At 43.3% G+C, this 143912-nt stretch overlaps 3 protein-coding genes across 14 annotated transcripts; 1 reads left to right on the top strand and 2 right to left on the bottom strand.

Moving 5' to 3' along the window:
• Positions 1–10692: 10692 nt before the first annotated feature.
• LOC139580942 (pleckstrin homology domain-containing family A member 1-like) lies at positions 10693–43069 on the bottom strand. 9 transcript variants are annotated; one of them, XM_071410124.1, is made up of 13 exons: positions 42896–43017; positions 29530–29702; positions 27940–27996; positions 27171–27216; positions 23660–23757; positions 21771–21893; positions 18073–18213; positions 17401–17469; positions 15627–15691; positions 15184–15247; positions 14902–14991; positions 14094–14164; positions 10693–12493 (listed from the first exon to the last, which is right to left on the bottom strand). In XM_071410124.1, exons 2-13 carry the CDS (start codon positions 29668–29670, stop codon positions 12256–12258), a joined length of 1203 nt encoding a protein of 400 aa, XP_071266225.1. In that variant the 5' UTR covers positions 29671–29702; positions 42896–43017; the 3' UTR covers positions 10693–12255. The 9 variants fall into 9 exon arrangements, with proteins under 9 accessions (XP_071266225.1, XP_071266226.1, XP_071266222.1 ...); XM_071410125.1 differs by having other exon boundaries at positions 14124–14164; XM_071410126.1 differs by having other exon boundaries at positions 12307–12493; positions 14107–14164.
• A 29512-nt stretch (positions 43070–72581) lies between these two features.
• LOC139580940 (wings apart-like protein homolog) lies at positions 72582–125408 on the top strand. Of its 4 annotated transcripts, none has more exons than XM_071410114.1 (20): positions 72582–72949; positions 73759–74243; positions 94258–94975; positions 95079–95416; positions 97841–97974; positions 103225–103317; positions 106160–106327; positions 108970–109106; positions 109699–109810; positions 110023–110256; positions 111591–111702; positions 113626–113723; positions 116172–116248; positions 118693–118871; positions 119826–119941; positions 120443–120607; positions 120776–120995; positions 121199–121287; positions 122789–122884; positions 123115–125408. In XM_071410114.1, the coding sequence occupies exons 2-20, from the start codon at positions 73781–73783 to the stop codon at positions 123178–123180; spliced, it is 3615 nt and encodes a 1204-aa protein (XP_071266215.1). In that variant the 5' UTR covers positions 72582–72949; positions 73759–73780; the 3' UTR covers positions 123181–125408. The 4 variants fall into 4 exon arrangements, with proteins under 4 accessions (XP_071266215.1, XP_071266214.1, XP_071266218.1 ...); XM_071410113.1 differs by having other exon boundaries at positions 72583–72949; positions 95079–95440; XM_071410117.1 differs by lacking the exons at positions 72582–72949; positions 73759–74243 and adding an exon at positions 90558–90701 and having other exon boundaries at positions 95079–95440.
• Positions 125409–125543: 135 nt separating this feature from the next.
• On the bottom strand, positions 125544–126560 carry atoh1c (atonal bHLH transcription factor 1c). The gene has a single exon (XM_071410119.1). The coding sequence runs from the start codon at positions 126323–126325 to the stop codon at positions 125663–125665; it is 663 nt and encodes a 220-aa protein (XP_071266220.1). The 5' UTR covers positions 126326–126560; the 3' UTR covers positions 125544–125662.
• Between the last annotated feature and the right edge of the window lie 17352 nt (positions 126561–143912).

Genomic DNA, 143912 nt, shown 5'->3' with positions numbered 1-143912 from the left:
GTTGTTGATCCATCCCCAGTTTTCTCCTATCACAGCCATTTAACTCTGTAACTGGTTTAAAATCACCATTGACCTCATGGCAAAATCGCTAAGCGGTTTCCTTCCTCTACGTCAACTGAGTTAGGAAGGATGCCTGTGTCTTTGTTATGACTGGGTGTAATTGATACACCATCCAAAGTGTAATTAATAACTTCAGCATTCTATATTCAATGTCTGCTTTAAAAAAAAATGTATCTACGAATTGGTGCCCTTCTTTGTGAGGCATTGGAAAACCTCCCTTGTCTTTGTGGTTGAATCTGTGCTTGAAAGTCACTGCTCAATTGATGGACCTGACAGATAGTGTGGGGTACAGAGGTGCGGTAGTCATTAAAAAATCATGCTAAACACCATTATTGCACACAATGAGTCCATGCAACTTATTATGTGACTTGTTAAGCACATTTTTACTCCTGACGTTATTTAGGCTTGCCATAACAAGGTATACTTATTGACTCAAGACATTTCAGCTATTAATTATTTTGTATTAATAAAAAATAAAACAAATATAAAAACATAATTCCACTTTGACATTATGGGGTATTGTGTGTAGATGAGTGACACAAAATCTAAATGTAATCCAATTCAAATTTAGGCTGTAACACAACAAAATATGGAAAAAGTAAAGGGGTGTGAAAACTTTTTTAAGGCACTATAAATTTAGAGTTCGCATGTTAATTAAGAACAATCACTTGTAAAAATCGACTTTGCAGTTTCATATGTGAAAAACATTGACATTCAAATATCTCACTTTCACATGTGGAATTGCAAGTTCCAATATGAAAATCAATCACGTGAAAATCTAATTTGCAGGTTCACATGTAAGAAAATTCCACATATGAAAATCTGAATTTTACACGTGGGAATTGCATTTTCACATGTGAAAACCATTCACGTTAAAATCACATTTGCAGTTTCATATGTGAAAAACGCCCCCATAGTTTTTCATGTGAACTTGCAATATCCACATGTGAAAGTGAAAATCAAATATGCCGTTTCACATGTAAGAAAACTCCAACTGTGAAAATCTCACTTTCGCATGTGTAACTGCAGATTCTCATATGGGGTTGAAATAATGTTATTCTCCTCACATGTGAAAAAATGGTGCTAAAACATGTTGTAGTAGCAATGTTTCCACCGGTGGAATAAGGGTGACCACATCTAAAGAGTCAAAATGCGGGACAAGGGAACAATTTTGCGGGACATTCGCGGAACAGTGGACAGAATACATTTTTGGGGGGCAGGTTAGTGGATCACTTTCAAATGGCGACACACAGTAGTTCTGCTGTATGAAGATTCACTGCCTTTTAAAGACGCCATCCTTAGTTGCTACATCCAAGGTAAACAACTACTGTATAGATTAAAAAACATGGTTAAAACTATAATATTGATATCATGGATGGTCAGTCCTTGCATCCATAGCGAAGTCTATGGATTTGAGAGCGGTTGCATTTCTCCAGCCCCATCCCTCAGCTTTTTACTGAAACGGGGAGAACACTTTGTTAGTGTTTCAATTAAAGATTGCCGCTTTAAACACCTTTAGTAGAGTCATAGTGTTATTATATGGTGCAATTCCTTAGTGGGGCGAGTTACTTTGTGCAATTAATATTAAAGAAATATGTGCTCTAAGCAAATTGTCTGAATTACTGTCTGAATTATTATTATATCTAAATCTGAATTATTCATTTTGGGTGATTTTAATCTGGATTGGTTGATGCCAGTTTCAGATAGGCTGAAAGTATAAGGCTGAAATATATTTGTACTGAGCTAAATATAACTTATCTGATAACTAAACCTACTCGCTCCAACTTTAAAGTTACAGACGTGCAAATATCATACCCCCAAGACATGCATTTTTTTGGGGGGGTATGATATTTGTGCGTCTAACTTTCTCACTCATCCTTATTCACGATTCATTCAGGACTATCCGTAATCATAGTAGTATCAACATTAATGTAGAAGTGTTTAGAAACATATTATATTCTTATTTAAAATAAATGTGACTCCAAAATGACACAATACATGATTTACTATTCCTTTCTATTGGGCACAAAATAATCTGAAACTCAACCAAAACAAACAACAAATGCATCCAACAAGTTTATAGTCACAAGCTTTATGTAATCATTGTGTGCTAGGAATATGAGACCAAATACTAAACTTTTGACTACTTTAATACAAGCTCTGTCAGGTTGGATGGGGAGCGTCGCTACACAGCTATTTTCAGGTCTCTCCAGAGATGTTCGATAAGATTCAAGTCCGTGCTCTGGATGGGCCACTCAAGGACATTCAGAGACTTGTCCCGAGCCACTCCTACGTTGTCTTGGCTGTGTCCTTTGGGTTGTTGTCCTGTTTGAAAGTGAACCTTCACCCCAGTCTGAGGTGCTGAGCACTCTGGAGCAGGTTTTCATCAAAGATCTCTCTGTACTTTGCTCCGTTCATCTTTCCCTCGATCCTGACTAGTCTCCCAGTCCCTGCCACTGAAAAACATCCCCACAGCATGATGCTGCCACCACCATGCTTCACCGTAAGGATGGTGCCAGGTTTCCTCCAGACGTGAAGCTTGGCATTCAGGCCAAAGAGTTCCATCTTGGTTTGATCAGACCAGAGAATCTTTTGGCAACTCTAAGCGAGCTGTCATGTGTATTTTACTGAAGAGTGGCTTCCATCTGGCCACTCGACCATAAAGGCCTGATTGGTGGAGTGCTGCAGAGATGGTTGTCCTTCTGGAAGGTTCTCCCATCTCCACAGAGGAACTCTGGAGCTCTGTCAGAGTGACCATCGGGTTCTTGGTCACCTCCCTGACCAAGGCCCTTCTCCCCAATTGCTCATTTTGGCCGGGTGGCCAGCTCTAGGTAGAGTCTTTGTGGTTCCAAACTTTTTCCATTTAAGATTGATGGAGGCCATTGTGTTCTTGGGGACCTTCAATGCTGCAGAAATTGTTTGATACCCTTCCCCAGATTTGTGCCTCAACACAATCCTGTCTTGGAGCTCTACAGACAATACCTCCAACCTCATTGCTTGGTTTTTGCTCTGACATGCACTGTCAACTGAGGGACCAACTGAGGGACACAGGTGTGTGCCTTTCCGAATCATGTCACATCCATCGAATTTACCACAGGTGGACTCCAATCAAGTTGTAGAAACATCTCAAGGATGATCAATGGAAACAAGATTCACCTGAGCTCAATTTCGAGTCTCATAGCAGAGGGGCTGAATACTTATGTAAATAAGGATTTATTTTTATTTTTTACTGTTAACACATTTGCAAAAATGTATAAAAAACAGATTTTTCCTTTGTCATTATCAGGTATTGTGTGTAGATTGTTGAGAATTTTGTTTATTTAATCAAGTTAAGAATAAGGCTGCAACATAACAAAATGTGGAAAAAGGGAAGGGGTCTGAATACTTTCCGAATGCACTGTATCTTGCCCTTCCAAAGGTTTAGAATCCCTGGCCAGCTCTCAGGTAATCATTTTTAAACTTCTCATTCTATTCTAAATGTGCACCCGTCTGGTTTTAGACCTGGATTTAGCACCGTTTCAGCTGCTACACTTGTTTTAGATGTGTTAAATTGCCTAGATCATTAAAAACATTGTGCTGTCTTATTTATAGACCTTTCCAGGGCCTTCAACACTGTTGACCGTAACATTCTTATTCAAAGCCTGACTGAAAGAAGCCTGGATCAGGCTTCTTGCCAGTGATTTGAGAATGATCCTTCAGATAGGACACAACGTGTGATTTCTGATGGTGTCAAGTCTAGTTTCCTGGATATTACAAAAGGTGTACCGCAGGGGTCGGTATTGGGACCTGTTCTCTTGACTGTTTATATAAATAGTTCTCTTGTAATATTCATCTGTATGCAGATGACACTTATGTTTGCCATTGCCCCAACTGTTGACCAGGCTATGTTAGAGCTGCAATCTGACTTTGTTGCCTGACAGAAAGCCCTGTTCGGTTTTAAAATGTTTACTTAATGCGGGCAAGTCTAAATATACAGAATGCTGTTCTCTAATTCTCAAAAACAAAAAATCAGATGGACTACATATTTATTCATTGGATGGTTCTTCCATCGACCGGGTTCCCCCCTATAAATATCTGGGCACTTGGATCGACAAAGATGTAATGTTAACAAAACACATGGATGAGCTAGTTAAAAAGCTAAGATTTAAAGCGGGCTTCTTTTTAAGAAATAGATCTTGCCTCATAGCAGGAAGCAGATTGTACAGTCAACTTTCCTGCCAGTTTTTGACTATGGTGACACCGTTTAACAGATTGCAGCTACTCTTAAACCTTTGGATGTTGTCTACTACAGCGCCCTTCGATTTATCACAGGGGACAGTTTTAATACTCAACACTGCATCCTGTATCAAAAGGTTGGTTGGTCCTCATTAAAGTCCCGTAGATCACCTCATTATTCCCTTTCTGTTTGCAAATCTCTACTGCACCAGCTTCAGACTTCCCTAACTTTCCTGTTCCAAATATAAAAAACATGAGATACCAAACCCGTTCACAAGGTTGGTTAACTCTTGAGGTTCCTCGGGTCCCAACCGAACTAGGTAAATCCGTTTTTTAAGTTTTAAAGCACATTTTGATTTAGAAATTGTGTATGCAAGGCTCCCTTGTGAAAGGAGACCCTGGTCTCAATGGTGACTCCCTGCTTAAATAAATGAAGAACAAAATTCCTAGTATTGCAAACAAAAAGAATGATATTGAAATAGAAACATAAACCCCAAAGTATTCATAGCAAGGCAAAATAATGCAAGGAAATAATTTATAAATGCGCGTAACAAATGATTTGTAAATGGATGCGCGATTGAATAAAACACCTCCCTCTTTCCTGTAATTGTCCCTATCGATGGCTGTTATACTAGCCTTTGCTTTTGCTGCCTTTTTCCAGTTGCAAGTTTCAAAGAAGGAATACTATAGCACCCTGCGTCCCACTGCTGGTTTGTTTCTAAAGCTAAGCAGGGATGGTCCCTGGATGGGAGACCAGATGTAGCTGAAAGGGGTGAAAAATAAATGTGTGGAAATGAGGTGAAAACCAGAAACAATAACATGAGGGAAAGTTTTATGTGAAACTTCACACATACAGTGGGGAGAACAAGTATTTGATACACTGCCGATTTTGCAGGTTTTCCTACTTACAAAGCATGTAGAGGTCTGTCATTTTTATCATAGGTACACTTCAACTGTGAGAGACGGAATCTAAAACAAAAATCCAGAAAATCACATTGTATGATTTTTAAGTAATTAATTTGCATTTTATTGCATGACATAAGTATTTGATACATCAGAAAAGCAGAACTGAATATTTGGTACAGAAACCTTTGTTTGCAATTACAGAGATCATACGTTTCCTGTAGTTCTTGACCAGGTTTGCACACACTGCAGCAGGGATTTTGGCCCACTCCTCCATACAGACCTTCTCCAGATCCTTCAGGTTTCGGGGCTGTCGCTGGGCAATACGGACTTTCGGCTCCCTCCAAAGATTTTCTATTGGGTTCAGGTCTGGAGACTGGCTAGGCCACTCCAGGACCTTGAGATGCTTCTTACGGAGCCACTCCTTAGTTGCCCTGGCTGTGTGTTTCGGGTCGTTGTCATGCTGGAAGACCGAGCCACGACCCATCTTCAATGCTCTTACTGAGGGAAGGAGGTTGTTGGTCAAGATCTCGCGATACATGGCCCCATCCATCCTCCCCTCAATACGGTGCAGTCGTCCTGTCCCCTTTGCAGAAAAGCATCCCCAAAGAATGATGTTTCCACCTCCATGCTTCACGGTTGGGATGGTGTTCTTGGGGTTGTACTCATCCTTCTATTCCTCCAAACACGGCGAGTGGAGTTTAGAGCAAAAAGCTCTATTTTTGTCTCATCAGACCACATGACCTTCTCCCATTCCTCCTCTGGATCATCCAGATGGTCATTGGCAAACTTCAGACGGGCCTGGACATGCGCTGGCTTGAGCAGGGGGACCTTGCGTGCGCTGCAGGATTTTAATCCATGACGGCGTAGTGTGTTACTAATGGTTTTCTTTGAGACTGTGGTCCCAGCTCTCTTCAGGTCATTGACCAGGTCCTGCCGTGTAGTTCTGGGCTGATCCCTCACATTCCTCATGATCATTGATGCCCCACGAGGTGAGATCTTGCATGGAGCCCCAGACCGAGGGTGATTGACCGTCATCTTGAACTTCTTCCATTTTCTAATAATTGTGCCAACAGTTGTTGCCTTCTCACCAAGCTGCTTGGCTATTGTCCTGTAGCCCATCCCAGCCTTGTACAGGTCTACAATTTATCCCTGATGTCCTTACACAGCTCTCTGGTCTTGGCCATTGTGGAGAGGTTGGAGTCTGTTTGATTGAGTGTGTGGACAGGTGTCTTTTATACAGGTAACGAGTTCAAACAGGTGCAGTTAATACAGGTAATGAGTGGAGAACAGGAGGGCTTCTTAAAGAAAAACTAACAGGTCTGTGAGAGCCGGAATTCTTACTGGTTGGTAGGTGATCAAATACTTATGTCAGGCAATAAAATGCAAATTAATTACTTAAAAATCATACAATGTGATTTTCTGGATTTTTGTTTTAGATTCCGTCTCTCACAGTTGAAGTGTACCTATGATAAAAATGACAGACCTCTACATGCTTTGTAAGTAGGAAAACCTGCAAAATCGGCAGTGTATCAAATACTTGTTCTCCCCACTGTATGTCTGAAAACCACATATCTGACTCATGAGAATTATTGTGACATTTTTCACGTGATTTGCTCACATGTGTTTTTTGTTGTTGTTCTAAGGGCCGTTTCATGGGACCCTCGACATCTCATCACAGTTTATGAGTGATGCTGGAGGGGAGTCAAACAGAGTTCCACCCCTCTCCATCCCCTCCGCCATGTCTTCTGAACCTGGCTGTCCCAGTACATATGAGTCACACCCGCTCGCTTTTCACAGCCCCATCATCAACACATAGACACACTCCACAGGACCCACAAATATAACGAGTCTCAACCCATTCCCATCACTACAGCTCTGATCCAATTTACCTTTGACTCAACATCACAAGAAACATAACTTTACTGTAGCTTATGTAATACTGTGGATGCTGACAAGTAAGAACGTTCATGCTCATTGGGGGACAAGACACTATGAATATCAGGAATGGCTGAATTGCAATGCTCTTTTAATGTTATTTCTGCCAGCCCAGACACCACAAGCAGAACCAACAGGGTTTTGACCAGAGGTCATCTAGTTCCCCACCCTTGTCCAGGACATATCCTGTTTACCTTCCATGTTACTGGCACATGTCATGCTACTGCCAGTGCTACAGCACATCCCCATTATGGCTGAGAAACGAGAGCGACCAGCAGTTGGCGGGAGAAAGATCAACAGTACAGTAATAGTGGACTGCAGCACACTGGTGCTGGAAGGCAAAGAAAGCCACACTAGTCACAAGAGACAATGTTCTTTACTGAATAATCCCTGAACAAGACTCCCAATTCTCATTGTCCTGTTGACAAAATATATTGGCAATCTTTGGGGATGTTTGTTAACCAGAGTTGGCTGTAGAGAGCCATCTTTCTGTGGGAACACATTGTCCTCTATCCTGAACCGTACTGGTGGGGAAAAGATCCAGCTGAGTTCTACCTTTTCTCTTAGTAGGTGCAGAAGTGCTGCTGTATGGTCCGTTAAATTGATTAAGAAGCTTAGAAGTGTCGACCAAGTGCTGACGAAGCAAGTGTAGCTCTTTCTAACAGATTAAGGGACTGTAAAGTTGCGCAAGGAGACCTCAGGGGCACAGCAGTGGTGCTTCAGCAGCGCAGTCTGGAAGTTTATAGGTCTGTGTTGGTGTTTAGAGTAGACGGTTGGTTGGAAAACGTGAGCCGAAGTGACATTGATGTCAAATTTACGTAATCTCTTGTAACATTTATTGTTCACTTTCATTTCATCTGGGAGCGATTATTATTTTTTACAACAGGAAAGAAACTATACACGTGGGGGAAATGAAGTTAATTACAGCAATGCAGTGACAGAGTGGAGAGCTAACTATTCCAGGTCAATTTAACTACAGTTTTGTTTTGAACATTGTTTTGGTAGTGGAGGTCTTGGACTGTTTGTGTCTTTATCCGAATTTAGATCATGTGATTGAACATATTGCTTGCCAGCTGTGTCTGGCAACATCATAGAAGATATGGAAGAAGAAACTGGAAGCCAGGCATGCAAAGCAGTGATTAGCTAAGCAGGAAATGTATTGGCCATATTATGTCACATGTACTGTAATGTCTGGGGTTTCTCAGAACCAGTCAAATGTATATAGAGGTAGCATCATATCTAACATTCAGATATACTTTTGCTCCATCACATTGTAACAGCTGGAATCAAGCATCTCTTAAGTAACACTAAAGTGGGTGTGTTAGTGACCACACACACACACACACACACACACACACACACACACACACACACACACACACACACACACACACACACACACACACACACACACACACACACACACACACACACACACACACACACACACACACACACACACAGCGATGAATCGAGGAGGAAGGGTGGGAAGGAAGTAGAGAGGGTGGGTTGGATCGCTGTGTTCTCTGGCTGTGCAGATGTTAGGCTCCAACCACTCTCTCATTGTGAGTGATCTCCATTAAGCACCCAGGGACCAGTGTGGAGAAATCCTCAGCACCCTAGGAAAATAATGAGCTGGACCCAGCCTAGGGCTGGACGCGGCCATTGACACGCATTGGGGCGGACCATGCAGGCTCTGTTTACTCCCGTTGTTGTGGTTACAGAGTTCATCCAGCTGTTTATGTTGTCCTTGACTCACTTAGAGGCCTCTGTTAGGGGCCATGTCATCATTGCTGACATCATCACTCCCCGCCAAGGGCTCTGGGTTTGACAGGATGGACCTGATTCGTACAACTAGCCCTAAATATTTAGAAAAGGCCTGGGATCAGAACGGACCTGATGCGTACACCTGGCCCTAACAGCCATGGGTCAGCAGAACAGGCCTGGGATCAGAACGGACCAGATGCGTATAACTAGACCTGGCAGCCAAGGGACAGCAGGACAGACCTGGGATCAGTGGCTAGAGACCATGCTGTCTTCATAGCATCATTACACTGTGGTGTCCAACCTGCATGACTAGGTCACTAGTTCCCCATGTGACCAAAACAACTCTGCGCCTGTTATGTAACTACAGATAACAGCTAGGGGGCTCTTCGAGATGAGAGCAGAGGCCAGCTTGAAGATTCATGTTTACGCTATCATCCACATAAAACGATGGCCTGAAGTGCAACCCGCCAGCACTGTTTATTTTAACTGGCATTGGTGGCATCAGAGGAGAGGTCAACTGTTCAACTTCACTCACCGCAGTCATCAACATAGATAGATTCCCCAGTGGTCGTTTCCCTCTGGGCAAACACTGGTTGAATCCACGTTGTTTCCACATCACTTCAATGAAATGACGTTGAACCGACGTGGAATAGACGTTGAATTGACGTCTGTGCCCAGTGGGTCTCCTGCTTGTGTTCTTTAGAGTTCCACTATCTGGCAAGCACATCCTTCTCAAAACGAGCCCATTACGTGTGAACTGACACTTCTAATGAAGCACTACGAATGTCCGTTTGAGTCAAAATCAGAGTTACTCAAACCTGAACTCGGGAATGGCGAGGGATTCCAATTGTTGAGTCCTCAATGCAATTTGCTACAACAAGCTTTGGCCACACCAAATCCCTGCCAGTAACATCCAAACTCTGAGACCTGTTCCAATATGTTTAAGCAGTTTGTTATTTCTGAGTGTTTTTATTGGATGTACGTTTGTGTAATAGTAAGGCTAATAGAGGCAGAAAAGGAGGGCCTAGCATCATTAGTACATGGTTGGAATAATGAGCCCCCTGCTCTTTCTCAATTGGTTCCCCATCCAAACAAGAGCTTTTGAGCAGGATTTGTTTCCTCATACCTGGCTCTGTGCATCATAACACTGTGACAGTGAGTCAGGCCTGGCCTGCTCCCAGAGCACGATGGATTCCAGCTGGGTTTACTACGAGATAGCAGGGACATCTCGGTCACAACAGACAGCTCCTTCCAACTGGTCTAAGTTTAGGTTTTGTGCACTACTTTTCACCAGATCCGTATGGGCTCTGGGGCACTATACAGGAAATAGGGTTCCATTTTGGACGCACTCTTAAGTGTATGATGTGGCCTTGATCATTCAGACTGATGGAATTCACCTTTGTTCGGAACACCAAATTGAGATGAATGAGAGACATTTGGTAAATATCTCAGTTGGCCATATATGCCAAAAAGCAAGGCCAACAGATGGCAGTAGAGCCCTGCGTTGCCAAGTCCTTTCCTATGGTCTTACCAGGCCTTGATGTGTCAACTTTTAAAACACTGTAAAAATGAGTTACACCTCTAAATGCAATTTACAATAACATGGTGGAAAAGTTGGGGGTTACAAAAGAAGTGAACATAGCAGACATTGCATGTAATAGAAACATATTTGAGCAAAACACTGGCTTGTGGTTCCTTCCTTCAGCACTAGTGTCAATTTTCTGTTTTGACCGCATCCAACCTAAAAAAAAAGAAGACATTATTTAAATGATTCGAGTCAACACAAATAAGAAGCAAAGTCACTCCAACTTGAATCCATTGATTTATTTTCAAACTCCACTTAATAAATAATGCACATGATTCAGAACATCAGGTACACAATTAAAAGGGTCAAAATATCTTTATTTTTTTCCTTCTCTCTATAAAGAGAACGCAGGCACTTTACCAGCTATACAGTAGAGGTGTGCAACACAGTAACAAGTTACAGGAACAGTACAGCTGAGAGGCACAGAACGCCTACCCACAGACACACAAACTGTCACAGCGTACGGAAAAGTAGTAAAATAGTCGCACAGTAGAAAAGAGAAGAGGACCACAAAGGAACACCCATAAAACAGACCAAGGGCAGTGAGCAGCTTATCTGCCCACAAAGTGCCATTTGAAAGGCCCTGCCAAGAGGCCTATAGATGTGTTGTACATATACATGTCCTGTTTATGTCCTCCTGAGGGAGAAGTCTCTATTCAAATGCATGCTAACATTGGCAGGCACGTACAATACAGTGCAGGACTTCATTTGGCAAAAAAAAAACAGAGGTGTGACAGTGTGTGTGTGTGTGACAGAGATAGAGGGAGAACGAGAGAGCGCCTAAAACACAACAGGTGTAACTCTCATATGAACAGAAGGACTCAAAGCGTATCTATTTGAATGATGAATAAAAACCAGAAATATAACACTTAACACCCACTTTCTTTCTAAAAACGTAGCTGAAAGTAAGAAAGCGGCAGGGAAATTCATCTGCTAAGTTATCTTCAGGATGTGGTTCCATGTCTCGTGGTGTGCTTCAACAATGGCATGCTTTGGATAGGAACTCAAATGGTCACGTTAAAAGTTCACACAAATCTACACCACACGTGTATGTTTTTGTGTATGAGTGGGGTCGTCTCATTGACAACAGTTATAACTTTTTCACTTACGTAACTATGAACACAAATAACATCTAGCCCCCTTTTTTTTATATATTAGTCCCAACAACCCCGATAACAGTAAATCAAGTGACGCCTGGGAGGAGGAAGTGGAGTGGGAAATAATGACAAAAAAATTATTAGTGACTTTCTCAGCAGAGTAGCCAACCCAGTCCACCTCTTGTAACCTCTTGAGCCAATGGAGAGGGGATGATGTTCAGGAATCATTACAATACCAACAACAAGAGAGAAAGAGCAACACCCAACAGAAATATCAACAACGAAAGAGACTGAAATAGAACATCTGACGGCATCTCCTTGCCCTGAAACATCACGCCATTTGCTGTGTTAAGAGAGGGTCTGGATACAGGGGAGAGTAGACGATCAACGGTCACAGCCAGGGACCACTTCCTGTCTTCCTGAGGGCCAGGTTGGCTCTGATTGGTCACGTTTGATTGGCTTTCCTCTTGTCGTTGTTGATGACTGTCCACTATGTCCAGTCCCCTTTCTGTCAGTGTGAATCCTGACAGGAGGGGTCAGGGTTAGAGGCTCACACCTGGCTGACATGCAGGTCTGAGTCCTCGAAGCTGAGGGAGGAGAGTTCCGGTTGGTCGCCCTCTACCTTGCTGCGCCGTCTCCATGGCGACAGCTCCTCCTGGTGGGCGTTGGTGGGGTAACGGGACGAGGCGCTCACTTGGACAGACGGGGGGTCTCCTGGAGAGAGAGGCGGGAGCGGTGCGGTGGTGGTGCCCCCTGGTGGCCTCGCCAGGGCAGCAGGCCCAAGAAGTCCTGGCTGTCCCAGGTCAGGGCCCGGGCCCCCCTGGGGCTGGTGGTAGGGGAGCTCTGCCTGGATGGGCGAGCGAGGGATGGGGGGTCCCGCCTGATTGCTGCTACAGTAGAAGGCGGAGGGGGTGTGGTCGCTGTGCTCCTGCAGAGTGTTGGGGGAAGGAACGGAGGTAGGGAGGGGGACAAAGTCATTCAGATTCAGAAGCACTGGATGCAGGGGAGTCAGTCAGGTCAGTCACAGCGCTGTAGCAGGGGCAGTGGCACAGGGTGGCAAAGGGAGGCAGGACAGCATCAACAGTAGTTGAAGCAGTGGTAGTATCTATAGTGGTGCAGGAGCAAAGAGGAGTAGTGGAGGAAGCTGGAGGGAAGCACCGGCAGACTGAGGCAGCAGATGTAGTTGAAGGAGAAGGATGGCAGCACAGACAGTGGTGGTACAGTAGACAGTGGATGTACAGTAGAGCTCACTTGGGAAATGTTAGTATCTCACTGTCACATTTGACTCTCTGAAAAACACGACAGAGACAAAACAAAGAAAACAGATGGCCAAACGTTAGCGAAAAGATGACCGGTTACGACGAGCTAAAAACCTGTTGAGGAATGGCGAGTGAAAAAGTGGAAAAAGTGACACACAGGGTGAGATTTGAGACAAGAAGGACAGAGGGATGAAACCAGAATAAATGGGTAGAGCTCGGAGAACATAAGTGTGTGTTGAAGGGGTGGGGGTGCACGATGACATGTTGACAAGAATCACAGTACTACTGGGTCATTACTACTGGGTCATTAGAGAGCATGAAAGGCTTCAAACTACTAGGCACACTTTCCCCAAACCAAAACGGTAACTAGAGACTTTAAAAGACATGTGGAAGTGTTAAAAAGTCTCAAAGTTGGTAAGTGTAAGATGTTGAAGCCAATGAATGAATGAAAGAATGAAGATATACTGTGTGTGTGTGTGTGTGTGTGTGTGTGTGTGTGTGTGTTTCTAGGATAGATCGGGGAACATGCAACACCAGCCTTAGGCCTAGATACCAGCTACAGGTTACTGTACTACAGACTACTGCACTACAGCGCCCCACCCTACATTGGAACCCAGTGACGTAAGTGGTATCTATGTGGAATATTTGCTTGCACATGGAGGCCAGATAGAAGGCCCTTTTCAGTTTTTCCCTCCATTGTCTGTATAAAGGAATGGGATCTCAGTAAAGAAAAATGGCCACAAACTGACCTGGAAGTCACAAAATGTGTTAGAAATGTATTCAAATCAGTTGAGGAAGAAGGTAACCAGTGATGCCAGAGGAAGTTTTCCAAGAAGCCTAGTCAAGAACAGACCAGTCGATACTGATCTCTGGAAGGAGGAGGAGTGAGGTCATGTGGACCGGGCGAGTTAGTCTGGTCAATCAATAGCAGATTAGAGGATGTCTGTCCAGAACAGTTAGGATGGAGAAGGGGGAGGGGCTAATGATCAGCACTCAAGCATGAGATGGAAGTCTATCTATTATCTAGTGACTGGGCTTGCTTGGGTGTTTCAGAGGGGAATAAGCAGTCAAAGCTTCATTCCACTATACTGGACCAGGACTGTGTCTGAGATGGCACCCTATTCCCTACATAGATCTTTTGACCAGAGCTCCCCCTGGTCAAAAGTAGCGCACTGTTTAAGGAATAGTGTGCCATTTCAGACGCAACCTAGGACTACTACTTGGCAAAAGAGAAATGAAGCTGCTGGACTGACACGGGGGATCACATACGTGCTGCATTCACCATTGCGGAATGTATACCTCTGTATACAAGGGTTCGACAGCCGACGGGCTTGACACATCTGCAACAACACAGTAGTGCACAGCTTCGTTAGGGGGGGGAAGAGAGAGCGAGAGAGAGAGCGAGAGCGAGAGCGAGAGAGAGAGAGAGAGAATGGGGGGAGGACACTCCGGCCAAGAGAAGGAGAGAGAGAACAGGAGAGTGGCTGGATTTGGAGGCGGGGGTTTCTATTCTGTGCGGGTGTGACCGCCGGTTACGGTTCGAGGTGGGGTATCTAGCAGCGTCACCAGGTCGAGTAGAGATAGAATACTGCCTTGGGTACTGTAGTGTAAGCTACACCTGCAGTATGTCAATGAAAAACCTGGAACCCCTCCCCCAACTGTGATTGGAGTTTCTAAGCTGGGGTGGTGGGTGGGTGAATGGTTTACATCCAAACCGGATCTTAACGTTTACTCTTCAACAGCCAGAAACAGACTAACTAGAGACATTCTAGCCAAACCGGAACAGCGGATTTCGATCAAATATGGTTCCCTGCAAAGACAGTCAAGTTTCTCCATCTCGGAGCAGAGATCTCAAAATACTCTTCCTGGGCACCCACATGTCGTGCAGGCTTTTATTCTAGCCCAGCACAAACACACCTGATCCAACTAACCATCAAGCCCTTGGTTAGTGAACCAGGTGTGTCATGTAATACAAGGCTGGAACTAAAGTGTTGAAAGTTGTGACACCCTGTGGGTCCCAGGCAGAGCCAGTATGGAGGACCAGTGGCTCAGGCCCAGCCCCAGACTGAATACGTACAGAGGCAGCTGAGCGTCCAGGCCCCCGCTGGGCCACAATGGCTCCAGAGATGGCCTTTATCCAGCTGTGCATCTCCTCTGGACTGTCCGACTACAGAGGAAGGAAGAGGGGTCACAAAGAAAACAGAGAGAGAGAGAGAGAGAGAGAGAGAGAGAGAGAGAGAGAGAGAGAGAGAGAAGGAATAGGTTACTGTGTGCCAATGGCAATGGACAGTTACTGTATCTCTTCAATGGAATTCAGTCCATATAGGCAGACATTAACTGGAGAAAGAAATTGTCTTACCTGTATGTAAAAGGTCCTTGAGCTAGTGACCACTTCAAATAGATTGTCCCTCTGCATTAAGTCACTGGATAGAAAGACATGAACACCTCTTTCAATAATATTCAAACATCCCAGTAACGTAAATCACTGGGTGTGAACGTAAGAGAGCGCGTCGCCGTCCAAGGACGACAGTAAGCCAATTCCGTGAGTCCATATCCAACATTTACACTTCTCATCTGTGAGGACGCTACAGTTGGCAGCCATGTCTGCGTCCCACACGGCACGCTATTCCCTATATAGTGTATGTAGGCCCTGGTCAAAAGCAGTGCAGCAAATAGGGAACAGGGTGCCATTAAGGACACAGCCCACATCTCCCTCCCAGCCCCTATCACCTTGGCACTTGTCCCGCCGGTGTCGATAGCCAATCTGTCTAGCTCAGTGACTAAAGAGTAAAAGACACTGACCTCTGTTTGCACTCCTGAACTTTGTGAACCTCTTTCAGTGGGATCACACGCAGTGGCTCTCTCTCCTGAGAGAGAGAGAAGAGAGAGAGAAAAGAAAGAAAGAAAGGAGAAAGGGAGAAGAGGAAATAGCCACGGAACATGTTACACCATCGCAATACATCATTAATTCAACACAAGCAACATGACATGAACAATCCAACGTGTAACATGACAGCACAGGAGCTAGTCCCTGATGTGCCCTGAACAGAGAGGACAGGCTGAGAGGGTAGAAGGGGGATGAAGGGGAGTACTCATGATCTGCCCTCACAGGCCTAGCTCTGATCCAGGGAGTTTCGTCACACTTGCTTTTTACGGGAGGCTCAGCAACAGCACGTGACACCCTGGACAACAGCTATCACAGGCCTAGAATGAAGCTAGAGGACAAAAATTCATCCACCGTAGGACTAAACTGAGGACTTGCCTCATTTTCCCCATCTGCTAAAAGGTTCTAGGACTAAGCATATGATCATTGACAATAGGCTCTCTGACATTATGCTAGATTACTAGGAACATAACAGGATCCCTGCCCACCTGCTGCCAACCACCCATCCACACACACAGGCTGGGACATGCTACGCTGTCCACAAGTGGAGCACCAGGAATGGAATTCACGACGCATTCCACGACGTGCTGAGACAACAATCCCCAAAGGCAATACCCCAGTCCCCCTATAACCCCCCACACACACACAAACTATGAGATTACAGTGTGTGTGTGTTTGTCTGGATATGTTGTGTGTCTGCTTTTGTGTAACAGTTTTGCTTCCGTCCCTCTCCTCGCCCCGACCTGGGCTCAAACCAGGGACCTTCTGCACGTTACCCATCGCTCCGCAAAAAGCTGCGGCCCTTGCAGAGCAAGTGGAACAACTGCTTCAAGGTCTCTGAGCGAGCGACGTCAACAATTGAAACGCTATTAGCCTCGCACCACCGCTAACTAGCTAGCCATTTCAGACCGGTTACACTTGTCTGGATATGTTGACGTTGCAAGCCCGTGGACAGTCAATAGCGCAACCCCAGCATTATCATCTCTATAGGAGACGTAAACTCTGCATGCCTTTGGCCCTGGGATAGAGACACTAATGGCATTTCAGTAGGAGAGGATGGAGAGACGAAGAGGTCTGGACAGAGAAAGCACACACTCAGGCCCAGTGTTAGGGCCAATGGGAGTCAAGCTAATTCCACTGCGGCAGCACACCAACCACTCCTAAGGGAGGGGGAAGAGGCAGACAACGTGTCCCTCTTGTCTGAACTCGTTCTCTACCTCTCAGATCATGAGAGAGGGGGTGCAGAATGTGAGCGGGACAAAAACAGATCTATCAAACAATCTAGAAGTCATTTAGCCACAGTTCAGAATGTGAACGCTAAGAATCTAACCTTTCCCTCATAGAGGAGAAGTCAAAACCAGGCTTGTCGATTTGGAAGTCCTATTTATTAGTGGCTGTGCCAAGAGCTTTGGGAGCTGTGAACAATGCACAGGCCTGGAGTCAACTCTTATCTGATTGGTGTGTGTGTGTGTGTGTCCGTCTGTCCGGGGCTCTAGGGCTCTGTCAAACACAGGTGCAACACAAAGACGAACTGCTGGCCAACGGGGTCACACAGCGCCTTTGTATTGTGTGGTGTGTGTGTGTGTGTGTGTGATGGGGCAGGCGGGTGGGCAGCTCAAGGACATTTTATGTGAAGTGTGTGTCACCTCGCTCACAGACGCAGCGGTGGAGAGGAGAGACATTCCCACTCACCAGGTCTGACTTAAAGTAGCTGACCGCGTTCTCCTCCAGTAAGAAGTATCTCCTCTTCCAGTTCTTCATCTGCGCAAGAGAAAGTTACAAACATTCGAAAGTCAAACATTCGAAAGTCATATACAAAATGGCCATCAACATTTCCAGCACCTCCAAATCCTTCGACTTGCTAAGAACGTGGCTAATTGATTGCTATTCTGATATTGTATAGGACCACGGTTTGCTTTAGAATGGCTGGATTACTGTGGTTAATATGGTCTATTTATAGGGGATAAGAGAAGGTACAGTAGTTTAAGGGTAGGACAACAATGAAGGATATAAATCACCCTCAGCACCCTGGCTGTGTCCAAAATATCTGGTCAGCTGCTTTCTAACTCATCATCATCCTAACACAACAACAAACACACAGCGCTGGTAGTGTTAAATGCTTGTAGCTGACAGAGAATCTCTCTGAGCCTGTGGTGTATTCATTCGGTACCATCCAGAGGAAAACGGACAAAAACCGGGAGCGACTACCTGGACTTGTCCAATAAGAAACACTCCTTTTCATTGTCTGTGCAAAACGTTTTCCACTGCATTCCTTTATGAATACGTCCATGGTTTTGAGTGTAGGCTGCTACAGCACTCTCTCCCCTCCCCCCCAGAAAGCGTCCTCCTCTACTGTCTACCTACCAGGGCTCCCTGCTTGACACAGTATCCAGCCTTGATGAGCGCCTGGTCCTGCAACCCCCGCCCCAGGAAGTAGGGCAGCTGGCTGTGGGCCTTCCGCAGGCCCCCCCTGTCTGCTCCGTTCTGCCCCCCGTCGCCCTGCTCCTGCACCAGAGGGAAGGAGGGAGGACACATACACAAACTCAGCAACAACAAAAAAGCGTCCTCTCACTGTCAACTGCGTTTATTTTCAGCAAACTTAACATGTGTAAATTGTTGTATGAACATAAGATTCAACAAATGAGACAAACTGAACAAGTTCCACAGACATGTGACTAACAGAAATGGAATAATGTGTCCCTGAACAAAGGGGGGGTCAAAATCAAAAGTAACAGTCAGTATCTGGTGTGGCCACCAGCTGCATTAAGTACTGCAGTGCATCTCCTCCTCATGGACTGCACCAGCTTTGCCAGTTCTTGCTGTGAGATGTTACCCCACTCTTCCATCAAGGCATATGCAAGTTCCCGGACATTTCTGGGGGGAATGGTCCTAGCCCTCCGATCCAACAGGTCTCAGACGTGCTCAATGGGATTGAGATCCGGGCTCGTCGCTGGCCATGGCAGAACACTGACATTCCTGCCTTGCAGGAAATCATGCACAGAACAAGCAGCATGGCTGGTGGCATTGTCATGCTGGAGGGTCATGTCAGGATGAGCCTGCAAGAAGGGTACCACATGAGGGAGGAGGATGTCTTCCCTGTAATGCACAGCATTGAGAATGCCTGCAATGACAACAAGCTCAGTCTGATGATGCTGTGACACACCGCCCCAAACCATGACAGACCCTCCACCTCCAAATAGATCCCGCTCCAGAGTACAGGCCTCGGTGTAACACTCATTTCTTTGACTATAAACGCGAATCCGACCATCCCCCCTGGTGAGACAAAACCGCAACTTGTCAGTGAAGAGCACTTTTTGCCAGTCCTGTCTGGTCCAGCGACGGTGGGTTTGTGCCCATAGGCGACGTTGTTGCCGGTGATGTCTGGTGAGGACCTGCCTTACAACAGGCCTACAAGCCCTCAGTCCAGCCTCTCTGAGCCTATTGCGGACAGTCTGAGCACTGATGGAGGGATTGTGCGTTCCTGGTGTAACTCGGGCAGTTGTTGTTGCCATCCTGTACCTGTCCCGCAGGTGTGATGTTCGGATGTACCGATCCTGTGCAGGTGTTCTTACACATGGTCTGCCACTGAGGACGATCAGTTGTTTGTCCTGTCTCCCTGTAGCGCTGTCTTAGGCGTCTCACAGTACGGACATTGCAATTTATTGCCCTGACCACATCTGCAGTCCTCATGCCTCCTTGCAGCATGCCTAAGGCACGTTCATGCAGTTCATTCTTGTGGTGTTTTTCAGAGTCAGTAGAAAGGCCTCTTCAGTGTCCTAGGTTTTCATAACTGTGACCTTAATTGCCTACCGTCTGTAAGCTGTTTGTGTCTTAACGACCGTTCCACAGGTGCATGTTCATTAATTGTTTATGGTTCATTGAACAAGCATGGGAAACAGTGTTTAAACCCTTTACAATGAAGATCTGTGAAGTTATTTGAATTTTTACAAATTATCTTTGAAAGACAAGGTCCAGAAAAAGAGAGTTTATAAGTGTACGAAGTACAAACACACATATACTTAAAAAATATATTTTTTAAATCTTTGTTCGATTTTTCGTTCTGTTGTATTGCTGTGCTCAGGGCACCTTTGAAAATGAGACCCTGGTCTCATTGCATTTTCCATTACTAAATAAAAGTTGAATAAATAAAACACACACAACTACAAAACCAATCTGGCACGCCAACGCAGACAGACAGACACACAGAATCAGATGTGTGTGGGAAAAGCCCCCCACCACATCGTCTACAGTGACTAGAGATATGATAGAGAATTCACTGCCTGTTGCATGTGTCAAGCAGAAGTCGAGGCCCACTGCACCACCACCACCCACACAGGAAGTGACATCAGAGGCCATAGCTTGTGCATCTGGATGTGAATTTTCACTTTCAGTTACTATTGGCTGGCTATACACCAGATACCAGCACAAGACAGAGTATGACTTGTACTGCTCATAGCTCATACACAGCAGAAACTCAGTCAGTGGAACACTATGTTCAATGTCCGTCACTGTCTGTCTAGCTAAAAGATGGCCTGATCCATGGACACCTTCAGACAGACAGTCTATTTACAGCGCATTCGGAAAGTATTCAGACCTCTTCAATTCATCCACATTTTGTTACGTTACAGCCTAATTCTAAAATGGATTGAATAAAATAAAAAAATCCTCAATCTACACACAATACTCCATAATCACAAAGTGACAACAGGTTTTTAGAAATGTTAGCAAATTCATTCAAAATAGAAATACATGATTTACATACAGTAAGTATTCAGACCCTTTGCTGTGAGACTCGAAATTGAGCTCAGGTGCATCCTGTTTCCATTGATCATCCTTGAAATGTTTCTTCAACTTGACTGAGTCCATCTGTGGTAAATTCGATTGATTGGACATGATTTAGAAAAGGCACACACCTGTCTGTATAAGGTCCCGCAGTTGACAGTGCATGTCACAGCGCAAAGACCAAGCAATGAGGTCGAAGGGATTGTCCGTAGAGCTCCGAGACAGGATTGTGTCGAGGCACAGATCTGGGGAAGGGTACCAAAACATTTCTGCAGCATTGAAGGTCCCCAAGAACACAGTGGCCTCCATCATTCTTAAATAGAAGAAGATTGTAACCACCAAGACTCTTCCTAGAGCTGGCTGCATGGCCAAACTGAGCAATCGGGGGAGAAAGGCCTTGATCAGGGAGGTGACCAAGAACCCAATGGTCACTCTGATGGCTTTCCTTCTGGAAGGTTCTCCCATCTCCATCTCTGGAACACTCCACCAATCAGGCCAGACGGAAGCCAATCCTCTGTAAAAGGCACATGACAGCCTGCTTGGAGTTTGCCAAAAGGCACCCAAAGGACTCTCAGACAATGAGAAACAAGATTCTCTGGTCTGATAAAACCAAGATTGAACTCTTTGGCCTGAATGCCAAGCGTCACGTCTGGAGGAAACCTGGCACCGCACATCACCTGGCCAATACCATCCCTACGGTGAAGTGGTGGCAGCATCATGCTGTGGGAATGTTTTTCAGTGGAAGGGACTGGGAGACTAGTCAGGATTGAGGGAAAGATGAACGGAGCAAAGCACAAAGAGATCATTGATGAAAATATGCTCCAGAGCGTTCAGGACCTCAGACTGGGGTGAATGTTCACCTTCCAACAGGACAACGAACCTAAGCACACAGCCAAGACAATGCAGGAGTGGCTTCGGGACAAGTCTCGGAATGTCCTTGCTTGTAACTGTCTGAAACCACACTTGACTGAACTGTTCCAAGCCACAACAGAGCAGGTGGCCTTCAAATATATGTCAGATATGACATAAATATGTCAATATGTCAGATATGTCCAGAAGTTTACAGTAACTCTCCCAAAATCCCAGAAATGTCCCACTTTCTCCAGAAATCCCAGGTGAAGGAATCCTGGATATCCTGCTGATTCAAGGAATATTCTAACCAGGACTTCTGGAAAACCTGAGAACTTCATTAAAAGTTACTTGAATTTTTTGCATGTTCATATGAGTGGGCAAGGTTAGGGTTCGTTAAGTGCTGGGCCAGACTGGTGATCCTTCCTTACCTGTGTGGCAGTGATGATGGGTACCCCTCCTATAATCTCAGTCTTATAGGAGATCTGCTTCATGGAACCCAGCACCTCCTGAGGCATCTCTGCACTGGGCTGGCCGTCCCCCGACTTTGGCACCTGGAATATGTTAAATAAACATCAACTCCCAGAGTGCATCAGGAGCCAGGAGTCCAGGACCAGCAGAGTGGACAACATGCTCCGATAGCGTGTTAGATGTGTCCCTCTGCAGTCTCTGTAGTGATGTGATGTACTCCCTGCCTGCTTGTTAGTATATTTTCCATCAACTCTAGCCTGGGGGCTTCAGAGAGCCACTGCTACACTGTGGTGACTGGGGTCATCGATTGATGTGTGTGTGTGTGTGGCCCGCAGGCATTAGGGAACATCCCCACCCCTCTACTAGTGGCCAGGGCTCACACTCCAGTGCACGCACACAGTCAAACATTGACAGCCATTGGTCTATTAATAGCAGTGTGTGGCACAATATATGGAGTGTGTGTGTAGTAGGGCCTTTTGTATGCCTGACAGAGAGTGTGTGTTCGTGTATGGGAGCTTGTTGAGTAACAGCGCGACTGTGTATGGGAGCTTGTTGAGTAACAGCGCGGCTGTGTATGGGAGCTTGTTGAGTAACAGCGCGGCTGTGTATGGGAGCTTGTTGAGTAACAGCGCGGCTGTGTATGGGAGCTTGTTGAGTAACAGCGCGGCTGTGTATGGGAGCTTGTTGAGTAACAGCGCGGCTGTGTATGGGAGCTTGTTGAGTAACAGCGCGGCTGTGTATGGAGCTTGTTGAGTAACAGCGCGGCTGTGTATGGGAGCTTGTTGAGTAACAGCGCGGCTGTGTATGGGAGCTTGTTGAGTAACAGCGCGGCTGTGTATGGGAGCTTGTTGAGTAACAGCGCGGCTGTGTATGGGAGCTTGTTGAGTAACAGCGCGGCTGTGTATGGGAGCTTGTTGAGTAACAGCGCGGCTGTGTATGGGAGCTTGTTGAGTAACAGCGCGGCTGTGTATGGGAGCTTGTTGAGTAACAGCGCGGCTGTGTATGGGAGCTTGTTGAGTAACAGTGAGACCGTGTATGGGAACTTGTTGAGTAACAGTGAGACTGTGTATGGGAGCTTGTTGAGTAACAGTGCGGCTGTTTTGTAGTCTGTCAGCAGCAGGATATAACTCAATGATGAGCACAACACTGTATTGAAGTCATTATAAAAGTTCATTATTACGTTACTATGCTCAACGCCCAGTCCCTTCCTCATACATGGATGTGGTTTAAGAGTAATTGGAGTGAGACATCCTCTCCACTGAATCTTTGTCAAAGCTGATCCATAGGCACACAACTCTGTTCTGTCCATGCACCGCCTTTTCAAAGGGAGAGCGTTATTCTCTCAAATCTGTAGAGACAGTCCGTGACTCACGACACTCGCCTTCCCCTTTGTCCTGCCTGCTCTGGTCTGTGTGTGCGCGTGTACGTGCCTGCCTGTGTGTATGTGTGCATGCGTGTATTCCAGGGCTAGTCAGAGGGGAGGGAGAGGAGCAGAGTAAGCCACTTTCGCTGCCCTGGCCCTCAGTGACGCACTCAGGGAAATGATCCCCCCCGTCCAGAGGGGTTTGGATGCCCTCTAGGAGACAGACATGGGCTCCTGGTCCCAGCAGACCGTAACACTGTGTGCAATGACTGTTTCATAAGGTATTTCTCTCCCGTGTTGACTTGTCATCCTCCTCCATCACGCCTTTCTTGTCCTGTAAAACTTCCACTCACGCTAGCTGAAATGGGATAACAGATCCTTCCCAGAGGGGTTGAGATGGGAGCAGTCTTGTACTACAGGAGGTGGTGCCTGTAGGGGGCTGTGACAAAGTGCTACTTATGACAGGTAGCAGGGCGGGGCACTCACTGTGATCTTGGTGGCGTTGTTGAGCACGTTGACCCACTCTACCAGATCCTGCTGATCGTTGGCCTGGAGGTAGAACTTCCTCATACCAGCATTGACGACTTGAGAGAGAGAAAGAGACAGATTTCCAGTCAGTTTTCAAACAGAGAACAGTAGCAGTTCTGCCAGTCAGGCCCATATGCGTCGCTGTAATATATTCCTGCTAACTAGTCTGACACTCAGAATATCATGCTGTTAACAGTCGACTGGATCCCAAGTTCGGAATCCAGAGAGAACTTTTATTGCATCCCAAATAGCAATCTATTAGTCCACGGGCCAGAGGTAAAATGTGTCCACTTTGGGGTGGCAAAAGTTTGATGGTATTAAAATATGATAGCCACTCCAAAATAGTCTTTTTCTTTTTAGTTTCATACTTTTCTATATCTTGTTTATGGGAGTCTACGCAACAGAATGTTTGCCGGCTGATAAAGGAATGATGAGACAAGTTGGAATGTAAACATTCGCATTGAAAATGACCGTTTCAAACAACAATGGAACATTGTATTGGGTGGATCTTGTCTTAAAAACCACGGATTTTGGTAAATATTTGCCATCAGATCTAATGATCCATCATTGAAACAATAATGTTACAAAACATAAATTGGGCTTGTTTTAGGGGAAATTTGTCATACTGAGAAATAATACAAGCCCCAGTCATCCAAATCTGGAACTTCCTGGGATAACTCAACAAATGACAGGACACCTTTAGAATGCTGGCCATTGCTATACAACAGACTATTACAGATGGCAATTAATAAAACCAATATTCTGAACACAAAGATATGCAAACACAAATGGTCTCTAAAAAGGAACATTGGTGATTACGATCTCTTCTGTCCCTGGCCATCGTGATTTTAAAGTGATGCTCTCTAACCGTACAAGTTATTTAATGAAATATGTTACCTAATCATTCTGTAGCCATTAGTTCAGTGGCTGGTTAACAAATGTAATAGAAATTATGCAATTGGTGATGAAAAAAAACATCCAGCCTTTTATCAATTGGACCATTGCTGATGCCCTCAACCCTCAAGAGCCACTAATCAATACCTATTCAGTGGCCCTATACTACAATACACTACTGCATGAACACTGTAACTATATACCATCTATAAAATGCAGCGATTATGAAGTGATACACTTCTTGACTATTTCCACATTTTACTGTGTTATGAGTTGAGTTTTGGGTTATTGTCCTGCTGAAAGGTGAATTTGTCTCCCAGTGTCTGTTGAAAAGCAGACTGAACCAGGTTCCTCTAGGATTTTGCCTGTGCTTAGCTCTATTCAGTTTCTTTTCATCCTAACAAACTCCCTACTCCTTGTCGATGACGAGCATATCCTTAACGTAGGTCGTCATTGTAAATAAGAATTTGTTCTTAACTGACTTGCCTAGTTAAATAAATGTTAAATAAAATAAAATAAATAAATAAATAAAAACTTGGCGCAGTATGTTAGACTCAGTCAGGGCTGAGGAAGGTTAACTTCATTAGGGTAGGGGGCACTATTTTCACCTCCGGATGAAAAGCGTGCCCAAAGTCAACTGCCTGCTACTCAGGCCCAGAAGCTAGGATATGCATATAATTGGTAGTTTTGGAATAACACTCTAAAGTTTCTAAAACTGTTAAAATAATGTCTGTGAGTATAACAGAACTGACATGGCAGGTGAAAACCTGAGGAAAATCCATCCAGGAAGTGCCATTACTTTGAAATGGCTGTTTTCCAATGAAAGCCTATCCACCATTTAAAGGGATAGGACCCAGATTCCATTCCCTATGGCTTCCACTAGTTGTGAACAGTCTTTAGACATTGTTTAGACAGGCTTTTATTCTGAAAAATGAGGGAGATTGACAACATTGAGTGAGTGGACCCTGGGATGTCCTCAGAGCTGGTTACTGCGCACGACCGAGAGCACGCCTTTCTTGTTTTCCTTTTATATTGACGAAGCTTTTGTCCGGTTAAAATATTATAGATTATTTAGGCTAAAAACAACCCGAGGATTGATTATAAACATAATTTGACATGTCTCTACAAACTTTACAGATACTACTTAGAATTTTTGTCTGCCTCTTGTGACCGCATTTGAGCCATTGGATTACTGAACAAAATGCGCCAACAAAATGGAGGTTATTGGATATAAAGAGGGACTTTATCGAACAAAACAAACATTTATTGTGTAACATGGAGTCTTGTGAGTGCAACCATACGAAGATCAAAGGTAAGTGATTAATTGTATTGCTATTTCTGACTTTCGTGACTAATCTACTTGGCTGGTAACTGTACGTAATGTTTTGTGTGCTGAGTGCTGTCCTCAGATAATCGCATGGTTTGCTTTCGCCATAAAGCCTTTTTGAAATCTGATACGGCGGCTGGATTAACAAGATGTATAACACATATATTTTCAAGAATGTTAAATATTTGAATTGAGTATTTTTGAATTTCGCGCTCTGCAATTTCACTGGATGTTGGCCAGGTGGGACGCTACCGTCCCACACCCCCTAGAGAGGTTAACCTCGACAGTCAGGTAGCTAGTCCTAAAACTGCAGTCACAACACAAAACTGTGTAGTGGCAGAATAGATTGATGGGACTATTGGGGGAGGAATCCAAAAGTGGATCTGGATCATGCAAATAACTAGGCTAAAAATATCCCAGAGATTTAGAGAGGGGGGGTTCCGATTGGGACGCCAGCATCCTGTCATGCAGGAAAGCGAGAGACCCCGACACCCCCCTCATCCAATGACATGCTTGGGTCGAGCCAGCGCTTTGCAGTCACTGGCGGGTCATCCTACTGCTTCCTTCTATTGAGTGTGGGGGAGCTATACTCTTGAGTGGGGCCGCTGAGGGACAAAGGGCCTGTAGAACAACAGCACGTCATATAGGAAACTGTCCCATCCAAACCTCCGCAACGTAGGGAGGGAGGAAAAGAGGGAAAAGGAGACTGTGGAAGGAGGGGACAGGTGAATAGTGCATTTACTGGCTACCATCTATGAGCTGCACGGGGCCTCACATCATCCACCTTAGTGAACTAACTCATTCTAGTCCAATTAGTATGAAGGGGCCCTGAGAGAATGACACTGAAGACAAAGTATTGTGTGTGTGTGTGTGCGTGTGTGTGTGTGTAAAGCACATGTTACGAGGCCCTGGTTTCTCGTTTGAATCCCCTGGGGAGGAGTTGACAAAGCCCCCTACAGTGTGTTTGTCCGGTCTACTCTGATGAACAATAGCTGAAGGTTAGGGGCCTCCTTGCTACAAGCCTACTACCAACCCCCGAGCGCTCCCTCCCCAGTGCCCCCTGCTTCCTCCTTCAGAGCCCCCTCAGACAGCACAATGCCACCAACCAGCGCCAACCTGAGAGACAATACTTACCTCTGCGCTAGCCAAAACACACAGTACTCATACACATATAAAAACCACCGTCGAGTGTCGCAAACATTTGGTTCACGGATCCACTGTGTCAAATCCAGAGGTTGTAGGACTTACCGAAGCAGAACTCCGCCTTCGGTCGCAGCTTGGTGGCATCACTCACCTAGGAGAGAGAGTGATAGAAAGAGAGGAAGAGAATGAGTGAAAGTGGGGCAGATGTTAATCTTTCCCATATAGGCACTTAGCAACGGCACCTGATCGCTGCTATTCATTTTCGGGATAGAAAAACCCTTTCAGTGGAACCTTAAAAATGACTAAACAGAAAGTATGTAGACTAGATCATTTACCTATATATTGTTTTGGAATATAAATCTTTAAGAACTAGAAAACCCCATAAATAAAAGCTAGACTGTCAAGGAGAATTAAAAAATAAATAAGAATTTAGGAGCATTTTTGTGGTGGCTGGATTACTGATAGGACACGCAGGGCACATCCCCAGGGACCACGATTGGCGTCCCCAATGGTTTTATATTATAATGTTTGAGCATAAGAACACAGAATTAGCTATGGAAAAACGCATAGAATTGCAGGAAATTTGTTTTCACAAAGGGGGAAAAAAAATGTCTCAGCTCCATGGAAATGTACAGAATAATAAGAAATGTGCCAAAAAAAAACTGCACATTTTTCTCTCTGCCGCCAAATATGGACCTATTTAAACCACGCCAATGGGCTGACCACGGCTATTACGACCCCCACCACTCCCCACGACGGTTGCCACCACCAAATAAATAAAAACCTAAGGGAAACACTGGATGTTCACACCTAAGACTGTGGTTTGCCATGTCTGTGTCTGTCAGACGAGATATAATTGGACAACTTGACTGACCTTTGAGATGTAAGAGAGTTTGAGGGAGCCAACATGTTCAGCTCCTTTGGGCAGGTTCTAAACATGAGACAGAGACAGCGAGAGAGAGAGAGAGAGGAGAGAGAAATTGTGAGATCGCAAACCTGAAAACAACATAATATAAAGTGCTTAAATAGGACAGTGGTAGACCAGGAAATCAAAGGGACAGCTAGAGAAGGTTCGGAAGGAGAATAGAGCCGGAGTGAACTTGAGAACAGAACTTAAGAGTCGGAAAACTGTCTGAGAATCAAAGAAATTCAACAGTGATAAAGCATGAAACTTTTAGCAGGTCTTGGAGAAGGAGATGGAAACTAAACTGAATTAAATAATTCAGAGCCCAGGGCAGCATCAAAAAATTACATCTTTTTTTGGGGGCATGACCAAATCGGTCTTTGTACAAGTATTCCTCACTGAGCTCCCACTCCCAGCCAAACAAGATGACATGCATTTAAAATGCCCTGCATTCTCAGGAGAGTTATTTTTCTGTTTACACCGACGTTTGATTGATTGGTTAGCATCTACATCAGGTTTACAAGATGAATCCTTTCTCTTGTCATTTTATGCCGTGTAAAGGAATGTCCAAATCAGTAACACTGCTGTTATACTATAGGAGCCTCCATACTCAACTGGCGGACCGCTGACCGGATCCGGACCCAGAACGGGGTCAATACGGACCAGAACGGTCAGGCTTCGACCCCGGTATCACAAGCACACAAGACATGGAAGAACGCATATAATTACAGGAAGTTAGCTTTAAAACAGCAACATTTTCTTCCGCCAACAAGAGGGTTTGGGGGGGGGGGGGGGGGGGTCGCATTGGTTGCGGTGTGGGGGTTTGTTACTACGCCGATAAATTACATTATCCACCCGGACCTTTGCCACCTAGGAAATTTGGGTGACCGGACCTTCTCAAATAGTACGCGAGTACCCCTGTTAAAGAGCACTATTATACTGTTCCAACTGTAAAGCAGCTATACTTTATATATCGACGGGAGCGTAAAATCCCACAAGTTCAGAGATGAAAAAGCTCAAGTCATGAGCCTTACTTCACACGTCACGAGAGTAGAGATCTGGGGGAGGGACAGGTAGACGGACGAATGGACCGACGGATAGCTGGACAGACGTACGGGTTGCGGTGTGGGGGGGGGGTTTGTTATCCCAGATGTAACATCATCTCCCCAGCGGACGACACACACATTTCTTCTTGATGGGGCCCAGAGAGGTCTGGCCAGACCAGACAGATCAATCCAGTCCAACACGTTATGAGATTAGCTCAGTCCAAACACAAGCAGCTATTCAATCCATCCTACTGCTATTGTCCTACTACAGTGCACACAGTAAGTACACGAGTCAGCTTCAGCTGCTGCCCATTCAAGTAATGACATCAGCCTAAATGCATGCGTTAAGCAAACAGACAGACAATGACGACTGTTGAGGGTAGTGAGAGCGTCACAGCCCAACTCATGATCTCCTCTGTGAAATGTATGTAGTCCAGAACTACATGTCCCAGGGTATGTTCTGTGTGTGACTACGTCTGCTCCTGTGCGCGTGTGTACTCCTCTGCTGTCCTACCTGTGGGTTGTCCATGTACCATACCAGGCTACCCTCCTTGGTGTCCAGGATGAAGTAGCGTCGGAGGAACTTGCCGCTGTTCTCATTCTCCTCGATGTCCAGGAAGCCACAGATCCTGTTCTGCCGATCCACGTAAGGCATCTCCCCGCCTCAGCCTGCTCATTCCACTGCTGCTAAGGAGGAGATGATGAGGAGGCGAGAGAGAGAGAGAGAGAGAGAGAGAGAGGAAGAGGAGTGTGCGTGTGGTGATAGAGAGAAAGAGAGAGGAAGTGGAAGAGCGATAGGAGAGAGACAAGAGGGAGAGAGAGCGAGCAGGAGTAAAAAAAAAAAAACGGTCTTTCAGCTAAGCAGCCAAAGAAGCGATAAGTTAGTCTAGTCTACAGCTGTAGTCAACGGTACACAGCTACTACACCATTCCTACTCTTTATGGGACAGTCACATTCAACACTCCCCTCCCTCCCCCTCTCTCTCGCTCTACCAGAGAGGCACGGCTTATCCCTGATATGAATACAAGCGGGCAGATTTCACAAGGGGCTTAGGGAGGGTTTATAATGCCATAAGTCAACATTTCAACGCTGGCTACAGAGAGAGGTGGAAGGCTTATGCTGCTTACGCACTCCCACTCACCTGTAGCCCCTTGAATCCCAGACTGCCCCTTTAAAATGTCATGACAGCCAAACACTGATGAGTTCAACACAAGTCCAACTCTTTATAATCTCTCTGAAAACAAAGTGTTTCTTTCCATAAATGATACGCGAAGCACAGGAAAAAGAGGTCATCTAAATGTTAATGTGGTAACGTTCAGTGACCTTTTCTACTTTCCCCAATAGGTTAGTCGAACTAACTACAGCACAACTTCCCCCTGCATAGTCCCCGTCCTTGTAGGCACAACTTCCCCCTGCATAGTCCCCGTCCTTGTAGGCACAACTTCCCCCTGCATAGTCCCCGTCCTTGTAGGCACAACTTCTCCCTGCATAGTCCCCGTCCTTGTAGGCACAACTTCTCCCTGCATAGTCCCCGTCCTTGTAGGCACAACTTCCCCCTGCATAGTCCCCGTCCTTGTAGGCACAACTTCCCCCTGCATAGTCCCCGTCCTTGTAGGCACAACTTCCCCCTGCATAGTCCCCGTCCTTGTAGGCACAACTTCCCCCTGCATAGTCCCTGTCCTTGTCGCACCGTGCAAAGCTTCAAAAAGTGCATCTGCTGATGCTCTCGACGGTTTTAAAATGACACTGCAAATACCAGAGGCTGTTGGGTCGTGTTCATTAGGCACCAAACAGAAGACGACAGACCAAACAGGGATGGACTACCTGGAACTGTCCAATAAGACACGCTCTTTTAGTTGCAAAATGTTTGAACATTTAGTGTGCCCATGAAGACGACCATGGTGAGCGTGCTGTATTGAGGCCATACAGGCAGGGTAGAGTATATGCTGTCCCTGTGTAGCTTAAAGTGACGCTCGAGAGATTTTCTATCATTTCAGCCAGGAGTTTTGAAAGAAGTGCTCACGAGCCAAAACAGGTCCCCACAAATTGTGCACAGTTGTGTACTGTATCATCCATTCAGTATGTTATGTTACATCCTGCAAAAAAAATATATACAGTATATTAAAAACAAAAATGCAATTCAGATTTGTACAATATGTTACGAATTTGTAAGTGCTTAAGATCCCGGACTGCATCTTCAACTATCCAAAGCCTTCTGACATCAAAGGGCCCAGGCCTGAGGCCCCAGCTCCTGTATGTGGTGTTGAGGTAATGGTGCTGAAAGCTAGGCCCGGCCATGCACGCATGCACACAGACACACGGTCCAAATTTCCTGCCGCCCCGGGTCTGTCCAGGGGGAGGAAGTGTGAGCGTGGCTGAGGCATGGGACTATTTACAAACAGGCCGCCCCGCTCCAGTGCGAGGCTCAGCTGGCTGGATGGCATGCCCCCAGACCATGGGATCTCTCCAAGGCCAGTTTCCCATGTCGCCCTCCTCCGTCAATCACGGGCATCGGGGAACGTTGAAGTTGAGCCTGAAGTGTTGGGGGGAGCGTTTGGTGTTCAGAGGGGCTGCTAGGTAGTGACGTGACCTCTGGCCCAGTGGGAATAACTAACACACAGCGTTAAGGCTGTGGCTCAGGGGTCCAGGCTGATGCACAGGAAGAGCACTGCTGGGTGAGTAAACACACTGGGATTAACACACTTAGCCTGGCCAGGTGCCCTGGAGATCACACACACACACCGCAGGGTGGTATTTCAGGGCGCGTTCTCAGAGCATACGCAGAACAGCTGGCAGGCATACTCACAGTAATTTTCAACCTCTCCTTGCCCCAGTCTGTAATCGCCACATGTTTTAAGATGACCACAATCATCCCTGTTCCCAAGAACTCTAAGGCTTCATGCCACAATGACTACCACCCTCTAGTACTCACATATGTAATCATGAAGTGCTTTGAGAGGCTGGTTATGACACACATCAATTCCATAATCCTAGACACCCTAGACTCACTCCAATTTGCATAACACCCCAACAGATCCATAGACGACGCAATCTCAATTGCACCCCACACTGCCCTCACCCAACTAGATAGGTATTCCTCTTATGTGAGACAGCTGTTCATTGACTACAGCTCAGCGTTAAACACCATTGTCATGACCAAGCTTAGGACCCTGGGACTGAACACCTCCCTCTGCAACTGCATCCTGAACTTCCTGACAGGCCGACCCCAGGGTACGCAACATCACCTCCGCCACATCGACCCTCAACACTGAGGCCCCACAGGGGTGTGTTCTTAGTCCCCTCCTGTACTCCTTGTTCACCCCACGACTGTGTGGCCACGCACGCCTCCAACTCCAGCATCACGTTTGCTGACGACACAACGGTGGTAGGCATCCTCGGTGTCCAAATCACTAAGGACTTAAATGGACCACACACGCACGCAGTCGTGAAGAAGGCGTGACAGTGCCTCTTCCCCATCAGGAGGTTGAAAAGGTTTGGCATGGGCCCTTAAATCCTCAAAAAGTTGTACAGTTGCACCACTGAGACCATCTTGAATGGTTGCACCACTGCTTGGTATGGCAACAGCACCGCCCTCGATCGCATGGCGCTACAGTGGGTGGTGAGGTACAGCCTAGTACATCACTGGAGCTGAGCTCCCTGCCATCCAGGACCTCTATATTAGGTGGTGTGAAAGGAAGGTGAGGAAAATCCTGAAAAGATTCCAGCCACCCAAGCCATACCGGTGCATCAAGTCTGACACCAACAGGATCCTGAACAGCTTCTATCCCGAAAGCCATAAGACTGATAAATAGCAAACAAAATGGATACACAGACAATCGGAGTTGACTCACGCACACTGACACGTCCACACCCATAATGTGCTCACATACACATAACATGCACACACATTTATACTGACTCGCCACACACTTACATACGATCATCATATACACTGCTGCTACTCTGTTTATCATATATCCTTATGCCTAGTCACCTTACCCCTATACCTCTATCACTCCAGTATCCCTGCACATTGTAAATATGGTACGGAAACTGACCCTGTATATAGTACGCTTACTTACTTTCTCGTGCTCTTCTTATTTTCATACCTTGAGTGTTTTTGTTCTACCTTTTGTTATTTTTAGTACTACATTGATATCCATTACTGCATTATTGCGTTTAAAGCTTGCAATAAAGCCATTTCACTGTACTTGTGCCCGTGACATTAAAACTTAAAAACACACACACAGGTCTGTACAGCAGCGGTGTCCTGCAAACAGGACACTGCTGCTATGCTATAACGAAGGAAATGAGGAACAGAGTCTGCAGTGACGGTACAAACAATGCACGGCTCAGTGCATGCGTGTGTGTGTGACTGTGTGTGACTGTGTGTGTGTGTGTGTGTGTGTGTGTGTGTGTGTGTGTGTGTGTGTGTGTGTATTGTGGTGAGGAAGCAGAGGCACGCCCAGTAAGATGTAAGAGAGCTCAGTCAGTCATTCTCAGCCTCCAGACATTCCCGTGAGGTTAGGGTGTCGAGAAGACAGGTCGCCTGAGGCGTTGTGGACAGATATTTGAAACCATGAAAACATTCCTGGGGCCTGTCACTCCAAAGTGTCCACCACTACGTCACAACGGGATTCGAGCTGTTAGCGTCCAGTGCTATACGAACAGTGTGATGCGCTAATTGCTTCTAATTACGGAAGACCAGTACAGCCAAAATGATGTTCTTTTCATCCCCGCTATGTAAACAAGGCTGATTTCCGCGACAAATGTTCACTTGTGACACGCTGATGCTCCTTGACTGGCTCTCTGGCTATGGGCCTGAATGCTACAGCACATATCCATTAAAAGCTCGGGTGTTCATGGATCATTCACTGCATTCCCTGGGCCATACGCTCAGGCTGCTTTCTGAAAACGCCACCCAATTCTGTAGATGGTGCTCTACTTTTGACCAGGAGCTCTGGTCAAAAAGTAGAGCACTTTAGAGAATAGAGTGCCATTACGAATGTGCCCTCTGCCTGGACGGGTCCCACACTAAGTTACTTTTATGGGTGCTCTTTTCATATCTAACTTGTGTACTGTAGGCCTAGTGTAACAAGTTGGATGTGCTTTCAGTCATTCAGCCTAATTACAGTGTGTTTGGAATGCAACAAAAATATCTGTCTAATGGGGTCACACAAGGAAGATAAACAGTGTTTGCATACCAACCAGAGATAATGAGAGAGGGGGAGGAGAGAGGGAGAAAGAGGGGGGTGGAGAGAGAAAGAGCGAGCAAGAGAAAGATAGATACACCACTGTTTTGTTGTACACCAGCTTCCAAAGAAGGCGAAACCGTCAAATGAAAACCAACACTGTATGCTACCTGTGTTAGCTGTGGAAAGACATTCCTGGAAACTAACTGTCAAAATATGAGACAATTGAAGACTTCAATTAACTATCTAAACTGAAGACCATAATAAGTGGACAAGCTGAAATCAGGTGTCAGTGCTGCGCTGGAACTAAATCAAGACCACCTTGCCACCTGGCTGCAGACCTATGTCCAGAGCGACACACAGAGCAGAGCAGGGGCCCTTCTGGGGCCAAAGTACCAGGACCTCAGAATAGCTCCCTCCCTCTCCATCTGCTTCTCTCCTCCCTCTGACTTTATCCCTTACTTACTCTCTCTCTTTGCAGTTTTCCCTTCTCTTCTCGCCCTCTCTCTCTCTGTATGTGTACAGCTGTGACTTAGTCCTAGCCTCCCAGATCTCATGGTTGCCTGAACACACACACACCCTCCAGGGAATTGGGTTTTTGGTATTATTTTTAGGACCAGAAAACAGAGAGTGAAAAAGCGAGTAAAAGAAAAAAGAACCTGAATGTGGCCGAGCTGACGTTCAACCTTTTTATATAGTCGACCACACATGCAAGCTGCCACACACACACACACATCTTTGACTCATGTCCTTGTTTCCACTGCGAGTGCACAAGGCCCTGAACTCAACCGCTCTGTAACCAATACCTATCAACACACGCCCTCCTACATTATGTTATATGCTTACTTTCGCGTATCACTGATAGGGGACAGTATATGGGACATATAGAACAGCGCAATGAAAAGGTGTGGTTTGGGGTTTTCGGTTATTCAAACAGTCATGGTGTGTTTTTTGGGCAAACAAACGAGCAATGTACAGGTATGAAGTACGAAGAAATTGACTTTGCCTGAAATACACTTCACTCCCGTCAGTGTTCAATTGATTGGTGTAATAACATGGTTAGGCCTATTATAGCTAATATTATTATAGTAAACATGTGGAGTTTTTTTTCTAGACAATTGGCCTTTATTGGTTTTGGCCACATCAACCACGTGCTCACACCACTGATTCACACTCCCAATGTGTTATTTCCTTTTTAAAAGATTTTATTTATGATAACGGATTTTTTTAATAATACAAAATATACACATCCAAATGATAACAATACAGATGCATACAAACACGCACAACATCAGCCCTGCCCGGACCCTGTATGCACAACATCAGCCCTGCCCGAAACCTGTATGCACAACATCAGCCCTGCCCGGACCCTGTATGCACAACATCAGCCCTGCCCGGACCCTGTATGCACAACATCAGCCCTGCCCGGACCCTGTATGCACAACATCAGCCCTGCCCGGACCCACCTGCTCACACCCCCATCTCCAGCGCCCGTATCACTCTCCACCACATGGCCTCAAACGGCACCATCAGTTTCTCTCCGTCGCCCACGCACTTTCAGCATTTAGATAATAAAGAATTTGACCTTTCCATTGTGTCAACGCTGGAGGATTGGTTGATTTACAGTTAAAAGTCTAAATGATTTGAAGACGATTGACGAGAAAAGTATCGTCCAACCCGTCGGGTATCTCACTGCACCCTCATATGCCATGTCTTGAAATATGCAGACAGACGGATTAAAAAGTACATTTACATTGTAATACTTCAATGTGTTATTTCCATTTCCTGTCACTTCACTGAATACAATCATCTGCTTAGCTGACTGTACAGTATATGAAGACCTACTGCCACATTAGGAAAGGTTGAAATTCCTCTGGCGTAGGTGTTCTCAGCCAGTGTGCTATGTAGGCCTATATGAAAAGGACGCAAATGACATGGTTCCATTGCATTCAGCTCCAGACAATGGTAGATATGTTAATATGTTTCAGAATGATATAGGCTGGCTACACACATAGGCACAGGTGCAAAGATCCTCCTTGTCGTGGTTGATTACACACATTGTATGAATGTGTGTTTGTTTTTCACTTTCTTCAGGCCGAGCAACTTTAAAATGTCTCCCATTTGTCTTCAGAATGATGAGTTGGTCTTTCAAATGTATGACATCTATTTCCCTATAAAACCCCAAACCATAACAGTGGTGTGACTACTGTTACAGCATTGCCCACTTGTGCTGGCTGGTATTCAAACAGCTGTCTAGTGGTTGAAGGGCGCAGCCTCAACCTTGTTACAGTGGATTTGTGGGAGTATCGCCTCGCCTGAAGTATGCATCACTATTTCCATCAGACATAGCGGCACAGCACACTTGGCCTGTGTACCAAATGGCAACCTACTCCCTAAATGGGTGATTCTAAAGAAGTGCTGCAAATTGCAGTCCCAACTCCAAAAAAAGGTTTTTAAAAACAGTTAAGTCTCCAAACTTAGGACATTTATTCACATCATATTATGCTATAATTTAATCCAAGGCAATAAGAACCATTTTTTAATTAATGTAGTACAAATGTATTGTTTATACAGCTATTTTTATTTAGAGGTGACTGTCCCAAACTTTGACTCCCAAACTTCATGTTTGAAAATAAAGAATTTACTGATTTTTGTATATTTTTAATTCAATAAAACATCTTGAGTTGTTCTAATATTCCTATCAATGTGTGCCCTATATTAATTTAGCGGGACGCCACTGCTAAATCTTTGCCGCCACTCCAAAATATATGATTTTTTTAAAAATAGGGATGGTAAAACATTTTCAGTGTAAACTTAAACAACTAAAACCAGATAAAGTATGTAGAAAAGATAATGGACCTATATACTTATAAAATCATCTTTGAGAACTAACAACAACCATAAAAAAAAGAGACAGGGATAATCTAACATTAAAAAAAATGGCATTGATTTTGTTATAATGTTTGAGTTACTCAGATCGCATAAGAACACGGCATTATCCCTGGCAAAATGTGTAGAATTGCAGGAAAGCTTTAAAACTACAAATGTACTCTCAGCTCCATGACAGAATGTCTAGAAATGTTCTCAGTCCCATGCCAAAATGTGTACAATTGCAGGACATTAGCTTTTAAAAAACTCAATCTGAGGAGAGGAGGGCTGCAGCATTGGCCACGCCAACTACCTCGCCACCCACGCTAACTTTACCAACTATGCAAAAAAATATCCTAGGGGAAACACTGAGTATTATTACATTGAAAGATACTGATCTAACTTGTAATTTTTTACACTTTTTTCAACATCTTTCTCTAAAAAAAAGCTGTCCCACCTTTTGTGGTCACTACCGAAACACATACAGTTGAAGTCGGAAGTTTACATACACCTTAGCCAAATACATTAAACTCAGTTTAACAATTCCTGACATTTAATCCTAGTAAAAAAGCCCTGTCTTAGGTCAGTTAGGATTACCACTTTATTTTAAGAATGCAAAATGTCAGAATAACAGTAGAGAGAATGATTTATTTCAGCTTTTATTTCATTCATCACATTCCCAGTGGGTCAGAAGTTTACATACACGCAATTAGTATTTGGTAGCATTGCCTTTAAATTGTTTAACTTGGGTCAAACGTTTTGGGTAGCCTTCCACAAGCTTCCCACAATAAGTCGGGTGAATTTTGGCCCATTCCTCCTGACAGAGCTGGTGTAACTGAGTCAGGTTTGTAGGCCTCCTTGCTCGCACACGCTTTTCCAGTTCTGCCCACAAATTTTCTATGGGATTGAGGTCAGGGCTTTGTGATGGACACTCCAATACCTTGACTTTGTTGCCCTTAAGCCATTTTGCTTGGGGTCATTGTCCATTTAGAAGACCCATTTGCGACCAAGCTTTAACTTCCTGACTGATGTCTTGAGATGTTGCTTCAATATATCCACATAATTTTGCATCCTCATGATTCCATCTATTTTGTGAAGTGCACCAGTCCCTCCTGCAGCAAAGCACCCCCACAACATGATGCTGCTACCCCATGCTTCATGGTTGGGATGGTGTTCTTCGGCTTGCAAGCATCCCCCTTTTTCCTCCGAGCATAACGATGGTTATTATGGCCAAACAGTTCTATTTCTGTTTCTTCAGACCAGAGGACATTCCTCCAAAAAGTACAAACTTTGTCCCCATGTGCACTTGCAAACCGTAGTCTGGCTTTTTTAATGGCGGTTTTGGTGCAGTGACTTCCTCCTTGTTGAGCGGCCTTTCAGGTTATGTAGTACTCGTTTTACTGTGGATATAGATATTTGTACCTGTTTCCTCCAGCATCTTCACAAGGTCCTTTGCTGTTGTTCTGAGATTGATTTGCACTTTTCGCACCAAAGTACGTTCATCTCTAGGAGACAGAATGCGTCTCCTTCCTGAGCGGTATGACGGCTGCGTGGTCCCATGGTATTTATACTTGCATACAATTGTATGTACAGATGAACATGGTACCTTCAGGCATTTGGAAATTGCTCCCAAGGATGAACCAGACTTTTGGAGGTCTACAATTGTTTTTCTGAGGTCTTGGCTGATTTCTTTAGATGTTCCAATGATGTCAAGCAAAGAGGCACTGAGTTTGAAAGTAGGCCTTGAAATACATCCACAGGTACACCTCCAATTGACTCAAATTATGTCAATTAGCCTATCAGAACTTCTAAAGTCATTACAACATTTTCTAGAATTTTTCAAGCTGTTTAAAGGCACAGTCAACTTAGTGTATGTAAACTTCTGACCCACTGAAATTGTGATACAGTGAAATAATCTGTCTGGAAACAATTGTTGGAATAATTACTTGTGTCACGCACAAAGTAGATGTCCTAACCGACTTGCCAAAACTATAGTTTGTCAACAAGTAATTTGTGGAGTGGTTGAAAAACGAGTTTCAATGACTCCAACCTAAGTGTATGTAAACTTCCGACTTTACATACAAATATTGTAGAATGAATGTGCCTTAAGCCACACCCCTACAAATATCTCCATGTGATGGGATTGCACACCTCTTCATGGCGAAGGAAAAGGAAACCGCACGCTGCTCTTGATAGTATCACCGATATTTAATAAGCTTACGTATCGGCCACACGGCCTTCGTCAGAGCTCTTCATGGCCACATGGTGAGTAGTCTGTCTGCAAACATTTTGGAGAATATGAGTACGCAAGTTGGTATATCTTTATGTATTTTTCGAACTACCGTTTTGGGATTTAAATATATGTTTCCTAGGACATACATCTGTCCAAATTAAAGACAGCCAGCCATATGTTAGCTATGGGTGATTCTTTAAAGTCCCCCAAAAATAAAAAAAATTGCCCAAACCAGAACAAGTTATATCCATCTACAGTCCTTCATTTCTCTGTGATTGACACTTGACACCGAAATGCCTGTTATTCTGCCAAATAAAGATAGGTAAAGTGATAATTGAAACATCTAACCACATCATTAATTAGATGCATAATTCATTCAATCATTTAAGTTTCAGATTCATACAATCAACATTGAACATTTTTACAGAGAACAGGAGATAATATCTATAAATTAAATGTAAAGGTTTTGAAAATGAGGTTAAAAATAATGTCTTTACTATGTTGTCAATGTGGTATGCAAATAACATCTCTAAAATTAATTTGTAATATGAGCTTAATCAAAATTATCACCACGGTGCATGATTCTCCCTTTATTGCAACTTTTTCACTCTGTTTATGTAGTGACAAATTTAGTGGTGTTAAAGAATTCAGGTAAATATTTCAAATAAAGTGTGCCAGTAGTATATACAGTGCCTTGCAAAAGTATTCATCCCCCTTGCTATTTTTCCTATTTCGTTACATTACAACCTGTAATTTAAATGGATTTTTATTTGGATTTCATGTAATGGACATACACAAAATAGTCCAAATTGGTGAAATTAAAAAAAAATTATCCACATGTATTCACCCCCCCTGCTATGAAGCCCCTAAGTAAGATCTGATGTAACCAATTACCTTCCCTGAAGGAGCTGCCAAGCGCCACAGCGGGCATTGGAGTGTCTGTCCATAGGACCACTTTAAGCCATACACTCCACAGAACTGAGCTTAACGTTAGAGCGGACAGAAAAAAGCCCTTGCTTAAAGAAAAAAATAAGTAAACACGTTTGGCGTTCGCCAAAAGGCATGTGGGAGACTACCAAAACATATGGAAGAAGGTATTCAGATTAGACAAAAATTTAGCTTTTTGGCCATCAAGGAAAACGCTATGTCTGGTGCAATCCCAACATCACCTCGAGAACACCATCCTGTGGGGATGTTTTTCCCATCGGCAGGGACTGGGAAACTGGTCAGAATTGAAGGAATGATGGATGGCGCTAATTACAGGGAAATTCTTGCGGGAAACCTGTTTCAGTCTTCCAGAGATTTGAGACTGGGACGGAGGTTCACCTTCCAGCAGGACAATGACCCTAAGCATACTGCTAAAGCAACACTCGAGTGGTTTAAGGGGAAACATTTACATGTCTTGTAATGGTCTAGTGAAAGTCCAGACCTCAATCCAATTGAGAATCTGTGGTATGACTTAAAGATTGCGTACACCAGCGGAACCCATCCAACTTGAAGGAGCTGGAGAAGTTTTGCCTTGAAGAATGGGCAAAAATCCCTGTGGCTAGATGTGTCAAGCTTATGGAGACATACCCCAAGAGACTTGCAGCTGTAATTGCTGCAAAAGGAATTGACTTTGGGGGGGTGAATAGTTATGCATGCTCAAGTTCTGTTTTTCTGTCTTATTTCTTGTTTGTTTCACAATTAAAAATATTTTGCATCTTCAAAGTGGTAGGCATGTTGTGTAAATGAAATGATACAAACCCCCCCAAAAATCTATCTTAATTCCAGGTTGTAAAGCAACAAAATAGGAAAAATGCCAAGGGAATAATTTCACAAGTCACTGTATTGTACAGGTGTTTCTACCTGAGATATGTTGGAAGGCATGTGCGCTGAAAGTTTGTGAAAAATGGGATACAAATTAGCTTTTTTTTTAAACCACCAATTTGCACCACTTCTGTAGAATGACCCATATACAGATGTAGGATCTTAATTTGATTACCCTGTAGTGCTGAGCGATTAGTGCTTTTTGGAGGTCATTATGGTTTTGGCTCGATTATTTAAAAAATAATAGTTTTTTCCATTTCGGTTTCGATTATTTTGGTTGAATGCTATAACACAGAATAAAACAATGAATAAAAGTCCCATGATGGTAGTGACTTCCCATTACTGCTTATCACTTATTAACCATATGTATTCACATTACTTTACAAAAATATTTCAGTTGTGAATATTACATTGGTTTTATTTGATGACTATTATTTAATTCATCTCATCTCTATAGAGCTGCTGTCTATCAAAATCCCTATTTTGTAGTTCTTCAAAGTAAATAAGGCATACTTTTATGACTGCTGAATATCAACTATTGAATCACTTGGATCATGTACTGTATTTTCAAGTAGAGTTACCTCGAAGCTACACCTGCTCTCTATATCCCTCACGATTATGCATTCTTGGACAGTACAGTGAAGCACAGTATAGTACAGTAAAGAAAAGTACAGTAGAGTGCAGTACAGTATAATGTACTGAACTCTACTGTGATGTGCTGTATTGTGCCATACTGTGATGTCTAGACGTCTATGATTGGTTCAGATTTGGTCTTTTACTGAGCGACCCAAATTTAGTCTTGTTTGGGGGCGGAGCTCATTAGAATAATAGCCAATGTGTAGAATAATACCCATATATGCAAAGGGTGATATTGCATATTTCTACCTTTGTGTACCTATTCAGGATGCATCACCTTGTAGAGAATGACGTTCATATCCATAATTAATAATTTATGTTATGTACAGAAAGGGGGACCTACGATTTAATTCCGTTACTGGGTGTAAATCCACGTCACTGACAGTGTAGTTCAATAACCAAAATAGATTTTCTCAAAGTCAAGGTGTCATGTCATAGCTGACACCGCATTCTTTCTGCAGACATCTTTGAATCTTAATTCTGAGCAGATAATTAGCTGTTTTTGGAAAACGTGAGGGAGATTTTACCGTAATACTGTTCCCAAACGTTGCATCTGCACAGTTCTCCAAGTAAATGTGTTTTTGTGAAAATGTATGTGTACATTGTTCCAACGTAGTCCTTGTGCATAGAGTTGTATGATTTGATACACTTTGAAATCAATGGTTTTTGTTTGGCATACAGTTTAAAGTGAAACATCTGCGAGTCTCAGCGTAATTCCGTTCTCGTGGAATTGCCCATTGTAGATCAAGTTTAGCGGGTTGTTTTTGAATTTGATAGATTTATTGGCTACTGTTACGTAGCAGTTTGTATGAACAACAATAACAGACAGTGACACATTGAGGACAGTTCAGCATTCCACACAACCATAATACTTCCCCTGATATGACGAGAAACACATAGGCCTAAATATCATGTGCGACCGTAACATTGTATAAAGTAACTTTGATTCTAACAATGTACTGATACACAGTATCAAAAAGTGTAACATCGAATGAAGTCGGCTACTGTAAAATTGGCTATGTAGGCTATATTTACATTCAGGGTGCGTGCAATGTCCCTCGAGCTCTACGTGTTCATGCGAAGCTACGTTATATCCTAACATCGAATGCTAACACAATAAAGAACCTTTCAGGAATACTTACATATTTCTGTTCTTTCGGAATGCTATTTTCAGCTTGAGAGATCTTTTTGGATGAACCGAAAGGAGTTTCAGCACATCTCTCCACCACGTATATTTCATCTATGTGAAGCTAGCCACAATAAGGATAAGACACAATAGAGGAATTTGCGGTTCGCCTTCAAAATAAAATCCCCCCATTGAAAGTGATTCAAACGGATGCAAATAGTGGAATCGTGCCATATTTGCAATAGATAATGCTAAACAAGGTTTGAATGTTGTTATATAAATGCAACAAAAGACAACTAATTTAACACAAAAAAATCGCACTGTGGATGTATTAGACTTTAGAATTGCATTGGGGCGTGCGTATATGCTTATATGCACTGTACAGCATAACCTATGGATGTTGCACCCATGGAATGGGTTATCAGCCTACTCGGTGACTCTCACAGAACACAACTATGTAGAGTTTACACAAATATTAGCATCTTAGCTCTTATTAGAGAGCTTATTAGGGAACTTTAACTGTGGGAAATCAGCTCACTACACAGCCTATTGTGTGTATTGAACATACGTATTGGACTGTACAGCCTAAACTAGAGATTGTGCACCCATGAAATGGGGTATCAGCCTACTCGGTGACACCCACAGAACACAACTATGAAGGGTTTTCACAAATATTTGCGTCGTAGCACATATTGCTGGACTTTGAAATCAGTGTGAAATGAGCAGCATTAAGTCACCAGTCAACCTACTATGTACTAAACATTCATATTACATATTTTGTTGAATTGTTGAATTTATATAAGATCATAATGTTTAACATTATCTAGCCCAAAAATGGCATGATTCCGCTATTTGTATCATTTTGAAATTACTTTCAATGGAGGACTTTTATTCCCTATTGTGGCTAGCTTCACACAGGTGTATATTTCCTTCCTATCCCAACGTTTTGGGAATAGGTGGAGGGTGGAGGGCAGGCAGGTGGGGCGTGTAGAGAAGCTTACAGTTTTTATGGTTAGTGTAGGCTAGCATTAATATTTCATTAATATTTCTTTATACAGCAGACCAACCTTTATTTCAGGGTGTATCACAACCGGCCATGTTTGGGAGTCCCATAGGTGTAGGCCGGTTGTAAATAAGAATTTGTTCTGAACTGACCTGCCTAGTTAAATAAAGGTTACATTTAAAAAATACAAACTTTATGAGGCCACATATTCAATTTCCCCACCTTAGTTCATATGCTTCAAACGTATAACGAGACAGATTAATTCAAACCTATCATACTTTTGCCTATTATGTTCCCTTCTATTCTATTTAATTTGGTTTCTGTCTATTCTATTCTACTCCCTTCGGATCCTTCTATTCTACTCTGCTCTCTGAAAAGCCACTAAGGTCCTTTGCCAGCAGAATTCAAACCTATCAAAGACTTTTATATCCCCTCTAACTCACCAAAATAAAACTATTTCACATAGCCTCCCAGTAAAAAAGGATGCATGCTTCAAATCAAATCAAATGTTATCAGTCGCATACACATATTTAGCAGATGTTATTGTGGGTGTAGCGAAATGCTTGTGTTCCTACCTCCTACCTACCACAAGCATTGTGTTCCATGACTATGTACATAGGGCAGCAGCCTCTAAGGTGCATGGTTGAGTAACCAGGTGGTGGCCGCCTAGTCACAGTGACTAAAGTTCAGGGCAGGGTACTGGGCGGGGGGCGGCTAGTGGTGACTATCTAACAGTCTGATGGCATTGAGATAGAAGCTTTTTTTAAGTCTTTCGTCCCAGCTTTGATGCACCTGTACTGACCTCGCCTTCTGGATGGAGATGGGGTGAACAGGCCTTGTCTCAGGTCCTTGATGATCTTCTTGGCCTTCCTGTGACACCGAGTGCTGTAGATGTTCTGGAGGGCAGGCAGTGTGCCCCCAGTGATTCGTTGGGCCGACCACACCACCCTCTGGAGAGCCCTGCGGTTGTGGATGGTGCAGTTGCTGTACTTGGTGGTGATACAGCCCGACAGCATGCTCTCAATGGTGCATCTGTAAAAGTCTGAGGGTCTTATGGGCCAAGCTGCATTTCTTCTGCCTGAGGTTGAAAAGGCACTGTTGCGCTTTCTTCACCACACTGTCCGTGTGCGTGGACCATTTCAGATTGACAGTGATGTGTACACCGAGGAACTTGAAGCTTTTCACCTTCTCCAGAGCGGCCCCGTCGATGGGGATGTGCTCCCACTGCTGTCTCCTGAGGTCCACAATCAGCTCCTTCATTTTGTTGATGTTGAAGGAGAGGTTATTTTCCTGGCACCACCCCTCCAGGGCCCTCACCTCCTCCCTGTAGGCTGTCTCGTTGTTGTTGGTAATCAGGCCTACCACTGTTGTGTTGTCTGCAAACTTGTTGATTGAGTTGGAGACGTGCTTGGCCACGCAGTCAAGTGTGAACAGGGAGTACAGGAGGCGGCTGAGCACGCACTTTTGTGGGGCCCCCATGCTGAGGATCAGTGTAGTGGAGGTGTTGTTGCCTACCTTCACCACCAGGAAGTCCAGGACCCAGTTTCACAGGGAGGGGTTCAGACCCAGGGCCCTGAGCTTAATTATGATTTTGGAGGGCACTATGTTGTTGAATGCTGAGCAATAGTCAATGAACAGCATTCTTACATAGGTATTCCTCTTGTCCAGATGGGATAGGGCGGTGTGCAGTGCTATGGCGATTGTGGCATCCGTGGATCTATTGGGGCTATATGCAAATTGAAGTGGGTCTAAGGTGTCATGTAAGGTGGAGATTATATGATCCTTAATAAATAGACTCAAAGCACTTCATGATGACAGAAGTGAGTGCTACGGGGCGATAGTCATTTAGTTCAGTTACATTCACTTTCTTGGGTACAAAATATTTTTGTCTTTGGTCAGAGCACCCCAGTTACTTGCTGACGAATACTTTCCTGAGAATTGTACATTGACTGAAATATGTGCCATGTCTCGCTCTCTATCAGGGCGCAACCTGGGACTGGATGAAGGCATAACAAGGAAACAACATCTGGTTTACCATTTTACATTTGACAGGGGGACTTCCCAGCCCTCAACTGATCCTTAATATGCAGCGAGTTGCTCTCGGATGGAGTGCATTTCTGTGTTTAGACAGTAGGGTCTTTGTGAAGACGTGAGTTTAACCAAGTTTAAAGACGTGAGCAAGATGCACACTAGCGCTAAAACAGGCAGACAGTGTGACCTAGAATCCTCTCGTACCCACTCACTGTGGGAGCTGTGCACTGCATTTCCACTACAGTGCATTTTCAGTCTCTCTAACCTAAAAAAGAAGATCATAGGCTCAATGGAGAGATCGGAATATAGATGCAATTTGATTTTTGAGGCATCGCTTAATCCATTCTTGACAGTCCCTTGTGATATGCAGACACCAGTTTTTCCATGGCAATTAGCTCCCCGGCATAAGTGGTCGGTTAAATATTGCACAGCATCCTGACATGATGGGTGTTTTACAGGAGTTGAGAGTGGTGTGTTGGTTACCAGAGCCACAAAGTGGGTGGGGGAAATATTGCACAGCCTTAGGGAGCATGGAGCAGCAGCGTAACAACTTTGAATTTGCAATGGTCCGTCCTGAAATATCTACTCAGTTCTGGGCTGGGGCTGGTCCACGATAGGAGCTACAGGATTGGACTCTTCCTTAGTGCAGTCTGCCCATGTGAAAATACATCAACTACAGAGAATCCATGCTCCCTTGTTTCCTATAATTGAAGCTCTCTTAAACATTAGCCATGTACGCAACATACACTGAGCATACAGAACATTAGAAACACCTGCTCTTTTCATGATATACACTGACCAGGTGAATCCAGGTGAAATCAATGATCCCTTATTGATGTCACTTGTTAAATCCACTTAAATCAGTGTAGATTAAGGGGAGGAAACGGGTTAAAGAAGGATTTTTAAGCCTTGAGACATGGATTGTGTATGTTTGCCATTCAGAAGGTGAATGGGCAAGGCAAAAGATTTAAGTACTTTGAACGGGGTATGGTACTAGGTGCCAGGAGCACCGATTTGAGTGTGTCAAGAACTGCAACGCTGCCGGGTTTTTCACGCTCAACAGCTTCCCGTGTGTATCAAGAATGGTCCACCACCCAAAGGACATCCAGCCAACTTGACACAACTATGGAAATCATTGGCGTCAACATGGGCCAGCATCCCTGTGGAATGCTTTCGACACCTTGTAGAGTCCATGCCGAGACTAATTGAGGCTATTCTGAGGGCAAAAGTGGGTGCAACTCCATATTAGGAAGGTGTTCCTAATGTTTTGTACACTCAGTGTATTTGAACTGAAAGGCCTGAGGTTATGCACTCTATTTTGAGCAATATAGAAGTTTAGGTTAGTGGGCAACTTAACAATAAGTAATTTATGAATGGTATAACTTATGTTTCCTAAATTAATCAAACTAGCATTTACAATTGAGACGATATTCAATGTGTATGTTCTGGTACATGTTCATTTTAGATGAACTGGCATCACTAGCTAGGTTTTCATCCAATTGACAACAGATTTTCATGTGAAAATAAAAGATCTGCATAAAAACAATATGCGCATTTTCCCACCAGAAATATGTTTCCATCAAATGAAATTGTTGCGGATAAATGGCTGTGCGTGATGACGTAGTGCACATAAAAATAATTTTTGCTGTTAAATAAAAAACAACAACATTAAATTGGTTTGCATCGCATTTTCAACTCAGTTTTTTTTCCCACAAAATGTTTTTGCGTTATATAGCGAATGTGCCCACTCTAGCCAACAGCGTGCATATACGGTATAGTGAGGATATAACCTATATGAGATTATTATGGACAAAAGAGCAAAATAATTTATAATTTGTATTCGTCAAAAGGCAGCCAAGCATCGATCATCATTTCACCAGAATAACACCCTCAATATTTATTGGAAAGGAGCATCAAGCTCATCACTTTGCACTTTCACCACCCTGTGAAATTCATCATCATTTATTTAATCTGTAACCTAATAAACTGCATGCTTGTTTCCCGAGTCGTAGAGGGAGGACCACACATGTCATCGCGTGACTCCAAGTTTACTTCAATATGATGGTTATTATATCAATATTTGCGCGAAAAATTGGTTTCCACCGCCATTAATCGCATAATTAATTTTACCAACACAAAAAGATTCCACGTTGTCTAGCGTATTTTGTTTAATCGCAATTTGGAAAATGTACACAAATTTGCTGTTTCTATTAGGCCTGTCTTGGATGTTTTTTTTATCGCATAAAAAGGTTGGATAGATCCGTGGTAAAATAAATGAGAGATTTTGAGTCTTGGCAGGCCCTGCTAATGACCTGCTGACGAAAACTGTACATCTAATGAACAGCCAATCCACATGCAGTGCTCCTGCCAGGTGTATATAAATACGAACCATGTTTATCAGTCACTCAAGGAGGCTCCTCAGAGGTGGAAGGGGCTAACCATCTTCCACGGTGAATTTTATAAACATTTCAATTGTGAAACATTAAAAAAGTAATCATTTTTAGATTAAACTAGACTAAATATATTAACGGCACCAAATAATTCATTAAAACACACCGTTTTGCAATGGTCTACAGTAGCCTCAACAGCACTCTGTAGGGTAGCACCATTGTGTAGCCGGAGGACATTAACTTACATACAAAACCTAGGAGGCTCATGGTTCTGACCCCCTTCCGTATGCACAGTAATTATGACAACTTCAGAGCTTTTGCAGCATGAACTGACATGTTGACCACCCGATAAAGGATCAGAGAAGAAATCTAGTACTGAAAGCATAAGCTACAGCTAGCTAGCACTGCAGTACATACAATGTGGTGAGTAGTTGACTCAAAGAGAGAGAAAGACAATAGTTGAACAGTTCTGAAGAAATCGATTCCTTTAAAAATGACGGAGAAATAAGAAAGAGAGAGCATTTTTTTCACTTTCACTTCGCTGGGGAATGCAGCTAGCTAGTTTATCCTACTCAAACACCCGGCTCAAACAGAGAGGGATGTTATGTTAGCTAGCTGGCTATAGTTATCCAACACTGGAACTCTTCCAAGTTAAGGTAAGCTTTATTATTGTTTTTTTCACCTTGTCACAGACAGCTGATGTGTTGTGCACTGAAGTCCACAAGTGAAGGGAAAAGGTGAGATGGAATTATACAACGTGTGAAATGTTCATGCTGTATGTGGCTGCTATGAAAGTGAACTGGGTTTGCCTGTGATTGGGGGTGTATTCATTCCGCCGATTCTGTTGAAAAACAGAAGCAAATGGAACAAAACAGGGATAAACATACCTGAATTTTTCCAATAGAAACTCCATTTGCAACTGTTGGACTAATGATTACACCCTACATCAGCTAGATGCAGGCAAGATCAGCCAGATACAGGCAAGAGTTTGCTATATTTAATGTGTCACTGTCACCTTGATTACTAAAACAATTCTGTGGACCTGTGCACCTACGTTGTAAACTTTCATTCATTGGCTAGGTTGTAGTAACCTCATGATGGGTATATATCAACATTTTGTATCATGTAGTAACCTAAACCAGTCGATGTTACATTGAGGTGGGTGAATGGAAAATTAATGAAAGTCATCCAATATGCTGTAATAGAAATAAGGCCATGCTCATAAAAAAAAGAATCGTCCTCCCTCATCTTAAATGTCACAGACCGCCACTGCATTGACTCATGAGTTTGCCAATAAACCTCAGTTTTCCTGGGCGGCTCTACATTTGTGTTTTCTCAGCTGTACCTGACCCTACAGTACATAACTCCACTGGTCAGAATTTTACCCACTGACAGTCAGCATTTTTTAGACACAGAGAGACTTATTACTCTGCTTCCTGGTAGAGCAGGGGCCTGAACCACATGGGTCAACATTTATAAAGCCTCCAGACAACTGCTCACCACAAGGCCAGCAACTGCCTTCAAAGAGCTATCTCCCCAGAGAGGGTGTGCAATGCCCCTTGTGGTTCAGCCTGGTCTCATACACTAGATGTAACATAGTAAACGGTAGTGATTGGAGACCGAGGCTTTCTGAAGGCTTCAGAGCTTTCATCAAATTGTGCTGAAAAACAGTTAATTACGCAGAGCTTCATTATCGGTTTACATTGCACATTAATGACATCTGCTTGTCAGCAATAAATAGCAGTGTGTGATTATCAGATAGATATTTTATTTTCTCCACTGTTTTCATCAAAACTCCGTGGCACAGCCTATAATAAGTTGGAATACCAGGTTCTCACATCATGCTTCTCTTTTTTGCCTTAAAGTTGACTATTTTTTGAAAACAGAATCTATGGCATTGTAAGACAGAAGTTTATACCTAACTAAATAAAAAAAAACAGTACAGAAAGTATCATTTCACGTAAAACTATTTTCAAAATAGTGTTCCTTTAATGGGATTCAACGTCATACCCTCATGTTCCTGAATGTTCCATAGTTCCCTACTCTACCTGTTAAGATACCGGTCAGGTGAAACTATGGGTGTTTCTCAAAATGCACACTACCATGCTCCGAGCATGAGTTGGTCAGAGTACGAGTCCAAATCAAAGTATACGAAGCGGAGGGCACTTCTCGAATGCGTACTCCATTTGTACATATTTTGAAGCATGCATCGATGCAAACTTCAACAGAAAGTATGCAAAGAAATATGATGCAACCAAGTAAGAAATTACGTAAAATTTATTGAAATCAATTATTTAAGCTGACCAACTGGCAGGTGTCTTCACTGACATTTTCAACATGTCCCTGATTAAGTCTGTAATACCAACATGTTTCAAGCAGACCACCATAGTCCTTGTGCCCAAGAACACAAAGGCAACCTGCCTAAATGACTACAGACCCGTAGCACTCACGTCCGTAGCCATGAAGTGCTTTGAAAGATTGGTAATGGCTCACATCAACACCATTATCCCAGAAACCCTAGACCCACTCCAATTTGCATACCGCCCAAACAGATCCACAGATGATGCCATCTCTATTGTACTCCACACTGCGCTTTCCCACCTGGACAAAAGGAACTCTTATGTGAGAATGCTATTCATTGACTACAGCTCAGCATTCAACACCATAGTACCCTCAAAGCTCATCACTAAGCTAAGGATCCTGGGACTAAACACCTCCCTCTGCAACTGGATCCTGAACTTCCTGACGGGCCGCCCCCAGGTGGTGAGGTTAGGTAGCAACACATCTACCACACTGATCCTCAACACTGGAGCTCCCCAGGGGTGCATGCTCAGTTCCCTCCTGTACTCCCTGTTCACCCACAACTGCATGGCCAGGCATGACTCGAACACCATCATTAAGTTTGCAGACGACACAACAGTAGTAGGCCTGATCACCGACAACGACGAGACAGCCTATAGGGAGGAAGTCAGAGACCTGGCCGGGTGGTGCCAGAATAACAACCTATCCCTCAACGTAACCAAGACTAAGGAGATTATTGTGGACTACAGGAAAAGGAGGACCGAGCACGCCCCCATTCTCATCGATGGGGCTGTAGTGGAGCAGGTGTCGAGCTTCAAGTTCCTTGGTGTCCACATCAACAAACTAGAATGGTCCAAACACACCAAGACAGTTGTGAAGAGGGCACAATAAAGCCTATTCCCCCTCAGGAAACTAAAAAGATTTGGCATGGGTCCTGAGATCCTCAAAAGGTTCTACAGCTGCAACATCGAGAGCATCCTGACTGGTTGCATCACTGCCTGGTACGGCAATTGCTCGGCCTCTGACCGCAAGGCACTACAGAGGGTAGTGCGTACGGCCCAGTACATCATTGGGGCTAAGCTGCCTGCCATCCAGGACCTCTACACCAGGCGGTGTCAGAGGAAGGCCCTAAAAATTGTCAAAGACCCCAGCCACCCCAGTCATAGACTGTTTTCTCTACTACCGCATGGCAAGCGGTACCGGAGTGCCAAGTCTAGGACAAAAAGGCTTCTCAACAATTTTTACCCCCAAGCCATAAGACTCCTGAACAGGTAATCAAATGGTAATCAAACGTTTCACTGTGAGGTCTACACCTGTTGTATTCAGCGCACGTGACAAATAAACTTTGATTTGACGCGAGGGAAAATCAACTCTGAATTCAGAATGAAATGTGGCCTATTCTCATCTCATAAGTTGCCTGACTACACTATTTTATCCTGATATGTTAATATGTTAAAAATGAATATGTTAATTTTGGCATGTTTACCTGCCTACTTACTGTAGAGGTAATACAGTAGGGGGAGTGCAGGTGCTTCTGAAATGTATTGTTTTATGCACTCTCCACCCTCTCGTCCTCACAAGAATGTACTCAAGAGAACGTGGTCGGAGAATGCACTCGGAGCATTAGTGTGGAGCATGGTAGTAAGCATATTGAGTAAGCATATCATGTAAAAATATCCTTACTATATTTGTAAGTACGGTGTTCAGTAGAGGTCAGTGTTTGAAAGCAGCTTGGAATTGAAGAAAGCACCAGAACCACAACGAAATCAGAGGGATCTTGCATTTTGCAACACACGGTTTTAAAAAAAAGCATGTGATGAAGCAAAGCTTCGGACGTCACTGATGACATGCTTCTGATAAAGTTATACACTCATTGGCACACTGCTTCGAAGTTCGCTGCTCGCATGTTTCAGAGCTCCGGTATCAAATGTAACATCATTAATGAATGTAAATCCTGGACACTCAAATTAGTGTGATGTATTACATTTAGTATGGTTACATAAGACATAAGGTTACTTGAAGCAAACACGAGAGGAGAGTGGGTGGATGGGTAGGCATATAGTGCGAAGGTCTAGCAAACCGAAGGTTGCGTGTTCGAATCTCATCAAGGACAACTTGAGCTAATTAGCTACTTAGCAACTACTTAGCATGTTAGCTAACCCTAGCCTAGCTAATGTTAGCCAGCTAGCCAACATTAGCAACAACAAATTGGAATTCTTAACATATCATACATTTTGCAAAATCTTAAAATATTGTACTTTTTGCAAATTTGTAACATATCATACTAATTGTAAGTCATAACATATCCACAAATTAATACATACCATACGAAACTTAACATATCATACTAAATGGAATGTCTTGGATTTACATATACATAATAATACAAAATGCTCTGAGACCAGGTTGTGTGGTTAGGATACATTACAGCCAGCACAGTTTGCATCCCAAGTGGCACCATATTCCCTTTGAAGTGCACTACTTTTGACCAGGGCCCATAGAGTTCTGGTCAAAAGTAGTGCACTGTATAGTGCACTAGTGCCAAGTGATGTGAAAGTGCATGAATCTGCTCCTTGTCTAATTACTGTAATTGTGTCCCTTTTACTTCGACAGAGTAAACCATGACCTGTCTCAGAGGAAGACTGCTCTTTTAACTGGTTTAGTCAATGGGCATAGCTTGGTTGAGCTTGGTTTGGGTTAAAACAGGCTGTTTGCCTAACAGATAACGACATCTTATTTTCTATCAAGGCTACACCACTGAGAAAAGTCCTCCTGCCTGGATATGTCTGGATACTTTAAATCAGACAGGAAGTGTGATGTTTACGTGTGTTAATGAGCACCACGGAGACTGTCTGGCAGGGGATCAGACTGCAGGGAAGGCGAGGGCAAAGGTCACGAAGATGGGCAAGCTGTGGCCATGAACACCTGCACACAGAGGAAAGAAGAGGTAAAGCAGTTCAGTACTCATCTATCAGAACCCTCTAAATACAACATCAATTTGAAAACAATGCCCTGTTAGCTAGTATCTGAGTCAATCATCTTGAAGTTTATTTGTTTAAGCTACCCAAGTTATCAATTTACTTTTTTCCAACTAAACCACAACATTGCAGTACTCATATCCTGAAAGTACTAGACCCTATCTCCTGTCCTGAAATCTCACAAACACTTTCTCCACCCTCCCTTTTCCTGCATCATCCCTTCTCATCCCTACATACCTGGTTCTTGCAGGTGCGCTTACTCAGCCCAAACTCCTGGTTGATGGGACTACTTTTGAACTCCCGCCACTGGACGTGCACACGGGCCTGCATATTGATCTGATAGGACACGGCCAGATCTGTTATCATACTGAAGGGGTGCCTCTCACACGCCCGCACAGACATGGCAATGTCCCAGTGTCTCAGTCTCTGCAGTGGACCACAGGTACACAGCCATTCACTCCTCGTTCAATACTGTGTTTACTTGGTGTAATTTATCTGCTGCTTATTGCTTTTAACCTTGCCATATGCACTTGAGCAGGTAGCCTAGTGGTTAGAGCGTTGGGCCAGTAACCGAAAGGTTGCTGGATTGAATCCCCGAGCTGACAAGGTAAATATTTGTGGTTCTGCCTCTGAGCAAGGCAGTTAACCAAATAATCCCTGGGCGCCGAAGACGTAGATGTCGATTAAGGCATCCCCCTGCACCTGATTCAGAGGGGTTGGGTTAAATGCGGAAGACACATTTCAGTTGAAGGCATTCATTTGTACAACTGATTAGGTATCCCCCATTCCACTTTTGAGAGCAAATATCCTGATTTATGGTTCTAATAGTCCTAGTGACACCTAGTGGAGTTAGTTTGAAAAGCAGATACCTGCCACTGATCTGTAGTACAAATGAGATCATGTACAAGAAATGTCTTGAGATCACTGGTGTACCTGACACACCCGCAGCCCACGCAAGGTGGGGGGGCCACGCTCTATTTTATTTTATAAATCATTTTGACATTAACCCTCCAAAAATTCATTCATAAACCTTTTTAATATCCTTATTTACTAGGAAGCCAAGTATTTGTTTCTTCTCAGTGAGGAAAACAGGCCCGCAACCTGGACCTACAGGCCGTGGTGAAAACATTTGACACAAGAATGCAAGGAGACGCAGTCGCATACTGTAGCTACTATAGGCCTCTACTGTATGTGTAAAAAAAAGAGAGACAAGTACAATCGAGGGAACTTTTTTCTAAAAGAAAGAAAGAGCAAAGCAGAAGCAGGAAAAGGACCTCAGAAGACCAGGTGAGAGTCTCTAAAATTGGATTTAATTTCATTTACCAGAGATTGCAGCCCATTGGTGTAGGCTATTAGCCAGACAAAACCTGCTGAGTTCAACAATAGTGGATTCATTTGTCATCAAGCTGACTACTTTTCCCCTCATTTTTAGGCTATTTGATGTGTAATTTTTATAAAAATATTATAAATAGCATCTAAATACTGTATATAGATGGTAGGCTAGACCGCATAATGAAACAATCCATAGTATGCTAGTGTGGAGGGTGGACTGACTGTATTATCTGGCATAAACAGACTGGTTTTACGCACAGCTTTCTAGCGAGGGCGGTTCATGTCGTGCAGCTTCAGGTAGGCTACACAGGATAATTGTATATTTAAAAAAGAATCTATTGGTTGCTAATTAGTATGCTGTTGTATAGAAATACATTTTGCAATCTGCAACGTTTGAATTTCCAACTTTAATTACTGAACAAGTAACAACATTATTGCCGCCAGCCAGCATGGCAGCCTTGCGACACCGTGTATATTTTCGTGAAATGTTAGGCTTTAACATAAGACAATGACGACCAGATAGGCCTACCAATAAACATTTATCCATGAGCTAAAGCAAAGCTGTAGGCTACATGCTCTGGCACCACGGAAAGCCTATCATCGATTTGCATAGACATGTCGCAATTTCAGGACCATGGACAGTGATCGGTAGATTATACTTTGTGAGTAGCTGTCTGGCTGACGCATGTGTTTAAGCATTTATTGATGACACAGGTTGAGTTCCAAATGGCATTCTATTCCCTTTATAGTGCACAGTGGCGACCCATCAATCAGGTCCGGTGGGGCCGAGTCCCACCTGTTTTGAGCCCCACCTGTCGAGCTAAAACTTATTTTTTCCTGTTTTGCATGTTAATTTGTCATTAATACAGGTCACATATCAGTTTGCAAACAATTTTAAGTTAATAAAGCCTCATACAAACATGGTCTCCTTTTTGCTTTCTTGAGTAAGGCAGCTCTAAAATGCCGGTGTTTCAGCCTAGCCTCAGTGCTTTCTGTGGTGGTGAGGCAGCCAGCGGAAAATACAGAGCGTAGGGGTTGGTAATGTTCTCTAGCTGCGCCGTGATTGGCTCAGTGTTCTGTCACTCATGGGGACACTACGTCACTGCAAAATCTACAGGGAGAGCTTGAAAATTCAAGCCCCCTTGGGTGCTGCCATAGATTTACATTAGAAGTGCCCATCCAAGAAGACCCAAGGTCATTGGCCACAGATAACATTAAGTCAAATCACGTTATATCTACCATAGCTTTGATTGGACTGATCATGTCAACATCATACTTTCAAAATCTTAGCTAGCAAGCTAGACAAGCAGTCATCATCATGAATCAAGTCGACAATCTACTGGCAAATCCTTTTCAATCCTTGTCATATGAAGAGAAATTATAGATAAAACGTATCAGTGCTCATCGGCCAACTGGACATAAGCATTACACAACAAGTTGTACATCGCAAATTTAACAATGAGTGGTTTGGAAGGAATCAGTGGCTAACTGCACGTGTTGCAAAGCAATCACTAGCCTGCTGTTCAGTGGGGAGGGTGTGTGGGCCAAGTCTGGGTTTAAGGGTCTCTTTTCCAAGCTTAAAAGGATAAACATTCAAATGCAACACAATGGGCCAGAAAAGGTTGAATACATTGGCCATGCTGTCAATCCAGCATGACTTCTGCCGCATTCAAAACAATTGCGAACACAAAAAAAAAAACTATTTAAGACTGGGAAAAACATTTTGAACGGTCATCCAACTTGGGAACTCGAGCCTCTCAGACCTGAAGATCACTGACATCATGATTCAACCTTGTTTTTTTCCGAGTTCCCAGTTGTCTTGAAAGCAGCATAAATCCAGAGAATGCCAGACTTTGATGACAACGTTTGATAACAAAATTTGTCCACAAGAAGAACTGCCACGCCACTTTCCTGTTCAAGTGAGCACAGCACAACAAGGTTAGTCCAAAAACGTCTTGTATGCTGCTGCAAAAATGATGTAATATGCCAGGGAGATATGTATACTGTAGCTAAGAAAGTAATACTAAGTGTATGTTGTGTAGTTAGCTGTTAGTAGCCCATGTGCCTCACCCTTATAATTTGGTTCGTTTCCCCCTCATAACTTAGCCTACTGTTCTGACTTGGTGGTGCACATGTAGCCTATAGCCTGTTTTAGAGAAATGTAATTGAATATTGAGAGCTTTCCTTCTCTGCTTATATGCCCCCTTTATTTATCCCACGGTTCTGATTTGGTGTTCAGGGAGAATATTGTGAAAAGGCTCATGTTCTGAATTCTGTCACTGTACATTTCCAAAGTGCTGAACAAATCGTTATATTGACTATGTCCGTCTTAGCGCGCTCATTGATGTCTTAATCGAAATGACGGATTTCCTCTTATCCACTCATCGTTCCCTTATGCCATAGCTTGTACATCTCAATTGTCAGTAGAAACAACATTTGTTTAAGCAAGTCAGCCATATCAGCAATATTTTTTTTTTAAGCCAGTAAATGAGGCTGAATGAACTGTTGTGCTGCCAGACAAGGCTCCGCTGATAGCCAGGTGTAGCGGTGGTAAGGATTCACTCCATGGTGCTGAAAAGAAAGCTCTGCTGTTGGGACAGTTTTATGTGGGCCCTAACAGTTTGTGGGCACCGTTTGTCACCATTACAGTGCAATTAATGTATTGTTTAGTGTTGTGTAGTGTAGTGGCTTTGCTGGCATGCATCAAAAGAAATTGGGGGGAGTTTGCCCCACCAAGATTTACATGCTAAAATCGTCACTGATAGTGCACTACATTTGACCAGGGCCCATAGTGAATGGTATGCTATTTTAGACGCAGACACAGTGTTGATGCACCCTGACCTGCAAAGAGAAGCCATGCGAGTCTGGCTTTCTCACGTTGGCTGCTTTGGGCAGGAAGTAGAAGCCATACAGTTCAATGGTTTGAGTGCAGTACTGAGGCTCCTGTAGGATGACACCAAAACAATAGCACCAATGACTTACAAAACAAATTTGTTTTGCCATTTTACCAAGTAAGGTACCTAACAGTAATTTAGACTTGCCCTCTTAATGACCATGCTGAAGTGCACTGCTTGTTGGGAGCAATCTGTTCCTTGCATGTCTCCTCCACCGTGGAGCTGGGATAAGAGAGGTGGGGATCAAAGGTAAGGGTTCATCATCAAGCGAACACTCACCATAACGTCACTCACATTTACCCTTTCACACGCACTTACGCACAACACCACCTCTGATGACTGCCAAACAACTAAAAAGCAACTATGTGGAAGCTGTTAACAGTTGCCATGTAACACCTAAACAAAATCACAACCCGCCAGTGATAATCTATGGCTGGCGCCAGTGGTCTGAGATTCATTTAATGTTGACTAACACATTCAGTGCCTCAAGTCAATGAAAAGAAAAGACATCTGCAGAGTTTCAGAATGAGTCACACCATGATTCCAGGAATCTAAGCAGAGGCTGAGAACTTGTTATTTGCCTGGGAGCTTGCCCACTTAGGCATTTGCCAAGGTGTGTACTGTGCTTGGTTTTCACAGTAGAGGAGGCTGTTTATCAGAATTACACTGGGAGGCTAGTCACGTTGTGTGGTTCTTTAATATCAAACTGATATTAAAACTGTCTGCTCGCCTAAGGACCACTAGTCCGCCGGCCCCTGCAGCAACACATTGCATGTGTCTCCAGCTGCACGATGGGACGGACACGGGCTCCAGTGTGTTGTAGTCACGTACAGAGGCCACGGCCAACAGGTCTGTCTTTAGTTAAGTCCTTCTCCTTACACCATTGCGGCATAGTAATAATGAACACATTGCACTATGAAAGGCCTTTTGAACATGAATTAATGCGCTAAGTTAACAAGAGCAAAAGAAGGAAGACGCCAGCCCTGGAGTGAGAGAGAGAAAGCTTGTGGGGCAGTGTAGTTACATGTCTACCAGAATCAATGTTCAAACAAACAGAACGTACATGTTATCCATGGACAGTTGCCTACGAACAGTGGTGGAAAAGTACTCAATTGTCATACTGAGTAAAAGTAAAGATACCGTAATAGAAAATTACCAGTAAAATACTACTTGAGTAAAAGTCTAAAAGTATTTGGTTTAAAATATACTTAAGTATCAAAAGTAAATTGAATTGCTAAAATGTACTTAAGTATCAAAAGTAAAAGTATAAATAATTTCAAATTACTTATATTAAGCAAACAAACGTCACATTTATCGTTTATTCTTTTATTGACGCATAACCTGGGGCACTCCGCAACACTCAGACATAATTTACAAACAAAGCACTTGTGTTTAGGGAGTCTGCCAGTTCAGAAGCAGTAGTGATGACCAGGGATGTTCTCTTGATAAGTGTGTGAATTGGACCATTTTCCTGTCAACATGTAACGAGTACTTTTGGTTGTCAGGGAAAATGTATGGAGTAAAAAGTACATTATTTTACTTAGGAATGAAGTGAAGTAAAAGTTGTCACAAATATAAATAGTAAAGTACATATATTAAAAAAAACTACTAAAGTAGTAATTTAAATGATTTTACTTAAGTACTTAACACCACTGTCTATGAACTCCCTCCACTTGAATGGACATAAAACGAAACTTACGCCTGAAGACTCCCACCTTGAGCCCTATGTGATCTGTACCTGGAGAACAAGGTCATAACAAACCTATGGTAGGAAAGGATCTGAGCAGCACTGTAGCAATACCCAGTACAGCACTGTCTTCAGGAGCTGGTACTCACAGGCAGCAAAGACCCTGGAGAATATTTTTATTTAACCTTTATTTAACAAGTCAGTTAAGAACAAAGTCAGTTAAGAACAAATTATTATTTACAATGACGGCCTACCCCAGCCAAACCCTAACCCAGATGACGCTGGGCCGATTGTGCGCCGCCCTATGGGACTCCCAATCACAGCCGGTTGTGATACAGCCTGGAATTGAACCAGGGTCTGTAGTAATGCCTCTAGCACTCAGATGCAGTGCCTTAGACTGCTGACCCACTCAGGAGCCCGAGAAGGCCGTAGACAACCAACTGTGTGAGTTATGACTAGAATAGGGTGTCATTTGAGTTTGACATCACTCTAAGGGTGGTACTAGCCCCTAGCAGCTACCTGGGTGAGCTTAAGGTCTCGTGGAGGAGTTCAAAGGGTAAGTCTCTAAGGTCGATGAAACATGTCAACTCAGTCACCAGGTAAAGCTCCAGCCATCGTTCACATGCTCTCTGAAGACTGGTTTCGTTACACTGAACCACACAGAAAAATAAGCAAACACACACTCACACAGATGTGCACAAAAACATATATCAACATGCACACAAACAAAATGTCACAGAAACAACAACAGACAAACATGGATGGACACACAATTCAGACAGCAGTGTACACGGTGAAGAAAAGTAGCAGGAGCTCTTCAGGTATTCCACAACAACCACAAGTGCTCTTGGAGGAGAATCGTATTTGAAAAGCAAAAATGATGACCACAAATGGGTCCTATGCCACTCAGCACCTGTTTATGGTTATAATCTTTCCTTTTTTGCTTTTCAAGCAATGGATATGTGTTTGAAGAGATTTGGCTCCCCCTACTGTATATTTTTGAGAAGCAACTTTTTTACCCACCCACACACAAAGCAGGCGCTATCTACCCCAGCTTACCTTGCACGTACCCGGCGAAAGTCACACGCAGTGGAAGAGTTTATCTCATTTATCATCTCCGTTAGGCACCTGTCAATCACACACGTATTGTCTGTCACCTCCGTTATAGACCATAATGCATTTCTGCTCTATTTACGATACAGGCCAGGGTTTTTAAGTGGCCGGGTGCAGTGGTGCCTGGAAAAGTGGGTATACTATAATTTTGCACAAATAAAATAACATTCTATGAGAAACCGTGACACTCTGAATGACCTGAAATTATAAATCCCATATTGGTCTTTCACAGACAGGCCAACCCAAGCTGCACTGTGCAAGTAGACTAATAGTAGGCCTACTATTGGAACAGGTAAACGAGGCTGTCAACCGAGTCAGAAATTCACAGGTTTCAGCTTTTTCTGGGTTTTGCTCTCAAAGTCACACTTTGTTAATAGAACAACAAAACTGGATATTGTAAATCCATAACAATGCTTAAACCACATCATGAGACCACTTTAAAGTTCTGGGAAAATCGAATATATATATATATATACACTCACGTTCAAAAGTTTGGGGTCACTTTCCAGCTTCAATAGTCATTTACAACATTAACAATGTCTACATTGTATTTTTGATCAGTTTGATGTTATTTTAATGGACCAAAAAATATGCTTTTCTTTCAAAAACAAGGACATTTCTAAGTGACCCCAAGCTTTTGAACAGAATGTGAATATATATATATTTGTGTGTGTAGTTACCCTTTAATTCAAGCGCACAAAGCACTGTTGTTTAGTTAGAGGTGTTTCTGTAGCATATGAGGTGGAGCAAAACAAAATGGCCACTGGATTGATGCAAATAATAATGATATAATTCTGCCAAGTAAGCATAGGCTACTTCGTAGCTAGTTCAAATGTTATTGAGAAGGGTATCTACCAGAGTACGGTTAGGCCTATCATTAGCGTCTCAATATTTTTCCTGTTCCTTAATCGTTTGAAACCTGGGCTTTTTACGTAATATTACAGTGGCGACCTGTCATTCAGGGCAGGTTAGCGCCACCTGTTTAGCTAAAAAAGTCAGATGAGAGCAGATACAAATTCATTGCTTTAACTAATTATGACAAATGTTAAGAAAATGTTGAGCAATGTAATAAAGTCATGGCTTTCCAAATAAGTTACATTGGCTGACAATTTGTTAGCTACGTTATCCTTATGAACTGCATAGCATTACTACAGTATTTACCAGTAGTTACCTAACGTTAGTTGGCTACTACAACAAACTTGCCAGGCAGTATATTAACTACTGTATCTTATATCTAACTAACTACCCATCGTTTATTGACTTGATTATTCAGATCATTCTTAGCTAAGTGGTATAGTTGTTGGGCGTTTCAATGGACATTGTTAATTCTGGCTATCTACTCCGATTTCAGAGCACTCTCGTCTGAGTGTGCCAGAGCGCAGAATAACTGATGAATTTCAGAACAGTCAACACCTGTTGAATATGGGTGGTGTCAGTAAATGTTGGCCAAAAAAAGCATGGTTAAATTGTTGCCAGCAGCACAATTACAGTCACCAACTCTCGGGATAACATGAAAACAGCCGAACCAGCTCTGTTAGGGCGAGTAAAATGGTCAGAGTGAGGTGTTCTCTCATTTGTGTCTGGAAGTAGCTAGCCAAAGTTAGCCAGTTAGCTTGACTGCTGTTGAACGCTCGGATCAACCCTACTCCTCGGCCAGAGCATTCAGTGTGTGCGCTGTACTAACGGACAATCTGACAACGCTCTGGATTTATGAATGCCCAGAGCACCCCCTGCACTCCAGATTGAATTTACGAACACACCCGAAATCGTAAAATGTCTAGCTAGTCATTTGTTATGCTAACAATCTAGCAAGAGGTTGCATAGCAACAGCATCAACTTCCGGGGGACAGGCGAAGCGCTAGTACACTCGACTGAAACGAAACCATTCGTTTACAGTATACTAAAATGAACTATTAGTATATAGTATGTAGTATATACTCATTAAGTATGTAATATACTGTATGTTAGTATGGGTATTCGAACACAGCTATGGTCTATTTTTTTGCTTTCCTGAGTAAGGCAGCTCCAAAATGCAGATGTTTCAGCCTAGCTCAGTGCTTTCTGTGGTGGTGGGGCAGCCAGCGGAAAATACAGAGCGTAGGGGTTCGTCATGTTCTCTAGTTGCGCCGTGATTGGCTCAGTGTGCTGTCACTCATGGGTCAGTGTCTCGCCGCAAAATCTACAGGGAGATCTCGAAAAATTCAAGCTCATTGAGTGCTGCCATAGAGTTACATTAGAAGTGCCCATCCAAGAAGGCTCAAGGTCATTGACCACAGATACAATTACGTCAAACCACGTTATATCTACCATAGCTTTGATTGGACTGTTCATGTCAAGATCATAGTTTCAAAATCTTAGCAAGCAGTCATCATCATGAATCCCGTCGACAATCTACTGGCAAATCCTTTTCAATCGTTGTCATATGAAGAGAAATTATAGATAAAGAGTATCGGTACTCATTGGCAATTGGACATGAACATTGCACAACAAGTTGTAAATTGCAAATTCAACAATGAGTGGTTTTGAAGGAATGAATGGCTAACTGCAGGCGTTGCAAAGCAATCACTAGCCTGCTATACAGTGGAGTGGGTGTGTGGTCCAAGTCTGGGTTTAAGGGTCTCTTTTCCAAACTTAAAAGGATAAACATTCTTGCTGTCAATCCAGCATGACTTCTGCCGCGTTCAAAACAACTGGAAACTCTGAACTGGGAAATCTCATACATCAGTGAGTTCAAGACAACTGGGGGAAAAAAACTCAGAAGCTCCGACTGGGAAAATACATTTTAAACAGTCATTCAAATCGGAATTCCAAGTCGGGAACTCTGGCCTCTTTCTAGAGCTCCGACATGAAGATCACTGACGTCATGATTCAACCTTGTTTTTTCAGAGTTCCCAGCTGTCTTGAAAGCAGCATGAATCCAGAGAATGTCAGACTTTGATGACAAAGTTTGATTACAAAATTTGCCCACAAGAACCGCAGTGCCACCTTCCTGTTCAAATGAGCACAGCACAACAAGGTGATTCCAAAAAATTTATTGTATGCTGCTGCATAAATTATGTAATATACCAGGGAGATATGTATACCGGTACTGTAGCTAAGAAAGTAATACTAAGTGCATGTTGTGTAGTAAGCTGTTAGTAGCCCATGTGCCTTACCCTAATAATTTGGTCCCTTTCCCCCTTATAATTTATCCTACTGTTCTAACTTGGTGGTGCACATGTGGCCTATAACCTGTCTTGGAGAAATGCAATCATTGACTATTGTAAGAGCTTTCATTGTCTGCTTATATGCCCCCTTTATTTATCCTAAAGTTCTGACTTGGTGTACAGGGACAACACTGTAAGAACTCCCGTGTTCTGAATTATATGGCTGTACATTTCAAAAGTGCTGAACAAATAGTTATATTGACTATGTCCGTTTTAGCTGGCTCATTAATGTCTTAATCGAAATTGTGGATTATCCGTTCGTCATCCCCTTATGCCATAGTTTTTGCATCTCAATTACCAGTAGAAGCCACATTTGTTTAAGCAAGTCAGCCATATCAGCTATGTTTTTTAAAAAGTTAGTAAATGAGGCTGAATGAATAGTTTCGCTGCCAGACAAGGCTCCACTGATAACCAGGTGTAGCGGTGGTAAGGATTCACTTCATGGTGCTGAAAAGAAAGCTCTGCTGTTGGGACAGTTTTATGTAGGCCCTAACAGTTTGTGGGCATCCTTGTCACCGTTATAGTGCAATGTATTGTTTACTCAATGCTAACTGAAGAAACAAGTGGGTATAAGGCGTATACCCTTCGCTACACCACTGACTGGGTGGGACTCTTGTATGGGTGTTTATGAATTCAGCTTGAAATATCTTACAGTACATTCCAGGACAAGCTGAGGAAACATGGGCAAGTTTGACATGGATTGATCCAACTGAGGTCAGTCCCACAAGAGATGGGGTGTATTCTGGAGGCATCATAGTATAAGTTACAAAATGAGTTATCCAATCTGACATCACTTTATACAAGCAGGGGAAAAGTTAATCCCTGTACCTCCTTAACCTTGTTATTGTTGAAAATAGGATGTATTGGTTTTGGCTGAGTGATTGCCTGTGTTTACAAGCCACAGCATTGTTTACAGTGTGGAGTTCCTCCCAACAGTGTTGCTGGACAGTCTAGTATAGTGAAGTTCAAACATGGAACTTGGTGACCCACAGGGTTGCACATATTTGTTCTAACCCAGTACTAGCTTGTCAGATTCAACTCTCATCAAGCACTTGATTTGTTGAATCAGGTGATTCAGTGCTACAAATATGCACTCCTATGGGTTTCCCAGGAATAGTGTGTTGTGGTAGTCTGGCTCCTCTGGAAGAGGTGTGGCAGGGCCATGGCAGAGAGCACCCCCTCTCCCCAGTGTTCAGGAAATGCCTCTGGGTTATAGGTCCCGACGGCTAAGGAGAGGGCTGGGGGAAACCACAAGCTTAACAGTCTGACCATTCAATTCATTCATCGGTTATCAGTATACTGTTTGAGCGATTATGGGTACATGAACTGAAATTTAACCAAATATACGGGTTGTCAATTGGAGTTAGGATTTAATTTAACCCTCCTGCTGTGTTCCGGTTGAAGTTCTCTCTGAAAAATGTAGTTAATTTAATCTGTCATAAGGTTCCATGACTTTGTCCACATAGGGGATCTGAACACACAAAATATATTTTGATGATTTTCATAAAATTTTGGGTGTTGTATTTAACTTTTGTACACTTGTGGTGTTCCCGGTCAAAAATGACCGGTCATTAGAAATGAATGGGTGAGACTACAATTAGTGTATAAAATTGAGTTCAGGCACATGCCCATTCATCAGGTGGACACACTTCCTCTCCCAGACCCCCACATGCATGTGTGTTTGAGCACACACACCTCACTCCCCTTCTTAGCTTCCATGGCAACCCCCATAGGAACCTTAACCCAATAGAATCTGTCCCCCACGGGAACCACACCTGTTGGCATTCTCAAACAATCGCAACATTGTTTCAATAATATATAGAACTTTTCTCGAAGCTCTGGTATATAAAGCTTTTTTGAGGCCTTGCTCACAATTCATTCTGTGGCAGCACAATGACCAAACGATATACTGTATGTGAGGCTCTTGATCAAATCTTTGATCATGACACTGGTGAGGAGAGAGTCCTTGTTAAACTTTGACACAAAGTAGTCTGTGATAAATTAGCACTTGTCTCATCTGAGTATTTGTTATAGTCAAAATAATCCAAATGATTATACATTATGCTTTTTTTACTCAAAAATGAGTTGCATGAACTCAGGTCAATGAGGCCTACAGGCCATAAATAGCAAATAGAAGTTCAAAACTTGTAATGTTCTCAAGAACTTAAGTTGATAAAAAGATCTAACACAACATTAGGTGATAATATATGTATTATTATGGATTTATAATCAGCTATAATGGGGCGGTCATTTTGGACTGGGAACACAGAAGGAATTAAAAATGAAACGAACACAACAGGAGTGTTGATGTCCCCAACGAAAAATGTTTGTTATGGGTGCTGGTGGCATCTTTCACAGAGAGTTGGAGGACCAGGGGGCCTGTGTGTTTCCCCCCCCCCCCCCATTCTGTTTGTCCCTGTTCGAGTTGCTGCTGCCTGGTCGACTGTGTGATTTGTCACTCCCACTCTTACCACTGTCTGGTCCATGCAAGAACAAACACATGGTACAATTATGGCAGAAGTAATCAGATGACATAGATATGCACACAAACACATACACCTAAGATACAAATATTGTGATAAGGCAGTGATGAAAAATAACCCTTTATATATTTAACAAGACAACACTTATTGGTTGGATTTACTGAATGAGAAAATGAAACCAATATGCTGGGGGAGAACAAAGCCAATAACCTAATCACCTCTGTCCTTGCAGAAGGGACTGACAAAAATTGTCTATCCTCATAGAAAATGAATTCCGGATTGTCACCATAACATACATTTCCTCAAAATGTTATCAGAGGATAAGTATTTGGCACTAACTCCTGTGACTAGGGCCATGTCTGTCTCCCACACCAGATAGGCCCAATGATAGGATGCAGAGACATTAGGACTCTAATACTGTTATCTCCAACACTCTAGCGCAGATAGTTTTTCTCGATTTGCTTGATTTGTCCAAACAGATTCAACTTTTTCAAAACAAGTAACACGCAGCCCTGAACTGAAACACGTTGGTCAAAATGACACATTTCATTTGCAAAATGCATTAAGACTCTCAAAACATTCAAAACATGACACAAAATCAACTACCTCCATCAAAATATACAACTTGTTATCTAATGAAAAGTTATTTCAATCAATCGGTACACAATGGCCCAATAAATACTAGCTACAGCTATCAATATACCCTAGCAATGTCTGTGCCATTTGTTGATACTATAATTATAGTGTGCACCATAAAGGGCAAGTAAACATATCACAGCATGGGCTGTATTATTTTTACCTAAAATTATTTGACCAAAGATGACCAATGCAGAAAGAATGTCACTCAAGAGCATGAATATCTGTCAACAAAAGGCTTTATTTGACCTTTGTAACTGAGAGCTGAACTATTGACAATCTTCCTCTATGGGCCCCTCTCTCCCTCTCCTTTCCCTCTGCCTCTTACTTGGTCCATTCTTGCAAACAGCAATCTCAGAGGTGACCTCTTTTATGCATGAATAAGGACTGATTGAACAATTGTGCAAAGAAGTTTAGCACACGTGCGGAAGAGGTTCACATTCATGGGAGTAATTTGTATCAGCTGTGCCAATTTTTTTTCTTCCGTTTTTTTTGTGATTTACTCAACTGAATTTGGCATCTTTTGTAGAGCGTTGTGTTTACTGTTTTGCACAAATGTGCATTGTGTGTGAAACCAATGAGAAATGACTTACAGTTGTGCTCATTGGGTTATGATGGAGATCAAATGGCAAAGTCAGTAAGAGATGGAGAGATACTGTACTCAGATAAACTCTGCAGATATGCTGTACTCGGATAAACTCTGGTAGATGGGGGGGGGGACATTTAAGCGCCACACCTGCACTGTCCTGAACGCTCCTTGCCCTCTTCTGCCTGGCTGACATGTAGAGGTCACTCAGGGTGCCTGACTCGGTGAGATGAGGGCAGTGCAGCTCCCACTGGCTCCCCAGGCACTCCAACACCACGTCTGACAACCCATTGACCATAAAAACACAGACAACACACTGAGCCAGGCGAGTTGTTGTTGTTGTTTACGCTTTCTGACAGCTCCCACTGCTACGGTATCATGACCTTTCATGGCACATTTTTCCACTGGGGGTCGTCAACCTTTCAGTGAGGCAGCACCCTCCAAGCATTTCGTTGCTGTACTTTCAACATTGAAAATATTTCACTTCATTAAAAGGAGCAAAAGGTGAGCATAATAAATGAAAACCACATTCGTGGAGAGGAGACGGGGAGAGAGAGAGCCAGAGAGAGTAGAAAAGAGAAAGAGAGAACAGACGGATGGACGGACAAATAAAAACCTGGTTGGTTGTTATGGACAACCCTGCGCGACAGGAGGTGGAACAGGTCCTCTGGAGTAGCGTTGCTGGGATGACCTGGCACACTACACATACAAAGAAAGAAACATCGTAAGCGCACACATCCTAATTGAAAACTCAAAACTGTAGACACTTATTTCATGTAAACACTGTGTGTGAACTCTTGTCTGTGACTTGAAAAAACAAACAAACAAACAAACAAACAAACAAGGTGAGCACTTCAGAACACAACCATCGTAAATCACCCCTCCCGTCCAGCCCAAATGCTCCAAGCGTGACCATCTCATTAACTCTACAGGTGGCTCTGCCCCCTTTATGGTGGCCATTGTACTCCACACAAAAGCAGACCAAATGAAAGGTAATCATGTTCCAATGTGGCTAGCAGCCTGCTCCATACTGGTTGCATGCAGCTGGCAGCAGGCCCGTGGTGGGAGATGTGTCCCAAATGTCTGATCAACTGTCCTCCCTCTGTCTCTGCTTCTCTATGGTTGTCAGTGTGTGCCCCTGTGGGCCTGGCAGCGTACCAGCGTCTGGGGCTGCTGGGCAGGCTGGTGCCCGCTGGGAGGGTAAGCTGTGGTAGGGGGGGCTCATGCGTGCGGGACTGTGAAGAGTCAGCTGGAAAACAGACAGAAGGAGGAGGAGGTGTGGTGAGGAGGGTGGTGATACACAGTGGGGTTTGGACTCAACAGTAACATTGTTACTGTGACAGTAACAATGGTAAACTTTCATTTTAAGTTCAGAGGTGAAATTATGATAATGTAAAAGCCCCCAAATGACCAGTGTTGAAAAACTTCTCATTTCAACTTGATCTGGTATTCTGTATCCCAATGGAACCTTTGCAAAGTATTCATAATAGTTGCATTTCTCTGTAACCGTTTCCCCTGTGACTCTTCTCTGCTCTCACAGATTCGCACAGCGTATCTGGAAGTGGTCAAAGGCCCAATTGTCTCTGGGATGGCACTGCCGGTCTCATTGGAAAAAGACAGGTGCCAATCTCCACACAACTTTGCCAGTTTCTCAACACCAGGTTGGCGTGGTTGGCACCGATCGTGTCTAGCATCCCTCCTGGTACGCACGGCTCTTGGCTGGGGTACACTGACTTTGGCCCTCTGGACACAGCATGCTACGTACATATTTCTGCTGGCTAAGAACTCTGTGGTAACATAGGAGGAGTACCTAGAAGAACCCTGGGCCCTCTGCCAACCTGAACTAATCTCCATACTGTACCCTTCAAAACCATCTTAGGATAAAAAATGCCAACACTTCTGCCACACAGTAGACATAGGTGACCGCCACAGACACACACACACACACATCTGTCCTTATGGTCGTGATGGATATGTCGATGTCCACTCTCACGGCTCTCTCAGCTTATCGCGTGCCCCAGCAGGTCACTGCCAAGCGGGTGACCACAGTTGCCAGCGGTTGGTGTGGCCTGCTCGTCTCGGTTGGTGTGGCCTGCTCGTCTCTGTTGACAACCCGTATGTGACCAGGCAGACGGTTGGACACACATAACCAGTCAAAATCGATTAGATAGATAGAAGATGAAAAAAAATGAGGACCCATATGGTTATGATAGAAATGTTAGGCCGCACATCCATGCTCCTCTCATCCCTATTCACTCCCAGTCCTACAACTAACTACCCCTGTAGTCCTACTTAGGAGTCAAAAAAATAAAATAAGACAAAAGTAACTATCAGCACTGGTAAGGATAACGCGGTGCTTACAACATGTCTCTTACTGTTCCCTCCAGGGACCGACCGCCTTGGAATGCCTTGGGAGGAACCTTCAACACTGACCTTATGAACAACATGATCAGGAATGTGTATTCCGTCACGTTAATAACAGCTAATCACAGAGTCATGTATTTTATCCCCCCTGACTTACATGGACTGAAAGCCATACGTTACACCCTTACGAGAGAAATGGTTTCCGGAGATTTTTTCCCATGGAGTTGCGTGAGCTGCATCCACACCCACCCATTGGCAATATATGTGTCGTCGTCGCCCTAAAGATTCCCCTTCACACCAGCGACAGAAAAAAAGGACTGTTTGGAAAGTGTGACTTGGATGACAAAAAAACACCGGCAAACTCTCTCCGATATGGACAGAGAATCAAGATGTTCTACTAGCAACAGGTGATTATTACGCACGCAAGGATCGGTGCTCTGTTCCATTCCTTGATCATTGAAATGTAATTGATCTGTGCAACCATATTATTATCATAGGGATCATGTCTCGGACTACACATTAGTCACCGTGTCAAAAAGCCTTTCCAGTAGATGGCAGTGAACTTATTTGACTCTCAACTTCATGTCACAAACTATGTGGGCCCAACAACTTCAGTCAGGACAGAAATTAAGTGAGGGATATTATCTCCAAGTAATTCACAACTGGGTATCAATTAATTTGAAAATAACAGAATTACCACCTATCTAGCTGAAACTTGATCAGGTCAAACAGAAGTGCACACATACCCAAATATATTCACATTTCAAACAACACGAAAAGTGGGTGTGGATAGGCCTACAATACAACGTAGTTACTGTATACAAAATGTACTTCACACATCAAAGATGTAAGGAATAATATAATGTGCAGGCTACATGTATGAATCACAGAATAGTCAGCCTACAAATCTATCTGGTGAATGGGAACCTACAACAGTAAATATTTATGTTTAAAACGTACTCGGCCGCCCACATGACCATAAACAAACATTTTAAAAAATGACACTGACTGTTTTTTCAGAGGAATGATACTCTGACAAGGTAGCTGGGGACGTATGTTCTGGTGGGATGCATAATTTAATGGAACTGGTCCATCAAACTATGCCTCTGCATAAAACCATCACTTATTTGATTGTAGGCCTATAGACTTCTCTAGGACAGGTGGACACATTTTCATCTACTTTATGGTAGAGTGTCTTTCATGTTAGAATGCACTTTATGTGGGGCTAATTTTGGCTATTGATAGGGTCTTCAAGTGTTTTTTCTCTCCTTGTCACAGTAGGCTAATTGTTACTTTGGGATCTAGGCCAGCACCTAGTCAAAAGTGCCATATAAATGTAATTTGATTGATTGATTATTTATTTCAGTACCAAATTTCACTACAGTTACCATACTCATTTCATTCCACTAGCTTCGATGACACCCCCAAAGAGGACACCTCTCACCAACAGTCCAATGGTCCTTGCTATCCAGAATCGTTGGGACATCCCTACCCCATTGAAGTTCAAATTTAAAATGGTTAAGGTAAGGGTTAAAGGTCCAATGCTGTATCAAATCAATATCAAATCATTTCTGGGTAACAATTAAGTAACTTAATGTGATTGTTTGCAATTAAAATTGTCAAAAATAGCTTCTTAGCAAAGAGCAATTTCCAAAGCAACAATTTTGCTTGGACAGTCTGGGAATAACCTAATGTAGTAGTCAAAAAATACATGTCTGAAACTAGATCCCCTACATACTGGTCTTGACGTTCTCTTCTGCGCTATTCAACCAATCCAGTAAATGTGGAGGAGGAGCTAAGATGGAGTGTTGTCTTTTTCCAAAAGCAGAAGTTGTGTCACAGGCTCTCTTTCCATTTCTCCTGAAAACCAGAACATCCAGTTGTTGGGAACTCCTCTGTGATGTCACCAGGCAGGCCAAAACTACATCCCACCAAAACAGGCTGACATTTAAGGCGGTATTTTCAAACAGCTCTTATAAAGGGCATTATCATTTTCACAGTAGCCTATTATTCCAAACTCATTGTGTGGAAATATAAAACACAGAAAAATCTACTTTTTGACTGCACTGGGCCTTTAAGGTTCAGGTTAGGTTAGGGTTAGGGTAGGAGTTAGGGTTTAGAGTAGGGGCGTCCCAATGATCCCGGAGAGCACTTTCCATAGTCCAATGAAATAAAAAGTTGTTCAGGTGTTCTCGGCTTTCAAACCAATCACAAGGAAGAATAGTGCTTCGCAGCGATAGTTCTCCGTCACTTTCAAAGATCTCTTTCCCTGATTGGACCACACTGTACTTGCGGTGATGTGACAGTGAGGGGGTTCGATTAATCTCGTCCGGGCGCGCGTGCTGGCGTGTTTTGCACCGGCTGAAAGTTGATTCATTCGATTTGGAAATGGGCTGCCTCCCGGCCGTGATCCAGGTACCCCGCTCTGTACGACGGGCTCAAAACAAAAGTGACGTAATTAAGGACGTGTAGTAAATAGTAGGATTCTGTTTTCCCATGCAAAAGTGATTTCTTTAGACAAAATCGCGTTGTCTGCTTTCCCAATAAAAAATTGTTTGAAAATGCAAACATTTATTTTATGGAAAGATGCACCATGCTGGCTTGTTGACAACATGACGGAGTGGCGCAGATTACTGTTTGATTTAAGAGGGCGCTACTATTTCCCAGTTTTAGCCCGAACACGTAACGGGCCATTGACTGGTTCAAGCCGAGACAGGGTAAAATAACTCCCTCAATGCCGTTGGAAGCAAAAAGACGAGGGAGGGGGAACTCGAATGGAAGGCGTCGGTGCAACACAGAGGAGACAATCGAGTTTGATAGAGCTTTAAAAAATGACTATATCAGACGTAAAACCAACATTATCAAAATAACATTGTTACCCAGGATACACGGGACTTTTTACAGTATTTGACTGTCCTATATCTGTCATAACTACAGGCAGTTGAGCCTTGTTTATATTGTTTTGCAAGCGAGCTTTGAACAGGGTCGGGAGGCCCAATCTGGTGCGGGAAGCGACCGCCTTCTTCCGAGTGTGTTGTTGAGTGGTTCGGTCTTTTCGCGCACCAAGTAAGTGAGGCAGTTGTATATTCAACGCAATTGTGAAATATACACAGATTTTCAAACTACTTAACCTTAAAATCAATGTGAGAATTGGATGTCATCTATCATGTTGTGTCTGTTAGCCTGAGCCAGCTAGCTAACGTAAGCTAGCTAGCTACTAGCCAAGTAGTTAACGTAAGCTAGCTAGTTACTGTAACTGGCTGCATTATTTTAGATTTTTCGCGAGAATTGTTTACGTTATGTGGCTAGTTAGGTAGCCAGCCTCGACTGTGTCACCTGAAGCTAGCGGCTAGTTAGTGAACATTAGCTATCTAGCTAATTGATCTAGGTAGCTAACATCGTAACTAGCTAGCCATATGGGTCTGTTTTGGTTGTTGAACACTGAAATACTAGCTAGTAGTATGTAGCTACTATATTATCCCAGCTAACGTTAGTAAACTTCGTTTATGTCCTGCTGCTAACGTTAGACACACTATTGTTTCTTTAATACCGTTAGTTGATTGATTTAGTTGACTAGCTACCTAATGTTATAGTGTCTATGTTAATGGGGATGTATTGTACCTAACTGCGTTAGCCACTTCCAGAGCAGTCAGAGCCTCAGTTTGCTGAACCTGAAAATGAAGGATCACACGGTAGAAAAAAATTGTCGTGAAATGACAGCTTCCAAATAATATTTGGGTAGAGATGAACTAAAACCCCATTTGTCCAGATTTATTACTTAAAAACATTACAGTAAAAGTGAACTTAATTGTTTTGATGAGAAATGGCATATGATGACTGCAAATAATGCTTTTCATATTTTGTACCCATCACAGAGAATATGAAACAGGTGTCACGATGACGTCCAGATTTGGTAAAACCTACAGCCGTAAGGGAGGCGACGGCTCATCATCCAAGTTTGACGAGGTCCTGTCCAACAAGAGAGCGACGCTCAGCACCAAATGGGGCGAGACGACATACAAGGCCAAGGTGAGTTCCAAGCGCCCCGGCCAGAAGACTGAGGTGGCAGAGCAGCCCAAGAGGCCCAAACTCTCCAACGAGAGCTCCGAGGACCCCTTTGGGTTTGACAGCGATGAGGAGTCAAAGACGGTCACCTCTCGCGTCCCACAGGCAAAAGCCTCCCCAGTCAAGCCGGCATCCACAGAACTGCCCCTGGCAGGGAGGCCAGGCTTGTCCCTGGAGTCCAGCAGCAGAACCAGCCTTGCTCCCAGTAGAGCAACCTCTAGTCTGGGGATTGACAGAACCCAACTGAGGGTCACCGAGGACACAGCCAGGTTCTTCAACACCACCCCCACAACAGGTAGGAGGACACTCATGTTGCAAAGTAGGACTAATAATACATTGTAGAATGTTAGATGGGACCAGAAGACTTTGGCTTCCAGAGGGTGTAGGGTCGAACATATCTAAATATTGTGCATGCATGGAATTTTCCTCTGCCTTGCAATTTGGCAGTTTTTATTTGTAAGAGATTCTCTGGTACTTTTGTAGACGTTTAGCCAGTACTGAAAGTAGTGTTTACGAGCCAAAAGTGGTCCCTGAAAATTGCGTATAAAGTCTCATATGTGCCCCAAGTCATTGCTGGCTCTCCCTCTGACGTGTGCATCTTGCTAGTTGTCACTCAAATGACAAGGGGCTGATGCTCATTAGCTAGAACCTCAAATTGCTAGGGGCTGGCCCATGAGGGGGAAAATGGCGCAGCACAGCTTCCAGAATAAGCCACTTTCAAACAAGGGCTAATTGCAGCTAATTGAGAAGACAGTAATTCTGCTCATAGGTTATGCATGTATGAACTACACATTGACACACCGAGCTCAAATACTTAGTTGTCGCCAAAGTTCTGGAGCATGTCTTTAAGATGAAATGTTGTGTGCCAAGTCAGCCATCCTTAGTTACAATTATTGAAATAGATTGATTTCCTGTAATTCATTACAAGCGAATGAATACTAGGTAATTATAGGTACTAAATATTTTGATTGTCCTTAGATTTAGTGATCCAATCCTGGGCAGTAAAGAAGACATTTCCTCTAGTGAGGTTACAAAAGAATATGCATAGTTATTCATTTAGGATGCAATTGTGTCTCTTCATTTCACACCATATGTCATCCACCCATCTGATTTAGTCATCAGATTGGTAGCTGACCTCATGATTCAGACGAGTGGCCATTTTGAATGCAACACCCTGCCTTGTGACAATTTACCACTTTGCAAACACTGTTAGCTTTTGACTTTGGAAAAGTTTCCCAACTCTTGGAACAGACAAACCTCTAATCTGTCTTTGGAGCAGGCTTCAACAGGCTCCCTTTGGACTGGAATATTGGGGACAAACTGTCAGCCTGGCAGCCTCTCGTGGATTACTTCCAAAGCGTGTTCACTGGGGAGATGCAAACCCATCAGAATGTGCAGTCTTTATGTTGACGCGCTTCACTAATATAAAACCAGTCCACCTGACAGGGGTAGCCTCGTTTTTAGGAGGCCGGCTTCTCTGTGGCAGGTGGTTATGATTGTATTCAGCATTGCTAAAGGCGCCCGCATATTAGGTTGTTTGCCCCTAGCAGAACTCGGCTAGGCGACGCAAAAGTCTGTCTCGCATACTCCCTAAAGAACTTTCGCTCGAGAAACAAAAAGGGGCAATATTGCCGTTTGTCCCTCTTGAGCAACCGTAGCAACAACATAGCCAGAAACCCTTCCTCAAAATGAATCCAAGATAAATCAAGAAATCTGTAATTTTTATGTTTTTGCTGAGGTCTTAGTCGTGCAATTTTACATCTACCTAAGATGTTTGGTACAGTATTTCTCAAGTGGAAAAAATGTCTCTCGTTGAATGGCAACAACCGCTTCACTGAAGAATCCCGTACATAGTTCCCACTCCTACTAGGCGTCGTAGTACTGTTGACCAATCACAGACGTAGGGGTGCAGACTTCGCCTACCAAACTTTGAAATAAAACGTGCTGAACACCAACGGACGACAACTTCAAATTTCGGCGTAATATATGCGCCCCCATATGTGCGTAATATATGCGCCAACTGTTTCGACTTGGAAGCATGGAACAGGCTTAAGTAGACACGCTGAATGTAATTTACTGCATCAAGGCAGCAACTTGTTGCTCTAGTTACGGGCCCGTTTCAAAGCAATGCTGCTTGCTGGTGTGTGCCTTGTCCACCACAAAACAGTATTGCATCATTTTAAATCCCTGCATATTGCTGTATGCCCTACAGTTAACTCCCAGAATAATTGAAACACTTGAGTAAACAAGGGATACAATGTATATTGAAAGCGGGTGCTTCCACACAGGTGGGTGATTCTCATGAAACCAGTTTTTAAAATGTCTGTGTCAGATTGAGTTGCAAAACCATGATGCATTTGCAAAAATCAACTGTCATCATTCAGGACTGAGATGTAGGTTTTGGAAGTGTCTAATTTTAAATACATTTTACACCTGACTTTGTACATTTTCACCCCAAATTCTCATTACCGAAATGTGTAAAAATTCTTTATCAAAACAACTTTTGAATAAAACGCAATGTTGCTGTAGTTTGTCCATAAATCCTAAAAATGGTATACTAGTTGAAGTTTACATTTAAACTAATATTAATTACATAGTGTTTGTGGACATGTCATTACGTAACACTTTCTCACGTTCCTGTGAAAACTCCAGGCAGTTAAAAAAAGTTTTATTCACCCATGATGCATCGTCTAGATCAAGTATTCCAAAACTGTGGTATGCGCAATGCCGTCGGGGGTACGCCAAATAAATAAAAATGTGATTCACATTTTTAAAAATTAAATAAAACTAAATAGTCTTTTTTCAAACAGTCCATTTATATTTTCCAACGGGGCTATACATTTGGGTGAGGTCCCCCCCCCCCCGAGTTGCCTCGTTTCACTGCCAAAAATAAAATTAAACCGCCTAGTGTTCAGCGAAATAAGAATTACAGGTAGCCTAGTCAAATAATTAACATCCAATCACGTTAACCGTTACTCTCTCACGGGAATACCACTAATGGCCCGTAAGTAGGCAAACGTAGCTGCTGCTCATTCCGTTTGCTTGAAAATGGATAAATGGTTAAAAAAAGTAAGGCCAGCGTCCATAGAGACACATACCAGTGCTACTGGTAATACTGCTACTACCAGCAGTACTGCACCTGTCGGCGACAAGTTCTGCTTCCACGAGTACATCCAATGCTAGCATCAGTAATTCTACATTTGTTATTAGCCCAGCTAGCATGGACACTGACAGTTGTGAATCTGATGCAGCCCGAAGAGCTACTGCCCCCTTACCCGGGAAAGCACAGAACAACAGACAGGGATGTTGGATATGATGAACTAGATATGATGAACTACATTGATTTGGGGTTCACTTATTAGGAGTGGTGCCTTTCCTCAGCCACGGTGTGTTTATGTGCAAAAGTACTATCTCACAACTCGCCAAAACATTCACTCTTGCGCAGACATTTTAGAAACAAAACATGTGAGAATTAAGAAGACTTTTGAGTAGTAAGACATGTATAAAAACAACAGATACTATTTAATGAGAAGGGACTAGAAGCGTCTTATATGGTGAGCTACCGAGTGGCTAGGACAGGCAAGCCCCATACTATTGTGGATTACTTAATTCTTCCTGCTGCCGCAGATATGACTGGGACAATGCTAGTGGAAAAGGCCAAAAAATCTATAAAGACAATGCCTTCATCAAACAACACTGTTCCATGATACATCAGTGACATGGCAGGAGATGTTTTGAAACAATTACTGCTTCGCATACAAGCCAGTGAATTCTATGTGTTACAGCTGAAGAGTCAACAGACGTGGCGGGCCTGGCACAGCACCTGGTATATGTCTGTTATGTTTATGGGGGGTCAATTAAGAAAGACATCCTCTTCTGCAAACCACTGGAAACCAGGACAACAGGAGAGGATATTTTTTAAAGTACTGGACAGCTTTGTGACATCAAATAGATTTGTGGTCAAGATGTGTTGGTATCTGTACTGATGGCGCAAAAGCCATGACAGGGAGACGTAGTGGATTGGTAGCGCTCGTGCAAGCAGTTGCTTCCCGACACCACTTTGGTACACTGCAGCATCCACCCAGAGGCTCTTGCTGCCAAAGGAATGCCTGACAGCTTGAAAGACGTTTTGGACATTAGTGAAAAAGGTTACATTTGTTAAAGCAAGGCCTCTGAACTCTCGTGTATTTTCTGCACAATGCAATGATATGGGCAGCGACCATGTAACGCTTTTACAACATACAGAAGTGCGCTGGTTATCAAGTTTTTAATTGAGAGATGAGCTTAAAGTTTTACTGACCATGATTTTCACTTGTCTGACCGCTTGCATAATGATGCGTTTCTCACACGACTGGCCTATCTGGGTGATGTTTTTTCTCGCCTGAATGATCTGAATCTAGGATTACAGGGACTTCTTCAGCAACTATATTCAATGCGCGGGACAAAATTGAGGCTATGATTAAGAAGTTGTAGCTCTTCTCTGTCTGCATTAACTTCTTGAGAATACAGGGGGTGCTATTTTCCCATTAGCATAATTTGCTCTACAGATTAAACTGCCTCTTATTCAATTATTGCTCTTACTATATGCATATAAATAATACCATTGGAAAGAAAACAATCTCTAGTTTCTAAAACCGTTTCAATTTTGTCTCTGAGTGATACAGAAGTCATTTGACAGCACTTTCCATGACCAAGAAGAAAAAAGCAAGATGTGTATGCCAGCTTCAACGCTCTGCCTATATATGGTCGTGCCCCCTATGACCCGAAACACACCTCATTGGCCTTCCTCTGGGTGTCAAGAGGACGTCAGAGGAAAAATATCTTGTTTATCTGGGACTGACGTGAAATGAGAGCTAATTCTTTGGCGTGACCGACAACTTCCGGTTGTCTAAATCGTGCGACTTGTAGCTGCGATTGTCTTCTGTTGTGCGGCCATTATGGATGAAAACTATCTCCGTCTCGAAGTTTGTTTGATACATGTGACCAGATCATCGTAATGTATGTTTTTTCAATATAGTTTAATCAGATTATTTGAATTTTTTCGGGAGTTTTGTGGTGTTCCGTTGTCTGATTTTATTTACGTTTGAGAGATCCGTGCCACTCGACCAGTACCTGTGCTAAATGGAGTGGGAAAGGAACAATTCTGAACGGAACCAACGACTCATCTTGACAAAGGACACTTTGATCAACATTCTGATGAAAGATCAGCCATAGTAAGACCCAATTTACGATGTTATATCATATCTGTTGTGCATGTGAACTGGCCGTGGGCGCCTAGCCGAATCTGCCTGGTATAGCTATGCTAATTTAGCGCTACATTTTGTTTTCGTTATAAAACATTTAATAAATCTGAAATATTGTTTGGATTCACCAGATGTTGGGCTTTCAATATCTGTACGCTGTGTATTTTTCTGAAATGTTTTAAGATGAGTAATTCGTTATATGACGTTGGTCTCTGTAATTGTTCTGGCTGGGTCAGCACTATTTCAGATTGCAGCTGCAATGTAGAACTGTGATTTATACCTGAAAAATGCACATTTTTCCAAAAAAAAACTATGCTATACCATAAATATGTTATCAGACTGTCATCTTATGAAGTTGTTTCTTGGTTAGTGGCTATATATATTTTTATTTAGTCGAATTAGTGATAGCTACTGACGCAGGAAAAAGCTGTTGGGAGTAAAAAAATCGTGTCCTTTGCTAACGTGGTTAGCTAATAGATTTACATATTCTGTCTTCCCTGTAAAACATTTTAAAAATCTGAAATGGTGGCTTTATTCACAAGACCTGTATCTTTCATCTGGTGTCTTGGACTTGTGATTTAATGATATTTAGATGCTACAAGTTACTTGTGACGCTATGCTAGCTATGCTACTCAGTGGGGGGGGGGTGGGGGGTGCTACCGGATCAGGGTTGGTGACTCGTGAGTTAACAAGGACAACACACAGGTCTTTCCATCATTGTATGATTTTTGTGTGCAAATGAACTCAAGCTTACAGACAATGTCACATGTGATATAGGGAAGCACCTGAGTGAGTTGGGCGCACAATTACGCAGGTACTTTCCCGAAACGGATGACACAAACAACTGGATTTGTTATCCCTTTCATGCCCTGCCTCCAGTGACTTACTGATAGCTGAACAAGAAAGCCTCATCAAAATTGCAACAAGCGGTTCTGTGGAAATGTAATTGAATCAGAAGCCAGTGCCAGATTTCTGAATTGGGCTGCGCTCAGAGTATCCTGCCTTGGCAAATCGCGCTGTTAACTTCTTTGGGCTGCAAGCCCGAAGCCCGGCGCAATATGACAACAGCCACTTCAAGTGCAGGGCGCGAAATTCAAAATATATTTTTTAGAAATATTTAACTTTCACACATTAACAAGTCCAAAACAGCATATGAAAGATAAACATCTTGTGAATCCAGCCAACATGTCCGATTTTTAAAATGTTTTACAGCGAAAACACCACGTATATTTATGTTAGCTCACCACCAAATACAAAAAAGGACAGACATTTTTCACAGCACAGGTAGCATGCACAAAACCAACCTAACTAACCAAGAACCAACCAAACTAACCAAGAAACAACTTCATCAGATGACAGTCTTATAACATGTTATTCAATAAATCTATGTTTTGTTCGGAAAATGTGCATATTTGAGCTATAAATCAGTTTTACATTGCAGCTACCATCACAGCTACCGTCAGAAATAGCACCGAAGCAGCCAGAGTAATTACAGACACCAACGTCAAATACCTAAATACTCATCATAAAACATTTCTGAAAAATACATGGTGTACAGCAAATGAAAGACAGGCATCTTGTGATTCCAGCCAATATTTCCGATTTCTTAAGTGTTTTACAGCGAAAACACAATATAGCATTATATTAGCTTACCACAATAGCCAGAAACACAAGCCATTTACCAGCAGCGAAAGTTAGCGATCGTAACAAACCAGCAAAAGATATATAATTTGACTAACCTTGATAAGCTTCATCAGATGACAGTCCTATAACATCAGGTTAGACATACACTTATGTTTTGTTCGAAAATGTGCATATTTAGAGCTGAAATCAGTGGTTATACATTGTGCTAACGTAGCATCTTTTTCCCACAACGTCCGGATATTTTTCTGACACTCACATATTCTGACCAAATAACTATACATAAACATTACTAAAAAATACATGTTGTATAGGAAATGATAGATACACTAGTTCTTAATGCAATCGCCGTGTTAGAATTCTAAAAATAACTTCATTACGACATCCAGCTTAGTTATAGCGAGAGAGTGCCCAAAATCTGGGCGCAAACTACTAGTACAACATGTTCGACAGATATATGAAATAGCATCATAAAATGGGTCCTACTTTTGATGATCTTCCATCAGAATGTTGTACAAGGGGTCCTTTGTCCAGAACAATCGTTGTTTGGATTTAAAATGTCCTCTTCTCCAGTCAATTAGCACGGAAAGCTAGCAAAGTGGCGCGAAGCTCTCCTTCCTGAACATACGCAGACAAAGCAACACGCCTAACGTCCCGAAAAAAATTCAATAATCTAATAAAACTATATTGAAAAAACATACTTTACGATGATATTGTCACATGTATAAAATCAAAGCCGGAGATATTAGTCGTCTATAACGACAGCTTTACAGAAGGCAATACCAGGTCACTTCTCGCGCGTTCCAGAAAACAGGAAATTGGGGTCACGTCATGCCAAGAGCTTTTATTCGACCTCAGATGATGTAAAACACTCCATTTCTTCTCTCACTGCCTGTTGACATCTAGTGGAAGGCGTATGAAGTGCATGTATACTAATACATATCAAGCCCATTTATAGGCAGGCCCTAGAACAGAGCATCGATTTCAGATTTTCCACTTCCTGTCAGGAAGTTTGCTGCAAAATGAGTTCTGTTTTACTCACAGATATAATTCAAACGGTTTTAGAAACTAGAGTGTTTTCTATCCAATAGTAATAATAATATGCATATTGTACGAGCAAGAATTGAGTACGAGGCCGTTTGAAATGGGCACCTTTTATCCAGGCTACTCAATACTGCCCCTGCAGCCCAAAGAGGTTAAGACACTGATGCCCTTTGCAACCACGTACCTATGTGAGAGGATTCTCGGCCCTCACTAGCATGAAAACGAAATACAGGCACAGACTGTGTGTGGGAAATGATTTAAGACCGACTCTCCAATACAACCCAACATTGCGGAGTTATGTGCATCCTTTCAAGCACACCCTTCTCATTGACCTGTGGTGAGTTACAGTGGCTTGCGAAAGTATTCACCCCTCTTGGCATTTTTCCTATTTTGTTGCCTTACAACCTGGAATTAAAATATATTTTTTTGGGGGGGGGGGGTTGTATCATTTGATTTACAGAACATGCCTACCACTTTGAAGATGCAAAATATTTTTGTGACAAGAAATAAGACAACTTAACTTGAGCATGCATAACTATTCACCCCCCCAAAGTCAATACTTTGTAGAGCCACCTTTTGCAGCAATTACAGCTGCAAGTCTCTTGGGGTATGTCTCTATAAGCTTGGCACATCTAGCCACTGGGATTCTTGCCCATTCTTCAAGGCAAAACTGCTCCAGCTCCTTCAAATCGGATGGGTTCCGCTGGTGTACGCAATCTTTAAGTCATACCACAGATTCTCAATTGGATTGAGGTCTGGGCTTTGACTAGGCCATTCCAAGACATTTAAATGTTTCCCCATAAACATCTCAAGTCTTGCTTTAGCAGTATGCTTAGCGTCATTGTCCTGCTGGAAGGTGAACCTCCGTCCCAGTCTCAAATCTCTGGAAGACTGAAACAGGTTTCCCTCAAGAATTTCCCTGTATTTAGCACCATCCATCATTCCTTAAATTCTGACCAGTTTCCCAGTCCCTGCCGATGGGAAAACATCCCCACAGCATGATACTGCCACCACCATGCTTCACTGTGTTCTCGGAGTGATGAGAGGTGTTGGGTTTGCGCCATACATAGCGTTTTCCTTGATGGCCAAAAAGCTCAATTTTAGTCTCATCTAACCAGAGTACCTTCTTCCATATGTTTGGGGAGTCTCCCACATGCCTTTTGGCGAACACCATACGTGTTTGCTTATTTTTTTCTTTAAGCAATGGCTTTTTGCTGGCCACTCTTCCGTAAAGCTCAGCTCTGTGGAGTGTATGGCTTAAAGTGGTCCTATGGACAGATACTCCGATCTCCGCTGTGGAGCTTTGCGGCTCCTTCAGGATTATCTTTGGTCTGATTTAATGCCCTCCTTACCTGGTCTGTTAGTTTTGGTGGGCGGCCCTCTCTTGGCAGGTTTGTTGTGGTGCCATATTCTTTCCATTTTTGTAATAATGGATTTAATGGTGCTCTGTGGGATGTTCAAAGTTTCTGATTTTTTTAATAACCCAACCCTGATCTGTACTTCTCCACAATTTTGTCCCTGACCTGTTTGGAGAGCTCCTTGGTCTTCATGGTAACGCTTGCTTGCTTGGTGGTGCCCCTGGCTTAGTGGTGTTGCAGACTCTGGGGCCTTTCAGAACAAGTGTGTATATATATATACTGAGATCATGTGACAGATCACATGACACTTAGAATGCACACAGGTGGACTTTATTTAACTAATTATGTGACTTCTGAAGGTAATTGGTTGCACCAGATCTTATTTAGGGGCTTCATAGCAAAGGGGGCACCACTTGTCTGTTTTTGAATTTTTTTGAATCAAGTTTTTATTTTTTTCACTTCACCAATTTGACCGTTTTGTGTCCATTACATGAAATCCAAATAAAAAATCAATTTAAATTACAGGTTGTAATGCAACAAAATAGTGAAAATGCCAAGGGGGTGAATACTTTTGCAAGGCGCTGTATTCACTATTTTTGATGAACAAATGAAGTTTCATGTGTAAGATGGCTAAATAAAGAGCAAACTTGTTTATTATTATTCGTGCCCTGGTCCTATAAGAGCTTTTTGTCACAACCTGGCTCGTGGGAAGTGACAAACTCACACTCATGGCAGGCTTACAGTGATGGCAAAACACATCTGAGAGTGTGCTGACCCTGGTGCTAGAGGGGTTACGCAGCTGGAGGTTGAATATTTGAAGGGGTACAGGACTATAAAAAGTTTGGGAACCACTGATCTAGAGGATGATGTTACGTTAATTTATTCGCTTATATGCCTTCAGAATGATGTTCGAAGTTCTCCAACACTCCCTTTATCCCACTTGGCCTTCTCATTACTGACATGGTCAAATTGGGGGAAAAGTCAGATGTTTTTTTAGTTTAGAATTATATAATTTCATTTAAAATATGTTTATTTTCAGTGTTATGTTTAACTTTGGCCTTTTTCATTGGGAGATCAATGTAAAAGAAATACTATGGATTTGTTTACTCTTTTGGACTGCGAAAACTGTTACGGTAATGAGAATTTTGTGAATGTTCTTAATGTATAGTTGTATAGTATCTAAAAAATGTTTTTATTAAATATGAGTATATATTGTAATCTCAGTGAAAAATGACACTTAAAAAACAGTTGTGAGATTGACCCAGGTGTGGTGTCTGTTAATTAAGTCATTTAGGGGTACATTAAGCAATTAACATCCCGTCATGCTTAGGGTCATGTATAAAAATGCTGGGCAGGCCATTATTTTGGCTACCATATCATCCTATGGCGGCATAGCCAATGTCCTAATCCACAGGGTACGAGTGGTCACTGAAGGGTTTGATGAGCATGAAAACGATGTACCGTGGTTCCTCAATTAAGTTTATACTGCAGCGCATTAAGGTACATGTCTGGCACATTGCGTCACCGCAAGGGGGAGTTAGAAATCTGATAATACTTTTGGTGCCAGGTGCTAATGTTTCTTTCTTCACTAAATTAATGACGTGAATGGGTAACTGAAACCAGATAACTGATAATTGTGCACTTGTTTGAAGGAACTGGCTGAGGGTGATTGAATTTCGAACAATGGTGTAAGAACTGCTCTTCCTGTCTCGCGCGCACACCACTTTTTAACTGGACTGTAGGCTATCACTTAAAAGAACTGTTAAACTATTTTTATTGTATATAAACTGTTTCCTTTATTTTGGCAGTTACCTGTATCATATGAAATTGTCCAATGTTGGTGATCGTGTGCCCGCCTATTCTAGTTTTTAGCTGATAGTAGTGGAACCCGGTGTGGTCGTCTGCTGCAATAGCCCGTCCATGACGAGGACTGACGGGTTGTGCATACAGAGATGCTGTTCTGCACACCACTGTTGTACTGCGCCGCTATTTGCCTAATTGTGGCCCGCCTGTTAGCTTGCACGATTCTTGCCATTGTCCTTCGACTTCTCTCACCAATGCGCTGTTTTTGCCCACAGGACTGCCGCTGACACACATTTTTATTTGTTGCACCATTCTCGGTAAACCCTAGACACTGTCATGTGTGAAAAGCCCAGGAGGCCGTCCGTTTCTGAGATGCGCCTGGCACCGACAAACACAGCACGCTCAAAGTCTCTTAGGTCACTAGTTTTGCCCAATCCAATGTTCAATCAAACAGTAACTGAATGCCTCTGTCTGCCTGCTTTATAAAGCAAGCCACGTGACTGACTCTGTTGGAGCGAACCATTTTTGGGAATGGGGTGTACCTAATAAACTGGCCACTGAGTGTATATTCTTTCAGTCTATGAGAACTGAAAGTATCAATCATTTGCACATTTAGCAACAACACTGCCATGTTCCTACACAAACCCAGGATATCCTCTAAGGCCCAGTGTTCACTTGTCCACCTGTAGAAACTCTTTGTTTGGCTGGCGGGGAAATCAATCCGAGCAGACCAGAGATTAAAGGACACTTTTCAGAGCCAGAACTTGGTAATGATGGTAATACTTATTGAGCTCCATTAAGGATTCATCAAGCTTAGTGTTCCGCCCATTTTTAATGTGGCTAATCGTTTATAAGCTTAATTTGACCCCAAAAAACGTTAACTCTTGAGGCGTTCAGTGATGGTGACGAAGGTGTGATCGTCTCTGCGTTGATTGCCCAGACACAGAGAGAGGGTAGTCTCAATCCCTCCAAAGGACCGACTGCATAATGAACAAGGTCTGTTACAGCTCTGGTTAGATTCTAATCAGGTATTTTCTCAGATGATTTCTCAAGTGCAAAGGATTTGGAAATAATAAAACATTCCCATTTAAAATAATTTACACGGGAGGAAGGGAAATGCCAAACACAGCCCGTTCATTAAATGTCTTGGCATTCTCAGCAAAAACCACAACACCATGAAATAACTAGTTATTTTGAAGTCATAAATGTAAAGGTGTAAAGGCTCGTTGCAAACTGTGTGAAGACCGTAATTAATTTGCCAGAATTTTACATAATTATGACAACATTGAAGGTTGTGCAATGTAACAGCAATATTTAGACTTAGGGTTGCCACCTGTTCGATAAAATACGTAACGGTTCCGTATTTCACTGAAAGAATAAACATTTTGTTTTCGAAATTATAGTTTCCCGGAATTGACCATATTAATGACCAACTACTCGTATTTCTTTGTTTATTATAATTAAGTCTATGATTTGATTCTGAGAGCGGTGGTAGGCAGCAGCAGGCTCGTAAGCATTCATTCAAACAGCACTTTACTGAGTTTTCCAGCAGCTCTTCGCAATGCTTGCGGCACAGCGCTGTTTATGACGTCAAGCCTATCAAATCCTGAGATTAGGCTGGCAATACTAAAGGGCCTATTAGAACATCCAATAGTCAAAGGTATATGAAATACAAATGGTAAAGAGAAATACACTGCTCAAAAAAATAAAGGGAACACTTAAACAACACAATGTAACTCCAAGTCAATCACACTTCTGTGAAATCAAACTGTCCACTTAGGAAGCAACACTGATTGACAATAAATTTCACATGCTGTTGTGCAAATGGAATAGACAAAAGGTGGAAATTATAGGCAATTAGCAAGACACCCCCAATAAAGGAGTGGTTCTGCAGGTGGTGACCACAGACCACTTCTCAGTTCCTATGCTTCCTGGCTGATGTTTTGGTCACTTTTGAATGCTGGCGGTGCTTTCACTCTAGTGGTAGCATGAGACGGAGTCTACAACCCACACAAGTGGCTCAGGTAGTGCAGCTCATCCAGGATGGCACATCAATGCGAGCTGTGGCAAGAAGGTTTGCTGTGTCAGCGTAGTGTCCAGAGCATGGAGGCGCTACCAGGAGACAGGCCAGTACATCAGGAGACGTGGAGGAGGCCGTAGGAGGGCAACAACCCAGCAGCAGGACCGCTACCTCCGCCTTTGTGCAAGGAGGAGCACTGCCAGAGCCCTGCAAAATGACCTCCAGCAGGCCACAAATGTGCATGTGTCTGCTCAAACGGTCAGAAACAGACTCCCTGAGGGTGGTATGAGGGCCCGACGTCCACAGGTGGGGGTTGTGCTTACAGCCCAACACCGTGCAGGACGTTTGGCATTTGCCAGAGAACACCAAGATTGGCAAATTCGCCACTGGCGCCCTGTGCTCTTCACAGATGAAAGCAGGTTCACACTGAGCACATGTGACAGACGTGACAGAGTCTGGAGACGCCGTGGAGAACGTTCTGCTGCCTGCAACATCCTCCAGCATGACCGGTTTGGCGGTGGGTCAGTCATGGTGTGGGGTGGCATTTCTTTGTGGGGCCGCACAGCCCTCCATGTGCTCGCCAGAGGTAGCCTGACTGCCATTAGGTACCGAGATGAGATCCTCAGACCCCTTGTGAGACCATATGCTGGTGCGGTTGGCCCTGGGTTCCTCCTAATGCAAGACAATGCTAGACCTCATGTGGCTGGAGTTTGTCGGCAGTTCCTGCAAGAGGAAGGCATTGATGCTATGGACTGGCCCGCCCGTTCCCCAGACCTGAATCCAATTGAGCACATCTGGGACATCATGTCTCGCTCCATCCACCAACGCCACGTTGCACCACAGACTGTCCAGGAGTTGGCGGATGCTTTAGTCCAGGTCTGGGAGGAGATCCCTCAGGAGACCATCCGCCACCTCATCAGGAGCATGCCCAGGCGTTGTAGGGAGGTCATACAGGCACGTGGAGGCCACACACACTACTGAGCCTCATTTTGACTTGTTTTAAGGACATTACATCAAAGTTGGATCAGCCTGTAGTGTGGTTTTCCACTTTAATTTTGAGTGTGACTCCAAATCCAGACCTCCATGGTTTGATAAATTTGATTTCCATTGATCATTTTTTTGTGATGTTTGTTGTCAGCACATTCAACTATGTAAAGAAAAAAGTATTTAATAAGAATATTTCATTCATTCAGATCTAGGATGTGTTATTTTAGTGTTCCCTTTATTTTTTTGAGCAGTGTAGTTGACTCGTCATAATTCCTATAATGTCTACAACCTAAAACTTCTTAACTGGGAATATTGAAGAACTGGGAATATTGAACTACCAGCTTTCATATGTTCTCATGCTCTGAGCAAGGAACTTAAACATTAGCTGTTTTACATGGCACATATTGCACTTTTACTTCTCCAACACTGTTTTTGCATTATTTAAACCATATTGAACATGACTAAATAGATTTTATTTATGTATTATTTTAAGTTAAAATAAGTGTTCATTCAGTATTGTTGTAATTGTCATTATTACATATATATATATATATATATATAAATAGTCCGATTTTAATAGGTATCGTTTTTGTTTTGGTCCTCCAATCGGTCGACCTCTACTTGTAACTACATCAACAGGTGTAGACCTTACAGTGAAATGCTTACTTACAAGCCCTTAACCAACAATAGAGTTAAGAAAAATGTTTTAAAGTGTTTACAATTTATTTATTTATAAAATAACAGTAGTGAGGCTATATACAGGGTGTACTGGTACAGAGTCAATGTGCGAGTGCACAGGTTAGTCAAGGTAATTGGGGTAATATGTACATTTAGGTAGAGGTAAAGTGACTGACTATGCATGAGTAGCAGCTTTCAACCTGCTCCACTACAGCCCCGTCGACGAGAATAGGGGCGTGCTCGGTCCTCCTTTTCCTGTAGTCCACAATCTCCTTTTTGTCTTGTTCACGTTGAGGGAGAGGTTGTTATCCTGGCACCACACTGCCAGGTCTCTGACCTCCTCCCTATAGGCTCTCATCGTTGTCGGCAAACTTAATGATGGTGTCGTGATCATGAACGTTGACACTGATATGGAAATGTGAAGTGCACATTTGGACTAACGGGTGTTTGGCTTGCTTGTATGACATCAAAGCAGTATTTATTATAATCCTCAACGTCTCATCTTTCAAAATACATTGAATTCTCTTAATTTACAACATTTGTCTCATTCAGACAACAAAACATTTGCAAAAGTTGCCCAATTAGCAGGAGGGATGGGTGCAACTTGTCGCATGGGGTGCTCAGAATAGCTGTCAGTAAAAATCCAGTCAGCTTTGAAGCGCAGAGCCTGAGCTCTGATGTAATTTATATAATGTTACTGTACAGCCACTGTGTTCCAATTTAGGCGCTAATCGGTTTCCAAATCTGCCATTTTTCAATCTGTGTAGGGGTTAAAGGGATAGTCCACTCCAGAATGAAACTCCTGTCAATTTGGTGATGCGTCAGTGGTCACAACCATTTTCTGAGTCAAGATCACTTTGAGTCAAAATGCAAGCCGAGATCTATCGTTTAGATTTGTTTTTAACATGACTTCAAAAATGTAAGCCTATGCAACATGAACCTATTAAAAACAGTACCTTAGCAATGAGGTTTGTGCGGTAGGCTATTGGTCCAATACAATATCACTGCATATTGGCTTTGCTTGAATTGCCCTGCACATGTTGTAAGGACCATACATTTGTTTTTATATAACAATTCAGAAAAAAATGGTATATGAGTATGAGGTAGGCTATATAATCACACCGGTAATAGAGCATCTGTTGTAGTACTTGAGGCACAGCTGAGTGAGAATACATTTTAAATAATTTGCTTAGTATTTTTTATTTTGCCCTCATCTGATGCTCAGCCTCAACGTCCCTCCGCTCTATTTGACACTGACCAAAAAGGGACACCGTCTTCCAGCTCATGATGACAACTTGAGTCGCACCGCATTATTTCTCTCTCATGCAGAAATCCATGTTACTCCTATGAACAGAGAAAGTTACATTTTGCGCGATATTTAAAAAGATCTAAGCCGCTAATAATACCAACGCAAGCCTATCGATGCACTTTCCTACTCATTCATTATATCTGCAGTGCTGGTTGTAGCGCGAGTGTAGGAAGACTGCATTTTATGGCTTATAAAATGTTGAATAAAAGTGACAGTGCTGAGTAAGAACTTAAACATGAGCTCACTCATAAAAACAGCAGCTCTTTGCTGTATTCGTTGACACTTCTCTCTATCTAGTCTTGGTTTTAAAAGTTTTGAAATCTCACAGTATCAATTTTGCTTTTGCTTGCTACGTTACTGCAGACATGGTAATGTGAGCCATCCGATTGGCCAGGGGTAGGCCCATAGTGCACTTGATTTGCTCTCCGGGCCTGCCGGGAAGACAGTTTGTACCTTCAGACAAATGAAATGGCAACACTTAGCCTACCTGGCGTGCAGGGCAGCCGAATCGGGTGCACCTACAGTCAATGGCGCGAGACGAATAAATACAAATAGGAACGCTTTATTGTTGGTTTTTACAGAAATGTTTGGAGATCGACTAGGAATGCCTGGGAGAATGAGCAGTCGATCGCAATCAACCGGTTGGTGACGACTGGTCTATGTTCTATGAGTAGGTAAAACATATATTTTCCCCATGATATAACTTCTAAGTAGTTCGTCTAGAAAATCAGGAAATCGTGTTGTGCCATGTCATCACGGTGCTTATCACTGGAGAGAAGTTTGTTATTCCCTATCACACTCATAACTCTTTTTGAAACATTACCTGCACTCCCTATCGCCATATGGATCAGCTAGGGTTGGGCGGTATCCAGTTTTCCATACCGTGCATGTGCCATCCCGAGATATACTGTATTAAAACTTCTGGTAAGCCCCAAACGTCACTTACCAGAAGTACTAAGGAATCTCCATAGCGGATTTACTACTAAGACTGACAACCCAGCTCATAAAGTTATGCATCTCAAAACGCAGTTTGCAGCATTCACAAAGCAAATATTAGACAACATTAATTCAAGAGAGGATTACCTCAGATTCCGATCCCCACACGTGCTTTGAACTTCGCACCGGTAGTAGGCGCGAGCGTTTTGGCGAGCAAGGAAACGTGCGCTAGCATAGATGGTAACTGACATGGCAGAGATGTTTCGCTAATACCGTCCTAAACAGAAAGTTGTTAGACTGTTAACTGATTAATTAACATAGGCCTACTAATATTTATTGATATGTCCTCTTGATATATAGCTGTAGGCTGCTAATGATGTGATGGTCAGCTCACCATTGACAAGGCATGGTGAATTAATGGTAGCCTAATTGTCAGACCTGCGCCGAGTTGGAGTAGTCAGTTAGCTGAGATAATGGATAATCAAAGTGAATGTATGTTTTTGGTTGCAATCAGCTTTGAAATCAGCATATTTTGCATTGTGGCTATCACAACCAAAGTACTAGGGGTAGCGAATTGATGTTAGCTTTAGCGTTAGCTAGGAAAAAAAAGTTGACCTATTCTAGCCTGTTCTAGCCTCTATGGACATTGTTTTGCGACTAGGAATTAAGTTTAAATATGTATACATGCTGTGTCAGATTATTCAAGTGCGTTAACTTCTGTGCAGCATGAGTGGGGAGCTAACATGATGCAGCCCACTCCCAATGCAGGCTAGCAATGAGTAAGTGGAGCATGTACCGTGCGTGCTATGGTAAGGGCAGTGTTGCCAACTCATTTGTAGGGGAAGTTGTTAGAGGCAGGTCGATTTGTTGCTAAATGACGTTGTGATATCATTGCGTAATAACGTAGAATACACAATAACGTTACTCAAATTGACTGGCCATGTAATATAAACACAACACATTTTAGAAATGCAGATATTTTTATTTTTGTAAACACAACACATTTAATTATTTAACCATTACACATTATTGAACAATTACATTTTTATTTATTTTATTTTTATCTAATAAACCTACACATTCTGAACAATTATAGTTTTAAGCAGTGTATTGGTAGTTATCACGCCTGGCTGCAAAAGTACATTGTGAGTGACGTCGCTCAGCTTGTGCACAGGCAGCTGCAGTCAGCCAACAATGATTTGCAATTTGCGGAAATTGCTGCTGGCCGGGTGCTGCCTGTGCACGAGCTGAGCGCCTGCTGAAGACGTCACTCACAATGCAATTTTGCAGCCAGGCACGTGTGTTGTGACTGAGTGTGTGATAGAGAAAATCGTTTTTGTGTCATTTAGTGGGAAAATGCGTGCATTTTAGCGTTTGAGTCACTTTTCAAAAGTTGCTAATAGTTCCAAATACATTTTTAAAAGTACCTCAATTTGTTGCTAAGTGCTGTTTGGGGGGAAAAAAGTTGCCAGGGTAGTCTGAAAAGTTGCTAAATCTAGCAACAAAATTGGTAAGTTGGCATCACTGGATAAGGGGTAGGCTGTGCTGATACAGGCTTGATCCGTGAGACACATTTTGTGACTACATTTCACAATTTCAGTTTTATGTACCATTTACAAGATTGGCTTTGTACATTTTATTAAAGTACAGACTCAGCTTCAAAATGGTATATTATAGTCATGGGCTCCCGGGTGTAGGCCGTCATTGTAAATATGAATTTGTTCTTAACTGACTTGCCTAGTTAAATAAAGATTATGTTTAAAAAATATATAAAAATAAATTATACACTGCAGTTGGGGGAAACATGGGAAAGTTGTGCTTATTTCAAATGTGTTTCACACTGGCATCTTTTTTAGTATGTCCATTCATGTTCACACCCTTTTAAGCCTTAGCGCCACCCATCTCTAAGTATTCATGTGAGGCCATGTGCTAAATGTTGTGGTTTTAAGGTAGTGTAGTAAACAAGGGGTGAAAGTAGTAGCCTACAATAAGTAACATATCGAGGTAAAAATACACTATAGAGTCCTTAGCCTATATCTGAACATGTTCTTCACATTCACTATATATCAAACCAGCCCCCAGACACATCTAGCTAAGTGGATGGGTTGCTATTGTCTAGACCTGTTCACACGTTCATGAACTAAAATAGATAGCCAGGTGTGTCTGGTGGTGATATGGCAAAGTTTGTGTCATGTAATCATCTGGCTAATTGGAGTATTTTGTTTAGACATCTTAACTGGCAAGTCAGTTAAGAACATTCTTATTTTCAATGACGGCCTAGAAACAGTGGGATAACTTCCTTGTTCAGGGGCAGAACAACAGATTTTTTTATTTACATTTTTTACCTTGTCAGCTTGGGGATTCGATCTTGCAACCTTTCGGTTACTAGTCCAACGCAAACATACTTTGTATCCCTCATTTACTCAGTTATCTTTTATTTTGGCAGTTACCTGTACCAGGTTGAACATGGTGAGATTATACACTCCTAAATTGATACTGCTGTTTTATTTAGGTTATTTTACAGCTAGCTAGCTACAATCACATGCTCATATTGACTTTGGTATAATTGTGTGTAGCTACATTTGCTTTCTAGCTGGCAAGCCAGTCTGCCCAGAGAGAGCATTGCATTGTGAGTTTTGTATTCATCTTGAGCTGCAAAATATTTCCTAAACTATTTTCACATGTTGCTCCCAACCTTATTATACCGACAAAAAAATGTTGTTAGCACATGTTAGTGTTATTTAACACCGTTTAACACTTATTTAACACCGTAAATCATAGAAATGTTTTTTTGGGGGGTGTCTTATTCCTTTTGGGGGGGATTCACCAGAATGTGCATGCCTGCATGCAAGTGGTATGTAGCAGCCTATTGGAACTCAACTGCAAGTATAGTTTTTTAGGAAGTCATTGCTGTCCCACATAAATAATTACAGGTGCCCGTGTTTTCAATGTCCACACCCTGTCTTCACATGTAGGCTAACCCGGTCTGCTCCTGTTGTGGTGGATGAGACCAATCAAGTTGGAGATGTTTATCTGACTCAGCATTGAGTTTTTTTTCCAGCTTTGCTAAAAGCTTCGAGGGTGTGCTGCTCCTCTCACAGCCCTAGCAGTTAACACTCCCTAATACATGGTTATCTCCACTTTCTGCTGTGAAAATGGCACCCATGCGGCATTGTGACAGGCATCGACTTTGTTTTTAGAGCACTTCAGCTGCTCTATGCTACATCTCTGTCAGAGACGGTAACTGCCAAGACTTATGTGGTGCTAATGCATTGCTTTTTCTCCTCCAGCCAAGCCAAGCCAACCGAGCTGGTCTAATGAGGGTGCGACTGCAGAGAAACATAGCTACTCATGGTACAGCAACGCCTCGGAGAGCGACAAGAAGCCCATCGCTCAGACCACCACCCTAAAGAGCGAGGCCAAGTACTCGTACGACAACTGGGATGCTGTGATGCTTCTGGGGCCCACCTCGCCCACCCCAGAGCCCACTAGAAACTCCTCAATGTGGGGTGGCGCGGGCAGCTACGGCCTGGGTCTGGCCAGGGAGGACAAGCCATCCCCAGAGCCGACCCCCAGTTACGTAGTAGGCCAGAGGGATTTCGAAGTCCCCATCGAGCCCTCCGAGTCCCAGGACCACTCCCAGTCTCTCCTCAGGGCTAGCACCAACTGCCGGACCTACCACCGGCCCAACAAAGGCAAGCAGGCCGGCGACTCTGACAGCACCAGTAGTACTAGCACCAGTACCAGCACATCCTTCAGTAGTGGGCCCGGATCTAGCCCACTCAAGACCAACAATACGGAGAACAGCAACAAGCCGGCGGGCCGTGGGAGGACGAGAGACTACACAGTGCTGCACCCGTCCTGCCTGTCGATGTTTAACGTCACCATTCAGGACCGGGTCATGGAGGAATACACCCCCGCTTCCGCCGTGGCTGCCCCCCTGACAGACCCGGGAGAGGCTGGCCGACTGAAAAAGAAGAATGAACCAGCACCGGCCAAGCCCATCAGGTGACGACCTGCTACCTACTAGTGATGGGGGGGGGATCGATAGTTACATATTGTAATATTATTTTGGACAATATTATATCCTTTTTCTCTCTCTCTCTCCCAGGTTCAGACCTACACAGAGCAAGGCCAAGAAAGACACCAAGCTGGACTTCTTTGGCTTCGAGGAAAACGAGGCAGGCCGTGGTGCCAACCAGGAGGAGGGCAGTTCTGACCCTGTGGCATCCGGCAGCTCCAATTACAAGATTAAGTACTTTGGCTTTGACGATATGAGCGGCAGTGACAGCGACGAAGACGAGGACTCCCACGCCAAAGAGAGGAAGGCTAAGAGGGCTGTAGCCACCGCTGCTGCAGCCACAGCCTCCCTTGCTGCCATGGAGATGAGGGTGGACAGCCCCCTGTCCAGCAGTGAGGAGCTGGACAGTCAGACCAACAGCAACACAGGTCAGGGACAGGACCTCAGGCGAGGTCAGTACTACCAATCCCCCCTTGGGAAACCACAGACCGGCATCATTACAGGGCATACTTAGGCCTCAGGCGAGGTCAATAACACAAACTTCGAGATCTCTACACAGGAGCCTCACTAAATGCTAATGTTATGTTAGTATGGTCCTCCAAAGCTAATTAGGAAAGCGAGTAACGTTTTGTTTCAACCTTCATGGTAGTTCTATAAGGCCATTAGCGGGGGCAATTTTGGGATGAGCACAAACAAACAAAACAGTCCTAATAAGAAAACTGAGACTCATCCTCACCCACTCACAGCTCTTTCCTATACAAGACTGACATGTCAGAGATAGATGGATATATACAGTTCCTTTCGAAAGTATTCCACATTTTGTTACGGTACAGCCTTGATTAAATTGTTTTTTCCTCCTCAATCTACACACAATACCCCATAATAACAAAGCAATAACGTGTTTATATAAATGTTTAATTTATAAAAAAATTCACTGAAATATGACATTTACATATGTATTCAGACCCTTTACTCAGCGCTATGTTAAATCACTTTGGAAGCGAATACAGCCTGGAGTCTTGAGTATGACGCTACAAGCTTGGCACACCTGTATTAGGAGAGTTTCTCCCATTCTTCTCTGCAGGTTAGATGGGGAACGTTGCTGCACAGCTATTTTCAGGTCTCTCCAGAGATGTTCGATCGGGTTTAAGTCCGGGCTCTGGCTGGGCCACTCGAGGACATTCAGAGACTTGTCCCCAGGCCACTCCTGTGTTTTCTTAGTTGTGTGCTTAGGGACATTGTGCTGTTGGAAGGTGATCCTTCGCCCCAGTCTGAGGTCCTGAGCGCTCTGGAGCAGGTTTTCATGAAGGATCTTTCTGTACTTCTCTCCGTTCATCTTTCCTTCGATCCTGACTAGTCTCCCAGTCCCTGCCGCTGAAAAACATCCCCACAGCATGATGCTGCCACCACCATGCTTCACCATAGGGATGGTGCCAGGTTTCCTCCAGATGTGATGCTTGGCATTCATGCCAAATAGTTCCATCTTGGTTTCATCAGACCAGAGAATCCTGTTTCTCATGGTCAGAGTCCTTTAGGTGCCTTTTTGCAAACTCCAAGTGGGCTGGCATGTGGTTTTACTGAGGAGTGGCGTCCATCTGGCCACTCTACCATAAAGGCCTGATTGGTGTAGTGCTGCAGAGATGGTTGTCCTTCTGGTTGTCCATCTCCACAGAGGAACTTTAGAACTCTGTCAGAGACCATCAGGTTTTTGGTCACCTGGCTGACCAAGGGCCTTCTCCCCCATTTTCTCAGTTTTGGCCGGGCGGCCAGTTCTTGGAGGAGTCTTGGTGGTTCCGAACTTCTTCCATTTAAGAATGATGGAGGCCACTGTGTTCCTGGGGACCTTCAATGTTGCAGAAATGTTTTGGAACCTTTCCTCAGATCTGTGCCTCAACACAATCCTGTCTTGGAGCTCTACGAATAATTCCTCTGACCTCATGGCTTGGTTTTTGCTCTGACATGCACTGTCAACTGTGGGACCTTATATAGACAGGTGTGTTCCTTTCCAAATCATGTCCAATCAATTTAATTTGTCGCTGGTGGAGTCCAATGAAGTTGGATGATCAATGGAAACAGGATGCACCTGAGCTCAATTACGAGTCACATAGCAAAGGGTCTGAATACTTTTGTAAATAAGGTATTAATGTTTATTTTCAATGAATTCTCAAATTTCGAAAAAAATGTTTTCGCTTTGTCATTATGGGGTATTCAAAATCAAATCAAGTTTATTTTATATAGCCCTTCGTACATCAGCTAATATCTCGAAGTGCTGTACAGACACCCAGCCTAAAACCCCAAACAGCAAGCAATGCAGGTGTAGAAGCACGGTGGCTAGGAAAAACTCCCTAGAAAGGCCAAAACCTAGGAAGAAACCTAGAGAGGAACCAGGCTGAGTGGTGGCCAGTCCTCTTCTGGCTGTGCTGGGTGGAGATTATAACAGAACTATGCCAAGATGTTCAAAATGTTCATAAGTGACAAGCATGGTCAAATAATAATCATGAATAATTTTCAGTTGGCTTTTCATAGCCGATCACCGTGTGTAGATTATGTGTATTGTGTGTAGATTGAGGGATTTCATAAATAAAAAATCTATTTTAGAATACGGCTAATTTAACAAGGGGTCTGAATACTTTCCGAAGGCGCTGTGTGTCTATCTCGCCGCATGCATGCATACATGCCAGTGTAGATCTGAATATAGATTTTCAATAATCTATTCTAATGAAATACGTTTGGCTATTAATGACTTGGTCACAAAGATTCACAATTCTATATGTAATTATATAGACTTGGTAATGAACTGTGATGTTCTGCCCTAGTCTAACACACGTTTACATTTGGCATGTCCCCTGTAGATGTGATGGACTTCCCAGAGGACAACTCTGCCTCTGTGGGCCTAGAGATGCCCAGGAGACCTCAGGCAAAACAGGTGGAGAAATCCAAGGAGAGCAGGGAGACCAATAGGAAGATCTTCAGTGGCCCCAAAAAGGTAAGAGTGCGGGGTGTTCCTATAGAACATTAGTCCAGGGTCGCGTTAACCAGGCCACAACGGCACATCATAGCGAAACACTTTGCAACGGAAAACAAAAAAAGAGCGCTTTTCATTGGACACGGTCAGGTAGTCCCTCCCTGTTTCCGACCGTTCGGTGCCTAATGAACTAGACCCAGAACTTTCAGCAGAGAATGAGTAGACTACACTCTGTATGAGCTGAAGAGATGCCAGGCCAAAACGGCCTGTTGGATTATTTATATGTAGATGAATGAAGGGATGAACGGTCATTGTAGTCTCTGAGATGGTTCTCATTTATCAAGAGAACCAGTAATGCCTGTTCTCCAATCGCTTTGATGGACTTGATCTTGAAGAGCTCCACTATTATTGAATGCGCTGTATATATGGAGATAGTTTAGTTCCCAAAATAAATAGTTTAATACATATAACATTTGTTTCCTGATCTTTCTTATCTCTCAAATGTAGGGCAGACACTTCAGAACAAACGCTAGCTTAGACAGGGCGTAGACTTAAAGTTGAGAGCAAGGCCTTGTTAAGAATGCGATTTGAAATCATATTGTGGGAAAGCCAGACACATTATATGAGTTGGGTTTGTTAGTAGGGGCTGGGATGATACCAGTATTGCAGTACTCATTAGTATCGTGGCAAGGAAACAAAACATTAAGCGGAAAACAGCCCCGATGTTGGAAACATCAAGTTGTTTTCCAAGCTATAGGACACATTATTTGACATACAGCAGGTTTTTAGTAGACCAAAGAGTGTGATGTGCTTTGTTTTCATTTTTGCCATGATACTAATATCGCAATATTTTTTTCCCGTCACAACCCTAGTTGTTAGGTGCAGGTTATAGTTTATACAATGAACCGTATAATGATAGTTTGTGAAGGCAGCTTGTCATGAATTGTTTTTCTTTGCATTTGGGCTACTACAAACCTGTAGAGTGCCTTCCAAGTCTTCCCGAGAGGCTTTCTCCACAGTCCTCATCTCTTGCCCTGTAATGTCCTTGCCCTGCAGATAACATAATGGGCGAGCTGAACACATAAAATAAACAATAGCCCTCCAAAATGACCTGGGTATTCATGAGTCGTCAAAAGGTAGCGCTTTCGATTACGACTGGGCTAACTGCAGGGGTAGTGAAGTGGCAGTCTGGCGCATGCAGCGGTAATGCATAATTGTGCCGGTTTAGGGTAGTTCCATATTGCACCCTATTCCCTATATAGTGCACTACTTTTGACCAGGGCCTGTAGTGCACTATGTACTGTAGGAAATAGGGTGCCATTTGGGAAGCAGCCTGTAAGAACCCTCTGAAAAACCAATTAAATGTGATGCGTAACAATGAATGTTCTTCTCTTGCAGTTTGTTTACAAATTGCTTTTAAAAAAAGGTGTCTGTTTTGCATGATAATCCAACAATCCCCTGTCTTTTTTTCCCATTCTACTTTTCATTCTGCATAACCAGTTGTCCTTCATGCATTATTTGTGTATGTACGTTCTGGCCCTCTGTGCGCTCTGGATATGCCTGTCTTTTGATGTCGGATGTTAGAGGTTGATTTAATGGGCGTCGTTATCATGACCTCTGATTAATTCATGTCGCGCTCTCTCACACGTGCGCTCGCTCGTTTTTCAACTTTGATTGTTTTGTCTCAAATGTTGCGTTATGTAAGTGTGACCACTCTGGTATTGGCACGTGCGTTATAGTCTGTAGAACAGCTTGCAGATGTACTGTGGGTAATTCCTACATGACAAGATTATTATGGACAAAAGAGCAAGACTTTTTTTGTCAAACGGCAGTCTAGCATCAGTCATCGTCCCCAGAATATAAGTCTATAGGTGTCTGCTAGAATGCTAGTAGATAACACACAGACTTCCAGTCGTTGCTCTAACGCTAGTTAGCATTAGCCTGCGCCAACATTCTTTTCATCTTTGTCCACTGCAGTATTAAATCCCCCTTGTAGGCTTTTCTCTATATGTATGCTCTTTTTCCTCTAACTTTTGTTTTACTTCAATGAAAAACGCCTTCAAACGCCTTCATCTTTGCAATCAACAGTAGCCTAGGCCCCTCGCTCTCTCGCAGCGCGCAAGGAGTGAGAGGACAAAAGCCAGCAATTACTGGCTAAAGGAAACCCTGGGGATGTGTGTAAGATGGTGTAGACATGCGTCATAAAATGTTTGCCTGTCTAAGGCCAGAGCAGGGCTCCTGTTACTGTCTCGGGTGGTGTTGGACCACAACAGCTGATGGCTGGTTGAGTGGTTTGGTTTCACCAGTGAGTCCCCCCCCCTCTGCAGCTGTAAATGATCCTCAGTCTTCTGCTGCGTGTCTCTCTCTCGCACTCAGCCTCTTTCTCTTTCAGCCTTCTAGTGGTCAGAAGTGTTGTCCAAGACAGTAGTGTGTGTGTACTTGCTTGTACTCGTCTCTAACTTATGAAGAGGGCCTTGGGTAAACATTAACGTGTTGGGGAGGGGGAGCTCAAGTAGTGCACTTAGGGCTAATTGCCATGTATGTGTTACACACACACAAACAACCCTCGTGTGCGTCAGGGTTTCCGTTTGGGAATTTTGGCGCCGGTGGAATGTGACGGGTAGGATTTATATTTACCGCAATCCATATGCATTGGGTGTGTAACGCATTAAGATGTCCACTCACGGTGCACAAAATCACATTTACATTATTCTATTTCATTTTAACAGAATATAAATGAGCCTGTAAAGTTCTAATGAAATGAAGTAGAATGTTCTTATACCAACATGACAGGTTTTTAGTGAAAAGCAAAACATTGCCCTTTGTCTTCATCCCTGCTATAAATCATAAATGAATCATTAGATTTGTATTTTTTTTTTTTACATTTAGCCAAGAAGATCAAGTTGCCTACACAGTAAAGGAGTAATAAAATACATCTTCAAAATGTAATATAATTTTTTAATGATCTGTCATAAATGCTATTTGTATAGACGTTTTGAATGAATAAATAACAAAAAAACATCTCTTTTCAAATGCAATCTAGGCCTCAAATTTAGTGTAGACATGAACATTTTAATTGGGCCTAATAAATATCAAAACATGGCTCTCTGACACCAGGGCCAGCCGGTCATGGCTAGAAGAGATTCAGCTTTTGTCAAATTAACTGCAGATTTTACTTTTTGTAGCAGGTTAGAATTTACACAGCATTCTTAAGAATATTAATGTGTTAGGATAAGGTTAGGAAAAAGGGTAAGTATAGTTAAAATAATCTACTTTTGACGTTAATTTGACAAGCTGGATCCCATCTAGCCATGACCTTTCCGACCCGCTACGATTCAGAACCATCAGTGGAAAGTAGACACTAGGCAGCCACAAAATTTAGGAAATATCCGATTATGTAAATAAACAATTCGTTAAGGTTGGTTCATTTGAGAGCTTATTTTACAATGCTTCTGTGAAACTGTTTCCTAAGCTTATTGATAACTTTTTCCTACTATAGGCAGTTGGCTGCCTAGTGATTTGCAACATCAATTCTCCGATGTGAATAGTTGGAAACAGTTTTTCGTTTACAAGTGCTACTGCATAAACTAACTGAAATGCACCAATTGCGCATGCTACACATCATTACTGTACTATAGTATTTTAATCCATTCCAAATCTTTATACTATACATGACAGAGGGGCGCCACATCTTGATCTTGCCTAGGGCTGCAGCCGAACTGCTAGGACTGGGCCTGACCAACACAATTTGCCTCTAATTTACTTGCATTTGGGGCGGGCCTTGGCCGGCTCAAAATGAGCTGCTGCTGTTGGAGCAGCTTGCAATGCGCTTTAGCCTCGTTACTTTTTCCTCAAGAAGGCGCGATCTTGAAGCCATCTTTCCTCTGTTGTGGAGAAACAATCCCCTCTTGATGGAATAATCAACACAATCTTTGCCAATTTTGCAGAGTCGGGGTTCACTTAGCTGAAATCCCTTATTAGGACCTCGTATCTTTTGCGTGAGTAAAAATAGAAACACACACCCTCTCACTAATTTCTATTTAACTTGAGGATATATTTGCCTTTTGAAGTTGGGAGTATTTCCATCAATGAATAAAAAGCATTACTTTTTTTCAATGGATCGTTGTTTTTTTCCTCCTGGACAATTTGGCCGGTAGCAATTCTATTTATCAGTTTTACATATTTTTTTTATTGGCCAAAAGTTGGTATTTATTGGCTAACGTATGTCAAACTCATTCCACGCAGGGCCGAGTGTCTGTGGATTTTCGCTCCTCCCTTGTGCTTGTTTGAATTAAGGTCACTAATTAGTAAAGAACTCCCCTCACCTGGTTGTCTAGGTCCTAATTGAAAGAAAAACGGTGAACCTGCCGGTCTGTGGTGAACCTGCCGGTCTGTGGTGAACCTGCCGGTCGGTCTGTGGTGAACCTGCCGGTCGGTCTGTGGTGAACCTGCCGGTCGGTCTGTGGTGAACCTGCCGGTCGGTCTGTGGTGAACCTGCCGGTCGGTCTGTGGTGAACCTGCCGGTCGGTCTGTGGTGAACCTGCCGGTCGGTCTGTGGTGAACCTGCCGGTCGGTCTGTGGTGAACCTGCCGGTCTGTGTCCACTTGATTAGAGTAGGATCATGGTTGAAAGTTGAGGTACACTCAGTTCATTGTTTCCTGCAGTGCTCTATCCTGTGCCAGCAATGTTTTTTTTCTCTCTTTATTTTCTTTTCATTATTAATATCCCAGCAACAGATTCAGCCAATGGGATTTTTGTTAAGCATAGCGGAGAGGAGCCAAGGTTTTTCTGTGCACTCCTGTGTCTGTACACGGTGCTGGCAGTTGTCTCCAACCAGTCCTGCTGTTTGAGCTGTCCTGGCTGCCTCGTGGTTTAATAGGCATTCATTTAGACGCGCGCTCTCTCCCCACAGGGCTCGTTTTGTTACGCGAACCAACAAAGACCAATGTTTTCTACCCCATCCGCACTCTATCTCTCTGTTACATCTCCCTCTGACTAATGAAATAAAAGGTGCTCTGTTCCAAGACACTGATCATTCCCAGTGTAAAAATAAATCACCTTGAATTAGGGGAAATTGAATAAACTTTAAATTGGCTGTTGCAGCTGGATGGAGTATGTTTTGATCAATGGTTCTCATTTTTGTTTTAACACGGTTCTAGTAGTAAGGGCTGATGGGTTTTTGTGTGATTAAAATTTTTTAAATGTGAAGTAACTTCATGGACTTACCTCATCACGGTGTAAGTTTAGTTGTTTTTCTGTTTCCCCCTGCAGTCTCCCACTAAAGCTGTGTACAACGCCAGACACTGGAACAGAGAGCCAGAGGAGCTGCCCCCGCCACATGTACCCCGATCAACCACTGCACCCGTAAGTTACCTCCTAGTCAACACCAAGGGGTGTCGCTCACCACAGACGCTACCCCCCCAGCTAGCTAGAGGTATGAGATTTCTGCAGCTCGTGAACACTGCACCCTGCCCATTCTCCCCAGCTTCACCCACACCCACCCTCCACCACCAGTGATGCTTGTCAGTGTTTCCGCTGCAGTCATTTAGCTGGGGCGCTGCGACACAGCAAAATAATTTCCGCCACGGCCCAAAAGATCTGAAACTAATATTTCTGCTGAGGCGCACTTTGAAGATTCTGGAACAGTCCACAATTTCTTTTCCTCAGAAAACAAAACGACTAATGAATAGAAAAATCTGAAACTATTCTATGGGGTTATCTATTTACCTAGTCTGCTTGTGTGTTCTATGGAGATAAATATTCCAATTACTCCCATAGGGAGGGAATTTCCAAAATCTAATATAGGCTGCAAAAACAGGCTACATTTTTATTTAGTAGGCTGCTCAAACTTTCACCAGCCACACTGGTTTACACTTTATATGGCCTGCGTGTACGATCTAATGAACGAAAGCCTGAATTAATGCAATAATTAACTGTGTAGTCCGACCGTTAAATTGGTTGACCGGCTAATATCAGCCAAGTTTCCAAATTACCGCAAGTGAGCAATGTTAATAGTTTCCTGAAGAGGGTGTGCTACAAGCTGCTCGTTGAACACCCTTCAGCCCTAGGTTACAACGGGGAGAGAGATGGTAAGTGTGGTGGTTTGATGGTGAGTAGCTTGCCACAGCCAGTGTATTTGAATAAGTAAATTATCAAAAGTACACTTCACCAAGCAAGCAGCCCTGTCCTCATCACATTCTAACTTAGTTAACGCTGGCTAGCCAGCCAGCATGTTTGTTATTTAGTTTAGTTATCTAGCCAGCAAGGTAGTTAGCTTAGCTAGCTATCTGTGCTACGTATGTGCTAAACCTCGATTGCCGGCAAAGTGAACACTCGTCTTTGATACAAAAGTGACAATGTTACTGTCTGGGCCTATTATGTTAGCTAACTTAGTGGGCTTATTTAGTTTGTTTTCCTAAATATGCAATCTGCAAAAAGCAAGACAGTTGGCACATGTCTATCATTCAGGCAATGTCCTTGCATTCATTATGAGATCCGTAGCTAAGTTAGAACATGGGACTAAAACCAGTGCGGCAAGCATTTGCCTGCATAAACGTTTTGTCAGCAGTGCATGCCATTGTCGTTGAAATGTATAGCCAATACATTTTGTATTGAATAACAGTATATTTAAATATGGTACCTGTAAGACGGCACAATGCAAATGGTCGGGTAGCCATTTCATTACCTGTTCAGGAGTCTTATGGCTTGGGGGTAAAAACTGTTGAGAAGCCTTTTTGTCCTAGACTTGGCACTCCGGTACCGCTTGCCATGCGGTAGTAGAGAGAACAGTCTATGACTGGGGTGGCTGGGGTCTTTGACAATTTTTAGGGCCTTCCTCTGACACCGCCTGGTGTAGAGGTCCTGGATGGCAGGCAGCTTAGCCCCAATGATGTACTGGGCCGTACGCACTACCCTCTGTAGTGCCTTGCGGTCGGAGGCTGAGCAATTGCCGTACCAGGCAGTGATGCAACCAGTCAGGATGCTCTCCATGTTGCAGCTGTAGAACCCTTTGAGGATCTCAGGACCCATGCCAAATCTTTAGTTTCCTGAGGGGGGAATAGGCTTTGTTGTGCCTTCTTCACGACTGTCTTGGTGTGTTTGGACCATTCTAGTTTGTTGGTATGTGGATACCAAGGAACTTGAAGCTTTCAACTTGTGAACAGTGCCGTTTCAGATTGACTATGTTGAACTCATTCAGCCAGCCACCCATTGTGGTGGTTTAACGCAAACACTTTTGCATACTTCTTATCCACTGCTATAGATCAACACATCTTTAAGTTGTACCTAAGAAGTTAAACTAAACAGGTTTACCTTACTGTTGTTTTTATAGTGGGTATCGTTGCTTTTTAGCGGATATCCCGTAAACCCCAAATAAAATGTTGTTAAATAACAATTTATATTTGAATGCTTATTGCTAATAGCATACCTGATAATATGTACCATGCATAGGCTATATACATGGTCCGATATGTTAAATTATTATTTGGCTAATTTCTGGAGGTGGAAATTATATTTTAGATGGTGTCAGCATCATTTTATTTTCATTGATTTTGGAGTTGAATGTCCTTTATGTAAAGTCACCAGAACTGAGCCTCCCCCACACACTGCTACACATTTTTCCAGAGTAAACACATGCTCGTATTGGTCTCTTAACCATGGTTTGCCCCCTTAAGGCCACTCTACTCCAATCGGTGTCCCAAATGGCACCCTATTTCCTTTTGTAGTGCACTAGGGTACCATTTGGCATGCACACGATCTGAATAATGCACCAAATGTCATTAGAAGCCATTGTGGCACCTTGCCTTCCCTGGAATTCATTAGCCTGTTAAAAATACACTGCTCTGAATGTTGAATTCTCAGTCTTACAGATAATGTTAGTCATGTTTTACAGGGCCCTATAATGCCCTCCTCCCTCAGACTGCTAGAAGGGACTTGGTTCCTGTGTGTGTGTGTGGGGGGGGGCGGGCACGTGTGAGTTTTTACTGCGCCTTATCTCTTACGTAAGGGGCAGGAGGCTGTTGGCTGGCGTTCAACAACATGAATTGCCAGCAGCAGCAGCAGCAGGGCCGAGTGCTGAGCAGGTGTTTGGTTTTGCTTTTCTCCCTTTGACACTCTCTTTCTGCCCTTTCACTGTCTTTCCTACTCTGCCTCTCTCCCTCCCTTTAACCCCCCCTCCTATATCTTCCTCTCTCTCTCTCTCTACCAGGCCAGCCAGTCGAGCGGGAGCAGCAAGGATGCCAACTCTCACAAAGACGACGGCCTGTTCAAAGCGCCGCCATGCCCGCCGCCCAAAGTCATCAAGTCTGTGTCGTTCCCCACTGAGCCCTACCAGGACATTGTCACTGCACTGAAATGCAGGAAAGAGCACAAGGAGGTGAGCACCAACACAACACTCTCTGTTCTAGCCATCAACCCATCACTGTGGTCTGTAACTTGGCATCTATAAAGCACAGCCTGTAAGTGACTCCATGCTTAAATGAAGGTTGAATAAAATAAAAACACAAGATATTGCCCTGGAACTGTCGATCAAGCCTCAGAGTAGGAGTGCTGATTTTAGGATGAGTTTTTCCTTCCAGATAATAATTAGTATGTTTATGGACAGGTGGACCTGATCCTTGATCACTTTATGAATATGGGCCCTGGTCTACAATGTTTAAAAATGGATTTGAACAATAGCACCAATTTCATGGATGATCCATCAGTTTAGTCCTGATCATATCTACCTGGTTTGGTCAGGTGTAGATCATCTTATTTAAATATAGACTCTTGAAACAAACCACAGTGAATTCTGAGGCCGTGCATCAATTACTCCACCTTCCTATAAGACCATATACTGCAGGATCCCTCAATCCCTAAACAATGGTTCATGTAACCATCTGTAGTTGGTTATTTTATGAGTCTGAGGGGTGTCTGTATGCTAAGCAGTATTAGCCCCGCTAGAAACTGCAGTGTGGGCCGTCGCATAATCAGGAACAGCGTAATGGGCATCCCACGTTCTTAAATTCCACCTGCAGTTAGCATTTGCTGTTTTTGTGCTTGTACACTTGGCTCGCGACCGAAAAGGCAGGCTGCGGGCGCATAGCTCTCATGCTAAGAATAGCAGGACTGAGCTCTCTAGCTCGATCTAGTATCTACCTCATCCCTGCCTCACATTCACTGCGAATCCACAAACTCTTACCCTACTCCCCCCCCCCCACATCAGAATTTGTCATTAGCGTGCTAACAATTGAAGTGTGTTGCGTAACTATTAAAGGAAATGTGTTACACAATTAATATGTGTGAGAAACTTGGTGATGATGGCATGGTTCCTTATTGTTTGTTACATTGTATCAGGGGGATTTGGGCTGTGTCTGAAATTGCACCCGATTCACTTATACTTTAACTAGGGCACTACTATATTTTGAATAGAGTGTCATTTGGGACATATACTGTTCATTCGGAAAGTATTCGGACCCCTTGACTTTTTCCACATTTTTACGTTACAGCTTTATTCTAAAATAAATCTACGCTAATCTAGACATCCCCTCAGCAATCTACACAAACTACCCCATAATGACAAAGCAAAAACAGTTTTTTACTTTGTCATTACAGAAGTGTTCAGACCCTTTACTCAGTACTTTGTTAAAACTCCTTTGGCAGCAATTACAGCCTCGATTCTTCTTGGGTATGACTTGGCACGCCTGTATTTGGGGAGTTTCTCCCATTTTTCTTGGCAAGTCCTCTCAAACTGTCAGGTTGGATAGGGAGCATCGCTGCACAGCTATTTTCAGTTCTCTCCAGAGATTTTCGATCAGGTTCAAGTCCAGGCTATGGCTGGGCCACTCAAGGAAATTCAGAGACTTGTCCCGAAGGCACTCCTGCAATGTCTTGCTTGTGTGCTTAGGGTCGTTGTCCTGTTGGAAGGTGAACGTTTGCCCCAGTCTGAGGTCCTGAGCGCTCTGGAGCAGGTTTTCATCAAGGATCTCTACTTTGCTCCGTTCATCTTTCCCTCAAACCTGACTAGTCTCCCAGTCCCTGCTGCTGAAAAACATCCACACAGCATGATGCTGCCACCATGCTTCACTGTAGGGATGGTGCCAGGTTTCCTCCAGACGTGACGCTTGGCATTCAGGCCAAAGATTTCAGTATTGGTTTCATCAGACCAGAGAATCTTGTTCTCATGGTCTGAGAGTCCTTTAGGTGCCTTTTGTCAAACTCCAAGCGGGCTGTCATGTTCCTTTTACTGAAGAATGGCTTTCGTCTGGCCACTCGACCATAAAGGCGTGATTGGTGGAGTGCTGCAGAGATGTTTGTCCTTCTGGAAGGTTCTCCCATCTCCACAGAGGAACTCTGGAGCTCATTCAGAGTGACCATTGGGTTCTTGGTCACCTCCCTGACCAAGGCCCTTCTCCCCCGATTGCTCAGTTTGGCAAAGCGGGCAGCTCTAGGAAGAATCTTGGTGGTTCCAAACTTCTTCCATTTAAGAATGATGGATGCCACTGTGTTCTTAGGAACCTTCAATGCTGCAGAAATGTTTTGGTACCCTTCCCCAGATCTGTACCTCGACACAATCTGGTCTCGTAGGTCTACGACCAATTACTTCGACCTCATTGCTTGCTCTGACATGCACTGTCAACTGTGGGACCTTATATCGACAGGTATGTGCTTTTTGAAATAATGTCCCGTCAATTGAATTTACCACAGGTGGACTCCAATCACGTTGTAGAAACATCTCAAGGATGATCAATGGAAACAGGATGCACCTGAGCTCAATTTTGACTCTCATAGCAAAGGGTCTGAATACTTACGTAAATAAGTTATTTTAATTTAATTTTGATTACTTTTCTACAATCCAGTTTTCACTGTCTTTATGGAGTGTTGTGTGTAGATTGAGGATGTTTTATTTAATCAATTTTAGAATAAGGCTGTAATGCAACAAAATGTGTAGAAAGGGTATGAATACCGTACGAATGCATTGTACCATGTGAGTTAATGAGCCCAGCATGCATTGACATTGACATCAACACTTTGTTCCAGCTATACACAGTAGTCCAGCATGTCAAGCACTTCAACGACGTGGTGGAGTTTGGCGAGAACCAGGAGTTCACCGATGACTTTGAGTACCTGGCCACTGGCTTGAAGAGTGGCCAGCCCCTCAACACACGCTGCCTTAGGTAAGACTAGCTGCTAGTTAATGTTTTAACTACTGATACGGGGTCAGATTCTTTGGCATCTCATTGATGGTTAAAGATGGAATCCGCAGTAGGGGAAACGACACCACTGTCCGCCCCATGGCCGTTCTTATTGTTTTTGTTTTGTGGACAATGTGGAGGTGAGGAGCGTCGCACGACTTGGGAATGACAATTCGAGTGCGTATTCTGCTGTTTTGTCAATGATGTCAGGGGGGAAAGTGTTTGCACTAACTTTGTTGTAATATTGCAAACGGATGTGGCAGTTTCACCATTAGACATCCTTTGACATTGATTGTTGAACTTTTACGGTCATGACATACCAGGACCGCCTATTGAGATGTGCCTTTGTAAGTAAATGAGGTGAAACAGAGGCTAGAGTTTCACTTCAAGGATTCCAGCTTTAAAATAATGATTAAGTGAAGGTTCATCTGATCCTAGGTCTGCGGTTAACGACACGGTTTTCCTCGCAGCACTGCCTTTCCCATCAGACGATGGCAAACTAGACGATGATCTAGCAGAAGAGTGACCCTCTTCTCTGTTCAATTCAACTTTATTCATCTCTCCTCTCCTGCAGTATCATTAGCCTGGCCACCAGGTGTGCCATGCCCAGCTTCAGAATGCACCTGCGGGCCAGAGGGAAGGTGGCCCAGGTCTTCAAGACTCTCAACGATGCCCCACAGCACCCGGTAAGTTAAGGCTGCTCCTCCATAGATTGTGGCTGACTTGACTTGGTTTCTGTCAGATCAGTATTGAAGCTCAAACCTTTAACACGAGCCTGCCAAGTGACAAACGGCATTGGCGCTTAGTAACACAACCTGTGTTAGTGACACAACTTAAAATCCGGATATCAGGTTCACGTATACTATTTCCTCTCTCTGTTACTCCCCCCATCTCCCAGAACCTCTCCCTGTGTACGGCCAGTCTGATGTACATCCTGAGCCGAGACCGACTCAACATGGACCTGGACCGGGCCAGTCTAGACCTGATGATCCGCCTGCTGGAGCTGGAGGGGGACCACTCTGTGTCCAAGGACAACCAGCTCACTGCCAAGGAGATGTCAAAGGTCAAGGAGAAGATCCGCAAGCTGTGCGACACGGTGCACAACAAGCACCTGGACCTGGAGAACATCACGGTACGGGTTCCCTAGAGAGAGTCTACCTTAGGTCATATTCATTAGGGTATGCAACGGAAAACAAAAATTAGTTGTTGGACAAGTTCAGGTAGTCCCTCCCCGTTTCAGGCCAGTTATTTTTTTTGGGGGGGGGGGGTGCCTAATGAATATAACCCTGGTCTATGCTTACAGGATGGAGACTAGCTGTAGCTCAGAGCCCGAGACTCTCTTTCCTCCTCGTTTTCTCCCCGTCTATCTCTAACTCTTCTCCTCCCCCTCTGTCCTGCGGCAGATGGACTACTAGAGGTTTAAATGTAGGCCTTAAACCAGTATGGATTAGCAGGTGTTGTGTAGATGTAATCTTGGATTTACGTTAATAATCTTCCTGCTTTGGCTCCTCTAATGGCCGTCGCCACTGTAGGTTTTGAATAATTATTTCAGCATTGTTGGGGGAAAAACACTGCTTGATTGATGCAATGAGAGGTCTCTGTGATGGTCACCAAAAAAACATGACTTTTGTTTGTGAAATGATAACATATCCCCTTGTAGAGAGAGATGAACAGTCGCCCCTGACACACAATGGCTTTGCACGTTAGAGCCAATGGAAATAATGTATTTGAATTGGGACTGGCGATACTGCACAGCATTTAACACCAGGTTTAATCTGACGACGTGATGACGGGGCCCTTGATATCTGGATTTTTAGCCTTTTGGTTTCCTTTCCTTCTATAAATATCCTCTCCACTGATTTTCTAGTCGGTGTCCCAAATGTCACCCATAGGGCTCTGGTCAAAAGTAGTGCACTATGTAGGGAATAGGGTGATATTTGGGATGAAGCCCTATTCTTCATAGAGAGCAGACTGACCATTCGCCTCAAGGCTCCCCCCCAACTGATTTTGATGAATTCAAGTGGTCTCTCTTCGGAATAATCACAGGGACTCACTCTCTTTTATATTTCTGTAAGCGTCCATGTTGAATTAATCATTAGAGAGTCTGATTGAAAGTTGGTGGAAGAACTGAATGTTCGCTTATCGTTTGAGCTCAACAGTTTGTTTTAAAATGTTTAATGTTAGAAGCTAACACTTTCATGATTAATATCTCTATCGACAGTGAAATTCAAGATGTCTATTGTTGTGGGTGGACCCGAACTCTACATGCAATCTAGATTTCTCCTGACTCCCATCACTGGGAGGAAGGAAATATGTTTTTTTCCTTCCAATTCCTCACCCTGTTATCGTCTGTCATAGTTAGCATCTTTGAATCACAACACACCGAGTCAGTCATGTCTACTTATACCCTGTGCGTGTGTGTGAAGTAAGTGTATTTTCATTATTCCCTGTGTGTAGTGTGCGCAGACGGGGCATTTAGCCATGGAGACCTTGTTATCGCTGACCTCCAAGCGGGCTGGGGACTGGTTTAAAGAGGAGCTTAGGCTCCTGGGAGGCCTGGACCATATAGTGGATAAAGGTAAGCTAGACCTAGATATCATTTGAGTCATTTAGCAGGCGGTCTTATCTTACAGGAGCAGTCATGGTTAACCCCCAAGAGTCTAAGCCGGCAGGGGGGTTCTACTAAACTAACATATATATATATATAATTATATATATATATAATTATTTTAAGATGGTGATACCAAGGATCGTTTAGTTATTTGATTTTGAAGTTCAGGTGTCAAACTCATTCCACGGAGGGTCGAGTGTCTGTGGGTTTTCACTCCTACCTTGTACGTGATTGATTGAATTAAGGTTATTGATTATTAAGGAACTCCCCACTCCTGATTGTTTAGGGCTTCATTGAAAGGAGAAAACTAACACCTGTAGACGCTAGGCCCTCCAAGGAATGAGTTTGCAGGTTTCAAAAAAATAAAATATTTGAATATTTGATTAAACATTGAATTTGTCTTGCCCATAGAAACGCATTGAATAACCGATTCATACTTGGAAAAACAGTCAAAAGGCTATGTCCTATATCTGAGAGCGATAAGACCAGGATTTTTGAAATTTATATTTTAACATATTTAACCCCTTTTTTTTTGGCACTGAGCTAATTCCATATACACTGAGTGTACAAAACATTAGGAACACCTTCCTAATATTGAGTTGCAACCCTTTTTTCCCTCAGAACAGCCTGAATTCCTTGGTGCATGGACTCTACAATGTGTCGAAAGCTTTCCACAGGGATGCTGGCCCATGTTGACTCCAATGCTTCCCACAGTTGTGTCAAGTTGGCTGGATGTCCTTTGGGGGGTGGACCATTCTAGATACACAGGGGAAACTGTTGAGTGTGAACAACCCAGCAGCGTTGCCGTTAACACACGCAAACCCGTGCACCTACTACCATACCCCGTTCAAAGGCACTATGGGACTCCCAATCACGGCCGGATGTGATACAGCCTGGATTCGAACCAGGGACTGTCGTGACGCCTCTTGCACTGAGATGCAGTGCCTTAGACCGCTGCGCCACTCGGGAGCCCTGCAATGATTTGAATTGGATTTAAAAGGTGACATCAATTAGGGATCATAGCTTTCACCTGGTCAATCTCATGGAGAGAGCAGGTGTTCCTAATGTTTTGTGTACTTCCATAAAACATTTTAACAGGTACAGGGCTACTTTCAGACGAGGCTTGTGGGCGTGCAAGACCAAAACAACCGACGTGTTTCGTGAGAGTCTCCACTTTCCACAGGCGGGTCATATTAGTGTGTATCCCAAACAGTTCTGACGCTACAGACAGATGTTGGCAGATCGGCGGTGCCGACTTTAGACAAGTCCCGTGATGCATGTTGGGGTCGTAGAGCAAAATGGAGAACACCATTGTGTTCGTGAGGGTCGTCTTTCCGTAGTGGTCATATTAGTTTGTAGACCAAACCCTTTGAACACTGGACGTTTTCGTCAACAATTTTCTGGATGTCTCATGGTCTCACTAATACTGCCGTAGCTCTGCCACCTTTCACCGCAAATGTGGATGGCCGATGGCCGACATCGGCAGATGTGGTGGATTGAGACGCAGCTGATGCAACAACCAAAAATTATACTTTTGGTCATGCAGTGTATGTGGACGCCTGCTCGTCGAACATCTTTCCAAAATCATGTACATTAATATGGAGTTGGTCCCCCCCCCTTTGCTGCTATAACAGCCTCTACTCTTCTGGGAAGGCTTTCCACTAGATGTTGGAAATTGCTGCGGGGACTTCCATTCAGCCGCAAGAGCATTAGTGAGGTCGGGCACTGATGTTGGGCGATTAGGCTTTGCCCGAAGTCGGCGTTCCAATTCATTCAAAAGGTGTTCAATGGGGTTGAGGTCATGGCTCGTCAATGGCGTTTCCATTTTTGGAATTTATATTCTAACCTGATTGATGGGGTTGAGTGGTTGAACCATCTTGTTTCCTGCAGTGAAAGAATGTGTGGAGAACCTGAGCCACGAGGATGACAAGGAGAAGCTGGTGGCATCGCTGTGGGGAGCCGAGAGGTGTCTACGTGTGCTGGAGAGCGTGAGTACACACACACACACACACACACAGCTTTGTTTTTGTGAATTTTCTGTACTTTGTGGCGAGTAAAAATATATTCCCATTCAAAAACCTATTGTTCCCTGACCCTTAAGCCTAAGAAAGCCTTTTAACAAATTCAGGACATGAAAAAAGTCCTTTTCTAAAATGTTATTTCTTGTTTTCCTACCTTGTCAGGACATTCTGGTTAGGGCTGGGCGACATGGCCTAAAATCAATTTATTTTTACAAGCTTTTGTTGCACAGTTAAAGGTCAATACACTGCATTTCAAACAGTTGGGAATAATATCATGAATTCAGGGCTTGTAAAATTCTACTTAGGCTAAATATAAGCCTTCAACCATAAGACCCACTAATCATTTACTTATTTTATCATTTGAACCTGCTTTGTGGCAATAATCACTAATCTGGCTTTCAAGTCTTTATATGAAAATGCCCTTTTCATTACAAATGTATCCAGAACTCTGCACATCCACTAATAATGGCCAACTTCTGGTAACAGGCATTATAGAACATTAACACAGGTCTCATAAACAACCTCTCAAGCACAAGCCCACTACTAGTCAGTAGCCAGCTGATCTTTATATTTAAAGTCCAGCCAAATTGGATCTATTTGTTTGCCAACAAGTTAGAACAGTTGAACTTTTATGAATACACCCTCCTGTCCGTCTCCATCTGTTCTTGTTTTGATGGGTCACTTGATTTGAACATCTACCTGGATCCGAAGATGCTTTTGCTTCTCAGAATGAGAACGAGTTGCCAAATCCTTATACAAATGCATCTTTTGATGCTCATTTCACATTTCTAAAACACAGACTAGATTGTTTAGCACATAAGTCTGTGGCTAAAATGCTGCTATCTGTAAGTGGTACTGCAACGCCGCGTACGACAAACCGATCATGCGTTTTCCACAATCATGTTAATTGATACTCCCGTCTAATACTAAAAAAAGTGGTAATCAATCAATCCGCCATCATTAACACAATGGAAAAATCAAATGAGCTATTTAGATATAGAAAGTGCGTGGCCTACGAAGAGAGACAAAATGGTGGCGTTTCAGGCCACGTGGCTGTATGTGCTCGTGTGGTCTGGGCAGGTGTGATGTAGTTGACGTTTGTATGACGTTGTCGTTTTGTATGTGTGTGTTTTAATATTGTTTATAAAAGAAAGAAAATCGTTAATTAAAAAAATAAAGATACTCTTGTCTTTGTAGGGTCTGCTCTGTTGTACGTTTTGGGAGTTGAGACTTAAGGGTATCGTTACAAAGGGTAACTTCTCCATTACAGTGAAATGTCTCAACGTGCTTGGGTGTCCATATGACCCATTTTTATGTCGGACAAAGCCTCAAATGGAGGAAGAGGTGATCTTTCGTCTCGTTGTGAGTGGCAGGGGGAGGGGCTTGGTGTCTGTGTGGGAAGGTGCATACAGCACAGAAGGAGTCGAGGAGATTTGAAACATTGTGCTGAAACATGAATTCAAATGAATTTGATATATCGCCCAGCCCAAATTCTGGTGACATGTTAAGACATTGTAGTTCTGATGAGGTAGGAGAACGTGTACACACACACACACACACACACACACACACACACACACACACACACACACACACACACACACACACACACACACACACACTACTGTGTTGGACAACACTTCTGACTACTAGAAGGCTGAAAATTACATAAATTCATAATCAGGGTCAGTCATAGCCCTTACTATATCTTATGTAAAGATATTCTCCGGTACTTTTTTGCCAGTAGTTCTGAAAGTAGCGCTCATGAGTCAAATGTGATCCTCAAATTGCGTACTACGTCACACGTGCAGATATGTGCACCACTTCATTGCTCTCTTTCAGCTCTGCTGTGTGCATCTTGCTAGCTGTGACTCAAATGACAAGGGACTGATTCTCATTGGCTGGAACTCGAATTGCTAGGGGGCTGGCCCACGAGGGTTAATGTAGGGAAAATGGCGCCGTACAGCTTCCAGTAAACAGTCGCTTTCAAACTAGTGATTTTGTGGCTGATTGAGGTAAAACAGTAAGTCTGCTCATAGATTATGCATGTATGAACTACACATCGACACATCCAGGCCAAACCGGGAGGTTAAAAAAAAATACTCACGAGTCGCAAAAATTCCCGAAGCGTGTCTTTAATATCAGTTATAAAGTATTGATGGGAAATGTTGATCTTTGTAACAGCTGCCCAGCCCCTCTAAGCCTGCAGTTGTGCTCTGTTTCACTTTCAGCCAGAGTACAGTGTATATTTAGATAGCAGGTTGCTGGGGTTAGATTACTGATCAAACTCAAGTCTGTAAATCCAATGTGAGTCCCCTATAGGGGGGCTCTGTGTGCTCTTGATTTGAGATGAACTGTTAATGCATTGAATTCCCTGTCTAATTAACTTTCTCTGTGTCTTGTTGATTTGTGCAGGTAACTGTTCACAACCCAGAGAACCAGGGCTACCTGATTGCTTATAAGGACTCTCAGCTTATCTGCTCCTCAGCCAAGTGAGTGTCCTGTATGAGCGCGAAGGAACACACACACACACACACAGTCCTGTATCACCAGACGGCATCATTGAGTTTGATTGGTAGCAGTGCTGATTCAATGCATCAGTTTGGTGGATCTCCCCTCCTTCCACAGTTGACTGCTTCAGGAGCCACTGACTCCTATCTGCCTTTACAGCTGCAGACTTAGAATACTGCTGCCATCAGGGGTTATTTCAGGATCAAACAGGGTCGTAGGTGGCCATTGTGGCAGGGGGCGCGGTCAGCCTTTTTAGAGAATTTAAGGCCCACGTTAATAGAGCTGAGAGAGAATTTTGCAGTTTAAGCAAATGTCCTGCAATTCTATGCATTTTTCCATGTTTAATGCTTGGTCTTTTGCTCAAACATAATAACAAAATATATATTGCTAAAATCATTGATTTGACCGTCTAGCTTTTATTTTGGTGATTGTTAGTGCTCAAAGATTTTATTAAAAAATTGTTTCGTTATCTTTTCTGCATACTTCAAATGTCTTTAGTCTTTTAAGTTTACACAGCTTTTTTCCATCCCATTCCAAGAATTCACATAGATCTTCTTTGCCTTTTTAGATTTGATTTGAAATGCACTTGACTCCTCACTGACAGGTTATATCGCAAGGATAATTCATGCACAAAAGTTTCTGTGTGGAGCTCTATGAGAAACATGGGGAAATGTCCATTTTCATCAGGGCTCTGTTTTGTAGTTTCCACATTTTTAACACTGTCAATCACAGCATCCGCCCTCGCCCTGTCCGTGTTCCCCTCTGTAAAGCAAACTCTGCCACTTCTGTGCCCCCGCTGGACCCATCAGCCCTCCATCAATACCCCCATTTCTCTCCCCTTGTAAGGGTCAGCCACCCTCCAAGCGTCCCAGTCCCCCACCCGCCTCGTTCCACCACAGCCACTTATCTGTTTAAACTCTTCCGTCTTTAACTGAATTAGCCTCGTCCCAGGCAGGGTGCGTTGACTGCAGCCGGGACCCTTACCGCCCTGCTCTGGTTCCTAACCCCTGCCTCACCCTTGGTGAACTCCCCTTGCTCCCCCAGCCAGGAGGCCTCTCCGACTGGGTAAAAGAAAGAACCGCTGTCAGATTTTACACAGAGGATTCACTAGCCGCATTGATCGCGGCTGCGCTAATTCAATTACGGGGGGGGGGAAATCAGAGGGGTCGAGCCACACAGCAGCTCAGATGCCCTCATTAACAACCGCCCACCCCCCCCACTCTAATGAATGAACTCTTCCTCCGCTCTCCTCTCTGCCTTAATAATAAATGACCCCCATTATCTCTAATCTCATTATTTTGCTATTTTGCATGAAGCTGTTTTGCTTCTGGTTAGCCATGCAGCCGGTGTGCACGGCTGTTGCTAACCTTTTTGTTATAGGTTAAATTTACGCTCTGTTCTCTCCCGCTGCACACTGCCTTTTTCAAAGGTATTGGCGGGGATGTTGTCTGACTAATGGTGTAGGGCATATGTCTATATGCGAAGAGAAACACTAGAGACGTGTGTTATTGCTTTTGTATCTTCTGCGGGCCTGTTTCCCATGTACCATCGCGGTCTCTGAATAATACAACAATCTCATAGGAAGAATTGTTGCCCTTTTTGACTTTTTTTAAAGCTTATTTTCCAGACGCACTCTGTTAGTGTTTTAATTCTGTGTGAAAGTCCTTCCAGAGCCTGATTCCGTATACTTTCAGTCCAGTCTTTTGTCAATCAAAAGATCCTCCCATCAAATATGAAGACTGTTCTTTCCCAGCACGACATCGGCAGGTTATAAGTTCAATGCCAAAATGAGAAACTATCAAGCTTGAATAGACATTGGCATAAGGGACCATAAATGGAAATTGGCTATATAGCCGAGTACCTCTAGTTCAATACCGATGTTGTGCTTGACTTGATACATCAATTAATTACTTATTGGTGTCGCCATTTTAACCAATTGAGTGTGCTCGTATATACTCCCTTAAAAGACCTTAACTTGAAAAACAAATTTAAAAAGCGGCAATAGTATTTTGTCCCTCTTGAGACGCCATAGCTTTAAAATAGTCCGAATTGATCTAAGATAACTCAAGAAAAATGTAATTTGGCTCTTAGTTGTGCACTTTTGCATCTAGGATGTTTGGCGCAGTATTTCTCAAGTGAAATATGTTAATGAAAACAATTAGTCTCTTGCTAAACACCTATTTGAAGAATCCTTACTGTTGTTAACCAATCACCGATAAAGGGGCGTGCACTTCGGCTACTGACCTTTTGGCTTGCCTCGAGAAAAATGTGTACACGAACAGGCGGGGGGAAAAAACTTGCCGAAGACCCAAACAAACAAAAACGTCACAATGTCGTCATAACATATGCACAAACCGTTTCGGATGGGAAGCATGCGGGCGTGCTAACCCATTGCTAACCCATTGCCCCTGTGTGTTGTTGACAGGGCCCTGTGGCACTGCGAGGAGATGATCCAGCGCTACAGCCAGGAGACTGGGGTGAACAGTGCCCTGTGCTCGGCGGGCACCGCCCTGCCATACGCCAGCCACAGCAATGTGGGTAAGGCCGTGGAGGACTGCATGAAGGCCATCATCGGCGTGCTGCTCAACCTCACCCATGACAATGGTGAGAGCTACACACACACACGGTCCCCAAAAGGGGTCTCACACAGTATCATGTGGATATAGATTGACCAGACAGGGCCAATGCCACTGCGGTGGTCGTCAATTATGGTTATTGAGTAAATTTGCATACCTACACTATCTTTTTTTTGTTTTATTTTGTATCCCTTTTTTCTCCTCAATTTCGTGGTATCCAATTGTCTCATCACTGCAACTTCCGTACGGACTCAGGAGAGGCGAAGGTCGACAGCCGTTCGTCCTCCGAAACACAACCCAACCAAACCACACTGCTTCTTGACACAATGCCCACTTAACCCGGAAAGCCAGCCGCACCAATGCGTCGGAGGAAATACCTGGCGACTGTGTCAGCGTGCACTGCGCCAGGCCAGCCACAGGAGTCGCTAGTGCGCGATGGGACAAGGACATCCCTGCCGGCCAAACCCTCCCCTAACCCGGACGATGCTGGGCCAATTGTGCGCCGCCCCATGGGTCTCCCGAATCGCGACAGAGCCTGGACTCGAACCCAGAATCTCTAATACCTACACTACGTTGTGCACTCGCCGCTCGTTCATAGAAGTGCTTTAAGATGACACCTAAAGACATTCAGCTTCCCAAAAATGTGTTGTGCACATAACTGTTGAGGTCCCGTCGTAACTTTGTTTTACGAGGGTCGGGGCAATACCAGTATCGCCGCACTTGTTAGCATCATGGCAAGGAGTCATAACACAAAGCAGATTTAACTTCTTCAGGAAAACAGCTCTAATGTTGGAAACAAACATTGTCATCGTGATTCACATCTTTATTTATTTTCCAAGCTATAGCACACAATATTTTACTAACAGCCGGTTTTTAAAGGACCAAATAGTTTGGTCTACTTCATGTTTTCATTTTTGCCATGGAGAAAATATCGCCGTACTGGTATCGTCACAGCTGTTTGTTCTACCCCTTGTGTGTGTAGAGTGGGGAAGCACGAAGACAGGCGAGCAGGAGGACATGATCATGACAGCTTTGAACTGTGTGCTCCGCGTCCCACAGTACCTTCATCAGGAGAGGAGGTTCGACATCCGAGTACTGGTGAGCATCATCATTACCCAAGTATCACATTGCAGCCATGGCTTTGGTTAGATGGGTTTCCAGGGCCCATATTTATAAAGTGTCTCGGAGTAGGATATCTAGCATCAGGTCTCTCCAGTCCATGTAATTGGGATCATTGTGATCTGAAAGGTAACTGATCCTAGATCAGCACTCAAACTCTGAGACGCTTTATGAATACGGGCCCTGACTTCCTAGATTTTTCTTGTTGTTCTTGTCCCCAGTTCTATTACCATCCCTCTAAGGAACTTACTTGAATATGTTTCAACTCGACATAGTTGATAGATGAGGGTCTAAGTGTAGGGGATGATATTGGAGTGTATGTCCATTTTGAGGTGGGATTGTCTCCTTTAAAGTGCACTACTTTTGACCTGGACCCATAGAGGGTGTAATTTAGGATGCAACTGGTGACTGCAGGGTCTGGGTCTTGGTGATGGTACTCTAGGCGTGTGTATGTCTCAAGTGTGATGGTTCTCCATGCAGGGTCTGGGTCTGCTGATCAACCTGGTGGAGTACAGTGCCAGGAACCGCCACTGTCTGATGGAGATGGAGATGGACGGAGGAGCTCCCTTCAACTCTGTCCTGGTGGCTGACAAAGAGGAGCTCAAGACGGAAGGATCGCTCACTGCCATCGCTGCCCTGGTGCAGGTGGGTTAGAGAGCCTGTGTGTGTGTGTTCATAGGTCAGGTTGTGTAGAGACCGCATACATTTTCAGTGAGCATTATACGATCTCGTAGGCATAGATCTGGAAGGGTGGATGAACTGATTACATGCAAGCGCAAACCTTTCTGACCGTATGCGTTTTTGCGCCCTCAGCTCTTCCTCCAGCGGGAGCAAGCGGCCATAGCGGCAGAGGCGGAGACGGATGACTTCATCAACGACGTGCCCAAACCCAAGCTGGACCAGAGCGGCGAGTGGCAGGAGTCTGGTGGCGAGATCCAGTGGGTGGCCTCGGAGAACAACAACACCAACACCGTCAGCGAGAAGGAGAAGGCCAAGAAAGAGGAGGAAAACGAGGAGCTAGACCTTACCAAAGGTAATGTCCTACCTGGTTAAATAAAGGCTAAATAAATAAAAACAAAGTTTAACTAACTAACCAAGGCTAATGTAATAGATCCATACTGACATTAGGTAACTCTGAAAAGAGATTGAGTAGAACCTATGTTTTGGATTATAAATGAGGCATTGCTGAATCGGATGTTGTAGTAATATTGGCGACTCTTTCTCCTCCCCCTGCAGCTCTGCAGCATGCTGGGAAGCACATGGAGGACAGCATCGTGGCCTCCTACACTGCTCTGCTACTGGGCTGTCTCTGCCAGGGGAGTCCGGTAAGGCAACTTTCCTGACGTTCTGAGCACCACGGCTTCTCTACATAATCAAATTAAAATTTGATATAAAGTGCATTTCAAAAGAAGTCATTCAAATGAAGAAGATAAAAATATATATATATAAAAATTAAAAACAGAAGGCAATAAAAGAGATGAATCAAAGATATAACAAAAAAGTTTTCTGTAATAACAGTTCCATCATTACATAATGGACCTGGTTTGGGATTGTTCACTAGACGCACAGATTTAGGCTACGTTTTCCGTACCATTTTGGTAATTTAGCAGACGCTATTTTCCAGAGGTAGGGAAGGCAAACGAATCCATTGTGTACAGATGCACTTGGCTAGTGCTGAGGTCGCCCGTTACGTATACATTTCTGGATATTCTGTTCTTTTCCAATGTGCCCAACCCACATCATCATTAAGACACAGACTCGTCAGCGACGCCTCGTTCGAACATCGGCAGTGAACATCCGTCATTTTAAAGCCTTTCAGGGACCATCAATGTTTTCCTTCAGAATTGCGGTCTTAAAAGTTTCACGGCCGACTGTCGAGAGGAAAATAAAAGCGGAGTTGATTTTTATCCCTGCTTTAATGGCCTTTTTCTCTTTTGAAGATTGTTATTAGCGATTCAATGATGCCTTGAGAGCTTAGTGCATCTCTAGTAATGGACTCTCTCTCACGGTCTCTCCCAATGGGCCGTTAGGTTGTGATTGATTGTGCCACGGTCATTATCTCTCTCTGATAAACCTCTACCGATCCCAGGCTGTAGTTTTAATCTGGACAGGGGCTCTGTGTTTTAACTCGGGAAGGTCACACCTCAGACTTCTGTTTGTCTTGTAAAACAAAATGGTTGTAGCCTGCCTGGTCTAGCGGTCTAAGTAGCTGCCTATGAAAGACATACAGCTTCCAGCATGGATTTGAATCCGGCTCATTGCTCTTGTAGTGCTCTCCCCTACGTTAACTCTATCACTGTCCTCCCCAATAAAACACCCAAAAATATGTGGGGAGTAGGGTGTCCCACTCCTTTAAAATAAAACCAAAAAAGGTTTAGCTTCACTATAGGACTGGATATGTTTTCAATTAAATGAATTCAGAAGTTTTAGCCTTAACTTGCCTGAATACTGCTTTCAAGAGGAAACACCAGAGCAATGGACGGCTGAGTGTACTTAAAAGCAGTGGATCGGCCATCCTAGCGCCTCTGACCACAGAACATTTGGAAATCATTTTATTTTAATTTTCCCCCGACAATTCTACATGCATCACCACCGTTCGTCGACACCCAGCATGTAATCTACTGCACACGGCCAACCTTGGATTGGATGGTTACAGTGACGGCTTGTTTTCCCTCTGAGATGATACGGACATTTGTTTATCACTAGAATTACTGTTATCTGACACAACGTGATGCATCTGCCTGTTGTGGTTTATTTCATCAGAGGTTGGAAATGTGAGTAGAACTAACAAAGGATTCTGTGTCGCTTCATTGTCTTCTCTTTCAGATGAATGTGACTACTGTGAGGGAAAACCTGCCCAAAGGAGATTTCTCAATAATGACAGAAATGCTCAAGAAGTTCCTAAATTTCATGAATCTTACAGTAAGTTCTCTCACATTTAAAAAAATAAAATGTCTTCCTACAAGTGTCTGCTTAAAGGTCTTTATTGTGGCCTCTATGTCAGTGAGCTTGTACAGGCTAATGACTAATATCCCAGTCTGGCCCCTGTAGCCTTGTATCTGAATAGGGATTTGTGTGGAGCGAGTGTGTGTGGTAACTGACCTTTGCTCTATCGTTCTTTCCCTCCCTCCCTCTCATCGCTCTCTCCACAGTGTGATGTGGGCACCGCAGGGCAGAAGTCCATCTCTCGGGTCATTGACTATCTGGAGCACTGTTAGAGACCTGACTCTGTGGGGAGGGACCACACTGGGGGCTGACTGCTCGCCTCACACAGAGACCAGGACAGTTGGGTAGACCCAAGTCCAGACACACACACACACACACACACACACACACAGCCTGCTAATAACAACCACCTATCTTCATCATCGTCAACACCACGTTCACTATACATACTGTGATGGCCTCCCTTCAAACACGCGAGGCCTGAAGCACTGTTTCAGCATTCCACCACTCCTGTCTGTTTGGAACAGGAGAACTCTGAGCAGATAACAGAAGATGAGAACAACCTTCCGTTTATATTCTAGACGTTCTGTGTTCCAAACAGTTTTTTTTCCTCTGTTCCCTCACGAAATTGTAATTTATGATTCTCAGAATGATATTCATTAAATGCCGATTTTTTTTTTTTTTTGGGGGGGGGGGGGTTTGTGACCCTTTTTCTTCATTCGATACCCCCAATTGTGCTATTAAGGTTGTACATTTATATAAAAACTCCTTGTATCCCAAATCGATATGTTGCCTTCTTGCTACATCTGCCACATCCTCCATTGTTTTTTCTGCCTGCTGTAAAAGATGTCTCTCTCCCTGCCTCCCTCCTCTGTTTACTTCCGATTTGTCATCAAAGTGCCTGTGTGCCTGAACCCCCCCCCCTCCCTCTGAATGCAAAGAAAGCATTCAGCAGTGACCCACACAACTGGAATAGAAACACAAAGCAAAAGCTCTCAGCCCGCTTTGAAATGCTGAAAGCCCCCAGAGCCCAACGGCCCCACTGCACTGAAGCGCTTTTATTGCCTTCGCGACTGTCCTTTTTGTGTGTGTGTGTGTTCTAAAAACCCTCTGTCGTTGAGGGGAGGGTGTAAAAAGGTTTAGAAATGAACAAATAGATTTTCTTTCCGTTTCGAAGTACATGGAGTGGCGAGGATGAGAGAATTGCTAGTTTGGTGAGCACCTCACCTCTGTCCAAGTCGATACTTTCGGAGATTGTAGTTCTTCAAGGACAAACCTGAAATGGTCCTCATCTGTAGTTTTCACTAACGTGAGAGAACTACATCATTTAGTCTGTACCCCCCCCCTTATCATTATTGGTTATGGCCAACAGGAAAGTATGGATGTTTGTCTTTAATTTGTACTGCAGAGACTATTGGGTCTGAATGACCACCACAGTGCTTCAGCTAGCTGTTAAAGGCTGTAGAACACATAAGTGTTGGTTTTCTGTTTCTGAATAAATACATGCCAGTCTGGCATTAAGTTATATTCTTCCTCCTCTCTTCAATGCTGCAATTTCTTTTTAAGCTTTTCTCAAAAAAATCAACTGGACTAAAAGACTACAGTATTTTTTTTTTGCTTTTCAAACTTTTTAATTTAAGCACTTGAATTGATAAGAGCGCTGTTGTTCATGAACTGAGCCTCTCAGTTTAACGGTTGCTGTATCCATGCGCCCTCCGTTCTGAGTTTCATAATGTGATGCCCATTATATAACCTGTTTCATAGCCAGTGTTCTCAGTTTTGTTCAATTCAGGCTTGATTGGGACTGCTATCGGCTGCATGACGTTGTCAGCTAATTCATTGGTTATATGCTGTTTCCCATAGTTTTCTCCTATAAAACTGTAAAATCCTCTTATCCCAGCTTGAATGCGGAGGTTAGTCGGTCGTGGGGCTGTTTGGGGTTAAGATGTACAGAATTGGGGAGATGAAGTTTCCCCCTTTTTATTTCCTAAAGTTGCGTTCATTCCCCTTTGTATATTTACGACATGTTTTTGTTTCTCTTCTAAGACGTGCACGCACACCCACAGCCATGCAGACATTAAAGCTTCAGCCATCTCCATGCACACACCCTCATCGATACTTTCTAAGCTGTTAAGCCTCTTGTATTTCAATCTGATGTACGCTGTAGTCGGGAGCCACACCAGTCGTTTAAAAGAAAGAAAAAAAAAAATTTGGCTTAATTAACACTTCTGAAGTTTACAAGAGCTTTATTCACAAATCTGGAAATGGATGGAACAATGTAAATACTTTTGTAAATATTGGAAATTTAGAAATGGTAGACTACTTTTCTGAATCCAATCCAATTTATTTTATACAGCATTTTCAGTTGTGTTATTTGAAAGACAGATTTAAAAAGGTGTAAAAAGCCAAATGCAGGAACATGCTCTTTGTACCAATTTCAAGAATGTCTTTGGTTACTTGTATATAATTTTAACTTGAATAAAAATTGCTACTTTCAGTACATCTGTGTCTGATACTTTTGTGTCATGTTTTGGAATAATCTATTGCTCTTTTATGCAGCATAAACTGCCCCTATAACTTTCAGACATGCAAAAGTAGACTCAACTGTGAGGGGGAGAAAAAGTCAGATGCCAAATTGTTAAAATGTGTTTTTACTTGAGCCAGATAATCTACATAAGGTATCAAACACGAATCAACATGTTTTTTATGGAGAAAAAAAATAAACAATTACGAAGCACAAACAAATAAAACCAGTTATTTTGTGCCACTAGTTCTCTCCCACAGGTTCATAAACCCTCTAAGCTCTGTCTTCTGGTCTTCGCAGGGCGCACGCATCAAGTTCCCACTGTCTCTACATGCGGTATCGAATGTTCCTGGCCCAGGTAGCTCAACAGTTGAGTCTTCTGCTGTATCGTTCACTGTTGGCATGCCAGTTGGGGCCGTGCGCACTTGCTCGGTGCTCTCAAGTTCAGTGGTGCTGAATTCCGTGCCGCAGGGCCTGTCCTGCAACAACTCGCTGAGCGTCGAGATGTAGATCTGCGCCATCTGAAGAGTCTCTGACTTGGACAGCTTCTTGTCGCTCTCCAGGTTGGGGATGACGCTCCTGAGGCGGTCGAATGCGACATTGAGCCCGAGCATCCTCCTCCTCTCGCGGGAGTTTGCAGCCATACGCCGACGCCTTTGCGCTCTATCGATGGTGCTCCGGTCCTGCTCAATGTATCTGAGCCTTGGCAATCTGAGCTCCACAATAGCGCACGGGTCACACTTGCCCCTGCGCTCTGCCCTCTCTTCTATCCAACTGGTCTGCACAAGAGCTCCATGTGGACCGTCTATACGATGCGCTTGCACTTTCAAATCCGCACCAGAGTGTGCGTCTCTGGAGATAAATGGCACAAAGAGACTTTTGCGGCGTGGCATTGTCCTGAATATAGATTCAACGGTGCAGACGTGTAACTGAACTTCTAGACCCGTCCCTTAAAGTTTTGGGTGTGAGGGGAGCATTTATTGACGACACGCCAGAGCTTGTGAGGATGGTATGGGCGTGGCGAGGGTCGTGTGCACGTAATGAATAGAGTTGGAACCCTTTGATAATGTCAGCAGGAAGTCTATTAACCAAGTTCATCAAAAGTGGATTAGGTCCATCTGAGTGATTACTGGGTGCATGGGGCTTGGCTCTGGGGAGGAGTGCGATCAGGCCACTTTTAGAGCTCGTTGTCTATTCATTATTTTATTAAGATTTAGGCTAATGGCATAGCATAGCATAGGCTATGAATGTCTTGTTATTTCTGCTCAAAATAACTGTCAAAACATACCTTTTTGATAATTGCAACCATGGGAAATATAAATTGTATCAAATAATATTGGCCTTTGTGAGATATCCTGCCTACAAATACAATAACTTCATATCTTCACAAAGTGATTTGTAGGCCTGATATTTGAAATCACGGGTCTAGCCTCACGCTCACAGAAGAGAGGAAAACCTTGGGTGAAATAATTATAAATAAATGTGTCTAAAAAGCGACATTAACAGCAGGCTAATTGACTTGCCACAGACGCAGTGCTTAAACTAATCCGTTTAGCGGTGCCCACTAAAGAAATGTGACCCTTTTTCTCCGTGCACATTGTAACTGCGGTAACCCACGCTTTTCATACCACAGCCTCTCCAAAAAACAGTAAATAAACCAATAATAGGCTACACATATATTGAAGACTGGTCTGCGAGTTGGAGAGCTTCAGTAACACGTGGTGAGGTTGGGTATAGGCCTAGGAGGTCCTGCCAGTTGTTGGCACACTCCGCATATTAAAATTAATGAAGCGTCTCATTGAACCGAGGACACGGGCCTGTGATCAAACCCTGCCGGATGGGTAGATTAGAGCCCCCCCCGTCACGAGGGTAAATTGGGGTGCATGCATGCCTGTCAGAGCAAGACAAGAAGAAACGAGACCAAATTTCACTGACGGGATTAAAGGTGGAGGGTAAAACGGGCATTTTTTTTCTTTTCAGTGTTTGCCATCGACGACATAAGACGCAAACCGGACGCACGAGCCAAATTGAAAGGAGAGGCACACGCTTGTTAGAAATCGTTAACTTGGGCAGCGCATCGGGTAAAGTAGATCTAATAAAACAAGCGCATTCCAATGAACAAATGATTTAACCGTAAATTGTCAAACTCTACTCGATTTAATCCCAAAATATGAATTTGAATAGGCCAAGACAAACGATTGATTTGAGGAAATGTATTCCTTTCCTATTGGATTAAAACGGATCAAGAGTCTGAAAAATTATTTTGTGATGATGATTTGATTATTCATGATAGAGCAGGCTAATAATCCACTGCTTTTAGCAAATAATAATTAAAACATCACTATATTCTTAAAACTCATTTGTATCATTTTCACAAATTAGCCTAATCTTCAAACAAATTAGTATTTTACTGGGAGAAGAAAAGGGGAGCATTCATCTAGGCCTATTGGACAACATTTTTGTTCATAATAGCAGAGGAAACAGAACCCATTGTCGTTGCTATCTACAGGAGAGGTTATATGCAATGTTCCCTCAATTTTTTGGGGGAACTGAGCAAATTTGAGATCTTGTGAGCGGAAACTTGAGCATTGTGAGAATGTTGTGCAACTTCCTCCGCTCGTCAGTGAACACTGAGGCTATACCCATACAGTTTTAGACAGTAGTCAATGGGCTATTGCGGCTATTTGAGCATAATGCAGGCCTACCAACAAAACTAATGGATCAAATCCCATAACATTTTTACATTGACATAGCTTTTGATTTATATGATATAGCCTTTAGTAGCCTATAAGTGGTGTACAATACATTGCATGGGCTTGACATGAATTCATATTTTTTTTACTTGGTCTGTAACACCATGGGCCAAGTAGATGACTGTAAATTGTACGGTATTGTGTTGTATGATGCAAGAAACCACTTTACAAAGTACATTTAATTATTATTACCATACAGAGAATTAGATAATGTAGGCTACCCCTCTGCATATTGGCTTATTTACACATTCAAGCCTGTCTCAAAATACAACACTGCCCCTTTAATTAAGACAGACGCTGTGTTCGAATATTCATACTAACCACACTAACCGTACTATTTGTGACGATATTTGAGTATATAGTATGCTTATTGGTTATAGTATGGATATAGTTAGTATGCCAAAATTTCGCGGATGTTGTACTAAATTCGCCAAAATACGAAGTGTACATGCAGTGGACACTTTTTCCGTACTTTTAGAGCAACATAATGCTATTCTTCACAAATGGGCGTGGCTTCACAACGTTTTCAGATTTGAAGAAAATGTCTGAAAATATGCAACTGAAGTCCGAAGAGAGCGGATACAAATTTGTTGCTCTAACTAATTATGATACATTTTAACAAAATGTTGAGCAATGTAATAAAGAAATAAGTAACGTTACGAACCGCATAGCGTTAAAGCAGCACCCAGGTAGCAAAAACAGATTTTATAAACGGGTTTTTTAGGTGTTGGATTGGTTGTCTAAACATTCTGAATGCATTCAGATAAATGTTCGGTTTTGGTTAAAGTGTAGGGCACAGATTACATTTTGTAAACGTTTGTCATAAGTGTCATCAACGTTTGGTAAACGTTGGTATTAGTGTAATTTACAACGTTGGCTATTAGTTCCTTTTTAAATGTTAATGAACATCCACCAACGTTTAACAAACGTAGGTGTATAATATAATATATAATAGGTGTATTTTACAACGTTGGTTTGGTTGGGTTTCAAACGTCCATCAACGTTCGCCAATGTTTAACAAACGTTGGTTAACGTTGATAATAGGTGTTATATGCGACGATGGCTTCAACTAATAAAGACAATAAATTTCAGCTATATAGTTTTATTTTTTTTAACCAACAAGGAAATACAAAATACAATATAAAACGGATAATTACTAACTCTTGATGAACTATGATTGGATTGATAACTATTTACATGACTGAAAAGGGGACTATAATACATAACCTTTTATTTATTTAACCAACAAGGAAATACAAAATACAATATAAAACTGTTAATTACTAACTATTGATTAACTATAATTGGATTAGCAACTAATTACATTACTATTTCCTTGGCCTCCGTGCTTGTGCTCCTTCTCTTTCTTGGGCTTCTGTCTCTCTCTATTATTTCAGGTGCTGTGGTCTGAAACAAAGTAACTGAGTGTTAAAATTCATCATTGGACTAGTAACATTTATTTTTATTTCAATGCAAGGTGACTTGAAACACCTGTGTCAGCGAACACACCCGGGGCTTGGTTTGAGAAATCCGAAGCAGCAGTAATTTACTTGGCAAAAGGAGAATTATGATCCGAAGAACACAAAGCACGGGGGTAACGTAATGTTACGGCTGGTCAGCTGGCTGGTTAACTAGCAGAACGGTAAAGTTAGATAGTGTTAATAAGCCTAGTTTACTCTAACGTTAGTCAATTTAGCTAACGTTAACGTTGACTTGATTATTCACATCATTCTTAGCTAAGTGGTATATCCTGTTGAGGACAAGGGGGTGCTGTTTTCACTTTTGGAGAAAATCGTATGATATTTAAACGGCCTCGTACTCAATTCTTGCTCGTACAATATGCATATTATTATTACTATTGGATAGAAAACAGTCTCTAGTTTCTAAAAGCGTTTGAATTATTTCTCTAAGTGAAACAGAACTCTTTTTACAGACATTTTCCTATCCGGAAGTGAGATTTCCAAATGCGAAGTCTCTCTTTAAGACCTTGTCTATAAAAGGGCATGTCACTTATGACTGTAGAAACACGTCATACGCCTTCGCCTGGGTCTCATGCGGAAGTGAGAGAAAAAATTAGTTGATTATCTCGATCAGAGACTGAACACAACCTCTTGGACTGAGACGTGCGCACTTTCTTTTTTTCCCTGGGCGCGAAGTAGGAACTGTACTCGGCTGATGGAAGAACCTTTTTAAAGGTGAATATGATCTCTGGCTTCGATTTTCTTTGATACATGTCACAATATCATCCTAAAGTATGTTTTTTCAATATAGTTTAATTATATTATTGAAATTTATTCTGGACTTTAGACGTGATGCGTCGCAAGAATTGGTTCAAGAACGAGAGGCTAGCAATGCTAGCTAATGGTGCTTGCTAATTCTGAGGGAAATCGTTCGTTATGGATCCAAATAAAGTCGGTTCTGAACAAAGGACCCCTTGGAGAACATTCTGATGGAAGATCAACAAAGATAAGGACCCAATTTGGGATGCTTTTTCATATATATCTGTCGAACTGTGCTATGCTACCGTTTGACTAGAATCACTGCTGCTGTGTGCTAGCTATTGTAGTAAGCTAATATAACGATATATTGTGTTTTCGCTGTAAAACACTTCAAAAATCGGAAATATTGGCTCTGTTCACAAGATCTTATTCTTTCATTAGCTATCCACCATATATTGTTCTGAAATGTTTTATGATGTGTAATTAGTAGTTGACGTTGGTGTCTGTATTTTCTCTGGCTACTGCCGTGCGATTTCTGACTAGCTGTGATGGTGGCTATGATGGTAGCAGTAATGTAAAACTGATTTATAGCTAAAATATGCACATTTTTCGAACAAAACATAGATTTATTGTGTAACATGTTATAGGACTGTCATCTGAGGGAGTTTTTTCTAGGTTATTTAGGTTGGTTCTAGGTTGGTTCTAGGTTAGTTAGGTTAGCTACTTGCATGCTACCGTTGCTGTGAAAAACTGTCTGTCTGTCTTTTGTATTTGGTGGTGAACTAACATAAATATATGTGGTGTTTTCGCTGTAAAACACTTCAACAATCGGAAATATTGTCTGTATTCACAAGATATTTGTCTTTCATTAGCTATCCACCATATATTTGTCTGAAATGTTTTATGATGTGTAATTAGGTAGTTGGTGTCTGTATTTACTCTGGCTACTCCCGTGCGATTTCTGACTGTAGCTATGATGGTAGCAGTAATGTAAAACTGATTTATAGCTAAAATATGCAATTTTTTTGAACAAAACATAGATTTATTGTGTAACATGTTATAGGACTGTCATCTGAGGTAGTTTTTTCTAGGTTATTTAGGTTGGTTCTAGGTTAGTTAGGTTGGCTTGTGCATGCTACCTGCAGCCTACTTGTGCTGTGAAAAATGTCTGTCTGTCTTTTTTTATTTGGTGGTGACCTAACATAAATATATGTGGTGTTTTCTCTGTAAAACATTTAAAAAATCGGACATGTTGGATGGATTGACAAGATGTTTATCTTTCAAATGCGGTATTGGACTTGTTAATGTGTGAAAGTTAAATATTTCAATTTTGTTTTTTGAATTTGACGCTCTGCCTTTTCAATGGAATGTGGGAGGAGTGCCGCTAGCGGCACCCGTGGCCTCAACAGGATATAGGCATTGTGTGTTTCAATGGACATTGTTAATCTACTCAGATTTCAGAGCATTTTCGCACAGAATAATTGATGAATTTACAAACGCTCAACACCCGTTGAGTATGGCCGGTGTAAACGTTGGCAAAAAAAAGGCGTAATTCAATTATTGCCAGCAGCACAGTTACAGTCACCAACCCTCTGGATAACATGAAAACAGGCTAACCAGATCTGCTAGGGCGAGTAAAATGGTCAGAGTGAGGATTTCTCTCGTTTGTGTCTGGAAGTTGCTAGCCAACGTTAGCTTGGGTGCTTGACTATCGTTGAACGCTCAGATTTTTTATTTTTTTATTTCACCTTTATTTAACCAGGTAGGCCAGTTGAGAACAAATTCTCATTTACAACTGCGACCTGGCCAAGATAAAGCAAAGCAGTGCGACACAAACAACACAGAGTTACATATGGGATAAACAAACGTACAGTCAATACACAATACAAAAGTCTATATACAGTGTGTGCAAATGTAGTAAGATTAGGGACGTAAGGCAATAAATAGGCCATAGTGGCAAAATAATTACAATTTAGAAATTAAACACTGGAGTGATAGATGTGCAGAAGATGAATGTGCAAGTAGAGATACTGGGGTGCAAAGGAGCAAAAAAAAAATATGAACGACATGGGGATGAGGTAGTTGGATGGGCTATGTACAGGTACAGTGATCGGTAAGCTGGTCTGACAGCTGATGCTTAAAATTAGTGAGGGAGATATAAGTCTCCAGCTTCAGTGATTTTTGCAATTCGTTCCAGTCATTGGCAGCAGAGAACTGGAAGGAAAGGTGGTCAAAGGAGGAGTTGGCTTTGGGGGTGACCAGTGAAATATACCTGCTGGAGCACGTGCTACGGGTGGGTGCTGCTATGGTGACCAGTGAGCTGAGATAAGGCGGGGCTTTACCTAGCAAAGACTTATAGATGACCTGGAGCCATTGGGTTTGGCGACGAATATGAAGCGAGGGCCAGCCAACGAGAGCAAACAGGTCGCAGTGGTGGGTAGTATATGGGGCTTTGGTGACAAAACGGATGGCACTGTGATAGACTACAGGATCAACCCTACTCCTCGGCGAGAGCATCCAGTGTGTGCTCTGAATTTACGAATGGACAATCTGACAACGTTCTGGATTTACAAACGTCCAGAGCGCACTTTGGCACTCCAGATTGAATTGACGAACACACCCAAAATAGTAAAATGTTTAGCTAGTCATTTGTTATGCTAACAAGCTAGCAAGAGTTTGCATAGCAACAGCATCAACTTCCGGTAGACAGGCACATTTCTAGTACGCTCAACTGAAACGATAGATTTAGTTTACAGTATACTAAAATGAACTAATAGTACGTAGTATATACTCATTAAGTATGTAGTACACAGTATGTTATTATAGGTATTCGAACACAGCTAGAATCTTTTTACCTGACTGGCTTTTCAAAGACAGCTTGAAATGTAGCCTACACGTTTTGTGCTCTTGTAGGAAGCAGCAACTCCCCATTGCTGACCTATAATTATCTATAACCGGGCTAATAAACTGCTAAATAGCAAAGAATATCAGCAAATGTGCATATGCAAGGCTCTGATCTGATCTGAAAAGTGCATTCACTCATGGGTGATTGAAAGACCGCTGGTGCTCTGCCCCAGCCAATAGAATTCTACTCTGTTGAGCTCTGGCTCTGCCTACAACAAAATCACAGAGTCAGTCTTGCAAAGTTAGATTTGTTTTGGTTTGTTGCATTGAAAAGGGGCTGATATAATGTTGATTCGATCACTGAAAAACGTTGATAGTGCAAACTAATGGGGCGAACTCAGTGAAGTTCAATATCTTGCCTCTGTGCGGCATGGCATTTCTTCTGTGGCGCAGTCCTGGAGGAAGTGCACGGCAGCGCACGTGCGCAGTTTAGAATGAACATTGGTTATATGGCACCTTTATAAAATATAAACTAGCCAGGCTATTACCTGATCATTTGTATAGGGTCAAAATGTTGTAAATTGGATTCTGTCTATAATCCGGGGCCCACTTATAGAGATAGATAGAGGAGCCATCTTTGTATCTGTGCCATTATAGCGTCTGTGACCACATCGGCCACGCCATTAAGGCAATCTCTATTTTGAAGTAGTCAATTTTCTTCTTCAAGATTGACTGATCCCTCCTGATGACCCGGTTGGACATGATTTCAACAGGGTCACCAGGCGGGATCACCCAATGAAGTTGGAAGCATTGAGGTATAATACGAACTGGAGACTATGCCGAAGATGTCGACCGTTGTTTTCAAGGTAATCTACTAATCTTCTCATACGCCAATTTATGGACTGTCTATATCTGGGTTGCATTCGGTTTATACGGACCAAAATGACATGTGCGCTAGCATTCAGGGAGCAGCGTGAGCAGCGACAACGTCATCACGTCATCCAAAAACATGGCAGACATTGGAGGAATATAAAATGTTAATATCTTCGGCTGTGAGTGTCGGGGGAAAAAATTGGCCTCAGCGACAGTTATTATAATAATTCAATGGATGTTTTGTGCACAAAGGTGATGAGTAAAGTGTCTTATAAGGAATTTTCAAATTGGACTTCTCTAGGTCTATAGAAATTGTCTTTCTGGGCCGGGCGTCAGTTAAACTCCAGTACCGAAGCAAAACTGTCGGAGCAGTCGAAACTGTGTTTTTAGGCCGGAACCTCGGCCCCTTAGTTGGAAGGCCCACCCAGTTTACTTCATTAAAATGGTGGAAACCCTCAATGGCGCTCCTTACGTTAATACTGCCCTTTGGCCACTAGAAGCCTCTATCATTCTCTATGAGCCCACTTCATTCATAGCCTAATCTTGTCGGTGCTTGTGGCTACCATGCCTAGAGATGGCGATAGCGAGCCCTTTCCATCATCCTAGGCACAGACAGAAGTAAACCACATAATCGATAAAGATCAGTCACCCTGATACCTCTTCTTGATGTTTCAGAGTTATGTTTCCTGATGAGGAAAGTTTGAGAAAATCGTTCAAAGTCGAGCTCCCATAGAATATAAACGTAAGGCCTACTAAACTATGGACACGACCTGAAGGCTTACTGTTATTTTGCGACACCCAATCTATAGGCTTCAGGTAATTATGGATCTTACAGTAGATTACTGTAAATTATTATCAGATTAGGCTATGGTCACTGAAGGAGGGGTGGCCCATAGGCTATGTGTGTACAGAACATGTCTGGCTATCACGTAAAATGTTTACCCTTCCAATTTGATCATAATCGTGGACTGTGGATATTCTGTCTCATTTCCAAATTCTCCACTTACATGAATAAATGACCACTTTATCCAATCTCCACTGAGGGGAGGAGGCTATTTGAATAGCTTTTTACACAATGTCTCACACTTCTGTCACTTGTAACTCATTGACGAACCCTTTCCATGAGAACATACAATGCAACTGCACATAGCAATTGTGTATGGATCTCCTTTCTATTGGACCTGTAAATCGCCACCGCTCGTCCTTGGTACCCTGTCAAAAACCAAACCTCAAAGGCCCGTTTAGCATCTGTGGTCATTGTGAACCAAAACAGCCCAAAGACTTTGATGTGTTGAAACAGTAGCAGCCTAGTAGGCCTATAGACAGAGAGGATGGGGAGTTCAGTTCTAGGAGCCATTGACGTGAGTGGTCATCCTCAACCAACCAACCCCCCTCTCTGGTGGTGCCATTTGTTTCATTTCACACCAGAGGGCCTTCCTTTCTCCGCCATTGGCCGCCTCAGTGGTCGCCTCCCTACAGGTCCAATTACCGATCATCGATTAGGCCAACCAGGCATGTGGGCTGGGGAACGCTTAATCAGCCGTGCCACTCCGCTAATGAAAGAGCTGCCTCTCCTATCGCCTCCTCAGGGCTCCAGCCGGTCTCACGTAGGAATGTGTGTGTGTCTGCGAGTGAGCGAGTCTGTGCGTGCGTATCTGTGAGCGAGACAGACAGAGAGACAGCCAGAGAGAGACAGCCAGAGAGAGAGACAGCCAGAGAGAGAGAGAGAGACAGAGAGACAGAGAGAGAAAGAGAGAGTATGAGCATGCGTCTAGTCTGTACGTGTGACTGTGTGTTTGTACATGCGTGTGGACGGCCATCCAGTGCATACCAAACCAGTAGGAGGCACAGCCCATATGAGCAGCTTGCTTAGCGACGCCTGCCACGCAGCGCTATTGTGTTGCTTAGCAGTGCTGCATTCCTGATTGATCTTTGAGACTGTGCCTGGGTGATCAGGGGAGGACCAACCCTCCTATCCCCTGGTCCTCATGCTGTCCTTCCCAGCCCACAGCAGCCCTGTTCTGGGGGAAAGATAATTACTTTTCCATTCATGGTGACATAGGCCCTTTAGGGTTGATGCAGCAAGGCAGGCAGGTTGTTCTTAGCTGTTGTTTCAGCGTTGCCTGTTTAGCTCGATCCCCAGGTAATAACACAGTGGTAATATTTACCCTCTCAACGAGTGGCTGTGTAATGTCTGTATGGATTCTATGGTATGCTATTGTAGTATTTATATGTTGTGTACAGAAAATGAGAAACAGTTTAGCTGGCCGGGCCAAGTCCTCAGCCCTGGGATATTAGATGTGTTTTTGTCTACCGTCACCAAAGTAAATAAAGCCACATCCGACTGGTAGAGATGGGAGACGATCCAATAACATTTTATGGAAGCCTTTTTATTACATCTATCATTTCCCTTTCTGAATTTTGGCACTGTCTCTATCTAGCACTACAGGGTTCAATACGGCCCCGAAACGCTTTGGTGACTGTAGTACACGAGACTGAGCAGATGACACACAGGCACAGCATTCTCTCCTGTTGCTATCTGTGAGCAACAGGTGTTTGATAACGTGTGAGCATGATGTGTGAATCACACCTCTAACAATTAGCAACTACTGAATTATCAGTGTGCCAAAGAAATAGGCATTGGGATTACTTCCAAGTACATTATGAAACATTTCTTTGTTGCAAATGGCACCCTATTCCCAATGGGCCCTGGTAAAAAGTAGTGCACTAAATAGGGAATATACTGCCATTTGGGATGCAGACAATGGCTTGGATACAGGGTTTCGAATCAGAACACTGGAGATTTTCCTCAGTATTGTTGTTTTAGTTCCAAGAGCTGGTAGACTTACATGAAGAAATGTGATTTCTGCACGATTCGAAGGGCATGATTATTTTAACAGTAGTGGCGAGGCAGAGAATACTCAGAAGGTAGATGAACATCTCTGTTATCTCTCAGAACATCATGAACCTCAACTGTTATTGCACCTTTGGGGAAAGAGGGAGAAAAAGACAGAGAGGGTAGAGAAAGAGAGAACTAAAAATGACATGAGCAGAAGGTCTTACTTACACAGAAATGAGACTTCATGATGGCTGGATCTCTTGGTTCCGCTTGCGTGCATTTATCAAATACCATTTATTGTCCCTAAAGTAGATTTTCTTTGAAAACGCAAATAAAGAAGCCCAAGAGGCATTTCACTTTTGAAAACCAGGCTTTCATACTGTTATGTACAAAGAAGTCAAGGCTACTTTGAAAACACATTTCTGTTGCAGTTTAAAGAAGATACTTGTATTTAAAATGAAAATAACATGATGTATTATAAATGGGGAACACTGCATATTGAGAGCTAGCGGTTGCCAGATTGGAGGGTTTATTTACCAGCCTGTGGGCATAAGGCTGCTGCTCACTGATGGTGGGGAGCCAATTAAATCTGGGATCAATATTTCCTCTTTCCGCCAGAGCTCTGCTGCTTCTTCCTTTCTGCTGCATGCACTGGTTGGTCTCTCTCTCTTTTCTCTCTCTCCCCACTGCTCGCTCTCTCTCTCTCCTCTTTTCTTCTGTCTCCCCACTGCTCTCTCTCTCTCTCTCTCTCTCTCGCTTTCTCGCTCTCTCCTCTTTTCTTCTGTCTCCCCACTGCTCTCTTTTCTCTCTCTCTCTTTTCTTCTGTTTCCCCACTGCTCTCTTTTCTCTCTCTCTCTCTCTTTTCTTCTGTCTCCCCACTGCTCTCTTTTCTCTCTCTCTCCTCTTTTCTTCTGTCTCCCCACTGCTCTCTTTTCTCTCTCTCTCTCTCTCTCTTCTCTTTTCTTCTGTCTCCCCACTGCTCTATTTTCTCTCTCTCTCTCTCTCTCTTCTCTTTTCTCTCTCTCTCTCTCTCTTCTCTTTTCTTCTGTCTCCCCACTGCTCTCTTTTCTCTCTCTCTCTCTCTCTTCTCTTTTCTTCTGTCTCCCCACTGCTCTCTTTTCTCTCTCTCTCTCTCTCTCTCTCCCCTCTTTCCTCACATCTCCACCTTTTTTTCATTTTTTACTTTCCCTCTCGCGCTGCCTCTCTCACGCTGCATCTACTCCTGAGACACGTCCATGATTACTGTATCATATCTGCTTTAGGATGCATCAAGGAGTCGCTAATTTGCAAAGCACTTTTCAAGTCTGTATATCATCCACAGGGATCACATTTCCGCTTGCTTTCCAACTATTATTATGGCAGTGACCATGTATTAGTAACAATGTGGATCGATGGCATTATTAAGCAATTGATACCCGAAGGCAAAACAGTGTGGAGGAGACATGTGAGTGTACGCGTGTTTATTTGTGTGTGGGTGTGTAGCCTTATTTCTGTATGTTTGTGTGGGTGCAGACAGTGTGATCATGGCTGACTGCTTGTGGTTTCTGAGTGCAGTCATCTTAGTAATCATGTGAGGTAGCTCAGTCAGTGAGTGAGCACAAAATGGATAGGGTAACAATACCTTGGGAAGTATTCTTATCTTCACACTATAGCATTTTGCGTGTGTTGTGCTTAAGCCTGGCACTGGAACATAAGAATCACATTGCTTTCTCCAAATAGCGTGCTGGGTACTGAGCTGACTCTCGTAGAATTGGTAAACGTTATTCCCGGAAATGTACACTGAGAGTGCAAAACATTATGGTGTTCTCTGTTTTGCTCTACGACCCCCACAAGCGTCACGGGACTCGTCGGAAGTCGGCACCGCCGATCTGCCAACTTCTGTCTGTAGCGTCAGAACTGTTTGGGCTACACACCAATATGACCCGTCTATGGAACGGGGAGACTCTCACAAACACATTTTTCTCTAATACGCCTGACAAGACTCTTGTGAAGGTAGCCCGTTACCAGTTAAAGAAATGAATGGAAGTATGCACTGAGTGTACAAAACATTAGACTGACCAGGTGAATCCAGTTGAAAACTATGATCCCTTATTGATACCAGTTGTTAAATCCACTTCAATCAGCGTAGATGAAGAAGGTGAGACAATTAAAATAATAATTTTTAAGCCTTGAGACAATTGAGACATGGATTGCGTTGCACGGGATATGGTGGTTGGTGCCAGGCGCACCGGTTTGTGTCAAGAACTGCAACGCTGCTGAGTTTTTCACGCTCAACTGTTTCCGTGTGTATCAAGAATGGTCCACCACCCAAAAGACATCCAGTCAACTTGACACAACTGTGGGAAGCATTGGAGTCAACATGGGCCAACATCCCTGTGGAACGCTTTTGACACCTTGTAGAGTCTATGCCCCAATGAATTGAGGCTGTTCTGAAGCAAAGTGTTCTGGGGGGAGAGCATCTCAATATTAGGAAGGTGTTCTTAATGTTTTGTCCACAGTGTATCAGTGCTGGCCTCTGTTCCCCAGTAAGGTTTGGGAATTTGTCTTGTGCAGATAAATGCAAGTGCTTCACAACGAGGTCTCTGGAGGCTGTTTAAAAATGAATGAAGAGTCAGCTTCATCTTGCTCTTCCCCTAATGGCAATCTTTAATCACGGAATCATACACAGACACACACTGTCCTCTCGCTCATCCACTCGCACATGCACGCACTCACTTACACCCAAACACGCAAATTCATACCCATACGCACTCACGTGCTCTCACACACGCACGCACACACACACACACACACACACACACACACACACTAAATCTGGAGCGCACCCACAGGCAGGTACATATGAGTAAAAGGGCCCACGCATCCCTGTGAGGCTGGATCTGTCTAGGTAGAAGAGAGAGATTGGACTCGCTGCGATCCCATTTTCACAGCGCCGAAGCTGAGCTCCACTCACTGATGCATTAAATATGCATGAGGCTGTGCTGTATTATGAAACTGATACTAAACTGGAGCGCTGTCTCCTGTTCTGCTCACCAACAAATCTCACTCGGCTCTAATCTGAAGACGAGTGTGTGAAAGGGGGTGGGGGGTACACAGTACACAGTACACACTGCTCTTTGGTGCCCGCGGACTGTGGCGCACGGTGGGGGTCTGTGTCCCACGGTGCCGACCTACCATGTTAACACCAGGATAGCCAGCCAAGCCTTTTCCTTTCAGAGCGCACATAGAGGGTGACTAATCCTCCAGATTACATGAATTGCTCGTGTTAATGTGAGCATGTGTTCTTTACAAATGCAAAATGTGTAAAAGTACAATCCTACTCTTCTTTGGAGTTTGGTGTGTGGGGATGAGGATGTGTTTGAATGTGTGTATGTGTGTTTGTGTGTCATTAAATGAATTGAGAGGAAAGATGCCGAACTGAATTTGGTAAAAGGGATTTCAAGTACCCTGCGCCGTCGGCTTGGAACGCCTTACAAAGTACTTTTAAACTGGAAGAACTTGTCCCGATTGGTGTTTTTAAATCATCGATGAAGGATTTTGAGACTGATTTCTTGACCTGTCAATGTTTTTAATTGACTGTTTTATGATTGTGTTATACTCCTGTGAATTCTATGTTTTCTTTTTACTAGATTACCTGTAGTTTTTACCTGAAGTCTGTCTGTAATGGTGTAATGACTTGGTGCTGCCTATCTTGGCCAGGACTCTCCTGAAAAAGAGATTTCAAATCTCAATGAGCCATTCCTGGTTAAATAAAGGTTATATAAATAAAATAAAAACAGCCTGAAACAGGTGATGATCCTCTGATGCATCTCTGAATGCACCCAGGATTCTGTTTACAATGCCCCTTTTCTCTCTCTTTTTCTTCTCCTCTCCTAGATACTAAGCCCCCTCCGCTGCTACACCTTTGCGCTCTCTCTCTCTCTCTCTCTCTCTCTCTACCCCCCCTTCTCTCTCTCTCTCTCTCTCCCTCTCTCTCTCTACCCCCCCTTCTCTCGCTCGCTCTACCCCCCCTTCTCTCTCTCTCTCTCTCTCTCCCTCTCTCTCTACCCCCCCTTCTCTCTCTCTCTCAATTCAATTCAATTCAAGGGGCTTTATTGGCATGGGAAACATGTGTTAACATTGCCAAAGCAAGTGAGGTAGATAATATACAAAAGTCAAATAAACAATAAAAATGAACAGTAAACATTACACATACAGAAGTTTCAAAACAATAAAGACATTACAAATGTCATATTATATATATGCAGTGTTGTAACAATGTACAAATGGTTAAAGCACACAAGTTAAAATAAATAAACATAAATATGGGTTGTATTTACAATGGTGTTTGTTCTTCACTGGTTGCCCTTTTCTTGTGGCAACAGGTCACAAATCTTGCTGCTGTGATGGCACACTGTGGAATTTCACCCAGTAGATATGGGAGTTTATCAAAATTGGATTTGTTTTCGAATTCTTTGTGGATCTGTGTAATCTGAGGGAAATATGTCTCTCTAATATGGTCATACATTGGGCAGGAGGTTAGGAAGTGCAGCTCAGTTTCCACCTCATTTTGTGGGCAGTGAGCACATAGCCTGTCTTCTCTTGAGAGCCATGTCTGCCTACGGCGGCCTTTCTCTCTCTCTCTCTACCCCCCCTTCTCTCTCTCTCTCTCTCTCTCTCTCTCTCTCTCTCTCTCTCACACTCTCGCTCCCCTCCAGTGGTGCAGCACAGTGCTTTTAGGGAGGAGGTGATGGGAAGCGATGTCTGTGTGTCTGACAGCTCAGAGTGAAGCCCTGGTACAGCTGGGTTCAATGTGTTTAGTAGGCCATTAGTAGAGCTCAGACACGTCTGCACAGCTAATGATATTAGCAAGGGAGGCTAGCCATTCAGACAGGCAAAAAAAACTACTGACATTAGCAGGGAGGCTAGCCAATCAGACAGGCAAGACAAGTACTGACATTAGCAGGGAGGCTAGCCAATCAGACAGGCAAGAAAACTACTGACATTAGCAAGGGAGGCTAGCCAATCAGACAGGCAGGAAAACTACTGACATTAGCAGGGAGGCTAGCCAATCAGACAGGCAAAAAAACTACTGACATTAGCAAGGGAGGCTAGCCAATCAGACAGGCTAGAAAACTACTGACATTAGCAAGGGAGGCTAGCCAATCAGACAGGCAGGAAAACTACTGACATTAGCAAGGGAGGCTAGCCAATCAGACAGGCAGGAAAACTACTGACATTTGCTGGGAGACTAGCCAATCAGACAGGCAGGAAAACTACTGACATTAGCAGGGAGGCTAGCCAATCAGACAGGCAGGAAAACTACTGACATTAGCAGGGAGGCTAGCCAATCAGACAGGCAATAAAACTACTGACATTAGCAAGGGAGGCTAGCCAATCAGACAGGCAAAAAAACTACTGACATTAGCAAGGGAGGCTAGCCAATCAGACAGGCAAGACAACTACTGACATTAGCAATGGAGGCTAGCCAATCAGACAGGCAGGAAAACTACTGACATTAGCAGGGAGGCTAGCCAATCAGACAGGCAAGAAAACTACTGACATTAGCAAGGGAGGCTAGCCAATCAGACAGGCAGGAAAACTACTGACATTTGCTGGGAGACTAGCCAATCAGACAGGCAGGAAAACTACTGACATTAGCAGGGAGGCTAGCCATTCAGACAGGCAAGAAAACTACTGACATTAGCAGGGAGGCTAGCCAATCAGACAGGCAAGAAAACTACTGACATTAGCAGTGAGGCTAGCCAATCAGACAGGCAAGAAAACTACTGACATTAGCAGGGAGGCTAGCCAATCAGACAGGCAAGAAAAGTACTGACATTAGCAGGGAGGCTAGCCAATCAGACAGGCAAGAAAACTACTGACATTAGCAAGGGAGGCTAGCCAATCAGACAGGCAGGAAAACTACTGACATTAGCAGGGAGGCTAGCCAATCACAGGCAAGAAAACTACTGACATTAGCAGGGATGCTAGCCATTCAGACAGGCAAGAAAACTACTGACATTAGTAAGGTAGGCTAGCCAATCAGACAGGCAAGAAAACTACTGACATTAGCAGGGAGGCTAGCCAGTCAGACAGGCAAGTAAACTACTGACATTAGCAGGGAGGCTAGCCAATCAGACAGGCAGGAATACTACTGACATTAGCAGGGAGGCTAGCCAATCAGACAGGCAAGAACACTACCGACATTAGCAGGGAGGCTAGCCATTCAGACAGGCAAGAAAACTACTGACATTAGCAAGGGAAGCTAGCCAATCAGACAGGCAGGAAAACTACTGACATTAGCAGGGAGGCTAGCCAATCACAGGCAAGAAAACTACTGACGTTAGCAGGGATGCTAGCCAATCAGACAGGCAAGAAAACTACTGACATTAGCAAGGGAAGCTAGCCAATCAGACAGGCAGGAAAACTACTGACATTTGCTGGGAGACTAGCCAATCAGACAGGCAGGAAAACTACTGACATTAGCAGGGAGGCTAGCCATTCAGACAGGCAAGAAAACGACTGACATTAGCAGGGAGGCTAGCCAATCAGACAGGCAAGAAAACTACTGACATTAGCAGGGAGGCTAGCCAATCAGACAGGCAAGAAAAGTACTGACATTAGCAGGGAGGCTAGCTATTCAGACAGGCAGGAAAACTACTGACATTAGCAGGGAGGCTAGCCATTCAGACAGGCAAGAAAACTACTGACATTAGCAAGGGAGGCTAGTCAATCAGACAGGCAGGAAAACAACTGACATTAGCAAGGGAGGCTAGCCAATCAGACAGGCAGGAAAACTACTGACATTAGCAGGGAGGCTAGCAATTCAGACAGGCAAGAAAAACTACTGACATTAGCAGGGAGGCTAGCCATTCAGACAGGCAAGAAAACTACTGACATTAGCAGGGAGGCTAGCCAGTCAGACAGGCAAGTAAACTACTGACATTAGCAGGGAGGCTAGCCAATCAGA

This window comes from Salvelinus alpinus, chromosome 7 (genome assembly GCF_045679555.1).
Source record: "Salvelinus alpinus chromosome 7, SLU_Salpinus.1, whole genome shotgun sequence".
In the NCBI taxonomy this organism is placed as follows: Eukaryota; Metazoa; Chordata; class Actinopteri; order Salmoniformes; family Salmonidae; genus Salvelinus; species Salvelinus alpinus.
Note: the sequence above shows the minus strand (reverse complement) of the source record. Positions and strands in the feature narration are given on the sequence as shown.

Coding starts and splice junctions, on each gene's coding strand:
- LOC139580942 (XM_071410121.1), bottom strand. CDS start 29,670: ATGCCTTACGTGGATCGGCAGAACAGGATCTGTGGCTTCCTGGACATC. Junction 17,470..18,072: donor GTGTCAAGCAGGGAGCCCTG/GTAGGTAGACAG, acceptor TCTCTTGCGCAG/ATGAAGAACTGGAAGAGGAG. Junction 14,992..15,183: donor CAAGGACCTTTTACATACAG/GTAAGACAATTT, acceptor CTTCCTCTGTAG/TCGGACAGTCCAGAGGAGAT.
- LOC139580940 (XM_071410113.1), top strand. CDS start 73,781: ATGACGTCCAGATTTGGTAAAACCTACAGCCGTAAGGGAGGCGACGGC. Junction 110,257..111,590: donor TGGACCTGGAGAACATCACG/GTACGGGTTCCC, acceptor TAGTGTGCGCAG/ACGGGGCATTTAGCCATGGA. Junction 116,249..118,692: donor CTTATCTGCTCCTCAGCCAA/GTGAGTGTCCTG, acceptor TGTTGTTGACAG/GGCCCTGTGGCACTGCGAGG.
- atoh1c (XM_071410119.1), bottom strand. CDS start 126,325: ATGCCACGCCGCAAAAGTCTCTTTGTGCCATTTATCTCCAGAGACGCA.